This window comes from Coregonus lavaretus (assembly GCF_964263955.1).
Source record: "Coregonus lavaretus genome assembly, chromosome: 28".
Taxonomy (NCBI): Eukaryota; Metazoa; Chordata; class Actinopteri; order Salmoniformes; family Salmonidae; genus Coregonus; species Coregonus lavaretus.
In genome coordinates, this window is record NC_140015.1 from 10,309,261 (window position 1) to 10,453,439 (window position 144,179).

The 144,179-nt window shown below is 44.3% G+C and overlaps 2 protein-coding genes across 2 annotated transcripts; one reads left to right on the forward strand and one right to left on the reverse strand.

Moving 5' to 3' along the window:
- Nucleotides 1-26,975: 26,975 nt before the first annotated feature.
- On the reverse strand, nucleotides 26,976-38,677 carry LOC311103640 (zinc finger protein 281-like). The gene is made up of 7 exons (XM_084145246.1): nucleotides 38,568-38,677; nucleotides 35,632-36,094; nucleotides 32,674-32,769; nucleotides 32,285-32,411; nucleotides 31,802-31,885; nucleotides 31,538-31,656; nucleotides 26,976-31,204 (listed from the first exon to the last, which is right to left on the reverse strand). The coding sequence occupies exons 2-7, from the start codon at nucleotides 36,037-36,039 to the stop codon at nucleotides 29,600-29,602; spliced, it is 2,439 nt and encodes an 812-aa protein (XP_084001372.1). The 5' UTR covers nucleotides 36,040-36,094; nucleotides 38,568-38,677; the 3' UTR covers nucleotides 26,976-29,599.
- A 19,598-nt stretch (nucleotides 38,678-58,275) lies between these two features.
- On the forward strand, nucleotides 58,276-91,470 carry kcnj19a (potassium inwardly rectifying channel subfamily J member 19a; the record flags this gene model as incomplete). The annotated part of the gene is made up of 3 exons (XM_084145970.1): nucleotides 58,276-58,944; nucleotides 84,751-84,967; nucleotides 90,824-91,470. 3 exons carry the CDS (start codon nucleotides 58,276-58,278, stop codon nucleotides 91,468-91,470), a joined length of 1,533 nt encoding a protein of 510 aa, XP_084002096.1.
- Nucleotides 91,471-144,179: the final 52,709 nt, after the last annotated feature.

Genomic DNA, 144,179 nt, shown 5'->3' on the forward strand with positions numbered 1-144,179 from the left:
TGCACAAAGCAAGGTTCATACAGGAATGGTTTGTCGAGATTGGTGTGGGCGATCTTGACTGGCCTTCACAGAGCCATGACCTCAACCTCATCGAACACCTTTGGGTTGAATTGGAACGCCGACTGCGAGCCAGGCCCAATCGCCCAACATCGGTGACCAACCTCACTAATGCTCTTGTGGCTGAATGGAAGCAAGTGTCCGCAGCAATGTTCCAACATCTAGTGGAACGCCTTCCCAGAAGAGTGGCGGCTGTTATAGCAGCAAAGGGGGGACCAACTCGGTATTAATGCCCATGATTTTGGAATGAGAAGTTCAACGAGCAGGTGTCCACATACTTTTTGGTCGTGTAGTGTATTTGAAAATGTAGCTTAAGTGAATCTAGGGTAGGCTAGTGACGGTAAATATAGCCTAGTTTGAGACTATTCACTGCATTGCTATCCACTTGGCAGCTTTAATGTTATTACATCGTTATTCCAGTAACATTGCAAACTTATTGAACAAAAATATAAACATATCCTATTGCAATGGATAGGCAAAAATTGGCAAAGTTTTGAGATTTATTTAAATACCCTACAGAGCTCAGGATCTTCCATTTATATCCTTAAAGAAATGGCACCTGCTTTGAGAAGTGTTTTTGGAACAATATTCCACAGAATGATCCATGCATACAAGGGCGTTTCAACAACAAGACATTATTATCCTATAAAACATTTAAATCAAGCTTACCTGTGACAACAATCCATAGGAGGATGAAAAGTTGATGAGAAAATAATGTCATGTTCACTCTGTGTAACGTTTCGTCAGAGTTCAGATAATCAAGAAGAACAACAACAACGGTGAACGGTTTATGCCGGGTAACGGTCTTGCTGGAGACGCAGTAACTAACTCCCTTCGTCTGTCCGTGTCTGCCACAGGTGGGTCTCTCTCTGAGCCCGTTTAGAGGTCTCAGCAGTATTAAATACTTAGTCCCTCCTCATGGGGCGGGCCCTGCTGCCTCCCTCCAACAAGCTCGGTCACTGACGGTCCTGAGTGTCCTCTCGCCACAGTCGGGAAAGTAGATAAGGTGAGTGCGCCCAAGACCTAGGCCTGTGGTATTTTTGGCATTGTCTAACGGCGATTAATTTATGTGCTTTTATATGACGGTATTTTAACTATTCAACCAACACTCACATTTGGCCAGTGTTGGCAATTAAAACTTGGATGACTACAAATTAAGGATAAAAAGGTTTTATAAGACCTGCACTATTTGCTAATGTCCCCGGCCGAAGGAAACATTTTGATAAACTGAAGCCTGCTAAATTTTTCATACAGGACTGTTTATACAAATGGGCAATTAAGCTTTAATAAATACAAAATTAAAAGTCTTTATGAGCTATAACGTAGTGTGGGATAATGTTCCCGTTGGGAGGATTGTATGGCTGCATCTGATCAGATAGCATGTCCATCACAACAGGTGTCATTTGTTTGCAACTGGCAACATCAACCCAACTTGTCAACATTTACATGGTTCCTTGACCATGGCATTTATAACTTTATGGATTCAAATAGATGTGAGTGATTAGTTTAGGCAAATTTTAGAGGTGTTGTAATAGCTTACTGAAAAGACAAAGGCAAATGATGGACACTACACAAAAGGTGCTATCTAGAACTTAAAAGGGTTCTTCGGCTGTCCCCATAGGAGAACCCGTTTGAAAAAGTATTTTTGGTTACAGGTAGAACCCGTTTGGTTCCAGGTAGAACCATTTCGAGTTCCATGTAGAACCCTTTCCACAGATGGTTCTACATGGAACACAAAATGGTTCTACCTGGAATCAAAAATGGTTATCCTATGGGGACAGTGAACAACCGTTTTGAAACCTTTTTTCTGAGTGTACCTAACCCTTTCTCTAATTAAATCAAATTAGCCTAAGCTGTTATTGCTCTGCATGTTTTATTGATCTGAAGACGTCAGACATTTGACAGCACAAAAACTGTCTCAAAGGGTAACATATTCATTAATACGCACATATTTGATCTCGACACCAAACTTTCAGTTGCATCAAGTGCTTGTCACTTATCGTCAGATATTTGAGGAGTGCCAAGGATAACATACCAGTAGGCTAGCCTATGCAGTGTCCCCACTAGATATCATTGGCAACCAATGACATCTTGCTTAATTAATGAAAGTCACTCCATGATAGGCATATCTGTCTGACAATGCCTTTTTAATCGTTCCTTAGAGTTAAGTGATTATTACAGGTGAATTGATTGGATTCAATTTAATTTAAGTTAATGGAATTGATTGTTTGCGCTGGTGTTAGACAAACTAATCTCCAGTCCATTGCCTAATCTCCAATCAAAATCACCAATTGGTTCATTTATGTGCAGGCCTACGCTAGCCTGCGTAAAAATCATGTCCAGTCGACCAGTTTTTAAAAACCTCTCAAATTCAACATAAAGATGTTTTTGTGTCTTATAAGAGGTTGCACCTTGGTCTCATAGACTAGGACGTCAGCGGGGTTTAGGTGGTTTAGGCTTTACAGTGAGTGAAGTGGGCACCGTCAGAGAGAGAACAAGGGACATCGGCATGGTCCCTTAGTTCCAGTGAAGGGAAATCTTAACACTACAGCATACAATGACATTCTAGACGATTCTGTTCTTCCAACTTTGTGGCAACATTTGGGGAAGGCCCTTTCTTGTTTTAGCATGACAATGCCCCCATGCGCAAAGCAAGGTTCATACAGGAATGGTTTGTCGAGATTGGTGTGGGCGATCTTGACTGGCCTTCACAGATCCATGACCTCAACCTCATCGAACACCTTTGGGTTGAATTGGAACGCCGACTGCGAGCCAGGCCTAATCGCCCAACATCGGTGACCAACCTCACTAATGCTCTTGTGGCTGAATGGAAGCAAGTGTCCGCAGCAATGTTCCAACATCTAGTGGAACGCCTTCCCAAAAGAGTGGCGGCTGTTATAGCAGCAAAGGGGGGGACCAACTCGGTATTAATGCCCATGATTTTGGAATGAGAAGTTCAACGAGCAGGTGTCCACATACTTTTTGGTCATGTAGTGTATTTGAAAATGTAGCTTAAGTGAATCTAGGGTAGGCTAGTGACGGTAAATATAGCCTAGTTTGAGTCTATTCACTGCATTGCTATCCACTTGGCAGCTTTAATGTTATTACATCGTTATTCCAGTAACATTGCAAACTTATTGAGCAAAAATATAAACATAGCCTATTGCAATGGATAGGCAAAAATTGGCAAAGTTTGGAGATGTATTTAAATACCCTACAGAGCTCAGGATTTTCCATTTATATCCTTAAAGAAATGGCACCTGCTTTGAGAAGTGTTTTTGGAACAATATTCCACAGAACGATCCATGCATACAAGGGCGTTTCAACAACAACATTCAACAACATTATTATCCTATAAAACATTTAAATCAAGCTTACCTGTGACAACAATCCATAGGAGGATGAAAAGTTGATGAGAAAATAATGTCATGTTCACTCTGTGTAACGTTTCGTCAGAGTTCAGATAATCAAGAAGAACAACAACGGTGAACGGTTTATGCCGGGTAACGGTCTTGCTGGAGACGCAGTAACTATCTCCCTTCGTCTGTCCGTGTCTGCCACAGGTGGGTCTCTCTCTGAGCCCGTTTAGAGGTCTCAGCAGTATTAAATACTTAGTCCCTCCTCATGGGGCGGGCCCTGCTGCTTCCCTCCAACAAGCTCGGTCACTGACGGTCCTGAGTGTCCTCTCGCCACAGCCGGGAAAGTAGATAAGGTGAGTGCGCCCAAGACCTAGGCCTGTGGTATTTTTGGCATTGTCTAACGGCGATTAATTTATGTGCTTTTATATGACGGTATTTTAACTATTCAACCAACACTCCTTCCAGACTCACATTAAGCATCTCCAATCAAAAGTTAGATCTAGAATTGGCTTCCTATTTCGCAACAAAGCCTCCTTCACTCATGCTGCCAAACATGCCCTCGTAAAACTGACTATCCTACCGATCCTTGACTTCGGCGATGTCATTTACAAAATAGCCTCCAACACTCTACTCAGAAAATTGGATGTAGTCTATCACAGTGACATCCGTTTTGTCACCAAAGCCCCATATACTACCCACCATTGTGACCTGTACGCTCTTGTTGGCTGGCCCTCACTACATATTTGTCGCCAAACCCACTGGCTCCAGGTCATCTATAAACACTGCTAGGCAAATCCCCCTCTTATCTTAGCTCATTGGTCACCATAGCAACACCCACCCGTAGGCTGCGCTCCAGCAGGTACATCTCACTGGTCATCCCCAAAGCCAACACCTCCTTTGGCCGCCATTCCTTCCAGTTCTTTGCTGCCAATGACTGGAACGAACTGCAAAAATCTCTGAAGCTGGAGACTCTTATCTCCCTCACTAACTTTAGGCGTCAGTTGTCAGAGCAGCTTACCGATCACTGCACCTGTACACAGCCCATCTGTAATTAGCCCATCCAACTACCTCATCCCCATATTGTTATTTATTTTGCTCATTTGCACCCCAGTATCTCTATTTGCAGATCATCTTTTGCACATCTATCATTCCAGTATTAATACGAAATTGTAACTATTTTGCACTATGGCCTATTTATTTCCTTACCTCCATAATTTACTACATTCGCACACACTGTATATATATTTTCTGTTGTATTTTTGACTTTATGTTTTGTTTACCCCATATGTAACTCTGTGTTGTTTTTATCGCACTGCTTTGCTTTATCTTGGCCAGGTCGCAGTTGTAAATGAGAACTTGTTCTCAACTGGCTTACCTGGTTAAATAAAGGTGAAATAAAATAAAAAATAAAAATAAATTTGGCCAGTGTTGGCAATTAAAACTTGGATGACGTCAAATTAAGGATAAAAACGTTTTATAAGACCTGCACTATTTGCTAATGTCCCCAGCCGAAGGAAACGTTTTGATAAACTGAAGCCTGTTACATTTTTCATACAGGACTGTTTATACAAATGGACAATTAAGCTTTAATAAATACAAAATTAAAAGTCTTTATGAGCTATAACGTAGTGTGGGATAATGTTCCCGTTGGGAGGATTGTATGGCTGCATCTGATCAGATAGCATGTCCATCACAACAGGTGTCATTTGTTTGCAACTGGCAATATCAACCCAACTTGTCAACATTTACATGGTTTCTTGACCATGGCATTTATAACTTTATGGATTCAAATAGATGTGAGTGATTAGTTTAGGCAAATTTTAGAGGCGTTGTAATAGCTTACTGTAAAGACAAAGGCAAATGATGGACACTACACAAAAGGGTTCTACCTGGAATCAAAAAGGGTTATCCTATGGGGACAGCCGAAGAACCGTTTTGGAACTCTTTTTTTATTTTATTGAATGGAATTGATTGTTTGCGCTGGTGTTAGACAAACTAATATCCAGTCCATAGCCTAATCTCCAATCAAAATCACCAATTGGTTCATTTATGTGCAGGCCTACGCTAGCCTGCGTTTTTAAAAACCTCTCAAATTCAACATAATGATTTTGTTGTGTCTTATAAGAGGTTGCACCTTGGTCTCATAGACTAGGACGTCAGCGGGGTTTAGGTGGTTTAGGCTTTACAGTGAGTGAAGTGGGCACCGTCAGAGAGAGAAGGGACAATGGCATGGCATGCACTTGACCGGCGGGCCTTGGGGTAATTACGCACGCTTAGCTATTCAAACAGATAAAGCAATATTGTGCTACACTCTTCAGTGTTTCCCTCACAGTCAGTGACGGCCAGTATTATCACCGCGCGCTTCCGCGCGCAATTAAAGCAGCAATGGGATTCAGTCCCGTGGGTGACCTAGCCGAGGTCATGGTTGGTATGAGATAAACGCATCCCGATCCCGGTAAATGATACTTCGTGCGTGGAGCGAGATTAACTTTGAACTTCCGATACAGGCAAAATTGCTAGACTGCTGCTTCTCTTTGGGGTTCTCTCAGTTGCCGTCAGTTTTCAGTTGTCTTCTCATCAGACTGTTGCATAATGGTGTTTTTTCTCTCCATTTGATAGCCTACAGGAGTTGTTTTCGGATGTATGTTCCACTTCTATTTTTATTGTTGGTTTTATTTAAGCATTTGGCCAGTCAGAAGTAGTACAGTTGAAGTCGGAAGTTTACATACACTTAGGCTGGAGTCATTAAAACTTGTTTTACAACCACTCCACACATTTCTTGTTAACAAACTATAGTTTTGGCAAGTCGGTTAGGACATCTACTTTGTGCATGACACAAGTCATTTTACCAACAATTGTTTACAGACAGATTATTTCACTTATAATTCACTGTATCACAATTCCAGTGGGTCAGAAGTTTACATACACTATGTTGACTGTGCCTTTAAACAGCTTGTCATGGCTTTAGAAGCTTCTGATAGGCTAATTGACATAATTTGAGTCAATTGGAGGTGTACCTGTGGATGTATTTCAAGGCCTACCTTCAAACTCAGTGCCTCTTTGCTTGACATCATGGGAAAATCAAAAGAAATCAGCCAAGACTTCAGAAAAACAATTGTAGACCTCCACAAGTCTGGTTCATCCTTGGGAGCAATTTCCAAACACCTGAAGGTACCATGTTCATCTGTACAAACAATAGTACGCAAGTATAAACACAATGGGACCACGCAGCTGTCATACCGCTCAGGAAGGAGACGCGTTCTGTCTCCTAGAGATGAACGTACTTTGGTGCGAAAAGTGCAAATCAATCCCAGAACAACAGCAAAGGACCTTGTGAAGATGCTGGAGGAAACAGGTACAAAAGTATCTATATCCACAGTAAAACGAGTCCTATATCGACATAACCTGAAAGGCCGCTCAGCAAGGAAGAAGCCACTGCTGCAAAACCGCCATAAAAAAGCCAGACTACGGTTTGCAACTGCACATGGGGACAAAGATCGTACTTTTTGTAGAAATGTCCTCTGGTCTGATGAAACAAAAATAGAACTGTTTGGCCATAATGACCATCGTTATGTTTGGAGGAAAAAGGGGGTGCTTGCAAGCCGAAGAACACCATCCCGAACGTGAAGCACGGTGGTGGCAGCATCATGCTGTTGTCTTCCAAATGGACAATGACCTCAAGCATACTTCCAAAGTTGTGGCAAAATGGCTCAAGGACAACAAAGTCAAGGTATTGGAGTGGCCATCACAAAGCCCTGACCTCGATCCTATAGAAAATGTGTGGGCAGAACTGAAAAAGCGTGTGCGAGCAAGGAGGCCTACAAACCTGTTTCAGTTACACCAGCTCTGTCAGGAGGAATGGGCCAAAATTCACCCAACTTATTGTGAGAAGCTTGTGGAAGGCTACCCGAAATGTTTGACCCAAGTTAAAAAATTTAAAGGCAATGCTACCAAATACTAATTGAGTGTATGTAAACTTCTGACCCACTGAGAATGTGATGAAATAAATAAAAGCTGAAATAAAAATAAATCATTCTCTCTACTATTATTCTGACATTTCACATTCTTAAAATAAAGTGGTGATCCTAACTGACCTAAAACAGGGAATTTTTACTAGGATTAAATGTCAGGAATTGTGAAAAACAGAGTTTAAATGTATTTGGCTAAGGTGTATGTAAACTTCCGACTTCAACTGTATATTCTTTGTGATGAGGCAGCCTGGTCTCATAGACTAGAAGTAACATATTAAACATAAATACGGATTACAGAATTTAGTATGATATGTTACATTTGGTATGGTTACATAAGACAGAAGGTTATTTAAAGCGGAACTGACAGTGTTTTAACCACTTTGCATATATGACACAATCAGACAATCATAATATCAGTAAAAAAATATCAAATTCCCAGTTTATGCTTCAAAACCAACTTTATAAGAGGTTTTAAAAATAGCTTCTATTTGACTCAAAATTCCATGACGTACAGTAAGGCATTGTTGGCATAATAAATAGATGGATTCAGTTCAATGCATTCTTGGTAGTCCAAAAAATGTTACTGTCACGATCGTCTAATGAGGGAGACCAAGGCGCAGCGTTGCGAGTGAACATATTCTATTTATTAAATGATCACACTAACAAAACAATAAACAACGAATGCGTGACGTCTATGGTACAACACGAACACACACAAACAAAATCCCACAACCCGAAAGAAAAACAGACAGATTAAATATGGCTCCCAATCAGAGACAACCAGCCGACAGCTGACACTCGTTGCCTCTGATTGGGAGTCACACCGGCAAACATAGAAAATAGACAACCTAGAACACCCATCAAAGAAACAGAAAACATAGAATGAACACACCCTGGCTCAACATAATGAGTCCCCGAGCCAGGGTGTGACAGTACCCCCCCCTAAAGGCGCGGACTGCGACCGCGCCTAAATACGAGCAAAAACAGGGGAGGGCTGGGTGGGCATTCCTCCTCGGCGGCGGCTCCGGCTCCGGGCTTGATCCCCACTTCCTCTCCAACCCCCCAAAGTACCCCTGGTCCTGTCTAGCCCCGCTGGCCGGAGCCGGACTGATGACACGCGCCCCTGGCTTGGTGCGTGGAACAGGAACGGACCGGACCGGGCTGACGATACACACCCCTGGCTTGGTGCGTGGAGCAGGAATGGACCGGAATGGGCTGGCGACGCGCACCACAGACTTGGTGCGGAGAGCAGGAACGAGCCGGACAGGGCTGACGAAACGCACCACAGACTTGGTGCGGGGAGCAGGAACAGGCCGGGCCGGGCTGGCGACGCGCACCACAGGTTTGGTGCGGGGAGCAGGAACAGGCCGGGCCGGGCTGGCGACGCGCACCACAGACTTGGTGCGGAGAGCAGGAACGGGCCGGACCGGGCTGGCGACGCGCACCACAGGTTTGGTGCGGGGAGCAGGAACAGGCCGGGCCGGGCTGGCGACGCGCACCACAGACTTGGTGCGGAGAGCAGGAACGGGCCGGACCGGGCTGGCGACGCGCACCACAGGTTTGGTGCGGGGAGCAGGAACAGGCCGGGCCGGGCTGGCGACTCGCACCACAGACTTGGTGCGGAGAGCAGGAACGGGCCGGACCGGGCTGGCGACGCGCACCACAGGTTTGGTGCAGGGAGCAGGAACAGGCCGGGCCGGGCTGGCGACGCGCACCATAGGCTCGGTGCGGGAAGCAGGAACAGGCCGGGCCGGGCTGACGACACGCACCACAGGCTCGATGCGAGGAACAGGAACAGGCCGGACCGTACTGGGGACACACACCACTGGCCCTACGCAGGGATCAGGAACGGGCCGGACCGGACTGGTAACACACCCCAGTACCTCTCGCCGTGCCTCCACACTTTCCCTCTCCTCTGTGACCAGTGGCCCCCTTAACCTGGCGGCCTCCTCTTCACACCCGCTGGACCGCTCCCTCGCGGCCTCCTGCTGCCCCGTCGTCCACGTCGTGAGCCCCCCCCTAAAAATTTTCTGGGGTTCTCTCCTCCCCGTGGACCAGGCCTCCCTAGCTCTCGCCAGACTCTCACTCTTCTGCTTCCAACTCCCGCTATTCAGCTCCTCAATTGGCTTGACCCAGTCGAAACTCTTGATCCATTGCTCCATAGACCAGCCTCTCTTCTCTTCACTTAGCGGGGCCCAGCCGAAACTCCTACTCCACTGATCCCAGGTCCTTCCTCTCTCCTCTTCACGCTGCTTGGTCTGGTTTAGGTGGGATTTTCTGTCACGATCGTCTAATGAGGGAGACCAAGGCGCAGCGTTGCGAGTGAACATATTCTATTTATTAAATGATCACACTAACAAAACAATAAACAACGAATGCGTGACGTCTATGGTACAACACGAACACACACGAACAAAATCCCACAACCCGAAAGAAAAACAGACAGATTAAATATGGCTCCCAATCAGAGACAACCAGCCGACAGCTGACACTCGTTGCCTCTGATTGGGAGTCACACCGGCAAACATAGAAAATAGACAACCTAGAACACCCACCAAAGAAACAGAAAACATAGAATGAACACACCCTGGCTCAACATAATGAGTCCCCGAGCCAGGGTGTGACAGTTACTCTCAGGTTGTAAATCACAGCTGGCCTGGTACATTGCATGCTGCCTCCACCCATTAAGTTTCAATGACTCAATATTTTGAACAAAAACAGACAACTATCTGTAACTAAGGCTGGGAATGTCAATACAATCAAACTAGCAAGGGCAATGATCACAAGTCAGTCATAACGTGGCTAAAAGGCTAGCGTACGTGTCAAACACAAGGCCCGGGGGCTGAATAGGACACACAAGCGAGTATAAATGAGTCAACAGTTGAGTCATCTGCTTTATGAAATTACAGCCTGATGCGCTTGCATCGCTTAATTCAACTTCAATTGCGCTGCTTTCGTGTAGCCCGTTTACAGCGGAGGGAAAGAGTATAGACACATACCAAATTCCTAGCTACTAGGCTACTAAAATGTTGCAAACTTGCTACGGTTTTTAAAGCTTGACAATGAATAACCAAAAACAAAACCTGCAACAAAACATGAAGGCCTATTAGAGCAACGTTTGAGCAGTAGCCTAGGCTGGCTACTCAGCTACAGTACATTTTGAGTGCAACATACTGCAATGCTGCATTCAACTGCACCAGTGATCCATGCAGTGCAACAAAATGAAAAACATGTTTTACGTTGAAATGTTACAACGACCTATAGCTATGTTTTTGTTATTTGGAGTTATTAAATACTTTTTGATCACATCATATTATGCACATCTGCAAGCATAGCAGCAAAGGCTAGACAAATATTATTGATCTCTTCTTTTGTTTTAATATGTTAAAATGCTATATACAACATCCTAAGTGGACATTATAAAGGGCCATCTTTTTTCTAATAAAACAATGGCCAGTTTGGGTCGCAGTTGCACGTTTTTTAATAAAAACAATTAGGCTATGTCTGGCCTGCGAATTAGTTGTTTTTTCCTTATGGCCTGTGTGCTGATTGAGTTTCACACACCTGGGCTAGCGTATCTATTTACACTACCAGTCAAAAGTTTGGACACACCTACTCATTCAAGGGTTTTTCTTTATTTTTACTATTTTCTACATTGTAGAATAATAGTGAGGACATCAAAACTATGAAATAACACATATGGAATCACGTAGTAACCAAAAAAGTGTTAAACAAATCAAATATATTTATATTTGAGATTCTTCAAATAGCCACACTTTGCCTTGATGACAGCTTTGCACACTCTTGGCATTCTCTCAACCAGCTTCATGAGGTACTCACCTGGAATGCATTTCAATTAACATGTGTGCCTTCTTAAAAGTTAATTTGTGGAATTTATTTCCGTCTTAATGCATTTGAGCCAATCAGTTGTGTTGTGACAAGGTACAGAAGATAGCCCTATTTGGTAAAAGACCAAGTCCATATTATGGCAAGAACAGCTTAAATAAGCAAAGAGAAACGACAGTCCAGCATTACTTTAAGACATGAAGGTCAGTCAATCCGGAAAATGTCAAGAACTTTTAAAGTTTCTTCAAGTGCAGTCGCATAAACCATCAAGCGCTATGATGAAACTGGCTCTCTTGAGGACTGCCACAGGAATGGAAGACCCAGAGTTACCGCTGCTGCAGAGGATAAGTTCATTAGAGTTACCAGCCTCAGAAATTGCAGCCCAAATAAATGCTTCACAGAGTTCAAGTAACAGACACATCTCAACATCAACTGTTCAGAGGGGACTGTGTGAATCAGGCCTTCATGGTCGAATTGCTGCAAAGAAACCATTACTAAAGGACACCAATAAGAAGAAGAGACCTGCTTGGGCCAAGAAACATGAGCAATGGACATTAGACCGGTGGAAATTTGTCCTTTAGTCTGGAGTCCAAATTTGAGATTTTTGGTTCAAACCGCTGTATCTTTGTGAGACGCGGTGTGGGTGAACGGATGATCTCCTGCATGTGTAGTTTCCACCATAAAGCATGGAGGAGGAGGTGTTATGGTGTGGGGGTGCTTTGCTGGTGACACTGTCTGTGATTTATTTAGAATTCAAGGCACACTTAACCAGCATGGCTATCACAGTATTCTGCAGTGATACGCCATCCCATCTGGTTTGGGCTTAGTGGGACTATCATTTGTTTTCAACAGGACAATGACCCAACACACCTCCATGCTGTGTAAGGGCTATTTTACCAAGAAGGAGAGTGATAGAGTGCTGCATCAGATGACCTGGCCTCTACACTCTACAATCCCCCGACCTCAACCCAATTGAGATGGTTTGGGATGAGTCGGACGGCAGAGTGAAGAAAAAGCAGCCAACAAGTGCTCAGAATATGTGTGAACTCCTTCAAGACTGTTGGAAAAGCATTCCAGGTGAAGCTGGTTGAGAGAATGCTAAGAGTGTGCAAAGCTGTCATCAAGGCAAAGGGTGGCTATTTGAAGAATCTCAAATATAAAATATATTTTGATTTGTTTAACACTTTTTTGGTTACTACATGATTCCATGTGTGTTATTTCATAGTTTGATGTCTTCACTATTATTCTACAATGTTAAAAATAGTAAAAATTAAGAAAAACCTTTGAATGAGTAGGTGTGTCCAAACTTTTGACTGGTACTGTATATTGTTGGCTATTTATTTAGCAAGCTAAAAACACAGAGCCTAACGTTAGCTAGCTTGCTGCTGGGAGGATATCATGTCATCGGAGGAGTGGGTGAGTGAGTGACCGACTTTTTCCCCTCTTATCGTTTTTTGGTGGCTACAGCTAGAGATGCAGGTGTCATTTGCTAGCTAGCTAGCTATGCTGAACTTCAACAACTGTTATCCACAGTTAGCATATATCTTAGTTGTCAATCAAATGTATTGGGAATCGATCAAATGGGTGGGCAGGCAAGTTCCCATTCAGTTGTCAAAACGTGTGTTGGGACAAGCATGCATTGGCAAGCAAGCTGCAGACGGACGAGCAGGCTACTATTCCCCATAGTTTATTAGTGTAATTTTGACTTCCAACTAGCTGAAAAAGTTTGAGAGGGTTTATCTAAAGTTCCCTCGTTAGGTTTTAGCTCATCTCGCTCTGGCTTGCATTAGTTGTTGATCTTGTTGTTGTTGATTTGCATAGGCAACTGAGGGAGAGAGAGCCTACCTTTTCATGGTTGTTTGATCAATAAAATGGTGAAGTACCCAAATGTAAGAGGACTCCCGTGGTATTTACATATTTGCAGAAATCCATTCAGGTGTATTTTGTGGCTTTTGGCGAATGCGTTCTAATGATCTAAAGTCGTGCTGTTGCTACTGCCTGTAAACACAAAGTCCAGTTCAAAGATAATGAGGGCAGGCCTGTGTGGCAGTAGCATACAGGCCCACTGTAGCTCTGACTGGCTATGGCGCACCGGTCTGCGTAGACTCCGGTCCTGGACAAGACAGATGTTTTTATTAGGTTTTATTTACTGCAGTGTTCATTAATTGTCCAAACGCATGGCCGTTTTCCCACTCTATATTGCTATAGAAGTTTCACGAATGCCTTACTATGCGTCATTCCCAAACATTCTAAGAATTTATGAAAACGTGAAAATGACCATATCTAAGCACTCGCTTGTCAGAAAATGTAAAAAAAAAAAGGTGTCATATTCCTCCTGGGGGTGTATATGAACAGATTTTAATAAGATTTCAGGTTGCTAAAACGCTGCCAGTTCCACTTTAAGGCAAAAATGAAAGTAGGGTAGTTGATCAGGGTGGATGGGTAGGAGTATAATGCTAGGCATATAATTGGGTAGGCGTATAACCAAAATGTTGCGTGTTCGAATCTCAACACGGACAAATGTAGCTAATTAGCAACTTTGCAACTACTTACTACTTTTTAGCTACTTTGCAACTACTTAGCATGTTAGCTAACCCTTCCCCTAACCCTAACCCTTAGCCTAGCTAACGTTACCCACCTAGCCACATAGCTAACATTAGCCACAAATTGGAATTCATTTCATTTCATTTTCGTCATTTAGCAGACGCTCTTATCCAGGGCGACTTACAAATTGGTGCATTCACCTTATGATAGCCAGTGGGACAACCACTTTACAATATTTATTTTTATTTTTATATTTTTTTATTTGTCATTTTTTGGGGGGTGGGGTAAAGGGGGGTAGAATGATTACTTTATCCTATCCCAGGTATTCCTTAAAGAGGTGGGGTTTCAAGTGTCTCCGGAAGGTGGTGAGTGACTCCGCTGTCCTGGCGTTGTGAGGGAGCTTGTTCCACCATTGGGGTGCCAGAGCAGTGAACAGTTTTGACTGGGCTGAGCGAGAACTGTGCTTCTGCAGAGGTAGGGGGGCCAGCAGGCCAGAGGTGGATGAACGCAATGCCCTCGTTTGGGTGTAGGGACTGATCAGAGCCTGAAGGTACGGAGGTGCCGTTCTCCTCACAGCTCCGTAGGCAAGCACCATGGTCTTGTAGCAGATGCGAGCTTCAACTGGAAGCCAGTGGAGTGTGCGGAGGAGCGGGGTGATGTGAGAGAACTTGGGAAGGTTGAACACCAGACAGGCTGCCTCTGGATGAGTTGTAGGGGTTTAATGGCACCGGCAGGGAGCCCAGCCAACAGCCAGTTGCAGTAATCCAGACGGGAGATGACAAGTGCCTGGATTAGGACCTGTGCCGCTTCCTGTGTAAGGCAGGGTCGTACTCTCCGAATGTTGTAGAGCATGAACCTACAGGATCGGGTCACCGCCTTGATGTTAGCGGAGAACGACAGGGTGTTGTCCAGGGTCACGCCAAGGCTCTTTGCACTCTGGGAGGAGGACACAACGGAGTTGTCAACCGTGATGGCGAGATCATGGAACGGGCAGTCCTTCCCCGGGAGGAAGAGCAGCTCCGTCTTGCCGAGGTTCAGCTTGAGGTGGTGATCCGTCATCCACACTGATATGTCTGCCAGACATGCAGAGATGCGATTCGCCACCTGGTTATCAGAAGGGGGAAAGGAGAAGATTAATTGTGTGTCGTCTGTGTAGCAATGATAGGAGAGGCCATGTGAGGATATGACAGAGCCAAGTGACTTGGTGTATAGCGAGAATAGGAGAGGGCCTAGAACTGAGCCCTGGGGGACACCAGTGGTGAGAGCAGGTGGTGCGGAGACAGATTCTCGCCACGCCACTTGGTAGGAGCGACCGGTCAGGTAGGATGCAATCCAAGAGTGAGCCGCGCCGGAGATGCCCAACTCGGAGAGGGTGGAGAGGAGGTTCTGATGGTTCACAGTATCAAAGACAGCAGACAGGTCTATAAGGACGAGAGCAGAGGAGAGAGAGTTAGCTTTAGCAGTGCGGAGAGCCTCCGTGACACAGAGAAGAGCAGTCTCAGTTGAATGACCAGTCTTGAAACCTGACTGGTTTGGATCAAGAAGGTCATTCTGAGAGAGATAGCAAGAGAGATGGCTAAAGATGGCACGCTCAAGAGTTTTGGAGAGAAAAGAAAGAAGGGATACTGGTCTGTAGTTGTTGACATCGGAGGGATCGAGTGTAGGTTTTTTGAGAAGGGGTGCAACTCTCGCTCTCTTGAAGACGGAAGGGACATAGCCAGCGGTCAAGGATGAGTTGATGAGCGAGGTGAGGTAAGGAAGAAGGTCTCCGGAAATGGTCTGGAGAAGAGAGGAGGGGATAGGGTCAAGCGGGCAGGTTGTTGGGCGGCCGGACATCACAAGTCGCAAGATTTCATCTGGAGAGAGAGGGGAGAAAGAAGTCAAAGCATAGGGTAGGGCAGTGTGAGCAGGACCAGCGGTGTCATTTGACTTAACAAACGAGGATCGGATATCGTCAACCTTCTTTTCAAAATGGTTGACGAAGTCATCCACAGAGAGGGAGGGGGGGGGGGGGGGGGGATTCAGCAGGGAGGAGAAGGTGGCAAAGAGCTCCCTAGGGTTAGAGGCAGATGCTTGGAATTTAGAGTGGTAGAAAGTGGCTTTAGCAGCAGAAACAGAGGAAGAAAATGTAGAGAGGAGGGAGTGAAAAGATGGCAGGTCCGCAGGGAGTCTAGTTTTCCTCAATTTCCGCTCGGCTGCCCGGAGCCCTGTTCTGTGAGCTCGCAATGAGTCGTCAAGCCACGGAGCAGGAGGGGAGGACCGAGCCGGCCGGGAGGATAGGGGACATAGATAGTCAAAGGATGCAGAAAGGGAGGAGAGGAGGGTTGAGGAGGCAGAATCAGGAGATTGGAGGGAGAAGGATTGAGCAGAGGGAAGAGATGATAGGATGGAAGAGGAGAGAGTAGCGAAAGAGAGAGAGCGAAGGTTGCGACGGCGCATTACCATCTGAGTAGGGGCAGAGTGAGTAGTGTTGGAGGAGAGCGAGAGAGAAAAGGATACAAAGTAGTGGTCGGAGACTTGGAGGGGAGTTGCAGTGAGATTAGTAGAAGAACAGCATCTAGTAAAGATGAGGTCAAGCGTATTGCCTGCCTTGTGAGTAGGGGGGGACGGTGAGAGGGTGAGGTCAAAATAGGAGAGGAGTGGAAAGAAGGAGGCAGAGAGAAATGAGTCAAAGGTAGACGTAGGGAGGTTAAAGTCACCCAGAACTGTGAGGGGTGAGCCATCCTCAGGAAAGGAACTTATCAAGGCATCAAGCTCATTGATGAACTCTCCAAGGGAACCTGGAGGGCGATAAATGATAAGGATGTTAAGCTTGAATGGGCTAGTGACTGTGACAGCATGGAATTCAAATGAAGAGATAGACAGATGGGTCAGGGGAGAAAGAGAGAATGTCCACTTGGGAGAGATGAGGATTCCTGTGCCACCACCCCGCTGACCAGATGCTCTCGGGGTATGCGAGAACACATGGTCAGACGAGGAGAGAGCAGTAGGAGTAGCAGTGTTTTCTGTGGTAATCTATGTTTCCGTCAGCGCCAAGAAGTCAATGGACTGGAGGGTAGCATAGGCTGAGATGAACTCTGCCTTGTTGGCCGCAGAACGGCAGTTCCAGAGGCTGCCGGAGACCTGGAACTCCACGTGGGTCGTGCGTGTAGGGACCACCAGGTTAGAGTGGCAGCAGCTACGCGGTGTGAGGCGTTTGTATAGCCTGTGCGGAGAGGAGAGAACAGGGATAGACAGACACATAGTTGACATGCTACAGAAAATGGCTACAATAATGCAAAGGAGATCGGAATGAAATGAACTAAACATCTGGGAAAGCGAGAGAGCAGGGCCTCCCTCACTTACGTTTCACTGAAACACTCAAATATAACTCTCCCAACTTCCACTTTAGAAATTATAATTGTTGTAAACTACAGCGGTTCAATGTTTTCTAGGAATATACTAACTTAGTTTATTCAGCTAGCTAACTTGGTACAGTATTCTTCCGTGAAAACCGTCCAGGGCACCGAATCCTATGACGCCATAGCCAACTAGCATGCCAGCCTCCAATAACACGGTTTAGCACCAATACTCGGTTACAACAAACCACCAGTGTGTTAACACGCCAAGCAGATCATTCGTGTCCGTGTCAACTTATTCAGCCAGTTAGTTAGCTAGAATTGTTAGCATACTAGCTAGCCATTGCTCTCTGCCAACGAAAAACCCCTCCTCCCACGGCACGAACACACAGAGAGAGCCAAGCTAACGTTAACTAATCACCCATGTCCTGAATTCCCTTGAACGACTCTGGTTACCAGTATGTAAAAACAAAACACAAATGTAGGTTATAACTTACCCATAGTAGCTACTGTTAGCCAGTTAAGTGCAAAGCTAGCCACTGAATCGATTCAGCCAGTTCGCGTCTGTTCGCTAGGTCGTTCCAGCTACTGTTTAGTTAGCTATCCAGGTAGCAACAAGCTAACTACATTTCGAATACAGTAGCTACTAACTACCTAACGTTAACGCTTCAGATAATGAGGTTAGAAAAACAGCTGAATGGTAGGCAGCTAGCTGGCATAATTACAGGTACTCTTAAGCGTGAAATAACATTGGAAACAACTATCCACAGTTGCTAATAGTTACCAGTAGCTACCCGCTAGCTAGTCCAGGTAGTGGGTTAGCTAGCCTCATGCTTCACCGGGCTCAGCCGAATACAATACTTACCTACAATAACCTACGATAACTACCTAGATAAACTACCTACAATACCGTAATATATCATACGTTTTGCAAATTTGTAACATATTGTACAAATTGCATAACATATCATATGAAATGGATGATGGACATCCACAAATTAATACATACCCAGGGTTGAAAGTAAGCTGGAACGGTACGGTACGGAGTACCTGCAAAATAAATAGTGGGGGTACACTGTACTGGTAAAAGATGAGCCTATCACAATAATTAAAACATAGATTCCAAGAAAACTATAGGCTATTACACAATTTATCATTACCGCATGTCAGTCGCATGAAACATTTGCAAAGACTCAACGTTAACACTGACATTTTGCCAACGCAGAGATGAGTGGCCCAGACCGCAGTGTACGCATCAATTCAGGTTACAAGACTTGTGTAGGCCTAATGAATGATGACAATCACTGAATGTCATTCATAACACTTTTGGGTGTTTTGTAAGTGATGTCTCTTTGCATTTATCAAATGGCACTGTATGGATACCGGAATTATTTTAGAGTGGAGTACACTCTTAGAAAAAAGGGTTCCAAATAGGTTATTCGACTGTCCCCATAGGATAACCCTTTTTGGTTCCAGGTAGAACTATTTTGTGTTCCATGTAGAACCCTCTGTGTAAATGGTTCTACATGGATTTCAAAAGGGTTCTACTTGCAACCAAGAAGTGTTCTTAAAAGGGTTCTCCTATGGCAGGGTTCCCCTGGCCCATGGGTGGTTTTATTTGGACCCCCCAAGTTTTCTAAGCAAAAAAAAGAAATATTTTATTTTAATGTTTTATTGTTGGACATAAAAGACTGTAAAAACACCAGGAGAGATTTTAATTTGAGAAATCTGTTCCCAAGTATTCCCAAGTATATTAGAGAGACACGTGATCGTATACAAATGTAAGCAAGGTTTGAAATGATTATGTTTTAGTCAAATATTATATCTGTTTGGGATTCTTGCGGTCAATTTGCAGTCAAATGATTTGTAATTATGTTCCGGTCCCCCAACCATCCGCTCAAGAAAAAATTGTCCCGTGGCTGAATCTAATTGATGATCCCTGTCCTATGGGGACAGCCAAAGAACCCTGTTAGGTTCTAGATGGAACCTTTTTTTCTAAGGGTGTAGCCTAATAGTTGGAATAGTAACTGAAGCTTTAACACTGAATGTAGTCCTCACATGTAGTAGCCTATTATAATATTAACTCCTGCAGAATTAAGTATTCCTCGCAGTAAAATGATAGACCAAATGTTAATTTTGTCTCCAGAACAGATCTCTGGAAAATACTATTTATTTATTTCAGCATCTTGAGAGAATTCGAATGTGTGCTTAGAAGCTGAGTATTTAATTTTCAACCAAATAGAATATGCATCCAAGATTAACTGAAAAACTATCAAAAACATGTTGGATCTTTTTTTACAGCTTTTATTTTCCTTAAAACCAGTCAAACTGATTTGTCACTATGTTTGAGAAGCAGAAATGAAAGATAAAACTTTACTGATGTCAACTATACTGAACAAAAATATAAATGCAACATTCAACAGTTTCATAGATTTTACAGAGTTACAGTTCATATAAGGAAATCTGTCAATTGAAATAAAAAAATTAGGCCCTAATCTATGGATTTCACATGACTGGGCAAGGGTGCAGCCATGGGTAGGCCTGGGAGGACACCCACCCACTTGGGAGTCAGGGCCACCCACTGGGGATCCAGGCCCAGCCAATCATAATGAGTTTTTCCCCACAAAAGGGCTTTATTACAGACAGAAATACTCCTCAGCACCCCCCTCAGACAATCCCGCAGGTGAAGAAGCCAGATGTGGAGGTCCTGGGCTGGCATGTTACTGCCAAATTCTCTAAAATGACATTGGAGGCGGGTTATGGTAGAGGAATGAACATTCAATTCTCTGGCAACAGCTCTGGTGGGCATTCCTGCAGTCAGCATTCCAATTGCACACTCCCTTAAAACATGAGCCATCAGTTGTATTGTGTTGTGTGATAAAACTGCATATTTTAGAGTGTCCTTTTATTGTCCCCAGCGCAAGGTGCACCTGTGTAATTAATGATAATGCTATTTAATCAGCTTCTTGATATGCCACACCTGTCAGGTGGATGGATTATCTTGGCAAAGGGGAAACGCTCACTAACAGGGATGTAAACACATTTGTGTACAAAATATGAGAGAAATAAGCTTTTTGTGCGTGTGGAACATTTCTGGGATATTTGTATTTCAGCTCATGACACATGGGGCCAACACACTGTTGCGTTCATATTTTTGTTCAGTATAGATTGTTGATGATGCATTGATCATTCTATCAATTTATGACATTCTTGTGAGCAAGGCTTTATTTAGTATTCTAGACGAGCATCAAGTAATGACAGAAGAGAAGCTGCATGTCTCTAATTTTAGACAAGTTGACTTACAAATAGCCTACCAATTGTCGAAAATTATAAGCAGAAAAATATGTAAATGAGGCTTTAAAACTATTTTCTCCTGCATCGCCTGTCTTTCCGCCATCCCTGAGTAACGTGTGCAGGTAGCCTACATGAAAACATCATGACTGGTTGTGTTTATGCCACATTAAAAGGTAGGCTAATACATTTTAAAAGTTAAAGGACAAATCTTTACTATTAGGCCCATAGAGATCCTATTAAATGAATAGGGGTTCCCCTGTGGCTCAGTTGGTAGAGCATGGCACTTGCTATGCAGACATAGGAGGTCCCCGTACCAGGAATACATTAAATCTACTTTCACCCTTGTCCATACAAAACGTAACATATCATACTAATTTCAGTGTCCCAGATTTACATTTACTATGTTAGGTCTACCCCGGAGTCCAGGTTGGATAAGCCCCATTCCATGAACAAGAGATGCCTCTAATATAGAATATATCCATATATTATTTCTCAAACTGATTGCACAAACCTTCCATGAGAATTGGCAATTTTCTTTCCATTTTATCTTTGGATTTTCAAATACGCTTGCCCATTTTAAAATAAATTGGCTATGTTGAGTTGAAGAACAGAATGTACAATGAAAGCACAGATTTCGAAATGACTCAATTTCAAATTATTTTTGTAGCCAAGCAACTATAAAGTTAGTAAAAAGATTGTAAACTGCTGTAACTCATTACTAATATGAAGGGAGTCATTCCTCAGAAATGGGGTCAATAAAATGTATCACTATGTCATTGTGTTTTCCCAAGGTGTGGTCAATAGTTTATTATTTTTTTCTCATACTGAGATACCATAATGCACTAACCATTTGAAGAACACACATTAGTTTAGCTTCCAAGTCTTAAAGCTTACTGGTATGCATTAAACAACAAAACCCAACTACTTAATGCTTTGTTGAGGATAAGGATGAGCTAGAGTAGCCTGGTTTCCAGATCTGTTTGTGCTTTTGCCAACTCCTCGGCCGTATGGTGTGAAAACAGTCTTTAGGAATTGTCTAAAGCACAACCAGATCTGGCGACCACACTAGAGTTAGACACACATACATCTATAGGTGAATGTCTCACTGTTCTATATTTGGCAGGTGTGCTGCCCAAATTGCGGCCTTCCAGAGTCCCGACTGTAAGTGCTTGTGATAAAACTTAATCCACAGTTATTTTTTAGAAGTTATTGATCCTCTGTAGCTAAATTATGCTCTCTCGTGTAGTATTTGGAAGTATTTAATTTTTGTTCAGACAGGAGTATTATCATTTTGGGGAAAATATTTTTTATAGCCTAATTTGGGCTAAATTATTTTGATTTATCAGGGGGTGCTGCTGCACCCCCACCACCCCTACTTCCTGTGGCGATGTTTGCCATACATGATTTGTTTTCTGATATACAGTATCATAGGGAATGGATGGACATCCACAAATTAATACATACCATACGAAACGTAACATATCATACTAATTTCAGCGTCCCGGATTTACGTTTACCATGTTACATCTACTCCTGAATCCAGGTTGGATGAGTCCCTTTCCCTGAACAAGAGGGGGCTGTAATATAGAATATATCCATATATGGTGTCTCAAACTGATTGCAGAAACCTTCCAGAACAATGGCAATTTTCTTTGGATGTTTTCTTTGGATTTTCAAATACCCTTGCCCATTTTAGAATACATTGTCTATGTTGAGTTGGAGAACAGAATGTACAATGAAAGCACAGATCTCGAAATGACCCAATCTCAAATGATTTGTGTAGCCAAGCAACTATAAAAGTTGGTCAATACAGCTGGCAGGACTTTTATTATTTGCTCTATGTGAGTTGGATAGGTTGGCCTAGATTGGTTTGGGGATAGATACTGTATGTGTTATTGAGATGATAAAGGATCAGTGTGGCCCATCAGGCAAATAGAGTTGATGACCACAGGATAGCTACTTGAAGGTGGTGTCCGTGACCATACTGTATCTTTCCACAGTAAATGACTGATAGTGTTACCATTTTGTTACACTTTCAGTAAGTGTAATGTGGAAAGACCCATCTGTGCTTACGCATCGTTTGGCTAGACAATAAGTTGGAAAAACAGAAATGTACTGCCTGGCACCCAAGCTACAACTTCAACACTGAAGAATCCAGGATGCAAAACAAAAGCTGCCAAAGTTCAGACATCTGCCATAATGAACATGACTGTAACAAAACAGACAAAAAAGTCACACGATTTTTACGACATAAAATGGTCCCCTATCAAATTCACACGGCATGACCTTAATCGTAAAAAAATGAGATCAATTGACCACTTAACGATACCCTCTTGACAGCTCCTAACAAAGCACAAGGAACTGCTCTCTCAGTTTACAGCATTTACCATAACTCATGACTAATTATCAAGGAAGTCATTAGACTCAGAAATGGAGTCAATAAAATGTACCACTATGTCATTGTGTTTTCCCAAGGAGTGATCAATCATTTTTTACATTTCTCATACTGAGATACCATACTGCACTGACTTTTTGAAGAACACACATTAGTTTGACTTCCAAGTCTTAAAGCTTACTGGTATGCATTAAACAACAAAACCCAACTACTTAATGCTTTGTTGGGGATAAGGATGAGCTAGAGCCTGGTTTCCAGATCTGTTTGTGCTTTTGCCAACTCCTCAGCCATATGGTGTGAAAACAATCTTTAGGAGTTGGCTAAAGCACAACCAGATCTGGCGACCACACTAGAGTTAGACATACATACATCTATACTGTAGATGAAAGTCTCATTGAAAAGATCCATGATTCAACAGTTCTGACCATCATGTATCTGGGATATCTGTCAGTCAGTTTCAGGACGGAATGGGGTCCAACCAGAGTTGAAGGTCTACATCTACATTTGGGCAAAATGTCCTTGAATCTCCCGTACTGCACCATCCCCAAATCTACACCTAAGCCCAGTCCTGGCTGAGGAGGAAAAGCCTGCCGCTCCAGATTGGACAAGCTCAGGTCTGGCCTTGGTCAGTATGAATGGAGTTCAACTCCCTCTCTCATGATTGTTTACTACTCAATATCTCCTGTATATGTAGCCTTTCTCCTACACATCCCAGATCCAACTCTGCTGAGTTATCCAGTGCTTTGATGAGAGAGAAAAAAACTGGCAGGCCACTCTAGGCTTTAATCAAAACAGTGTTTAGAGAGGCCAAGGTTAAGTCAGTGCTTGGCCTCCTTGATGACCAGCCAAGAACACCTCCTTGACATTACGCTCAGCACAAACTGGGAGTCAACTCCATTGATTTGAGCCATAATACAAACATGTATGTAAACTGTATTTTTCCTTGTTGCTGCACCCCTATTGGCATTATGGGTTTCTTCCTGTACGTTTCATTTATGACAGGAAATGTGCAATGCGATTGCTTCCACATATCAGATTGGTCAACAATGTGGGAGTATGAAAGGATAACACAGCCCATTGACTAAACCACCTATCATGTCTGATGTATTATACACTATTCATCCCAACACAGACATACAGTAACATGGGGGAAGGAATTGACTAACCTGGGCATTCCTGGCCATAAATCAATGTGAAACCATATGTAGGCCCTCCTTCACAAGGCACTCCTTCATGTAGATATAAAGTAGAAAGCTTTTATCAAAGTTGGCTACATATTCTTCCATGAAGGTGTAACGAAAGACAAACACATAGGCCAATACAGCATGGCAACATCGATACAGATATTAAATTTGACTACATCACTGCTAAATGCTGGTTTTGGTTAATAATTCAAGGCAGAAGTAGGTCATTCACTCAGGTCATAAAAATTAATAGAAACATACTCTAAATCTGTAGGCTAATCAAAGGTCAATTATCAAATACATCACCACTACAATGACAACATTCACAGAAATCAACACATACTCCTACATGTAAATGCATAGAAATGGAATACAAGGCAATGTTATGTCTGACTATAACCTGGGGAAGCGCTTTAATTCCTCAAACAGTGTCTGAAGAGGAACTGACAAGGTGTCAACTCACCAGTGCATATACATTTACATTTACTGTGATGCAGCCTATGCAAGTCAGAGCATTAAGAGCCAATTTATGCTTGATCCGAAAATGTGGTCGGAGACTCCGTATAGAGGGTGTGACGCAATTGCGGAGCCTCCGGAGGCACGCAGAGGCCAAATTGAGCTCCATACCACATCGCCATGCACCCCCCCCTAATTTTGTAACAATGCGGAGGGCTCTGTATAGCGCCGCATTGATATGATTGGTTGACGGTAGGTTGGGGCGGGAGGTCCACAGAGCTGTTGTGAAGGAAGTTATCAAGGAAGTGAGTTGTGTTTATACAGGACCTCCCGCCCCCACCTACCGTCGACCAATCATGTCAATGTGGAGCTATACAGAGTCCTCCACATTGTTAAAAAATTTGGGGGGGGGGGGGGTGCATGGCGATGTGGTATGGAGCTCGATTTGGCCTCCGAAAGCACCGCATTTGCGTCACACCCTCTGTACGGAGCCTCCGGAACGCATTACCAGAGCAAGCATAAATTGGCATTAACTTTACGCGAGCCAAATAGCCTATACGTCAATCGCCAAATGCTTCTGGGAATGGGCAGAAAAAGTTAATGTTGATCCATTGAGGCAAAAAGGACAATTTGAGTTGAATTCAATAACAGAAAAGCTGTGAAATGGAGAGTTGAAACTAAAGAGAAGGGAGGGCCAGAAAAGTAATGTTTGGGAAAGCTTTGATGACGTGGTAAAAGAGGATGATAGCAGTGTGTGTGATGATTGTGAGACGCTATACAAATTCAACAGTCACAAGATGGGGACTTCAAATAGGCCTATTGGTACGTCAAGGGAACTGTAGCCTACTGTTCAGATGAGTTAAATGCAAACTGAAATCTGGACACCAACTGTAGATCTATAACCTCTCACCTAGCCTTAATATTAACCCCTGCAGAATTAAGCATTTCTTGCAGTAAAACGATATACCAAATGTACATTTTGACTTGTGAACAGGAGTGGATAAATATTTATTTCCTTCAGCATCTTGAGAGAATGTGAATGCCCAGTTAGGGACGTCTGTAGAGGTACTATCTTGATCAGTATCACAAAAGCTGATAGTATTTCAACCACATAAAATATGCATCCAAGCCAAACAAATATTATCAGATAACATGTTGGGTCATTTTTCACAGCTTTCTATTTCCTTACAACTGGTCAAACTGGAATTTTGCACAGAAAATCTTTCCAGTTTTTTGGGGGGAGCTTTCGCATTTTCTCCCCGGTGCCTAAATGTCTTTGCTCCGTGAAAGATACAGAGATGACAGAAAACTTTACCGATGTCGACTAGGTTGAAGCATTCATTCTATCGATTTATGACATGAAGTGCTTTTGAACGGGGTATGGTAGTAGGTGCCAGGCGCACCGGTTTGCCAAGAACTGCAACACACTCAAAAGTTTCCAGTGTGTATCAAGAACGTTCCACCATCCAAAGGACATCCAGCCAACTTGACACAACTGTGAGAATCATTGGAGTCAACATGGGCCAGCATCCCTGTGGAACGCTTGACACCTTGTAGAGTCCATGCCCCGACGAATTGAGGCTGTTCTGAGAGCAAAAGGGAAGGGGGTGCAACTCAATATTAGGAAGGTGTTCTTAATGTTTTGTATACTCAGCGTATAATGACAAGAGAAGCTTCAAGTATCTAATTATAGACAGTTGACTAGCAAATCCAGAGCTTGGGGAATACAAGGTTCTATCTGCAAAAAGATGGATTCTGAGAATTGGCATTAAAGTTCCAAACCCTCATTGGTTTGAATGGCATCAGCAATTTTTTTCTTGTATTCTTTTGAACTTAACATGAATTGGAGTACTATATAGGTAGAGACCATTTAACAGAACATGGCTAAATCAATAACTCATTTTTGACAAAAATGCAGATAGAACCTTAGTCTTTTTGACTATAGTTTTTGAAATAGCCTACCAAAATATCAGAAATAAGCAGAAACATATCTACACTAGGCAACAACAAAAAATCCTGCACCCCCTATCAAAAAATCGTTCCACCGTCTCCAACTGTAGCCTACAAAGCATTTTCTATATTTGTGAGTTTGGGTCGAGGCCTCAGATTTTCACTTCATCACAGTCGGCGGTTGCAGATGGGTTATTAGCAACTGCGGGTGGGTGGCAGTGAACAAACAGCTGACCCACGCACCATTAGCACACAAAATGCATCTCTGACCAACACCACATAGTCCCAGTCATGGGACAGAAAGAAACACAAGGACTGTAGGCCCTAATGATAAAGACAATGCCACCTGGTGGCAAAGCTGTGTATGGCAGCATAAAGATATTGCTGCCAAACAGACTTAACCAGTCATGATGTAAATTCAGCATAAAAATGCCCAACAGACTAACAGTATTCCTGGCAGTGAAAGTATTTGCAATCAACAATACACCCACAAATCCCAGATAATGGAAAAGTTAAGTGTATACCTCATGGAAAAAGTGTAAAACACCATTAGAACAAACCACATAAGTGTCACACCAAAGTCAACAAAAGATCCCGATAACAGCATTTATTGTTTATCCCTGATCAATTATAAATTCATTGGACAGGTACAGCCCTGCAAATCATTACAAGAATCTGGAACAAAATAACAGGGAAGATAACGTCAGCTACAAATTTGGTGTGCTGACCAAAAAAATAAAAGGATCCAAAAAAATGGTATGATGCGAATCATATCGGGGGCAAGATTTTGATGTAGTGTTTTGTAAATTCTCTTGTAAACAATAGGCATACATTAAAACAATATAGGAAGTAACAAATGTTACCCTTGAGACAAGGAATTGAACTGTAGACTGCAACACTGGTTGGCATGATTAGGCATTTACAGAACCCTAAAGCAATAACATACCCTCCTTGACAGGTCCCATAAATGTCATTAACACAAGGTTTAAAAATAGCCACAGACAACATCTCTGCTCCATACAGCCAACCTTTTGTCCCTACTTGTGTGTTTACAGTGATAACGAGGTATATAAAAGGTCAATGTCTTTATTTGCTCACCCCTCGGCCTCCTATCCAATAAAAACAGATCATGGTTGTAGTGGTCAGTCATTGTTCCCTATGATATTGCAACATTGCAGTCATTCAGCCGTGTTTCATGATTCTGTAAGACAAAAAGGGGCATCAGGAAATAAAAGGATAAATAAAACAGAAAATAGAATATAAAAAAAAGAGTGATAGCATTTCTAGCAAAAGGCCAGTCGTGGCTATGGAAGAAAATGCAATTGTTCATCATAAATAAATTAAAGATAAATTGCAGGACTGCAAGAATTAACATAATTAAACGATGCATTAGACACATGCAGAGAAATTTATATTTCATTTAGACAATGTGTACGTCCACAATGGCACCCTATTCTTCTATGGGCCCTGGTCAAAAGTAGTGCACTTTATAGAGAGCCATTTGGGATGCACAAAGTAGTGCACTTTATAGAGAGCCATTTGGGATGCACACAACTTCTTTGCAGACAACATTTTCCAGGACTAGGCACCCCATTCCTCATAAAATACCGTTGTGGTACTGCCAGCACACCAGAAATGTCTAATGCTTTGGGTTTGTTATAGGTATATGGGTTAAATTTAAACATGATCACTTCCTTACATGGTTTCCAGGCTGTTTCAGTAACGGGAAGAAATATTCAGCCACTTTAAATACACGTAACTTTAAATTTAAATAGTAAAGCAAAGATGCTAAACAGGGTGGTGAATTACTTAACACGTTTATTCCTAATTTAACTGTTAATACATCTCCTTAAAACAACCCACCCCCCCCCCCCCCCCCCCATGTCCTACACGTGATAACATCCAGGAGATAATGCTAATAAAAAACTCCACAGGCACAAACCACCCCATCCCCTCACATCCCCTCCCAAATGAGACCATGCCATCCAAACATAGGGCATCCCAACCAAAGCCCACCTTCCCACAACAACCCATTGCTCAAGATATATTCAACCCCACCAACCCACATCTGCATACGGTAGTATCCCCAACCCAACCCAACCTGATCAACACAACACATCTCTTTAGAAAGCAAGTCAGTTTGTTTCAAATGTCTTCCATGATCCTATGGGGTAGTTTAGTTTATTCAGTGAAATAAATGGCTCAAAGTGCTAATCGGATTCTTTTAAGGAAATAAAATAATTGAGGAGGAAGAAGAGGGGAGAAAGATGAGGAAGGCCATTCCACAGCTGTCCAACAGCAACCTCTATTGGCCAAAGAATAGCATCACTATGTTCTCCTTAAACAAACAAGGAAAACTATTTACTCCCAAACCCACCCCCCCTCACACTTCCTCTACCTCACCTGGCAGTTCCCCAGAATGATTATAGCTGTTATTATACATGTATATATATTGTTATAAATATATATGGCCCTTATTGAAAGAAAACATGGGTTTCACATTGACAAGAAAGTACCATAATCTCTATATAGCTAAGTGGAAAGTGTTCTCAGTGTAAGTGAGCTGGCAGCAGTCTCCATTATTTGTTGCACTCATTAACCAAGGTATAAAACACAAGAAATAACCAAACAAAGCATCCTCTTTGTAGTTGCAAATTTACATCTCTAAAATGAGTGCTCACTGCACTACACAATTTCCTCCGTCTACACTTTTTCCTGAGTAATACTTTTATCCTTGTAACAGACAATATCATTATTTATTTTTTGCCATTTCAGTTCTGGGCTATTCCCTGCCGCCATCATTGTTATTCTCATTATTATGCTAGCTACAATTGTAAGGTTGATTGCTAAAACCCTTAAACTCATGGGAGAAAAAAACAAGCTCATTGCTACTGTGTTGTTTGCTTTAAAAAGGTACTTTTCATTCTAAGGATTAACGAGCAGACCAAAAATGACACCAAAAAAATGAAAACGGACTAAATACATAGATATTTGCTTAAAAAATATATCTTAAAAAATTGCATTTGAATAGGCCTTGAAGACCAGTCCTGGGGAGAGGGGTGGGGCACATAAACATAGCGGCAGTGTAATAATTATAATAATTATTAAAACTTCACTTAATAAAAATAAGAATAAAATAGGAGCACTAAAAAAAACTGAGGACAAAACATGAACCTCCAACAGAATGCTGTCCCCTCCCAGGTCCTCATCTGTAGCTTTGGCTTGTTGGGGTTTTGGAACCTGTACTTACTGCCTCATTGACGTCGGCTAACAAACTAGTATACCCTGAGAATTCGGAGAGTGGCGTCCTTATCCTGTGGTCCACCTCCCCGCTAGAGTCAGTGCCGTATGACAAGGGGCCGCGGCTGGCCGACTTGAACTGGGATCCAAAGGCCTGGGCAAAGTTCTCGATCGTGTAGGAGCCCTTGGAGGGGTCCAGAGAAGCCAGGTCCTGCGAGTCCTTCTGGCTGCCCAGGTCAGACGGGCTGATCTGGTAGGAGGAGGGGGAAGAAGAGGAGTGTTGCTTGTCCATCTGGTCGGTGAGCTCCTGAGAAGGGGTAAGCTGCTGGTGGGTGGCAGGCTCCAGACTGTTTAGGTGGAAGCCGTGCTGCGGAGAGGAGCCCGACAGCATCGCAAAGTGAGACTTTGGCACGGAGGAGGGCAGGGTGGGAGAGGCCACAGGCTGGCCGAAGCCACACTCCAGAGGGGACGTAGTGTACACGTGCTTGTCTGAAAAAAGCATGTTGCGTTGGTGGGTGCCGGTGAAGGGCCCTGTAGCTGGGGGCCCGGGGCCCAGGGGGAAGCCTGTGTTGTGGCTGGTGCGCTCCAGGGCCTGCAGCAGGAAGCGGGAGTACTCGTGCATGATGACCGTCTTGTCTCCAGACGGGCTGGGGGAGTCTGCATCGTGGCTCAGGTCAGAGCCGTCTGCTGAAACAGGGTGCAGCGCCACGTGCTGGTCACTGAGGTCAAAGTGCACGTCGTGGTGCGAGCCGTCTGGTTTCTGGGTGTAGTGGTCTAGCAGGCTCTGCAGCACCTCGTCAGGGATCCCTGACCTGTCCTGCTTGTCCACGCCCATGGGGGAGGTGTCTAGCAGACTGAGGGGCGTGTCGCTGTCCATCACGCCTGAGACCACCCCCTGGATAACCGACTGCTGGGACGACAGGTGACCAACGTTGACCTCATAATCGTTGGTGCTGCCCCCTGCCAGCCCGGCCCCTGATGCTGCACTGTTGGTCGCGTTCAGGTAGCGTCTCTTCTTGAGGAACTGCATGGCGTCGTCGTAGTTGCTGCTGGTGGGGCCCGATTTGGCCCCAGAGCCCTGCATGAGGCCCATCCCGACCATCCCCACACCCCCACCCTGCTCTATAGGGCTCTGCTTGGCCTGCCCCAAGCCCTCCTGGTCCAGGGCCTTGCGGTTGGCCTTCTTGAAGGCCATCTTAGGGGCTCGGCCGTGATGCTCGTGGTGCATACTGGGCCCTGGCGGAGTGGACGAGGACACTGTGTGATTCTCCACGCTGTAGTCATGGAGACTGTAGCCTCCCGACGGCGCTCCGTGGATGTGTGCTCCACCCAGCCCTCCTGCTGCCGCCGGCGCCGCCGCTTTTTTCCTCTTGCGCTCCCCTCCCTCACCAGAGTTTTTAGACTTGCCCCTCTTCCGGCCCGAGGCCCCAGCGTTTCCCTGAGTGATTCCGTAGCTGCCCTGCCCCATGTCCTCACAGCCCAGGTCCAACATCCCGGGCTCCAGACCCTTCTTTATGGCTTCTCCACAGGTTCGCTTGTGCTTGAGTAATCGGTCTGTCCTGGAAAAAAACTGCAGGGCAGGGAGACCACAAGTAGGGTACAGATTGTAAACAGCAGAATGGGATAGACACAAAGACATTTCATTCAAACTGCACTAACATTTAACACTACTAAATCCTGAGAAATATAACTTGTCAGGTCATGCCTCATGCCATAATGGAAGTGGGCATATTAGGATTTACTTTATTGTCCCTGAGGGAAAATTTGTCTTGGCCATTCAAAAGTGCTGCTGCTTCCACATAGAATTTCACAGGTTAAAAGCATACATACATCATAACCACCGTCCTCCCAACACACACACATCATCATATTTCAGTAGGGTTTCCATGAGGAGGTCACTAACCTGTTGGCAGGTCTCACATCTATATGGCTTTTCTCCACTGTGGGTCCTCTTGTGTCTCTCCATGTGGTATTTCTGAATGAAGCGCATGTTACACTGGTCACAGCAAAAAGGCTTCTCTCCTGTCATGGGAAACATCACAGAAAATCTAAAGATTTGTCTCATTGTGTCATCCAACTATTGGTGCATAAAGGTCCTTTAATGTGTGTGTCGCTCACACGTCATTAGTGTGCTTGACGTGTGTGTGGGATGACACATTCCACTCACCGCTGTGGATCTTCTCGTGCCGCTGTAGTAGGTACTTCTGGATGAAACTCATGTTACACTGGCTGCACCTGAACGGCCTTTCACCTAAGGCAACACCACTTTAAGTTAAATCCTCTGTGTCTGCCTACTCCATTCAAAACTAATACGGCACTGGTTTCATTTAAAAGTTTCCTACAGTGACTAACACACAATAACTATTCCAAACATTTCTGGAGATCTTTTTGGTTTTATAATCTAGTGAGAAACTAACCGAGACCATACAGAATGCTAGAAATGAACAGACATTTTTATCAGTGGCCTAGGTACCTGTGTGAATGAGGACCTCCCATAACAAACATATTGTCTGTCTATTCAATTCAACACAAATACTGCACTTCTTTCATTAGTGAAAGTGAAAAATGTTCCTCAAGAGATCATTTTTCATTAAAAAAACTACCAGATAAAAAATGAGCACAGTTGATCAGTCAGTAGGGGCCTGGGTACCTGTGTGGATGAGGACGTGTCTGCGCAGGTGGTAGGAACTCCTGAAGGATGCGCTGCAGTGCTCACAGATGTGGAGCTTCCCGTTGGGCCACAGGCTGCCTCCATCTGCATCAAGCATCATTGATTGCTGTTGGACAAAAGGAGGAAGAGGGGGTCAATTCAACTACCAAATTCAATTTAACTCATTCATTTAATGCATGATTGTTTCACTGAAGATAGAAATTAAGGTCAGGAAAAAAAAATACTTAGATGTAATGGATGCTCAACTATTGAAAAATGAAACAATGGATTCCAGTGCAAATTTCAGTGAATGAATCTTATCTAAACCAAGATAACGTAGGATGCATATCAAACACATACAACTTGAATAGAAAGGACAGTTCACACACCTTAGGATCTCCACGTTTTCTCCTGGGCTTGCCCTCCTCACCATTTGACCTTCGACCTCTCCTTCCTGAGGACTCCTTTCCTAACCGACTCGGCAGCTGGGAGGATGACAAAAGGGAGGCGCAGAGCGAGAGAGGGAGGAGAGAGAAGACGGACAAATAAATTAGCACTTGAGAGAATGTGAAGAGCCTAGTTCAGTCACACATTCCCAAAAACACAGACTCATGCAGCATCTAGTGAAAGCTCATTTGAGCCATTGCAGAGGGCTGCCTTGGTGAGGTGCCAGAAGGTAGAGTAATAAACCACATATTTATGGCTCCCTCTGTTCATCTCTCCTGACACAGTTAAGCTGTCATTCAAAAGGGAGAGCTGCTGTTCATTTAGGATGCATGCCAAATGGCCTATATAAAGGGAATAGGGTGTCATTTGAGACACACTTAGTATTCTATAGAAAAGGCCTACTGTTGATTAACTAGCGGCTCAAGTCTAAATACAGACTCATCAATATTCAGCAGGTTGTTCACCCACTATGAAGAGCCATCTTCAAACAAAAGGGTCTGTGGTTTAGGAAATGGGAGGGGCACTGGGATTCATTGGGACATTGATCCCCCCTCCCTCATTTTAATTACCCCCCCACTGCCATTTCAATTACACTTTATTACTGTATGGCTTTGTCTGAAATGGCATCCTATTTCCTATATCAACCAATCATTGTATTAGATCAGGGGTGAGGCTAGCCAAAACAAACCCGTCTCATGTCCTCAAACAAACGAGCGCAGGCCCAGTGGGCTCAAAATGGCTGCAAGCTCACATGCATGCCATTATCCTGACTGCACTCCAAATGAAACTACTCCTAACTGTAGTAGGGAATCGCCTTTTTGAGGGGAGATTTTTTTTTGTCTTCCATTCTCCTCATTAATATAATCAGAAATGTGTACGGATAATAACAAAAAAATCCTTACACAAAAGGTGTATCCGACTACTGTAGTCTGCCGCCATACCTGCTGCTGATCATCTCAAAGTTAATGTAATGCATTCTCTAAGATGTCCTTGGATAAACTATTAAACCATATTTAGTGAGCAGGAAATGATGTCTAGCTTTTCAATGAGCATGCCAAGTGCTGCCTAGTAAACTCTGGAGCCTGGCTATTGTTAGGCAGAGAGAGAGCGTGTGTGTGTGTGTGTGTGTGTGTGTGTGTAGAAGACAATGTGTGAGTGCAAGCTCAAACAAGACGACCGTGTCCTTGCCAATACGTTTCCATTCATACTGAGAGGCTCAATGACAATCATTTTGGGAGGGACATATTCTGCATCTGATGCCCTAGACTTAGGTCACCATTACTAAATCCTCCCTCTCTGCCCCCCCCCCCATTCCCCTTATCCATCAGTCTTTGGTGAGATTGGCTATTTTACAAGCCCGCACCCCGAAAGGCAGGTGGACATCTGACCAACCAAACCTCCGGAACATTTTTTTTACCCATGTTCCTCCTTGTACATTTTTAGTAATTTAGCAGACGCTCTTATCCAGAGCGACTTACAGTTAGTGAGTGCATAAAAAAAAAAATCTCTCCCCATACTGGCCCCCCGTGGGAATCGAACCTACAACCCTGGCGTTGCAAGCGCCATGCCCTACCAACTGAGCTACACGGGACTTGTAAATATAAATGTCATACTTATTTTTTAACATAACAAAAGAGGGAGATTTGGTGTGGGTTAAGGCCAGGCACCATAGGCTGAAATGACATTTTTGCATTTACCTATCCATTTTTGAGATTTGTTGGTATTTTGGTCCATTAATATTAGTATTTCCCCAAAATCTACATAAAAATGTCAAAAACTAGATGAAAATGTATATTTTCTTTAGTTTATCATCCTAGTCATCAAAATTTGTATTAATTTTAACCACTTTCAAATGCACATACAATCAATTCAAAGTTCACTACATTGAATTACACAATTTAAAAGCCTATTTCATAGAGAATACTACAAACTGGACTATTTAGTAACTTACTTTGAAGAGATGGTGATTGGGTCTAAATAGGCATTTGGTAGCCTAATTTCACTGTACTTGTCTAACTGCCATTCACCGAAAGTCAGACTCTTCCCACTAGCCAACTCATTTTCCTCAGCTTCAGAAGCATCTGCCTTCACCAAAATCTGTATGGTTATGCTTAGATACATTCGCCAGACTTGCCCAGAGGAAATTGTTGATATCTTGTCTATTTTTTCTTCTAGGTAAGATCTTGTTTGGAAAAATTTGCCAAAAATACTTTTTACGTACGTCTATGTCTTTAGTATTTTACAGATAGAAAAATGAAAAAAGTATTTACCCACAATCTGCTCTTGACAAGTCCGGTCCTGGAGTGTCTTAAAATTAAACCAAAATATTTAGGCTGACTTCATCCAGTGTCCAGATAAATGGATTTGTGTGATATGCAATCAAGTGCATATTTAATGATCCATTGCCCAATTTTCATATTTTAATAAAATGTCTGAAAATGTGTAATACAAAAAAGTAATTTGTGTCTACATCCAACTGGTAAAAGTTGATTGTGATACAATTAAGATTAAAAAAAAATCCCTATTAGGGTGTGGTGCCTGGCCTTAAATTCTCTGGTGTGAAGAACAACATTACGGTCTGGTTTCCCGGACACAGATTAATCTTAGTCCTGGACTAAAAAGCTCTTCCAATGGAGAATCTCCATTGAGAATGCTTTTTAGTCCACGACTAGGCTTAATAATAATAATAATAATAATAATAATAATATGCCACTTAGCAGACGCTTTTATCCAAAGTGACTTACAGTCATGCGTGCATACATATTTTTGTGTGTGTATGGGTGGTCCCGGGGATCGAACCCACTACCTTAGCGTTACAAGCGCCGTGCTCTACCAGCTGAGCTACAAAGGTGTGTATGGGAAACCATCCCTATTAGTATCAATGTATCAGAAGGCCTTACGTTGCCTAGGCTAAGGTCATGCACCAGCAGGTTCTGGTGGTTGCCCATGGACACCTCCAGGAGCTCTGTGCTCTTCCCCAGGCCTCCAGGGTACAGCGGCAGACGGTAGTCATGTTCTGTCATCTTCTCCTGCTTGATGTCCATGGCATGAACATAGTCCCCCACCCCTCCATACCCCCCCAGGCCGCCCACCCCGGCCATGCTGCAGTCTGGAGAGTCCCGCTCCTTCTTCAGGATCATCTCGTGGGGGCCTGGCAGGTCCTGCATAACGGACTGGGCGGCCAGCCGGGTGAAGCTGGTCACAGGGGGCAGGTGACTGAACATGATCATGCCAGGGGAGAAGTTGGAGTCCATGCTCCCATTGGAGCGCAGGAAGTCATTACCTAGTTTGTCTTGAATGATGCTCATGATGAACTTGGTGGTGGTGGGCGGGTTCAACTACAGGGAGCCAACCGGAACCATCCTGGGAAAGAAAGAGCAGGAGCTGAAGTACAATGCAATACAACGTTATTGTCCATATGTTACAGCGAACGGATGTGTTTTTTGCTCTTTTATTTAACTAGGCAAGTCAGTTAAGAACAAATTCATATTTACAATGACGCTGGGCCAATTGTGCGCCGCCCTTGGGACTCCCAATCACGGCCGGATTGTGATACAGCCTGGAATCGAACCAGGGTCTGTAGTGACGCCTCTAGCACTGAGATGCAGTACCTTAGACCGCTGCGCCACTCAGGAGCAAATGTGTTTATCTCCCCAGATAGCATACATCGCATAGACATAGTTGAGAGGAGCACAGGGTGAAGCCGCAGCACTCCCGGATGAGTGGGAAGGAAACATTAACATCTGTGTGGCCTTTTCATCAGTGATCTATGATGGTTTGTTTTTGTTTACATGTGCTGCTGACACCAATTATCATTAAATAAATTCTGTCTAGACAGGCAGTGCCTGGAAGAGCGGCATTGTTATGATGGGCTGTCCCTGAGGAATCAGTCTCATGCCCTCTGATCTCCCCATCAAGTGCTTAGCCGGATTAATAATGAGGGTTTGTGGGTCAACAACACACAGCCATGGTCTGGAGTCTGACTTGTGTGAATTATGGCATCCTAAAAACAACAGGGTGAAGTATTAGGCTACTTTTAGAAAGTCTTCAGTCAACCTCAGATGCAGCTAAATTAACCTGGGTATAAGGTATAGCCTATAATATGCTAAACCCTGACATCCTACGAGGAGAGAGCAGAATGAACCTGAAGCTGCGTGTTAATCTGTCATCCTATTTAAGGACTAGGCTAATTAACTAAAAAGAGGCGAGAGCCCAGTTAGGTTCGACAGGTAGTGGGAAGGTCAATTTCTGCATTTTATTCTGTGACTATGGGTCGTCATCATCATAGGACACCCATCGAACAAGAGCTAAAGTTAAACAAAGATAAGAGACCAAGCAAGAGTAGCCAGTCCTAGCCACTGAAATACTCTATCAAGAAGCAAAATGATACCATGGGTATAATGCAAAACGTTGGCTCTGTAATATACTTGTGTATAGCTACAGGAAGTTTAGGTAGATCTCACAAGATACAACTCATACTGTTAAAAATTAACAATTTTCTAAACTAACTAGCTACCATCATACCATGAAATTTGAGATGACTGAAGTTAGTCATGTCTCGGCTGCTGTGCTACTTTATAATGCCACGAGGAATAACAGAGGATTCCAAAAGGCAAAATCAAAATGGAGTTTTTAGAATGAGAGGAACAACAGCATCCAAAAACCAGTGCATCACACCTTGAGGAAAACATCAGAGGCACTGATGTAGCCTAACTCGGGTGAAATAGCTATAAACAAATATTTCAAGCAGCAATTTCATAATTATAACATTATCCAGACTACCATTACCTAGCCAATTTCTTTTATTCAGGTGAATGGCTTTTCAATAGTGTGTTTTCATTCACAAAACACAGTTAATTTGAATAGCTTCACATTTATCACAAATAACTTAATCGTGTCTCTGAACTTCATTGTCTCCACCAGCATTGCTAGCTAGCATTTTACCTATGCATCCATTGCATTGGATGCAACTTGCTAGCATGCTGATACCAAATAAAGCTAACAGCTAGCTAACAAATGCATAGGTAACATGCTAAAGCAAAATGGTATGTATTGTAAGCAAGCGTTAGTTGAAAATTAAAATGTCTTCAGTGTTCAAAAATAATGAAGTGCGCGACAAATCGGTTCCCAGAGATAAACTGTGATTTATTCATCGAGTGTCACTCACTGGGGCTAGAAAGACCGCTAACTAGCTAACTACTGCTAACGTCTGGCTAGCCACCAAGCAATTAGCCATTTGGCTAACCAGCCTGCCAGGCCCTTTGTGATACAGGATCATGCAATTATTAGCTAATATGGCCATCAGCATAACAGTAATACTCGGTAAAAATAAATTAGACCATATACTGAATTTAACATTACACCAAACATGTGATGATCTGACGTTCTCGCCTGACGTAATCCTACATCGATTCCAAGTTATGGAATTCATTCTAAAATAATTTTGATTGACAAATTTGCGAGTCGGCCTTTGCACTCGCAAGCGATTTCAGACAACACGGTGTGTCGTCATTCGTCAACATATTTCGAGCACTTCATTTAAAATTTTCGGTTATGAAATAGATAATACCTGGCTAACTAATTAAAACAGTTGATAAGGTTAATATATACTACTTGAACCTCTAACAGACATTGGGTGAGGACTGAACGAAAACATAACTGAGCATTTTGTGCGACGTACCCATAACAAATGGCCCATGCAACTCAAGCGAACAATTGATGCTCGGCTCCAGCAACGGTATGCTAGCTAGCGTTGCGCTTTGTTGTCTGTCCCACACTCTTGCCGGATTTTCCCATATTTAAACTCGCCCAAAATGTATATTTCCTTTTATCTTACCAGTGCATGACCACCAATAGCTCTTTCGGCTGGTTTATTTCACCTTTGGTCGTCTGTTTCAATCTTTAGAGCCCAAATATTGTTCTCCCGCAGTGGCTGTATTCCTTCATTTTGTCTCAGCGCGGGGAATTATGGGTATAGCGGACGGGTCCTGCTAAGAGTCATAGACGCACGCTTTGATCTGGGCAGGGGAGCACTGTGCCGGGAATAAACACGCAGTGCGGAGACATATGCGTTATCATTTTGAACAACGTACACCAAATTCAACAGAAATATCAGTGTAATTTGGTTAACTGAAGGTGCTGTGCTGTGCCATTTCATTCATGTTAGCATAACTGATAGGTCTAATGTTTTTATCTTTATTTAACTAGGCAAGTCAGTTAAGAACAAATTCTTATTTACAATGACAGCCTACACCTGATTGGCCGGTTGTGATACAGGGGGTCTGTAGTGACGCCTCAAGCACTGAGATGCAGTGCCTTAGACCGCTGTGCCACTCGGGAGCCCAATGTCTTTTAACTACCTAAACCAGATTAAATTTATAATAAAAATGTTAGAATTTTATGAAAACGCTGTCATCAGTTTATAAAAGGGTTTGTGATTAGTTGTAGTTGCCTATGTGGAAATCAAATATGCAAAAAACATAAATAATAATGTGCAATGTTCCAGGATACCCATTGATTCTTGAAGAATGTACATGCCTTGTGAATTTAGTACAACTGTCTATCATAAACCAAAATCTAAAGTCGCATTACTCCATTCGTTGTTTAGCCTATGTTCTACCTAACAAAATGGTAGGGTCAGGCTATTGAAATTACAGATTGAGTATTTAACATTTAGGGTAGACTATGCATCCACAATATCTAATTAGTTATTTACTGAAACCTAGGTAAAAAAATTAATAAACTATTGACAGTGTGAATAATGGTTTCTTAAAACTATGTTCCAGCCTTGAGGATATTTCGCCTCCCTCATTGTGTACACGTTTCAAAACTGTGACTGTCCCCCTGGGTCCCAATTACTGAAAAAAATAGGACACCTCACCATCTCTTAAAAGTGTACATTGATAGAGCTCTGCTATTCAATGCTACTGTGCTGCATGGATATTGTGGCATATCTAGCACAAAATAAATAAATTCCTGAAATAGCTTCAGACTAATTAGTCACAGTGGTCTGGTCTCCTGTGAACAGAGCGACCCTTAAAAACAAGTAGTGGTCCTGAAAATATGAAAAGAGAATGAAAGAGAGAGGGAAAGAATAGCCTACTAACAACACACATCAAACTAGCCAAGGGAGGAACAGTCATTAGAGACGTTCTCTGAAGTGATGCGGCATCTCTGAATTGGATATGAATAAGTGCCCCATAGATCTACTGGCTGTGTGAATGAATGTGTATATATCTAACCACCACTCATCAGACTATATCCCCCTTTTCCTCTGGCCTCAGCCTGACTCCTAATTGCCTGTGTTAACAACCCAATTAATTCAGAGGAGAGCATAATTGAAATGGAGACGGTATGAGTTAATGCAGAGGGTCAGTGGGTTGCCTTTTGATGTGTGCCCCACTGCCCTCCCCCGTCTTCTTAATATATTCCTGATAACAACCCATATTGCTGACAGCAGCTGTATATTTGAACTCACTTCTCATCTCAAAGCGTTTAAATATGCATTAGGACTTCTCTAATCATCAAATTCAGCAGTGTGACACAATGCTAGGCTGGGGTGCATATGGCTGTTGTGGAGAGATCTATGGGATGATCAGAGATTAGATGGTGATAATGTAAAGATATGGGCATACATTAAACATTCCCCTCCATTAAACAGAAAGTTCATCAGGGCCACTGCTTGAAGATATACACTGAGGTGATCAATGTGGACGTTTGGTTGATTTTTATCATTAGTATGCATAGCAAGACACCTCTTTAACAATACTACCATACTCTACTACCACATACTGTGAGACACACTCTGGGACCAACACCCTCTATCTCTCTCGCACACACACACACACACACACACACACACACACACACACACACACACACACACACACACACACACACACACAGGACCACACTCTTAGAAAAAGGGTTCCAAAAGGGTCCTTCGGCTGTCCCCATAGGGGAACCCTTTTTGGCTCCAAGTAGAACCTCTGTGGAAAGGGTTCTACGTGGAACCCAAAAGGGTTATTTACATTTTATTTGACACTGTTATCCAGAGCGACTTACAGTTAAGTGAGTGCATACATTTTCATACTGGCCCCCCGTGGGAAACAAACCCACAACCCTGGCGTTGCAAGCGCCACACGCTACCAACTGAGCTACAGGGGTCAATGGTGTAAAGTACTTAAGTAAAAATACTTTAAAGTACTGCTTAAGAAGTCTTTTGGGGTATCTGTACTTTACTTTACTATTTATATTTTTGACTACTTTTACTTTTACTTCACTACATTCCTTAAGAAAATATTGTACTTTTTACTCCATACATTTTCCTTGACACCCAAAAGTACTTGTTACATTTTGAATGCTTAGCAGGACAGGAATATGGTCAAATTCACACACTTATCAACAGAACATCCCTGGTCATCCCTACTGCCTCTGATCTGGCGGCACACATGCTTTGTTTGTAAATGATGTCTGAATGTTGGAGTGTGCCTCTGACTATCTGTAAATAAAAAAAACAAGAAGATGTTGCTGTCTGGTTTGCCTAATATTGTCACGACTCCCTCCGAAACTGCCTCCTCTCCTTGTTAGGGCAGGCTTCGGCGTTCGCCGTCACCGGCCTTCTAGCCACTGCCATTCCTCATTTCATAATTCCATTGGTTTTGTCTTGTTCATTACACACACCTGGTTCATATCCCCTCATCAGTACCTGTATAAGTGTTCCCTCTGCCCCCTTGTCTTTGTGTGTGATTGTTTATTGTGAGGATAGTGAAGCTCGGTGGAGCTCCTTGTATTTTGTATTGCCAGGTTATTTTCCCCGTGTGCCTTGTTGGTTCCAGTGCACCTGTTTTGCACACTGGACTGTTTTGACGCATTACTGCGTAACTCTGTATTCCGGAATAAATCCTGTTATTCTGTGATTTACCCTCCTGCGCCTGACTCCTTCAAATCACCCATCACAAATATAAGGAATTTGAAATTATTTATACTTTTACTTTTGATATTTAAGTATATTTTAGTAATTACATTGACTTTTGATACTTAAGTATATTTTAAACCAAATACTTTTAGACCTTTACTCAAGTAGAATTTTACTGGGTTACTTTTACTTGAGTCATTTTCTATTGTGGTAGCTTTACTTTTACTCAAATATGACAATTGGGTACTTTTTCCACCATGAGGGTTATACCTGGAACCAAAAAGGGTTCTTCAAAGGGTTCTCCTATGGGGACAGGCGAAGAACCCTTTCAGGTTCTATAAATTGTATCATTGTATTGTCAGTTCGAGGATAGATAAAGATCAGCTTTCCATCACTGTCTCCTTCCAGCCCAGCGGTTAAGGATGTGGATGGGACAGAAAGGCGTCAGAGGCTTCACCACCACCGCACCCCCAGGTAAACCAATCCTCTCTCTGCGCAGAGGAGACTGAGGAGAGAGCTAGTCTGTACCTGCAAGCTATCCTTGACTACCAAGGATGAACAGGTCTGTAGGGTGGCCTAGCCCCCCCAAGTGAGTCTTTACACTGTATACAAGGATTTCCTTTGTGTTGTCTTAGGAATTCAGCCTTTGTGTTGCTCTTGACATCTTCCATTCTGTCACACCTCTGTGAAGCAGAGGTTCAGTTGTCTTTACATTCTGTAGGTCTAATATCTGATTGGAGGTTAACTTTACAGTAATACTATTGGTGAACAACTCAGATTTTGAATCCAATCAACACAGTTTATGTAAAGGGGTCTCAGATTCATTGTCTCCTTTTCTTTGTTCCTGACCTGCGCTGGTGAGATACTCTTCGCTCTTTCCTCCCCAGGGACTCTTGGGGACATGGCCTTTCTGGCTATGACTTCTCTCTCGCTCACCCTCTTTGATCATGCCTAGAATATGCCTTGTCATGGTTGTTAATGCTTTGTAACTTAAGCTTCATGCCTTGTATAATGAATCGTTCATTTTACAATTATATTACATCTATTTGCCTTTAGAATTCCATTCTCAGACCTTTCTTGACCTTTCTATTACTGTAACTCATCAATATTCTCTTGCACATTGCTAAATCATCTTTATGGAGTCAGATATTCCGTTTAATAGACTTTGTTAACATACAAATGACATAGTTTTATCACAGGTCGCTTGTGAGGTGTGTGTGTGTATATATGTATATATATATGTGTGTATATATATATGTGTGTGTATATATATATATAATGATAAGTATTACCCCACTACAGGTCCAACTGAGACAGCAGGAAAAAAAATGACACCCTATTCCCTTTATAATACATGACTTCTGACCAGAGCCCTAGTGCACTAAATATGGAATAGGTTGCCATTTTGGGACTCAGACATCATTACCTCGTCTGGTATTTAAGGCAACTTGCTGGGTCACGTGACAAACTGCTCATAGATGGTTATCAATTGTCTTTACTCATCTATAATTCAGTGCGTTGCATTATTATGTATTTCCACTGTCTCCCTTCCTCTGTTCCTTTGTCTCTCCTCCCCCCAGATCCGCCCAACATGAGAGACGATCCGCACAAAATAGAATTTCTGAATATCACATTACATTCTTTGTCTATTATTGGAAGCCAAGGAGCGAGGGATGATTGACAGGCCAGGCTGAGTGTCTTGCCTTGATGTGCAGAACTAAGTTCCTCATTGAGGAAAACCCCTGCCAGTCAAACAACAGCATAGGAAATCTCAACATGGCTGGAAAGGCATTTTGAAAGGCTTTGATATTTTTGTCTTGATAATTCAGAAATGATGATTGCCATGACGATTAAAAAAAGAAATCCGTTCAAGTATTTCATCATTAACCATCTTAGTTGTGTGTCTACATTACAGTTGTACTGCTGTAGTTCTGCTTCTACACTATAATATTATATTGGGATTAAGAGCAGTGGTCTAGTGTAGGACAACCACATGTAAACGCAGTTTACCCACTTTTTTTTTGCCCAACAGCTTACCCAAACTTTGCGGAAAAATGCATTGAAAGTATAGGAAGCTTTACTTTTCAGAGTTCACCAACCTAATATTTTACCACTAAATCCCTGATAAGAATATGTTACTGGGACGCATATACACCATTTGAAATATCCCAAATGCTTCCACTAATTCCATCTCTGTGTTTGTGCATTTTGTTCTACTTGATTGGGTCTAATTAGATTGTATTGAATCCAGCCTCTCTCCCTCCAGACAGTCTCCTTGTCACGATCGTCTGAAGGAGGAGACCAATGCGCAGCGTTGCGAGTGAACATGACTTTAATATGTAAGGCACGTAAATACAAAACAACAAACAAGACGATGCGTGAAGTCCAATATAGACGACAACAACATAGAAATACCACAACCTAGACACCCCAACATAGAAATACACCCAAAACAAATGAACATGAACACCCCTGGCTCAAGAATAAAGGTCCGTGGAGCCAGAGTGTCACATTACCCCCCCCTAAAGGTGCGACCTCCGGGCGCACCAGCAAACAGTCTAGGGGAGGGTCTGGGTGGGCGTCTGTCCCTGGTGGCGGCTCAGGCCCAGGTCGTGGTCCCCACTCCACCTTAGTCAACCTCCGCTTTCGTCTACCCTTCCTCATGACCACCCCCCAACTAAACCCCACTGGATTAAGGGGCGGCACCGGACTAAGGGGCAGCACCGGACTAAGGGGCAGCACCGGGCTAAGGGACAGTACCGGACTAAATGGCGGATCCTGGCTGGCTGGCTCTGGCGGATCCTGTCTGGCGGAAGGCTCTGGCTGATCCTGTCTGGAGGACGGCTCTGTAGGCTCATGGCAGACGGGCGGCTTTGCAGGCTCATGGCAGACGGGCAGCTCCTGCGGCGCTTGGCAGACGGACAGTTCAGACGGCGTTGGGCAGACGGGCAGTTCAGGCGCCGTTGGGCAGACGGGCCGTTCAGACGGCGTTGGGCAGACGGACAGTTCAGGCCCCGTTGGGCAGACGGCAGACTCTGGCTGTCTGACGTGCACCGTAGGCTTCCTACGTGGCACAGGAACAGGCCGGGCTGGGCTGGCGACGCACACCGTAGGCATCCTACGTGGCGCAGGGACAGGCCGGGCTGGGCTGACGACGCACACCGTAGGCATCCTACGTGGTGCAGGGACAGGCTGAACCGGGCTGGCGACGCGCACCGTACACTTAGTGCGAGGGGCCGGAACAGGCCGTACCGTACGGGGAACACACACTACTGGCTGCACCTCGGGACTAGGAACGGGCCGGACCGGACTGGCAACACACCCCAGTACCCTTGGCCGTGCCTCTACACCTTCCTTCCCCTTCGTGACCAGTGGCCCCCTTAACCTGGCGGCCCTATCTGCCAACCTCCTGCACTCCTCCAACCCGTACACCTGCTGCCCCGACGTCGTGAGCCCCCCCCTAAAAATTTCCTGGGGGTCTCTCCTCCCCGTGGACCAGGCCTCCATCATTCTCGCCCACTTCTCGCTCCTCTGTTTCCAATTATCGCCCTTCAGCTCCTGTACACGCTGCTTGGTCTGGTCTTGGTGGGTTATTCTGTCACGATCGTCTGAAGGAGGAGACCAATGCGCAGCGTTGCGAGTGAACATGACTTTAATATGTAAGGCACGTAAATACAAAACAACAAACAAGACGATGCGTGAAGTCCAATATAGACGACAACAACATAGAAATACCACAACCTAGACACCCCAACATAGAAATACACCCAAAACAAATGAACATGAACACCCCTGGCTCAAGAATAAAGGTCCGTGGAGCCAGAGTGTCACACTCCTGCTCTCTGGCTGACTACTTCTACAACTCTCTCTCTCTCAATTCAATTTCAATTTAAGGGCTTTATTGGCATGGGAAACGTATATTAACATTGCCAAAGCAAGTGAAGTAGGTAGTAAACAAAAGTGAAATAAACAATACAAATGAACAGTAAACATTCCACTCAGAAGTTCCAAAAGAATAAAGACATTTCAAATGTCATACTATGTATATATACAGTGTTGTAACAATGTGCAAATAGTTAAAGTACATAATATGGGTTGTATTTACAATGGTGTTTGTTCTTCACTGGTTGCCCTTTTCTTGTGGCAACAGGTCACAAATCTTGCTGCTGTGATGGCACACTGTGGGATTGCACCCAGTAGATAAGTGAGTTTATCAATTTTTTTTTTTTTTTTTTGAATTCTTTGTGGATCTGTGTAATCTGAGGGAAATATGTGTCTCTAATATGGTTATACATTTGGCAGTAGGTTAGGAAATGCATCTCAGTTTCCACCTCATTTTGTGGGCAGTGTGCACATAGCCTGTCTTCTCTTGAGAGCCAGGTCTGCCTACGATGGCCTTTCTCAATAACAAGGCTATGCTCACTGAGTCTGTACATAGTCAAAGCTTTCCTTAAGTTTGGGTCAGTCACAGTGGTCAGGTATTCTGCCACTGTGTACTCTCTGTTTAGGGCCAAATAGCGTTCTAGTTTGCTCTGTTTTTTTGTTCATTCTTTCCAATGTGTCAAGTAATTCTCTTTGTTTTCTAATTATTTGGTTGGGTCTAATTGTGTTGTTGTACTGGGGCTCTGTGGGGTCTGTTTGTGTTTGTGAACAGAGCCCCAGGACCAGCTTGCTTAGGGGACTCTTCTCCAAGTTCATCTCTCTGTAGGTGATGGCTTTGTTATGGAAGGTTTGGGAATCGCTTCCTTTTAAGTGGTTATCGAATTTAACGGCTCTTTTCTGGATTTTGATAATTACTGGGTATCGGCCTAATTCTGCTCTGCATGCATTATTTGGTGTTTTACGTTGTACAAGGAGGATACTGCATGCAGAGTCTCCATTTGGTGTTTGTCCCATTTTGTGAATTCTTGGTTGGTGATGGACCTCAGACCTCACAACCATAAAGGGCAATGGGTTCTATAGCTGATTCAAGTATTTTTAGCCAGATCCTAATTGGTATGTTGAATTGTATGTTCCTTTTGATGGCATAGAAGGCCCTTCTTGCCTTGTCTCTCAGATTGTTCACAGCTTTGTGGAAGTTACCTGTGGCGCTGATGTTTAGGCCGAGGTATGTATAGTTTTTTGTGTGCTCTAGGGCAACGGTGTCTAGATGGAATTAGTATTTGTGGTCCTGGCAACTGGACCTTTTTTGGAACACCATTATTTTTGTCTTACTGAGATTTACTGTCAGGGCCCAGATCTGTGCAGAAGACCTAGGTGCTGCTGTAGGCCCTCCTAGATTGGTGACAGAAGCACCAGATCATCAGCAAACAGTAGACATTTGACTTCAGATTCTAGTAGGGTGAGGCCGGGTGCTGCAGACTGTTTTGTTGCCCTCGCCAATTCGTTGATATATATGTTGAAGAGGGTGGGGCTTAAACTGCATCCCTGTCTCACCCCACAGCCCTGTGGAAAGAAATGTGTGTGTCCTTTGCCAATTTTAACTGCACACTTGTTGTTTGTGTACATGGATTTCATAATGCCGTATGTTTTCCCCCCAACACCACTTTCCATCAATTTGTATAGCAGACCCTCATGCCAAATTGAGTCAAAAGTTTTTTTGAAATTAACAAAACATGAGAAGAATTTGCCTTTGTTTTGGTTTGTTTGTTTGTCAATTAGGGTGTGCAGGGTGAATACATGGTCTGTCGTACGGTAATTTGGTAAAAAGCCAATTTGACATTTGCTCAGTACATTGTTTTCACTGAGGAAATTAACTAGTCTGCTGTTAATGATAATGCAGAGGATTTCCCCAAGGTTCTCTCTCTCTCTCTATGTCTGCACATTGACCCTGGCCTCTCTGGCTCATGGTGGGCTTGTGTTTGGGCTTTATGTCCTGGTAGTTCTCAGTAAAAAGGTGCAGTGGTTAAGATTAGCTATAGTAAAAATCTCTGTTGGCAAGGTGCCCCTGTAGGTCTACTCTAAGCCCTTAGATTGCAATATCTACTAAGCTAGGATATGGAATTGTTTTAAGATGAAATTTGATTTTGAATTTTAGGACCCCTGTAGGTATAAACAAATATATATATATACAGTGGGGAGAACAAGTATTTGATACACTGCCGATTTTGCAGGTTTTCCTACTTACAAAGCATGTAGAGGTCTGTAATTTTTTATCATAGGTACACTTCAACTGTGAGAGACGGAATCTAAAACAAAAATCCAGAAAATCACATTGTATGATTTTTAAGTAATTAATTTGCATTGCATAAGTATTTGATCACCTACCAACCAGTAAGAATTCTAGCTCTCACATACCTGTTAGTTTTTCTTTAAGAAGCCCTCCTGTTCTCCACTCATTACCTGTATTAACTGCACCTGTTTGAACTCGTTACCAGTATAAAAGACACCTGTCCACACACTCAATCAAACAGACTCCAACCTCTCCACAACGGCCAAGACCAGAGAGCTGTGTAAGGACATCAGGGATAAAATTGTAGACGTGCACAAGGCTGGGATGGGCTACAGGACAATAGGCAAGCAGCTTGGTGAGAAGGCAACAACTGTTGGCGCAATTATTAGAAAATGGAAGAAGTTCAAGATGACGGTCAATCACCCTCGGTCTGGGGCTCCATGCAAGATCTCACCTCGTGGGGCATCAATGATCATGAGGAAGGTGAGGGATCAGCCCAGAACTACAGGGCAGGACCTGGTCAATGACCTGAAGAGAGCTGGGACCACAGTCTTAAAGAAAACCATTAGTAACACACTACACCGTCATGGATTAAAATCCTGCAGCGCACGCAACGTCCCCCTGCTCAAGCCAGTGCATGTCCAGGCCCGTCTGAAGTTTGCCAATGACCATTTGGATGATCCAAAGGAGGAATGGGATAAGGTCATGTGGTCTGTTGAGACAAAAATATAGCTTTTTGGTCTAAACTCCACTCGCCGTGTTTGGAGGAAGAAGAAGGATGAGTACAACCCCAAGAACACCATCCCAACCGTGAAGCATGGAGGTGGAAACATCATTCTTTGGGGATGCTTTTCTGCAAAGGGGACAGGACAACTGCACCGTATTGAGGGGAGGATGGATGGGGCCACGTATCGCGAGATCTTGGCCAACAACCTCCTTCCCTCAGTAAGAGCATTGAAGATGGGTCGTGGCTGGGTCTTCCAGCATGACAATGACCCGAAACACACAGCCAGGGCAACTAAGGAGTGGCTCCGTAAGAAGCATCTGAAGGTCCTGGAGTGGCCTAGCCAGTCTCCAGACCTGAACCCAATAGAAAATCTTTGGAGGGAGCTGAAGGTCCGTATTGCCCCGCGACAGCCCTGAAACCTGAAGGATCTGGAGAAGGTCTGTATGGAGGAGTGGGCCAAAATCCCTGCTGCAGTGTGTGCAAACCTGGTCAAGACCTACATGAAACGTATGATCTCTGTAATTGCAAACAAAGGTTTCTGTACCAAATATTAAGTTCTGCTTTTCTGATGTATCAAATACTTATGTCATGCAATAAAATGCAAATTAATTACTTAAAAATCATACAATGTGATTTTCTGGATTTTTGTTTTAGATTCCGTCTCTCACAGTTGAAGTGTACCTATGATAATAATTACAGACCTCAACATGCTTTGTAAGTAGGAAAACCTGCAAAATCGGCAGTGTATCAAATACTTGTTCTCCCCACTGTATATATAAATGATTTGATGAAACATTGAATTTGGCCTTTACTGCTGTAGCCCATAGAAACACATTGAATAACACATTCATAAAAGGCAAAACAGAATGTCAAAAAATAATCATTAGGAACAAGGTTTTGAAGTGTCTGTCCTATATCTGAGAGATATTAGAAAAAAATAAAATGTTTGGTCACGTTATTTTTGGCACATTTGACCCCCTATGCACTTTTTGTAATTTCTACAGCCCAGTACTGGGTTACCTTCAGATGACTCCCCTGAAGCTTGTGTGTGTAGTAGAGCAAAACAACTGACACCTTTCTGTTCGTGAGAGCCTCCTTTCGTTATTGGTGACATATTATTTTGTAGCACCAACGGTTTGGTCTGGACTGTCGGTTTTGTGAGAAGACCTCTTCGAAATATTACTTTGTAGCTCACACGGTTTGGGTTTTACAGCCGATTTCGTGATGATTTTCTTGTCCGGATCCTTTCATGTGTAAAAAAAGGGTGCTTTCACAAGCCCCATGTTATGGAATAGGCCCAAACTTTACATCGGCTGACAGCGGAAAGAGGGGATTGCGCTGTAGCCACTACAAGACGGTCAATCTCTAGCATAAACACACCGGTAGCTATACAATATTCAAAATGACGTCACTCTAAAGGCTGGTTCAGTTCATTTCAATATTCATGGCACACACACACACACACACACACACACACACACACACACACACACACACACACACACACACACACACACACACACACACACACAATACTTCCCATTATATTCATCTGCTATATAATTTCTGATGGATGCTTTTAATACAGTTTTCAACAGGCCTATCAATGAAAACGATACATCTGCAAAGAATCCATATAACTTCTTTATTTGATACCTCCCTCACTATGATTTAGAGCCGGAGAGAAAATTACACCAGTCAGTCTTGTGATATTCTGTTCCAGAGGAAAGTAATAAACATTTAATCTAATAAGGTCCAACTCTTTCATTTTAAACTGGTATTTCCTGCCAGTTGCTGATACAGTATCTTTGACAATGACTCAATACTCTTATTTCTGTCATGGGCCTCTCACTCCACCGGGTTACCACCTTAATTTTCTTCCACTCTGCTCACCACTCTCTCTACTCAGCCTAACTAGCTCCACCTGTCCCTGCTCTGCTCTGCTCTAATTACTCTGCCAGCTGCGCTGCATTACCCACTACCTCTCCCAGTATTTAAGGCCCTGTCTTTCAGCTCTCCGGTGTCAGATCGTCTGCAAAGCTCACACCCGGAACCTGTTTGCTCGCGCTTCTGGCTCACCCTGGTTTTGTGACCCCGGACCTGCCTGTTTTTTGGATACTCTTCTGCCTCAGGAGATCCAGACCTGCTTCTGCCATTACGACTCCTGACTACTCTTCTATCCCGGTAACTCTGACCAGCCTTCTGCCTTGCTACTACATATTTTGGATTTCCCTTGAACTGTACTGCTGCCTGGTTTCATTCCGCCCTGTTGTGTCTGTGTCTCCCCCCCCCCAGGACTTCTGGACCACCCACCACCGGCTTCATAGGACGCATCGCTGCCACTGGGGGGGGCACAGACCCAGCGCATTGGACGGGATCCCTGTTACCCCTGGAGCCTTCATTCACTCCCTACTTCCCTTTTCCCTTAAGTTTAATAAACTTTCTGGTGTGACGCAATTGTGGTCCTCTGGTCGTCTGTCTGAACCGTGACAGTACGATCTGACCATTATGGACTCAGCGCACACTTTCCCCGACATGGAAACCGATGAGCATGAGCAGCAGTTCCAGCAGCAGCAACAACAACTCGCCATGATCATTCAACTCCTCACCAACCTTACCCCAGCCAGTCTGCCCACCAGCCCAGCCCCCGAGTTACCTGCCCCGGTCATTGCAGCCGCTGCTCCGGAACCCAAGATTGGAAACCCCGAGCGGTTCAACGGCGATTCAACCCAGGTCCGGCCATTCCTGACTAGCTGCCGACTTCAGTTCTCCTTGCAGCCAAGGACCTTCGCCACGGAGGGGGCTAAAGTTGGGTATGCCATCACTCACCTGACGGGCCGAGCTCGACTCTGGGGAACAGCAGAGTTCGAACGTCAAACCCCCGCATGTGCAACCTTCGACCTGTTTGCTGAGGAGATGCTGAAGGTGTTTGACCTGGATTCACCCACCGCAGAGGCGTCTCGTGAACTGTTCAGTATTCGACAAGGCAGACGTACAGTCGCAGACCATTCCATCGACTTCCGAACCCTGGCTAGACGAAGTTCTTGGAACACACCATCGTTGGTGGACGCGTTCTTCCATAGTTTGGCTGACTATATCAAGGACGAGTTGGTCTCCCATGAACTGCCTTCCACTCTTGATGAAGCCATCGCACTGACTGTCAGGATCGACAGAAGGATACAGACCCGTCGTCGTGAGAGGGGGCGCCAAGGTCCACCTACTACCGGCATTCGGAGAGATCCGACTGGGCTCCTGTCATCCACTGCCACTCACCCAGGTCAGCTTGATCAGTCTGAGCCTATGGAGATTGGGCGAGCCTCCCTCACTCCTGCAGAGCGCCAGCGCCGCTTCACCTCAAACCTCTGCCTCTATTGTGGAGGTGAGGGACATCGTGTGGTAACCTGCCCTTTAAAGGGCCGAAGCTCACCGGGCATAGGGGGAGTCCGGTTGAGTTCAATGACCATCCAGTCCTCCGACCGCAAACCCCTGCTGCAAGTTCACCTCCGCCTCTCTGACTCAACTCACACCCTGGCTGCTCTGGTGGATTCTGGCGCCGAAGCCAACATAATGGACATCAAGCTGGCACGCCAACTGGGACTGGAGAACCTCCGTTTGACACCTCCTATTCCTGCCCGGGCACTGGACGGACACTTACTCGGATCGGTCACTCATGTCACGGCCCCGGTCTCGATGGGTCTGTCCGGAAACCATCAAGAAACTATCCAGTTTCACCTGCTCCCCTCTCCAGGCCAACCCCTCATCCTGGGTTACCCATGGCTCCGCCGGCACAACCCTCAGCTCGACTGGGTGACCGGGGTGATCAGGGAGTGGGGAGAGGACTGCCACCGAACCTGCCTGCTTGCTGCCGCACTACCCCCTCGGCCAGTACCTACTAACTCCGCTCCTGACCTCTCCAATGTCCCAGAATGCTACCATGGTCTCAGAGAGGTGTTTAACAAAGCAAGAGCCACATCTCTGCCCCCTCACCGACCGTACGACTGTGCCATCGACCTCCTCCCTGGAACAGCTCCTCCAAAGGGTCGTCTTTATTCGTTGTCTGCTCCTGAAAGGAGGTCCATGGAGGACTACATCAATGGCTCTCTGTCCGCAGGATTAATCCGTTCATCTTCATCTCCTGCTGGTGCTGGCTTCTTCTTTGTGGGGAAGAAGGACGGATCTCTTCGCCCCTGCATCGACTACAGGGGACTCAACGACATCACAGTGAAAAACCGTTACCCTCTGCCTCTGCTCACCTCTGCTTTTGAGTTGCTCCAGGGAGCCACTGTTTTTACCAAGTTGGATCTCAGAAACGCTTACCACCTAGTGCGGATCCGGGAGGGAGATGAATGGAAAACCGCATTCAATACACCAACAGGCCACTACGAGTATCTGGTTATGCCTTTTGGCCTCACCAATGCTCCTGCTGTGTTCCAGGCTCTAGTGAATGATGTACTGCGGGACATGTTAAACAAGTTTGTCTTCGTTTACCTGGATGACATCTTGATCTACTCCAGAAACCTGTCTGAACACACCCGCCATGTCCAGCAAGTCCTTCATCGTCTTCTGGAGAATTCCCTCTACGCCAAGGCAGAGAAATGTGAGTTTCACGTCAAGACAGTGGCCTTCCTGGGGTACATAGTGGCAGAGGGAAGTATCCAAATGGATCCTGCCAAAGTATCAGCAGTCACTTCATGGCCTGTTCCGGAGAACAGAAAGAAGCTGCAACAGTTTCTGGGGTTTGCTAACTTCTATAGGAAGTTTATCCGGAACTACAGTACCGTTGCTGCCCCTCTCACTGCTCTAACCAGCACCAAGCAACCCTTCACCTGGACCCCAGCAGCCGACAAGGCCTTCAGTACCCTCAAGGTGAGGTTCACCTCCGCTCCCATCCTCCAGATGCCTGATGTGGACCGGCAATTCATTGTGGAGGTGGACGCCTCGGATGTGGGAGTTGGTGCTGTGATTTCTCAGTGGGCTGCGGAGGATAGGAAGCTCCATCCCTGTGCCTTTTTCTCACGTCGGTTGTCCCCCTCTGAGTGCAATTACGACATAGGGAACCGTGAGCTGCTGGCTGTGAAGCTTGCCTTGGAGGAGTGGCGTCACTGGCTGGAGGGGTCCACCATTCCATTTCTCGTTTGGACCGATCATAAGAACTTGGAGTACATCCGCACGGCCAAACGGTTGAACCCCAGGCAGTCCCGCTGGGCCCTGTTCTTCACCAGGTTTAATTTCACTCTGTCATACCGGCCTGGATCACGCAACACCAAGCCAGACGCCCTCTCCCGTCAATTCCAGAAGGATGACACCCCCTCCAAGGACCCTGTGTCGATTCTGCCAAGTCCCTGCATCGTTGCAGCTCTGACCTGGGCTGTTGAGGAACAGGTGCTGGAGGCTCTCCGTAACCAGCCAGGTCCCAGCACTTGCCCAGCTGACCGCCTTTTTGTCCCCGAAGACCTGAGGTCCCAGGTCGTTCAGTGGGGACATGACTCCCGCCTAGCTTGTCACCCTGGCTCCACCCGCACTTACAACCTGCTCGCCCAGAGGTTCTGGTGGCCCTCTCTGAGGAAGGATGTACGGGAATTCGTCCAAGCCTGCCCCATCTGCAACCAACACAAGTCGTCCTGCCAGCCCCCAGCCGGATTGCTGCAGCCCCTGCCTGTGCCCAGACGTCCCTGGTCTCACATCGCCCTTGACTTTGTCACGGGGCTGCCCCCTTCAAGTGGCATGACCGTCATTCTCACCATCGTTGACCGTTTCAGCAAGATGGCACACTTCATTCCCCTCCCCAAGCTCCCCACCGCCAAGGAGACCGCCCAGGTGGTCCTGGAACACGTCTTCCGGATCCACGGACTGCCAAAGGATGTAGTTTCTGACCGTGGTCCACAATTCTCCTCCGCTTTTTGGAAGGAGTTCTGTCACCTGCTGGGAGCCACAGTCAGTCTGACTTCCGGATTCCATCCCCAATCCAATGGGCAGTCAGAGCGGGCTAATCAGGAGCTCGAGAAGGCACTGCGATGCATGACTTCACGCAACCCCCACTCCTGGTCGCAGCAATTGACATGGGTGGAGTACGCACACAATTCTCTGACCTGCTCTGCCATCGGTATGTCCCCTTTCCAATGTGTTTATGGATACCAGCCTCCTCTATTTGCCAGCCAGGAAGAGGAGGTTACTTGCCCATCTGCACTTGCTTTTGCCCGTCGATGTCGCCGCACCTGGTCACAAGCCCGAGCCACACTCCTCAGATCCGTTGCCAGCTACACTACCGGGGCCAACCGTCGGAGAATTCCTGCTCCCACCTACCATGTTGGTCAAAGGGTGTGGTTGTCCTCGAAGAACCTGCCACTCAGGGTGGAGTCGCAGAAGCTGGCACCTCGGTTCATTGGCCCATTCCCTATCATAAGAGTGATTAGCCCAACTGCTGTCCGGCTCCAACTGCCTAATTCCCTGAGGGTGCACCCCACTTTCCATGTGTCTAAGATTAAGCCCATCCATGAGAGTCCGCTGGTCCCTGCTGCGCCTGGTCCTCCTCCTCCACGGCTCGTCGATGGTGGTCTGGTTTACACCGTCCGCCGCCTGCTTCGGTCCAGACGGAGGGGTAGGGGTCTCCAGTACCTCATTGACTGGGAGGGCTATGGACCTGAGGAGAGGACCTGGGTGCCAGCTAGTCGGATTGTGGATAGGACTCTCATCACCGCTTTCCACCAACGGCATCCTGATCAACCTGCAATCCGTAGGGGCCGCCCCAGAGGGGTCCCTAACCGTCCGGCCCGCTCGGCTTCCTGTCCTGTGCCTGATCCTGTCTCGGGACCTGTCCCATCTCCCGACCACGGCCCTCCGGATTCCTCCGAGGATGAGGACGTTCACTCGGACCGTTCGGAGGAGTTCTAGCCCTCCTCCGGCTCCCCTCCTCCCGCCCGGCGTGGTGTTGCTCTTGGGACTTCTGGGGCCGTCCCTTGGGGGGGGGGTTCTGTCATGGGCCTCTCACTCCACCGGGTTACCACCTTAATTTTCTTCCACTCTGCTCACCACTCTCTCTACTCAGCCTAACTAGCTCCACCTGTCCCTGCTCTGCTCTGCTCTAATTACTCTGCCAGCTGCGCTGCATTACCCACTACCTCTCCCAGTATTTAAGGCCCTGTCTTTCAGCTCTCCGGTGTCAGATCGTCTGCAAAGCTCACACCCGGAACCTGTTTGCTCGCGCTTCTGGCTCACCCTGGTTTTGTGACCCCGGACCTGCCTGTTTTTTGGATACTCTTCTGCCTCAGGAGATCCAGACCTGCTTCTGCCATTACGACTCCTGACTACTCTTCTATCCCGGTAACTCTGACCAGCCTTCTGCCTTGCTACTACATATTTTGGATTTCCCTTGAACTGTACTGCTGCCTGGTTTCATTCCGCCCTGTTGTGTCTGTGTCTCCCCCCCCCCAGGACTTCTGGACCACCCACCACCGGCTTCATAGGACGCATCGCTGCCACTGGGGGGGGCACAGACCCAGCGCATTGGACGGGATCCCTGTTACCCCTGGAGCCTTCATTCACTCCCTACTTCCCTTTTCCCTTAAGTTTAATAAACTTTCTGGTGTGACGCAATTGTGGTCCTCTGGTCGTCTGTCTGAACCGTGACAATTTCAACATAGGTGGTAAAAACAAAGTGTTAGGAAAATATCTGTTGAGTATCTAACCTCTGGGGACCCATCCTCATTTCATTTGAACACAGCAGCACACCCATGCATTGTCTATCTGTTTGTTAGATTACTGGTGCAGCTAGCTATACCTAAGTGACTGATCACAGTGAAACAGCTGGTTATCTCCTTGTGGGCCACTTATGTTGCATATAAGTTTTGCTTCCTCATTTTATAGGTGTGCTTAATCTAGTCCAGGGTTATTCAACTCTTACCCTACAAGGTCCAGATCCTGCTGGTTTTCTGTTCTACCTGATAATGAATTACACCCACCTGGTGTCCCATATCTAAATCAGTCCCCCCTTTTGCCCTCAGAACAGCCTCAATTTGTCGAGGCATGGACTTTACAGGCTGTCGACAGCGTTCCACAGGGATGCTGTCCCATGTTGACTCCAATTCTTCCCACAGTTGTGTCAAATTGGCTGGATGTCCTTTGGGTGGTGGACCATTTTTGATACACACGGGAAATGGTTGAGTGTGAAAAACCCAGCAGAGTTCACACAAACCGGTGCGCCTGGCACCTATTATCATACCCCATTCAAAGGAACTTACATGTCTCAATTGTCTCAAGGCTTAAAAATCCTCCTTTAACCTGTCTCCTCCCCTTCATCTACACTGATTGAAGTGGATTTAAGTGATCATAGCTTTCACCTGGATTCACCCAGTCAGTCTATGTCATGGATGTTTTGTACACTCAGTGTAGATCAAATGACCTGGACATCACTGATCATGTGAAATGGACAGACAGACAGAATTGGACTAACAGGGATTAACATTATAGCATATTTACATTTACATCATTTAGCAGACGCTCTTATCCAGAGCGACTTACAAATTGGTGCATTCAACTTATAGCCAGTGGGACAACCACCTTTTATTATAATTTTTTTATTTTTTATTTTATGGTGGGTAGGGGAAGAAGGATTACTTTATACTATTCCAGGTATTCCTTAAAGAGGTAGGGTTTCAAGTGTCTCCGGAAGGTGACATATCTATGTAGGGGATTGAGCCAACTTCTACAGCTACAATACACTCCTTTGTGCTGGGCTGATTTGCACCGAGTGCCAAGGTTGAACCTACCCACCGTTTTGAAGACGTCCTCTGGGACATGTCTGAAAAGGGCCTGGAGTATGTTTGAAACAATAACAACCTCTCCAGAGGAAACTAGAGGAGAGCTACTACATTAGCAAGGGGGTTGAATTTGGAGCTGTGGCAATATAATGTACGGGAAAGTTGCTGCAAAGCAAAATTGGAGTAAATTAATAAACACTGTTTTTATTTGACTGTTTTTATAGAGGGCCTCAAAGAAAAGTATAGGCTCACTAAATCACTGACCCCTGCGCTACGCTCATACGATTGTACGTGCGTTTTCTGTCCGCAAGGTGGCAGTGTCTGACTTGAGAGGGGTAGCGGAGAGGGCTGCATGGGGACCAACCATCCCGAGTTTCATTAGGCTACCGTAGCCTAATCAAGTGGTTGTTTTCTGTAATTATCCTATCCGGTGTCTACTCGTAGACAGGCCTACCTCTCCTCAATGAATACTGTTTTTGAATGACATATTTGTTATTTATTTTAATTGTTTAAAAAATCTGATGATACATTACATTGAATAACCCCTCTCCTCTCTCTCTCTCTCACACATACACACACACACACACACACACACACACACACACACACACACACAGTCTCTCACTAGCTCTCAGTATGGGCATGTCTTTTCAGGAGACTGTATAGTCTACTTGGAGCGCACTCTCACTTGAATCGAAAGCAGAGGGACAGCGAGCGAACGACCATCACCTCCTAATTGCACACCAATCCATCATATATTTTTTGTGGAAAATGTTCAACTAAAGCCGGTGAGAGTAGGTTAAAAGCTTTTGTAAAGTGTGCACTGTTTTGGAGAGGATACCCAGATCCTTGCGCAGCGCGTTATTGGCCATGGAGTCCTTTACGCACTGCAGATAACAAGTCTTTGTGAAATTAAGAAAACAAAGTAATGGATCAAATCTGCAAGTGATTTTTACACGCTCTGGTAAAGTTATGGCCGCGCTACGGAGGAAATTTGGGGAGGACTATCAGGTTGTGAATACAAACCGTGACACCACCGCTTTTTCAGCACCTGTCAAAAAGAAACGCCAGCGGTTCGTGGAGAAAAACGGCCGTTGCAACGTGCAGCACGGGAACCTCGGCGGGGAGACCAGCCGATATATCTCTGACCTCTTCACCACCTTGGTGGACCTCAAGTGGCGATGGAACTTGCTTATCTTTGTTCTGACCTATACAGTAGCGTGGCTGGTCATGGCTTCTATGTGGTGGATCATCGCCTACATCAGAGGGGACATAAACCATGGCCACGACTCGTCCTACACCCCCTGCGTTGCCAACGTTTACAACTTCCCCTCCGCTTTCCTATTCTTCATAGAGACCGAGGCCACCATCGGCTACGGCTACCGCTACATCACGGAGAAATGTCCGGAGGGCATCATTCTCTTCTTGTTCCAGTCGCTGCTGGGGTCCATCGTGGACGCCTTTCTGATCGGCTGCATGTTCATTAAAATGTCCCAGCCCAAGAAGCGCGCAGAGACGCTTATGTTTAGCCAGGACTCAGTGATCTCGCAGCGCGACGGAAAACTGTGCCTCATGTTCCGTGTGGGCAACCTGCGAAACAGCCATATGGTGTCCGCGCAGATCAGGTGCAAACTCATAAAGGTAAGGTAAACAAGCACAAGCTGTGCTCTGCGACACCGGGGTATTTAGGCAACTGATCATAACATGACCCACAGTGATAATTATCTACTAAAAGCCTTTAGAAGTAAGGGGGAATTAAACTCTCGAGCATAAAATGCCAAGATGTTGTGTGCTAATGTCATATTTTATGTGCGTAACTAATTATCATGTATTATATTCACATTCGTTATTTCACATAGCCTATACAGTATGTACTTCTCCATCGCCCCGTCTGCATTTTGGGTCCTAAAATGCTGTGGAAAACAATCAAATCAACCTGAAAGTGGCAAACAGACAGCACAAGAAAATGTAATAAAGGTAATCAAATTGAATACAATAAACCTATAGGAGTCTATCTGCACAATGATAGCAGTTGCATATCAGAGATATTAATTCATCTTCTTTTTCTAAGCTTAATTATAAGCAGGTCTTAGTCCACAGTGTGTGCCTTGTTAAACAAAAAAGTCTTAAAATTGTATTACCATAATCCTTAGTAGTGAGTTTGTATTTTGGCTGAGATAGAGGGTAGCTGGGAGGAGCAGAGAGGGGTTTAGAGAGAGAAAGACAGAAGGGCTGAGAGAGAGATACCTAGTCAGTTGTACAACTGAATGCATTCAACTGAAATGTGTCTTCCACATTTAATCCAACCCCTCTGAATCAGAGAGGTGCGGGGGGCTGCCTTAATCAACATCCACATCATTGGTGCCCAGGTAACAGTGGGTTAACTGCCTTGCGCAGGGGCAGAACAACAGATTTTTACCTTGTCAGCTTGGGGATTCGATCCAGAAACCTTTCAGTTATTGGCCCAAAGCTCCTACCCGCCAGGCTACCAGCCACAGTCACCCTTCAGCCAGTGACATTTAGAATAGCAGGTGGTTTAACTGCGGGACATGGTAATGTATCAGTGAGCTGCTCTGACAGAGAGCTGGGCTCTCGGTTTGAGGTTTGACAGTTAAAACTCCAGCCATGAAACACACATAATCAAATCATCATCAGCCATGGAGCAGTAGACATGCTGCTCACCCCGATCAAGCATGATGTCAAGTCAGAAGTGGCCCTGGACTTAAGACCTTGCAGTAAAGGAATACATCATATTTATAGTGCATGTGAATACATCTCTCATCTTCACTCTCATGTTGTAAGGTCTGGTTTACATCACAATGTGATGTTTGAATAGGACTTTGTAGAGACACTCCAATATGAAACCAAAGAGAGGCAAAAACATTGGTTTCTGGGAACACACACACACAAAACACAGTGAGGCACTTTGAGCTTGTTTATGTATGTGTTCCCCCACTGCGAACACATCAGCACAGCACATTGAGCAGAGCATGGGTCAAATTAATAGCACAAACATCCGGTGTGGCTGGGAGAGAGAGAGAGGCAGGGAGAACCATCACTCTACAGTCACAGCCAGGCAGTCCCCAAAGCGAACAGCCTCCTAGGCACACAGTCAGATCAGCCACAATAGATAGCCCCAAGCAGGGTGTTTCTCTGGGATAAACCCCATCCTCTCTCTCAGCCTCCCAGGCAGACCATTTACAGCAGCTGGAGGGGTGCACCACACCTTTGACAGGGTGCACATTGCTCCAAATGGCTGGTCATTTACTGGAGGGCTAGTCTGTTGATTGATTTAGCCTGTGCAATAATTGAATAGGGCTCAAGCACAGACCCAGGCGTCTTCACAGTATAAAGCTCCCCTACAGTGGGTGTATTTTCAGAGGAAAAAGGACGGGAGAGAAAGGAAGTATCCACTGGGCACAGACGTCCATTCAACGTCTGTGCCCAGTGGAATGACGTGGAAACAACTTTGATTCAACCAGTGTGTGCCCAGTGTGTGCCCAGTGGGTAGGCTATGAGAGGAACACACAGAGATTGCGTCATGAAATACGTGAAGCGCAGGCAGGCACTTTGAGCACAAGTAGTCTCTGACTACAAAGGAAAAATGAAAGAATAAACACCATCCCCATCCTCCTCTCCTGCTCTCTCTTTCTGTCTTTGAGGTACAATCCATGCAGCCCACACTGTATTGTTGCTCTGTTCTCAGGATTCACAGCACAGCCCTTTCACTTCAAAGACCCTTTAGCCAGCACAAAAATATTTCAAGTGTTTGTCATAAATGTACAAATAAGCCTCCTAGTTTTGGGAAAACATATCTGATAACAAATTACTCAGAAATGAATAATATTGAAACAGTTGTAAAAGTTAACATGTATTATAGTCACGAAAAATGCTAAATGTATTCACAGGAATCATGCTATTTTGTAAGTAAATTAATTTGTCTATTTTGTCAGTGCAGTACTAGTAGAGAGATGATGGTGGCGCTGTTGAATCGTGCCCCTCTTCCACCTGTTCCCCCAATCCCCACTGCTACTCACAAATCTGTACAGGTTTTTAAATAGTCCTCTCCACCTTCCATTTAGGTATTGACTTGCCATATGTTCATAAATATAGACCGTAACATGACCTGGCATATTGAATAAGGTGCTAGAACCACATAACACCAATCAGACAAATAGAGCACATATCGGTTGGAGAAAAGCAAAGTCCTGATGAACTCCTGTATTCATTCTTCAGTTAAGTCCTATCATTCATACATACATACATACATACTGTATGACTGTGCAGAATGTGTGTACACAGGTGTGTGTGTGTGTGTGTGTGTGTGTGTGTGTGTGTGTGTGTGTGTGTGTGGCAGTGACAGCTGCTTATTCAGAGGCTCATAAAAGACAGAGGAGTGGATGGGCAGGCAGCATTGGCATGACTCATGTTTGGGTTTATAGCATGTTGTAGTTGAGGCATCTGCTCCTTGTGCCCACGTCTGTCAGTCACAGTCCACATCTCATTCCAGCCAGGACCGCTCACTTCAATCAAACCCACCAATCACACAGCCAACCACAGAATATAATAATAATATAATATGCCATTTAGCAGACGCTTTTATCCAAAGTGACTTACAGTCATGCGTGCATACATATATATATATTTTTGTGTATGGGTGGTCCCGGGGATCAAACCCACTAACTTGGCGTTACAAGCGCCATGCTCTACCAGCTGAGCCACAGAGGACCACAGACCCCACATCCAAAAAGCAGCGGGGCCAATTCTGCAGGCAGTAACCGTGAAAATAGGCCTATGCAAATATTTATTTTATAAGACTTTTGCTGGATGATTTGACTGGCACTGTGAGCTGGCTGAGCCAAGCGACAGTCCAGTCCTTATCGAATGCGGGCCTGATTGCTGGTAGCTAGGCTGCTTGTTTGTTGTTTGGGGGCAAGTGTTGTGTTGGCTAGCGTGGTGTAGCCTCGCGTAATGCAGCGCTGCTGAAGTGGCTGATCACTAGAGGGGAGCAGGCAGCAGAAGGGCCCAGCTCCATCTCACAGGGCACAGAAACGGACCAATCAGAACTGTCACAGCCGACAGCCGTCCAAACCCAGAGCTGGTGCTGGCAGGGCCAGGCAGACTCAGTAAGCCTCTGCTTGCATCCTGCTGGAACGCTCCTCGCTCTCACACCAAAATATGAGAGAGGCACAGCTGAATGGAGAAGGAGAAGACAAAAGGCTTTAATAGAAAATACAGAGAGAGAGAGAGAGAGAGAGAGAGAGAGAGAGAGAGAGAGAGAGAGAGAGTGTGTGACAGGTATACATATGTAGGATCTTAATTTGTAGTGTATTTGAGGTTTAAAAAGGCATTTGTAATTTCCACAGACATTTCAGACTTGATTTTCCCTTACAGAGAAATTATCAACCCCTACAAAAATGTCCATTAATAATAATCCACATAATAATCCACATTTCTTGTTGCTGCAGGATAATTTTCCTGTTGTAGCAAACTGGCTCAAGGTGGGAGATGTGGTGTAGACTAGCCAGGCAGGCAGCTGCTATAACTAATTGATTTCCATTCCTCCTTTCTAATAAGAGAAGAGATGCAATTCTAAATGTGGGCTGTGGACAGCTGTGAAAGCTACATAGGGCTTAAGGTTGGCCTTGCAGACATTGATCCTCAGAGCCTGAGACGTCTGATGTGTTGATGCTCTCTACTTGTGAGCTTCTTCAGGGTTGCTGGGGCTCTGAAAAGTATATATTTATGTGGGTACACACGCACACACACACACACACACACACACACACACACACACACACACACACACACACACACACACACACACACACACACACACACATACAGATGCACACAGACACAGACACAGACACAGACACAGACACAGACACAGACACAGACACAGACACAGACACAGACACAGACACAGACACAGACACAGACACAGACCACTGCATCATCCGATCCAAGGCAGTGGAAGGGTTGTTATCTGAGGCAATAAAGGAAGCTATGCGTGAGGTGTGTGGCGGAGTGTGTGTTATTTCTTATATCACTGCCAGAGATCCCGTGACCCGTGAGTGATATAGAAGTGGAATGTGGAAAGCGGAACGGTGTGTCGGTGGAGATACCCTGGAGACAAAAATAAAGCAAGAGCATTTGACTGTAAACCATTATGTTACTCAACAAATGTAGGTTTTATAGTACAGTGTGCTCACAGAGCCACATTAGACTCTTCTTCCTGGTGCTCCAATGTGAATCCCTCTCAGGTTTTTAGGGAACTAGTGGGTGGGTCCTGGCAGCACTGTTACATTAAGCCCTATTTTGGCCATGGCAGTTGTGACCGGAGTCCTTTTCAACCGCTCCTGTCACAGTCCATGAGCATCACACTGCACATTAAAACACGGTTCAAGACAAGAGACAGAGAGAGCTAGCTAGCCTCCAGTTTAGCATTATAGAACAGCCTATTTGCATTTCAGAGTGGATTATATTATTCCCAAGAAAACAGCGATTTCCATTTTCCCTGCATCTCCTCCTTGTGTGAAGCGCTTCCAACCAGCCTCTTTAATTTCCTCAGCAGCCAGTGAACCAGGGACCACTCCAGTCACCTAATCAACACATGCACCGTCGCCTGCCTGCCGCTCGGCCTGCCCCTGATTGATGAGGGCTTTGGAGAGGCCCAGGCATGGAGTGTGGAGATGACTCGGATAACCAGGCCTCTTTAGGCCCAATCAATTTCATTTAGCGCCTGTCCTCAGCCATGAGTCACTCACTGCAGAGATAAGACTCAGAAGACATGGCTCCAAATAGGAAAATTCACTGCGTGGACAAAAAAGGACTGAAAGGCTTTTATTTTTATTTTTAATAAATGGGTGGTTGTTTAGAGTAGTTACTGGAAAAACACACACACACACACACGTTTGTTTTACTATCCTTTGGGGGACCAAACAATTGATTCCCCTTCAAAATCCTATTTACCCTAACGCTTACCCTTAACCTAACACTAACCTTAACCCCTTAACCTAATCCTAACTCCTAGCCATAATGCTAAACCTAACCTCTAACCCTAACCCTAATTGTAACCCTAAACCTAACCACTACGCCTAAAATTGCCTTTTTCCTTGTGGGGACCGGCGAAATGTCCCACTTGTCCGAATTTTCCTTGTTTTACTATCCTTGTGAGGACTTCTGGTCCCCACAAGGATAGTAAAATCAAAAACAGACACACACACACACACACAAAAACAGACACACAAACACACACACACACACAGACACACACAGGTTAGCGTTTTTCATCATGAATCTTGTTCTGGAGGCTAGCTGCCACAACCACAAAGTCATAAAATCTGATTTTAAACCTAACCTTAACCCTAACCTTAACCACATTGCTTACCCTTATTCCTAACCCCAACCTTAAATTAACCCCAACCTTAAATTAATTTTTACAATATAGCCTTTTTGACTTTGCAGCTGGCCTATCTAAGGGGAAATAGCTCAGTTCTGCCTCCAGGACAAGACACAAGACAATAAACATCAACCTGCCAGACATGCACACATCCCAGCTAGCACATTTGGTTCCTTGGAAGTTGTGGGAACGTACATTTTTGGTTTCCCATTGGTTCTGGGAATAAAGCCATATGTTTCCTGACCGGTAAAACTGAACGTTTTTTTATGTTCTGAGAATGGTAGTGAAAATGTTGCCATTTCTGGGAACGTAAATGTTTGGGTTGCAGGGAGGTTCTGAGAATGTATTACTATGGTTCCCTGATGTTTTATAGCGTTGTGCATTACATAAAGAATCTCAAAGCGCTTAATAACGCTCTGAGAATGGAAATTCTAGGTTATTTGGAGCTTTTTGAATAACTTCCTTAAAACTTTCACTGAATGTTTCAATAAGACTGCTAGCTTATTTTTGGTTAACTATTTTAAACTCCAAGCACAGATGTAAATTAATTTCCTTAGGCATTAATCATGCAAACACATATTTTTTATTGTGGCACGGCATCAGTGAGATTCAAACCTATAATCTTCTCTTCTCAATCCATGGAATTAGTCCACTGCACCACCAGAATGGAGCTAGCATGGCATGTTTTTTACGCATACAAAGCTGTTCATTTTAGTCTATTCAAACAGACCACATTTCAAAGGAAACAAGCACTCATTAAGATCAGGTGTGGCCAATTAGAAACACATCGGTGTCCCGTATACGGGACGGTTGAGCTAACGTGCGCTAATGTGATTAGCATGACTGTTGTAAGTAATAGCAAACTTTCCAGGACATAGACATGTCTTATATGGGCAGAAAGCTTAAAATCTTATTAATCTAACTGCACTGTCCCATTTACAGTAGCTATTACAGTGAAAAAAATACCATGCTATTGTTTGAGGAAAGTGCAGAACAACAAAATGTATCACGGCAACTGGTTTGACACATTCACCTCTGAAGGTAAATAATGTACTTATATTCAGTAATCTTGCTCTGATTTGTCATCCTGAGGGCCCCAGAGATAAAATGTAGCATAGTTTTGTTTGATAAAATCCATTTTTATATGCAATTGTAGGAACTGGGTTCTACAGCTTGAACCCTTGCTGTCTCTGGCTCCACACCCACCCCGCCCGGCCATCTTGATGTGTGAAAGTTAGTGTTTAAGCTAATGATCCATCATGTATGACATTCCTGGGAGTGTGTAAACTTACATTTTGTATTACCATATCATTTTTGTATGTTCTCTATAGTTATGTACTTGAAAATGTTTTTTTTCTTTTTCTTTCTCTTGCATTTCAAAGATGATGGAACAAAACAATGAATAGAAAACGCATATTTTTTGGTTTGTATGATCTTTTACCAGATCTAATGTGTTATATTCTCCTACATTAATTTCACATTTTCACAAACTTCAAAGTGTTTCCTTTCAAATGGTATCAAGAATATGCATATCCTTGCTTCAGGTCCTGAGCTACAGATTTGGGTCATTTTAGGCGAAAATTGAAAAAAAGGGTCCGATCCTTAAGAGTTTAACAAGGTAGAGGATAAGAGAGAGTTTTGTTGATGCTGAGAATGGAATGTATATGTTTTTAAATAACATTCTTAGAACGTTCTCTGAATGTTACTAAAGCTTTCTTGTGGTTTTTATGGAACGTTTTCTTAACGTTCTTGGGACAATTTGAGAACATGACTTTAAATAGAACCACGAGGAAACCTGTAGGAAACATTATACTGAAGTACTGAAATTCCCACAGAAGAACGTTGTTTCTTAACGTTCTCTGAACTATTTGAGAACATTCCCAATGTCAAACCAGTTGAAGAACGTTGCTATAACATTGCCAAAATTGAAATGAAATGTAACCATGTTTGAACTTTTAGGAAATGTTCTATTAAAGTAATGAAAAATCAAGAAAATTATGTTTTTTGGTCAAGTTCCTTAAATGTGCTGAGAATGTTCCAAGCCAAACAACTATCGTGCACCATTCCCAGAAAGTTGTGGGAATGTATTTTTTTACATTGTAGAATAATAGTGAAGACATGAAATAACACATATGAAATCATGTAGTAACCAAAAGAGTGTTAAACAAATCAAAATATATTTTCTATTTGAGATTCTTCAAATAGCCATACACTGTAGGATAACCACGCCCTCACCAAGCTCTAAGAAATGTTATGTATCATACCAGCAGTTTGGTGCTGCCTTCTTCTCAAAAGCATCTAGAATTGATAAGTTAAAATTGCCTGTCTGTCTGGTTATGTCAGTGGGAAGGTTAGCATGTTTGTTTGAACAGACAGAGATGTAGAGAGAAAGACTGTGCACCAACAGCTATCTCTGATTCTTCCGCTTTAAAAAGAGAGTGGAGGAGAGTGCCACAGGCACAGGAAGATTTGCTTGTGAGCGTTTGCGATACAGTCATCCGTCTTTTTAATCTTAACTGACACAGACAGCAAGTAAAAAGCTGTATTTGGGCTAACCCACACACAGAAGAACAAAGGCCAACACATTGATTCCTTCTTGATGAATTAATAAAACAAAAATATTTTGTTGTTTCTCTGTAATACTACAGATGTAGGATCTTAATTTGATTACTCTTTGTTGCTGAGAATGTTCCTGCACAGCAGGAAATGCACATTTGTAGTGTGTTTCAGTTTTAAAAAGGCTTCTAAAGTTTGTAATTTCCACTTTGAAATTTCAGACTTGATTTGCCCTAACAAAAAACAAATCAACCCCTACTAAAATGGTCATTAATTATAATCCACATAATAATTCACATTTCCTGTTGCTCAGGAATATATTCCTGCTGTAGCAAACTGGTTCAAATGAAGATCCTACATCCGTAGCCACCTAGCAATTTTATGAAGTTGGAAATTCATAGACAGTGAATTCAAATTCACTGTGTTTATGAATTCATAGACATTTTCCACTGTGAAATTCATAGATAGAGCTATACATGCACCGGGCTGAAAACACCTGACAGTAGACATGAACAATAGTCCCTCTAAACACAGAGAGATGAGTTTATCATAACACAAACCCCACCGTGCCACTCATTCAGTGTGGTGATATTTCCTGGCATCCCAGAGGATGTTTACTGATGCATCATTCCCTATTTGGCACCTCAGAGGACTAGACCACAGGCCAATGTCATGTGGAGGTCAGTATCAGACCAGGCTTGACATTTTAGTAGACAGTCTTATCCAGAGCGACTTACGGGAGCGATTAGGGTTAAGTGCCTTGCTAAAGGACACATCAACAGATTTGTAATCTAATCGGCTCTGGGTTTCAAACCAGCGACCTCTTGGTTACTGGTCCAACACCCTTAACCGCTAGGCTACCTTTATGCACAGGATTGAGAAGCCTCCTGATTGTGCCAGAAACAGGAAATCATTGGAACACATTTAACCTTGAGGGCAATTCGTTTTTCCTGGCCATGTGAACTGACTAGGAACAATTCTGGGTCCTATAGATGAGCTCTTTGAGAGGGAGATCTGTTTGTAGGAAGGATGTAGATTTGTAGGCTTGAGCCTAATTTATGTGTTCTCTGTCACCCGGAGCTGCATGGTCCAGGAACAAAAGGACAACGCCCAAGGACTAGTCAGCCCATCCCACTCTAAGGGGCCAAAATGTATCTCTCTGTTACAGTATCCAGAAGATAGATTCCAGACATGGATACTATAGTATTATTCTATCTAAAACTTGCTCACTGAGGATAACTCTGATGCCATCTATATGGATGTATGATCTACAGTCGAAGTCAGAAGTTTACATACAATTAGGTTAGAGTCATTAACACTCGTTTTTCAACCACTCTACAAATTTCTTTTTAACAAACTATACTTTTGGCAAGTCAGTTAGGACATCTACTTTGTGCATGACACAAGTAATTTTTCCAACAATTGTTTACAGACCGATTATTTCACTGTATCACAATTCCAGTGGTCAGAAGTTTACATACACTTGACTGATATCATAATATGCCATTTAGCAGACGCTTTTATCCAAAGCGAATTACAGACATGTGTGCATACATTTTTACATATGGGTGGTCCCGGGGATCGAACCCACTACCCTGGCATTACAAGCGCCACGCTCTACCAATTGAGCTACAGAGGACCACATGGCTTTGGAAGCTTCTAATAGGCTAATTGACATCATTTGAGTCAATTGGAGGTGTACCTGTGGATGTATTTCAAGGCCTACCTTCAAGTGCCTCTTGTTTGACATCATGGGAAAATCAAAATAAATCAGCCAAGACCTCAGAAAAATAATTGTAGACCTCCACAAGTCTGGTTCATCCTTGGGAGCAATTTCCAAACACCTGAAGGTACCACGTTCATCTGTACAAACAACAGTACGCAAGTATAAACACCATGGGACTACGCAGCCGTCACACCGCTCAGGAAGGAGACGCATTCTGTCTCCTAGAGATGAACGTACTTTGGACTTACAAATTGGCGCCTTCACCTTATAGCCAGGGGGATAACCACTTTACAATATGTTATTTTTTTTTGTTATTTTTTTTTTGGGGGGGTGGGGTAAGGGGGGGTAGAAGGATGACTTTATCCTATCCCAGGTATTCCTTAAAGATGTGGGGTTTCAAGTGTCTCCGGAAGGTGGTGAGTGACTCCGCTGTCTTGGCGTCGTGAGGGAGCTTGTTCCACCATTGGGGTGCCAGAGCAGCGAACAGTTTTGACTGGGCTGAGCGGGAACTGTGCTTCTGCAGAGGTAGGGGGGCCAGCAGGCCAGAGGTGGATGAACGCAATGCCCTCATTTGGGTGTAGGGACTGATCAGAGCCTGAAGGTACGGAGGTGCCGTTCCCCTCACAGCTCCGTAGGCAAGCACCATGGTCTTGTAGCAGATGCGAGCTTCAACTGGAAGCCAGTGGAGTGTGCGGAGGAGCGGGGTGACGTGAGAGAACTTGGGAAGGTTGAACACCAGACGGGCTGCGGCATTCTGGATGAGTTGTAGGGGTTTAATGGCACAGGCAGGGAGCCCAGCCAACAGCGAGTTGCAGTAATCCAGACGGGAGATGACAAGTGCCTGGATTAGGACCTGTGCCGCTTCCTGTGTAAGGCAGGGTCGTACTCTCCGAATGTTGTAGAGCATGAACCTACAGGATCGGGTCACTGCCTTGATGTTAGCGGAGAACGACAGGGTGTTGTCCAGGGTCATGCCAAGGCTCTTCACACTCTGGGAGGAGGACACAACAGAGTTGTCAACCGTGATGGCGAGATCATGGAACGGGCAGTCCTTCCCCGGGAGGAAGAGCAGCTCCGTCTTGCCGAGGTTCAGCTTGAGGTTTTGATCCGTCATCCACACTGATATGTCTGCCAGACATGCAGAGATGCGATTCGCCACCTGGTTATCAGAAGGGGGAAAGGAGAAGATTAGTTGTGTGTCGTCTGCGTAGCAATGATAGGAGAGGCCAGGAGGTCTCCTGAGTGGTGCAGTGGTCTAAGGCACTGCATCGCAGTGCTAACTGTGCCACTAGAGATCCTGGTTCGAACCCAGGCTCTGTCGCAGCCGGCCGTGACCGGGAGACTCATGGGCGGCGCACAATTGGCCCAGCGTCGTCCAGGGTAGGGGAGGGAATGGCCGGCAGGGATGTAGCTCAGTTGATAGAGCATGGCATTTGCAACGCCAGGGTTGTGGGTTCGATTCCCATGGGGGGCCAGTAAAAAACTAAAAACTAAAAAAAAACATTGGTATTCACTAACTGTAAGTCGCTCTGGATAAGAGCGTCTGCTAAATGACTAAAATGTAATGTAAATGTGAGGATATGACAGAGCCAAGTGACTTGGTGTATAGCGAGAATAGGAGAGGGCCTAGAACTGAGCCCTGGGGGACAACAGTGGTGAGAGCACGTGGTGCGGAGACAGATTCTCGCCACGCCACTTGGTAGGAGCGACCGGTCAGGTAGGACGCAATCCAAGAGTGAGCCGCGCCGGAGATGCCCAACTCGGAGAGGGTGGAGAGGAGGATCTGGTGGTTCACAGTATCAAAGGCAGCAGACAGGTCTAGAAGGACAAGAGCAGAGGAGAGAGAGTTAGCTTTAGCAGTGCGGAGAGCCTCCGTGACACAGAGAAGAGCAGTCTCAGTTGAATGACCAGTCTTAAAACCTGACTGGTTTGGATCAAGAAGGTCATTCTGAGAGAGATAGCAAGAGAGTTGGCTAAAGACGGCAAGGTCAAGAGTTTTGGAGAGAAAAGAAAGAAGGGATACTGGTCTGTAGTTGTTGACATCAGAGGGATCGAGTGTTGGTTTTTTGAGAAGGGGTGCAACTCTCGCTGTCTTGAAGACGGAAGGGACATAGCCAGCGGTCAAGGATGAGTTGATGAGCGAGATGAGGTAAGGGAGAAGGTCACCGGAGATGGTCTGGAGAAGAGAGGAGGGGATAGGGTCAAGCGGGCAGGTTGTTGGGCGGCCGGCCGTCACAAGTCGCAAGATTTTATCTGGAGAGAGAGAGGGGAGAAAGAAGTCAAAGCATAGGGTAGGGCAGTGTGAGCAGGACCAGCAGTGTCATTTGACTTAACAAACGAAGATCGGATGTCGTCAACCTTCTTTTCAAAATGGTTGACGAAGTCATCCACAGAGAGCAGAAACAGATGAAGAAAATGTAGAGAGGAGGGAATGAAAAGATGCCAGGTCCACAGGGAGTCTAGTTTTCCTCCATTTCCGCTCGGCTGCCCGGAGCCCTGTTCTGTGAGCTCGCAATGAGTCATCAAGCCACGGAGCAGGAGGGGAGGACCGAGCCGGCCGGGAGGATAGGGGACATAGAGAGTCAAAGGATGCAGAAAGGGAGGAGAGGAGGGTTGAGAAGGCAGAATCAAGAGATTGGAGGGAGAAGGATTGAGAGTAGCGGGAGATGTAGAGATGATAGGATGGAAGAGGAGAGAGAGCGAAGGTTGCGATGGCACATTACCATCTGAGTAGGGGCAGAGTGAGTAGTGTTGGAGGAGAGCGAGAGAGAAAAGGATACAAAGTAGTGGTCGGAGACATGGAGGGGAGTTGCAGTGAGATTAGTAGAAGAACAGCATCTAGTAAAGATGAGGTCAAGCGTATTGCCTGCCTTGTGAGTAGGGGGGGACGGTGAGAGGGTGAGGTCAAAAGAGGAGAGGAGTGGAAAGAAGGAGGCAGAGAGAAATGAGTCAAAGGTAGACGTAGGGAGGTTGAAGTCACCCAGAACTGTGAGGGGTGAGCCATCCTCAGGAAAGGAACATATCAAGGCGTCAAGCTCATTGATGAACTCTCCAAGAAACCTGGAGGGCGATAAATTACAAGGATGTTAAGCTTGAATGGGCTAGTGACTGTGACAGCATGGAATTCAAATGAGGAGATAGACAGATGGGTCAGGGGAAAAAGAGAGAATGTCCACTTGGGAGAGATGAGGATTCCTGTGCCACCACCCCGCTGACCAGATGCTCTCGGGGTATACGAGAACACATTGTCAGATGAGGAGAGAGCAGTAGGAGTAGCAGTGTTTACAGTGGTAATCCATGTTTCCGTCAGCGCCAAGAAGTCGAGGGACTGGAGGGTAGCATAGGCTGAGATGAACTATGCCTTGTTGGCAGCAGAACGGCAGTTCCAGAGGCTGCCTGAGACCTGGAACTCCAGGTGGGTGGTGCGTGCAGGGACCACCAGGTTAGAGAGGCAGCAGCCACGCGGTGTGAGGCGTTTGTATAGCCTGTGCGTAGAGGAGAGAACAGGGATAGACAGAGGCATAGTTGACAGGCTACAGAAAATGGCTACAATAATGCAAAGGAGATCGGAATGAAATGAACTAAACATCTGGGAAAGGAGAGCGCGGGGCCTCCCTCACTTACGTTTCACTGAAGCACCCAATTATAACTCTCCCAACTTCCACCTCAGAAACTATAATTGTTGTAAACTACAGCGGTTCAATGTTTTCTAGGAATAGACTAACTTAGTTTATTCAGCTAGCTAACTTGGTAGAGTATTCTTCCGTGAAAATCATCCAGGGCACCTAGTCATATGACGCCACAGCCAACTAGAATGCCGGACTCCAACAACACGGTTTAGCACCAATACTCGGCCACAACAAACCACCAGTGTGTCAACACGCCAAGCAGATCATTCGTGTCCGTGTCTAACGTTGTGGGTTAGTCCCGACAGCTTGAGCGAGTCCGTCGTCAACTTATTCAGCCAGTTAGTTAGCTAGAATAGTTAGCATACTAGCTAGCCATTGCTTTCAGACAACGAATAAACCCCTCCTCCCACGGCACGAACACACAGAGAGAGCCAAGCTAACGTTAACTAGTCACCCATGTCCCGAATTCCCTTGAATGACTCTGGCTACCAGTATGTAAAAACAAAACACAAATGTAGGTTATAACTTACCCCTAGCAGCTACTGTTAGCTAGCCAAGTGCAAAGCTAGCCACTGAATTGACTCAGCCAGTTCGCGTCTGTTCGCTAGGTCGTTTCAGCTATTGTTTAGTTAGCTATCCAGGTAGCAACAAGCTAGCTACATTTCAAGCACAGTAGCCACTTACTACGTAACGTTAACGCTTCAGACAACGAGGTTAAGAAAACAGCTGAATGGTAGGCATTATTGTATGAAATTATTGTAGGCAGCTAGCTGGCGTAATTACAGGTACTCTCAGGCGTGAAACAACTATCCACAGTTGCTAATAGTTACCAATAGCTACCCGCTAGCTAGTCCAGGTAGTGGGTTAGCTAGCTTCGTGCTTCACCGGGCTCAGCCGAATACAATACTAACCTACAATAATTACATACAACAACAACCCACGATAACTACCTACAATACCTAACTACAATCTAAATACATAGTTTAAGCTTTACTCGACAAAGCCCAAACTATGTATATAAGCCATATAAGCCAAGCTTACCTCCCGCCAGAGAGAGACACAACCTCACCCGACGACGACACAATCTTATATCGACATAACCTGAAAGGCCGCTCAGCAAGGAAGAAGCCACTGCTCCAAAACCGCCATTAAAAAAGCCAGACTACGGTTTGCAACTGCACATGGGTACAAAGATCTTACTTTTTGGAGAAATGTCCTCTGGTCTGATGAAACAAAAATAGAACTGTTTGGCCATAATGACCATCGTTATGTTTGGAGGAAAAAGGGGTTGGCTTGCAAGCCGAAGAACACCATCCCAACCGTGAAGCACGGGGGTGGCAGCATCATGCTGTGGGGGTGCTTTGCTGCAGGAGGGACTGGTGCATTTCACAAAATAGATGGCAACATGAGGAAGGCAAATTATGTGAATATATTGAAGCAACAACTCAAGACATCAGTCAGGAAATTAAAGCTTGGTCGCAAATGGGTCTTCCAAATGGACAATGACCCCAAGCATACTTCCAAAGTTGTGGCAAAATGGCTTAAGGACAACAAAGTCAAGGTATTGGAGTGGCCATCACAAAGCCCTGACCACAATCCTATAGAAAATTTGTTGGCAGAACTGAAAAAGTGTGTGCGAGCAAGGAGGTCTACAAACCTGACTCAGTTACACCAGCTCTGTCAGGAGGAATGGGCCAAAATTCACCCAACGTATTGTGGGAAGCTTGTGGAAGGCCATGCTACCAAATACTAATTGAGTGTATGTAAACTTCTGACCCACTGGGAATGTGATGAAAGAAATAAAAGCTGAAATAAATAATTCTCTCTACTATTATTCTGACATTTCACATTCTTAAAATAAAGTGGTGATCGTAACTGACCTAAAACAGGGAATTTTTACTAGGATTAAATGTCAGGAATTGTGGAAAAACTGAGTTTAAATGTATTTGGCTAAGGTGTATGTAAACTTCCGACTTCAACTGTATGTGGATTCTTTTATCTGTACAGGGTGAACTCTGAATTACTCTATTATGCAAAGGGAAGTTTTTGTCTTCTCATGAATTCAGTCTTATTTACATTGGTGTCATCCCCCACACAAGCTCGTAGATGCTGTGACACCCTGTGGAGATTGGGCCTTGGTGGTCAGATTACACGGTAAACTTGGTATTGTTTGATTGGTTGGTGCCAGTTGGTTTTGGGTTGAAAGGTTACACCTTCAGATGGAATTAAAAGCCTTTGTTCTCTCTCTTATCCTGTATCCAGTCCATGGAGGAAGGTTGTATGTTCTCTCTCTTATCCTGTATCCAGTCCATGGAGGAAGGTTGTATGTTCTCTCTCTTATCCTGTATCCAGTCCATGGAGGAAGGTTGTATGTTCTCTCTCTTATCCTGTATCCAGTCCATGGAGGAAGGTTGTATGATCAATTCTCATTTCCTAGGCTTCTAGGCCTCTGGCCTAATGGGCATCTCTTTGTTCATGCTTTGTCTTCTAAGTTAACCTTAGGATCTATATGCCTAAGGAACGTTTGTTGTGGTGCCATATTCTTTCAATTTTTTAATAATGGATTTAATGGTGCTCCATGGGATGTTCAAAGTTTCAGATATTTTTTTATAACCCAACCCCGATCTGTAGTTCTCCACAACTTTGTCCCTGACCTGTTTGGAGAGCTCCTTGGTCTTCATGGTGCTGCTTGCTTGGTGGTGCCCCTTGCTTAGTGGTGTTGCAGATTCTGGAGCCTTTCAGAACAGGTGTATATATACTGAGATCATGTGACAGATCATGTGACACTTAGATTGAATACAGGTGGACTTTATTTAACTAATTATATGACTTCTGAAGGTAATTGGTTGCACCAGATCTTATTTAGGGGCTTCATAGCAAAGGGGTGAATACATATACTACTATGCTACCCTCCAGTCCCTCGACTTCTTGGCGCTGACGGAAACATGGATTACCACTGAAAACACTGCTACTCCTACTGCTCTCTCCTCGTCTGACCATACCCCGAGAGCATCTGGTCAGCGGAGTGGTGGCACAGGAATCCTCATCTCTCCCAAGTGGACATTCTCTCTTTTTCCCCTGGCCCATCTGTCTATCTCCTCATTTGAATTCCATGCTGTCACAGTCATTAGCCCATTCAAGCTTAACATCCTTGTAATTTATCGCCCTCCAGGTTCCCTTGGAGAGTTCATCAATGAGCTTGACGCCTTGATAAGTTCCTTTCCTGAGGATGGCTCACCCCTCACAGTTCTGGGTGACATCAACCTCCCTACGTCTACCTTTGACTCATTTCTCTCTGCCTCCTTCTTTCCACTCCTCTCCTCTTTTGACCTCACCCTCTCACCGTCCCCCCCTACTCACAAGGCAGGCAATACGCTTGACCTCATCTTTACTAGATGCTGTTCTTCTACTAATCTCACTGCAACTCCCCTCCATGTCTCCGACCACTACCTTGTATCCTTTTCTCTCTCGCTCTCCTCCAACACTACTCACTCTGCCCCTACTCAGATGGTAATGCGCCGTTGCAACCTTCGCTCTCTCTCTCCCGCTACTCTCTCCTCTTCCATCCTATCATCTCTTCCCTCTGCTCAATCCTTCTCCCTCCAATCTCCTGATTCTGCCTCCTCAACCCTCCTCTCCTCCCTTTCTGCATCCTTTGACTCTCTATGTCCCCTATCCTCCCGGCCGGCTTGGTCCTCCTGCTCCGTGGCTTGACGACTCATTGCGAGCTCACAGAACAGGGCTCCGGGCAGCCGAGCGGAAATTGAGGAAAACTAGACTCCCTGCGGACCTGGCATCTTTTCACTCCCTCCTCTCTACATTTTCTTCATCTGTTTCTGCTGCTAAAGCCACTTTATACCACTCTAAATTCCAAGCATCTGCCTCTAACCCTAGGAAGCTCTTCGCCACCTTCTCCTCCCTGCTGAATCCTCCTCCCCCTCCCCCCACTCCTCCCTCTCTGTGGATGACTTCGTCAACCATTTTGAAAAGAAGGTTGACGACATCCGATCCTCGTTTGTTAAGTCAAATGACACTGCTGGTCCTGCTCACACTGCCCTACCCTATGCTTTGACTTCTTTCTCCCCTCTTTCTCCAGATGAAATCTTGCGACTTGTGACGGCCGGCTGCCCAACAACCTGCCCGCTTGACCCTATCCCCTCCTCTCTTCTCCAGACCATCTCCGGTGACCTTCTCCCTTACCTCACCTTGCTCATCAACTCATCCTTGACCGCTGGCTATGTCCCTTCCGTCTTCAAGAGAGCGAGAATTGCACCCCTTCTCAAAAAACCAACACTCGATCCCTCTGATGTCAACAACTACAGACGAGTATCCCTTCTTTCTTTTCTCTCCAAAAATCTTGAGCGTGCCGTCTTTAGCCAACTCTCTTGCTATCTCTCTCAGAATGACCTTCTTGATCCAAACCAGTCAGGTTTCAAGACTGGTCATTCAACTGAGACTGCTCTTCTCTGTGTCACGGAGGCTCTCCGCATTGCTAAAGCTAACTCTCTCTCCTCTGCTCTTGTCCTTCTAGACCTGTCTGCTGCCTTTGATACTGTGAACCATCAGATCCTCCTCTCCACCCTCTCTGAGTTGGGCATCTCCGGAGCGGCTCACTCTTGGATTGCGTCCTACCTGACCGGTTGCTCCTACCAAGTGGCGTGGCGAGAATCTGTCTCCGCACCATGTGCTCTCACCAGTGGTGTCCCCCAGGGCTCAGTTCTAGGCCCTCTCCTATTCTCGCTATACACCAAGTCACTTGGCTCTGTCATATCCTCACATGGCCTCTCCTATCATTGCTACGCAGACGACACACAACTAATCTTCTCCTTTCCCTCTTCTGATAACCAGGTGGCGAATCGCATCTCTGCATGTCTGGCAGACATATCAGTGTGGATGACGGATCACCACCTCAAGCTGAACCTCGGCAAGACGGACTGCCCGTTCCATGATCTCGCCATCACAGTTGACAACTCCGTTGTGTCCTCCTCCCAGAGTGCGAAGTGCCTTGGCGTGACCCTGGACAACACCCTGTCGTTCTCCGCTAACATCAAGGCGGTGACCCGATCCTGTAGGTTCATGCTCTACAACATTTGGAGAGTACGACCCTGCCTTACACAGGAAGCAGCACAGGTCCTAATCCAGGCACTTGTCATCTCCCGTCTGGATTACTGCAACTCGCTGTTGGCTGGGCTCCCTGCCTGTGCCATTAAACCCCTACAACTCATCCAGAATGCCGCAGCCCGTCTGGTGTTCAACCTTCCCAAGTTCTCTCATGTCACCCCGCTCCTCCGCACACTCCACTGGCTTCCAGATGAAGCTCGCATCTGCTACAAGACCATGGTGCTTGCCTACGGAGCTGTGAGGGGAACGGCACCTCCGTACCTTCAGGCTCTGATCAGTCCCTACACCCAAACGAGGGCATTGCGTTCATCCACCTCTGGCCTGCTGGCCCCCCTACCTCTGCGGAAGCACAGTTCCCGCTCAGCCCAGTCAAAACTGTTCGCTGCTCTGGCACCCCAATGGTGGAACAAGGTCCCTCACGACGCCAAGACAGCGGAGTCACTCACCACCTTCCGGAGACATTTGAAACCCCACCTCTTTAAGGAATACCTGGGATAGGATAAAGTAATCCTTCTACCCCCCCTTATCCCACCCCACCCCAAAAAACATAAAAAAAAAAAAAAAACATATTGTAAAGTGGTTATCCCACTGGCTATAAGGTGAATGCACCAATTTGTAAGTCGCTCTGGATAAGTGCGTCTGCTAAATGACGTAAATGTAAATGTAAATATGCACGCACCCCTTTTCCGTTATTTATTTTTTAGCATTTTATGAAACAAGTTATTTTTTTCATTTCACTTCACCAATTTGGACTATTTTGTGTATGTCCATTACATGAAATCTAAATAAAAATCCATTTAAATTACAGGTTGTAATTCAACAAAATAGGAAAAACGCCAAGGGGGATGAATACTTTTGCAAGGCACTGTATATACTGAACAAAAATATAAACGCAACATGCAACAATTTCAAAGATTTTACTGAGTTACAGTTCATAGAAGGAAATCAGACAATTTAGATAATTTCATTAGGCCCTAATCTATGGATTTCACATGAATGGCAGGATGGGCCTGGGAGGGCATAGGCCCACCCACTGGGGAGCCAGGCCCTGCCAATCGGAATAAGTTTTTCCCAACAAAATGGATTTATTACAGACAGAAATACTCCTCAGCACCCCTCCTCCCCTTCCTCAGACGATCCCGCAGGTGAAGAAGCCGGATGTGGACGTCCTGGGTTGTCGTGGTTACCCGTGGCCTGCGGTTGTGAGGCCGGTTGGATGTACTGCTAAATTCTCTAAAACGATGTTGGAGGTGGCTTATGGTAGAGAAATTAGCATAAAATATCTGACAACAGCTCTGTTGGACATTCCTGCAGTCAGCATGCCAATTGCACGCTCCCTCAAAACTTGAGACATCTGTGGCATTGTGTTGTGTGACAAAACTACACATTTTAGAGTGGCATTTTATTGTCCACAGCACAAGGTTCACCTGTGTAATGATCATGCTGTTTAATCAGCTTCTTCATATGCCACACCTGTCAGGTGGATAGATTATCTTGGCAAAGGAGAAATGCTCACTAACAGGGCTGTAAACAAATGTGTGCGCAAAATTTGAGAGAAATACGCTTCTTGTGCATATGGAACATTTCTGGGATCTTTTATTTCAGCTCATGAAACATGGGACCAACACTTTACATGTTGCGTTTATATTTTTATTCAGTATATAACGAACACGTAGCCTACGCAATGGATAAGGTGCAAGCTATAGACCTTTTTGAGTTAAAGGAATCTCGTATTCATGAGTTGATCAAGAAAGATAAGAATGGTCTTAATATGAATTCGACAAGCGATTAAATACTTGATTACTGGTAAACAATTGGCATGCATAAAAACGAGGCGGAGAGATACCTAATTCTAGATGTTAGTGCGCATTTGCTTACCAAACACCAAAACAGGGAATTGAAGTGAAATAAAGGCATTTTGGAATTATTTTCTGACGAGATGCGTTCAAAAAACATTTAGAGTGAGAGCTGACGCTTTTGAAGCTGCAAGTGCTAGAAAAAGAGTGTCAAGACACTGGAGCATTCAGGCACTGGTGACGTTTCAGATACCGCTAGTGTTGTTGGCTTTACAGATGACTGTGGAGAGTGCAGCTGCACTCCAAAACGCATGTTATGCCACCCACATATTCAAACTCCTAGCCGCTGTCGCACTCCTCATAGACTAGCGAGTCCATTTAGGGCAGTAGCAAATGTCATTAGGACATTTACAAACAATGCAGGCGAAGAGTCTGTCATTTTGCGCAGGTTAATATGCAGTGAGGCCACCTCTCACTTAAATGATATTGGACCATTCCCAGTGAAATCTCCATTCACACCATGGTGGGAACGGATGAAGACCCAGTACAACGCGTATATTCTTGAAATGCGAGATGTATGGCAAGTACTTTTGCTCTCAACTCCAAGTGAAATTGCCCACAGAGCCACAGATTATTTTAAGGATGGCACAATTGTCAACCAGCTGTTTGACAATGAAACCAATGCAGACATCTTAGAGCGGCTCAAAGCAAACTTTCTCGCTCTTCGTGGTCCATCGCATGCAGACTGGACTAGGTTCATGGCCTGTAAGCAGGGCACAAGAGAACCTTTCGAACAGTACGCAGAGCGACTGTGGAAACCTTTCTATGAATATTCTGGCCATAAAACCCCATCACGTGAAAATCAGGCTCTCACCTGAGTAAAGCGTTAGATTTGGGGGGTCCTGTAGATAACACATTCCAAACAATTGTTACATGGGCCACTAATACTGAATCTAGGACAGCATGTCTTAACCAGTAATGTTCCATTGCATCTACAGTGCCTTGCAAAAGTATTCATCCCCCTTGGCGTTTTTCCTATTTTTTTGCATTACAACCTGTAATTTAAATGGATTTTTATTTGGATTTCATGTAATGGACATACACAAAATAGTCCAAATTGGTGAAGTGAAATGAAAAAAATACCTTGTTTCAGAAAATTCTAAAAAATAAATAACGGAAAAGTGACGCGTGCATATGTATTCACCCCCTTTGCTATGAAGTCCCTAAATAAGATCTGGTGCAACCAATTACCTTCAGAAGTCATATAATTAGTTAAATAAAGTCCACCTGTATGCAATCTAAGTGTCACATGATCTGTCACATGATCTCAATATATATACACCTGTTCTGAAAGGCCCCAGAGTCTGCAGCACCACTAAGCAAGGGGCACCACTAAGCAAATGGCACCATGAAGACCAAGGAGCTCTCCAAACAGGTCAGGGACAAAGTTGTGGAGAAGTACAGATCAGGGTTGGGTTATAAAAAAATATCAGAAACTTTGAACATCCCACGGAGCACCTTTAAATCCATTATTAAAAAATGGAAAGAATATGGCACCACAACAAACCTGCCAAGAGAGGGCCGCTCACCAAAACTCACGGACCAGGCAAGGAGGGCATTAATCAGAGAGGCAACAAAGAGACCAAAGATAACCCTGAAGGAGCTGCAAAGCTCCACAGCAGAGATTGGAGTATCTGTCCATAGGACTACTTTAAGCCGTACACTCCACAGAGCTGGGCTTTAAGGAAGAGTGGCCAGAAAAAAGCCATTGCTTAAAGAAAAAAATAAGCAAACACGTTTGGTGTTCGCCAAAAGGCATGTGGGAGACTCATGGTGGTGGCAGCATCATGCTGTGGGGATGTATTTCATCGGCAGAGACTGGGAAACTGGTCAGAATTGAAGGAATGTTGGATGGCGCTAAATACAGGGAAATTCTTGAGGGAAACCTGCTTCAGTCTTCCAGAGATTTGAGACTGGGACAGAGGTTCACCTTCCAGCAGGACAATGACCCTAAGCATACTACTACAGCAACACTCGAGTGGTTTAAGGGGAAACAGTTAAATGTCTTGGAATGGCCTAGTCAAAGCCCAGACCTCAAACCAATTGAGAATCTGTGGTATGACTTAAAGATTGCTGTACACCTGCAGAACCCATCCAACTTGAAGGAGCTGGAGCAGTTTTGCCTTGAAGAATGGGCAAAAGTCCCAGTGGCTAGATGTGCCAAGCTTATAGACATACCCCAAGAGACTTGCAGCTGTAATTGCTGCAAAAGGTGGCTCTACAAATATTTACTTTTTTTTTTTTTTTGGGGGGGGGGGGGGGGGGTGAATAGTTATGCACGCTCAAGTTTTCTGTTTTTTTTTTCTTATTTCTTGTTTGTTTCAGAATATAAAATATTTTGAGTCTTCAAAGTGGTAGGCATGTTGTGTAAATCAAATGATACAAACCCCCCAAAAAATCCATTTTAATTCCAGGTTGTACAGCAACAAAATAGGAAAAATGCCAAGGGGGGTGAATATTTTCGCAAGCCACTGTACCATTTAAATCAATGTTTAAAGATGCAGGTAAGTCTCTTCTTCCTGATTGGGTCTAAAAACATTTCAACTCATTTACTTTGAAGACCCTCTGGTGGTTGAGAAACCAGTTCAAAATTGCTTTTATGACCTGTTGGCAGAGAACGTTGAGATAATTTAGCAACCAAATACATTTGTTTTTTAAATTCTAATATTGATTTATGCTAATTCTTACTAGACATAGACGTGTCACTACCTTTGTTGTTATTCAACTGTTTTACAGAAAATTTTATTGCTTTTTGTTTTTGACATTATGTGTTTATTTTATTATTATGATCTATTAATTTAAAATCAATAATTGATCTTGGGGTGATTTGATTTAATATTTTCAAGGCAAACTTCCTCCCAGAGTGGAGAGGCTTTTTCAATTGAACTTTCTGTCTTTCTCAAAGAAAAGTACAATTTGACACTTAGTGTAACTTAAATTAAGCATTTAATGGCCTTTCATTCCATTTTATATCCATTTGATTCATGCTTGATAAACTTTGAGGATACCATTGACCAGACCAACCAATCTGACAACATGCAAAGCCGAACAGTGACTAGTAACTCTTGACTGTAATAATGTTTCATCAAATGTTGAGAACTGATTGAACTGATGTAATCTTTCTGCCGTTAACAAAGAATGATGTTTTATTGAGCTTAGTTGAAGGAATTTGTACTTAGGGACATTGGCATGTCAAAAGCACATTGTCAACGCTCCCATGGAAGACACTCCTGGTCACATGGGCCCAAGGACTAGAAGTGAGGTATATATAAAATAATGTATATACACATGTCAAACATTACTTCCCACTACAGGTTATATGGTTTGTTCTGGAAGAAATGCTCTTGAGATTCATATAGCAGGTAGGAGGCAGGATAAGAGGATCCTAAAACAGCAACAGCAGTGTGTTGAGTGGAGGAGTGGGACTGTGTGGGGGTGCAATGTGAAGGGTGTGTGTGTGTGTGTGTGTACGCGGTAGAGAAGAGTTAGAGGTGAGGTGTGTGTAGGCGGTGAGGCTGACACATCATCCCAATTATCAGGAAGGTTGAGATAAGAAACAGAGATGAGAACTGCAGTAACAATCTTTCCCTCAGTTTTGGAGACTTACTGTACAGAGAGAGAAAGAACGTTCAAAAACTGAAAAAATGAAGACTGTGTCCTTCAATGTGAATAACACTTCAAAACAGTGGGAATATAAACAATTCTGCGACTCTCCACACTCAGTTGTCCTTCAGTTTTAACCACAAAACCTCAATTTTGGACAAAAAGCATGTCTTAAATGGCCAATCAGCAGTTGCTACATCAATTTTTTGACATCAATTAATTATATTTCCCATTGTTTCTTGAAGAATATAACTTATGAGCTTAGTTTAACTGCCGTACCCCGTCAGAACCTAAAATATAAGCTTGTTTTACTCCAATGTTTGTAAACAAAGTAAATGTAAACAAACACTGTATAGCCTCAAAACATGGTTAAAACTATAATTTTGATATCATGAATGGTCAGTCCCTGAATCAATAGCTCTGTCTATGAATTACATTCATCCAGCCCAATCCCTCATCTTTTTACAGAAACAGTGGTGGGGAGCCAGCTTTGTTATTGTTTCTGCTGATTGGCCCATTCATGTTCATTAACCCACTTATTTTCCTTACGGAAAATCCCAGCAGCTGCATTGTGCACAGACTTACAGATAGAGAGAGATACAGAGATGGGTATAAGGAAAAGACAGAGGGGAGGCGGAGGGAGACACAGAGAGAGATAACTATTAGAGAGGGCAACAGAAAGAGTGAGAGAGAACGAAAGAGACAGAGAGAGTTAAAGAGAGGAGCCCAGCTCAGCTTAGCTCAGACAGCTGAGAGCCCAGCGCTGTGCCCGGTCTTCATCTGGGCAATTAAATGCTTTCGCACCAGTTAGCACGCCGTAGGCTGGGTCTGTCTAAATAGGATTTTCTCCTCCACCTCCTCATCTAACCCTCGCCAGGCCTACTGCAAATTAATATGAAAGGCCAGGCCTACCACTGCAACGCCGCAAACAAAGCAGCCTTGAATATTCAGAAGAAGGAATGTGTGAGTGACACTAGAGGAGTTTAGTGGATGTTTCCTTGCACAGATGTATGGTGCTTCCCTGGGTTGGAGAGAAAGGGAGGGGGATGTGATGGTGTGCTGGGCTATGAAAGAAAATAGGTACATTGTGCTGAAGGCACCTGAAACATGAATTCTTTATCATAGATATCAATATACAAATATTTTTCTAAACGAGTGAGAGTTGCACTCCCATGTCCTGAAATGTTCCTATATTACTTTTGTCTGCACCTACTTTGTGTTGGTTGATGTGCTGTCCACTCACCCACCTCCGGAAGGGGAGAAAAATAGGAAATGAACAACAAGACAAACAGCATGTGGTAGTGTAGAGAAGAGTGATAGGCTCCACGCTACTCTGCTCCTGTCACACTGTTATCTACAATCATATTGGTAGCACTGTAGAGTGACTCCAACAGATGCCATGGTAGAGTGAAAAAATGCAAGTCTACAGTTTAAAGTCTCTATCTCTCTCTCTCTCTCTCGCTCTCTCTCGCTCCCCCCCCCCCATTTCTCCTTTCTCTCTCTCCTTCTCTCCTCCCCATCACTCTCTCTCCCTCCCTCCCTCTCTCCCAGTCTCGTCAGACCCCGGAGGGAGAGTTCCTACCCCTGGACCAGTGTGAGCTGGATGTGGGTTTTGGGACGGGTGCGGACCAGCTCTTCCTAGTGTCACCTCTCACCATCTGCCACGAGATCAATCCTAAGAGCCCTTTCTTTGACCTGTCCCAGCGCTCCCTCATGAACGAGCAGTTTGAGATCGTTGTCATCCTGGAGGGCATTGTGGAGACCACAGGTGAAGAACTACTACCCTCTCTCCTCCTGTTAACCTTTTACTCTCTTCTTCCTACCCTTCTCTCCTCCTTTTTAATTGATTATTCTTTCACTACCCTTTCCCCTCCTTTTAACCCCTTACTCTCTTCTTCCTAAAGAGGCTCCTCCTTTTCAAAGGCCCAATGCAGCCGTTTTTATGTCAATATCAAATCATTTCTGGGTAACAATTAAGTACCTTACTGTAAAAGGTTTCCATTAAAATTGGCAAAAATAGTTTTGGGCCAAAAAACTATTTCTCAAGCAAGTTTCACGATGGAAAGCCAAAACTCCCGCCCATGCAAAACCCTGTAAGAATCGAACAGATCTTAATAAGCGTTCAGTGGTAAACAGAGCGAACAGTGGAGAGGTGGACGTTGGGTATTGAGGACAGCACCAGGGAATGGCTTCCTGATTGAATTATGAGGGACATTTTAATACCGCAGGATGGTTTTTATCCCTACCCCATGTAAAATAGATACGGTCATAGATGTGAATGTTAGATAACTAAGCTGGGGGTTCAGCTGAAGTTTTACTCTATTTCTCACTGGGCAGAATGCAGGGTTAATTCTGAAACTGTAAGAGACGTTGAACACAACAGCTGTACTGAACTACAGGCAGGCTGCAGGTGTGCTGGGTCGCCTACGGCAGCAAAAGTGTTTTTCTGTCTTCTACATCGAACAATACGATTCCTCATTCTAATACTCATACATAAATAACAAAGTCTTTGTCTGCTCTGGCGTTATTTATGTATTTCTCTGCTCCCTTCTCTTTTTCCTTTCATCTCTCCTCTGTTCTTCTCCCCTCCTCCCTCTTTCTCGTTGTCCTGGGCAGAAGCATGAAGCTGAATAGAGGAGGAGGGAGGGATGGGCAGGCAGGCAGCACGGTCTGTGCTCTGTTGATAATGTAATTAAGGCAGCCAACCATTTAGCCTCTCTCTCTCTCTCTCTCTCTCTCTCTCTCTCTCTCTCTCTCTCTCTCTCTCTCTCTCTCTCTCTCTCTCTCTCTCTCTCTCTCTCTCTCTCTCTCTCTCTCTCTCTCTCTCTCTCTCTCTCTCTCTCTCTCTCTCTCTCTCAGCAGCACTGTGGTTCTCTGAGCTGAGAAGCAGGGGGCTGAGGAGGGGTTCTGCTCTGTATGAATGAGGTGGCCTTGGAGTCACCTGTGTGGTCCTGTGCCCAGTGTACAGACATCCCTTACTCCCCAGAGAAAGATATCCATATCATCCACTGAGAGACAGACAGAGCATTGTCCTGCCATTTGAGAAACCTTCTGTCACCAACTGATAGCCTTTGCATCTTTCTGGTATCTGATTAGATGATTATGGGGTCTCTCTACTACCACACTATGATTGTGCATCAGCTCCTGTTCCACTAGAGATGTGTGGTATGTAGGCCTAGTTGTCACAGCTTTCTGACAGGTGTGTGTGTGTGCTAGATGAAGAGAGCCAGTAGTAGGATTGAAAAAGAGGCTAGGAGAAGAAAAGTCATTGTATTATGGAAATGCACCATTTGAGTAGTGCCAGTGGAGGCTTTACATAAAGCTCTCTTCAGGGACGCGTCTCTCTCTCTGTCCACCAGCTGTTTGCTCACTTGCTCAACTGCTTTGATTTTCATTCAAGACCCACAAAACATAACAGACTGTCAGTGTGCCTCAGGACACTTGGATGATGATGGGGCAAACTGGCAGGAACGTTGGGCTCTGACGCCACATCATTTCCTCCTGCAACTGTATACCTTCCCAGTCATGTATCCACCATCAATGGGCAAATTATAGATAATTATCACCAAATTCTATATGCAGGAATAGAAAATAACTTGAATTAATTTCAGCTTAGGGTTGAGGATAGTCAAGGGTTTTGGTAAAACCTTAGGCTTAGGTTGTAATAACCCCTTGGTAGTGATATTACTGTGTCAGTCAAATGTCAGGGAAAGGATCAATTTCTCTTTCTGCAGTCAGCCAGCTCTGTTTAACAGAGCAATACAGGACTTATTGATCGGTGAGGGCTCTCGATACAGATATCATTGTCAAGGAAATAATTTTACAAGAGCTGAGGTCAAAAAACCTGGCCTGTCAAATTAAATTAAATAAAAAATAAAATACAATTTTATTTGTCACATGCTTCGTAGACAACAGATGTAGACTAACAGTGAAATGCTTACTTACGGGTCCTTTTCCAACGATGCAGAGTTAAAGATAAAATCAAAATAATACACAGTGGATAATGAATAAAAATAACGAGTAAAAATAACATGGCTATATATAGGGAGTAGAAAATAACATGGTTATATATAGGGAGTAGAAAATAACATGGTTATATATAGGGAGTAGAATATAACATGGCTATATACAGGGAGTAGAATATAACATGGCTATATATAGGAAGTAGAATATAACATGGCTATATATAGGAAGTAGAATATAACATGGCTATATACAGGGAGTAGAATATAACATGGCTATATATAGGAAGTAGAATATAACATGGCTATATATAGGAAGTAGAAAATAACATGGCTATATGTAGGGAGTAGAAAATAACATGGCTATATGTAGGGAGTAGAAAATAAAATAGCTATATACAGGGAGTAGAAAATAACATGGCTATATACAGGGAGTAGAAAATAACATGGCTATATACAGGGAGTAGAAAATAACATGGCTATATACAGGGAGTAGAAAATAACATGGCTATATACAGGGAGTACCAGTACTGAGTCGATGTGCAGAGAGAGGTACAAGGTAATTGAGGTAGCTATGTACTGTACACATAGGTAGGGGTAAAGTGACTAGGCAACAGGATAGATAATAGACAGTAGCAGCAGCGTATATGGTGAGTATGAAAGTGTGTGCGTGTGGCGTCAGTGTGTGTGTGTGTGTGTGTGTGTGTGTGTGTGTTGGAGTGTCAGTGTAAGTATGTGTGAGTGTGTGGGTAGAGTCAGTGCAAAATAGTTTGTGCAAAAAAGGGTCAATGCAGGTAGCCATTTGATTAGCTATTTAGCAGTCTTGTTTAGAAGTCTTATGGCTTAGGGGTAAAAGCTGTTCAGAGTCCTGTTGGTTCCAGACTTGGTGCATTGGTACCGCTTGCCGCGCGGTAGCAGAGAGAACAGTCTGTGGCTTGGGTGGCTGGAGTCTTTGACAATTCTTTGGGCCTTCCTCTGACACCGCCTGGTATAAAGGTCCTGGATGGCAGGGAGCTTGGCCCCAGTATACACTACCATCTGTAGCGCCTTACGGTCGGATGCCAAGCAGTTGCCATACCAAGCGGTGGTGCAGCTGTGTAACTTTTTGAGGATCTGAGGGCCCATACCAAATCTTTTCAGCCTCCTGAAGGGGAAGAGGCATTGTCGTGCCCTCTTCACGACTGTGTTTGGACCATGATAGATCCTTTAGTGATGTGGGCACAGAGGAACTTGAAGCTCTCAACCTGCTCCACCACAGCCCTGTCGATGTGAATAGGGGCGTGCTCGGCCCTCTGTTTCCTGTAGTCCACAATCAGCTAATTTGTCTTACTGATGTTGAGGGAGAGGTTGTTGTCCTGGCACCACACTGCCAAGTCTCTGACCTCCTCCCTATAGGCTGTCTCATCGTCATCAGTGATCAGGTCTACCACCGTCGTGTCATCGGCAAACGTAATAATGGTGTTGGAGTTGTGCACGGCCATGCATTCATGGGAGAACAGGGAGTACAGGAGGGGACTAAGCATGCACCCCTAAAGGGCCCCTGTGTTGCGGGTCAGCGTGGCGGATGTGTTGTTGCCTACCCTCACCACCTTGGGGCGGCCCATCAGGAAGTCCAGGATCCAGTTGCAGAGGGAAGTGTTCAGGGAACTTAGGTGTTGAATGCTGAGCTGTAGTCAATGAACAGCATTCTCATGTAGGTGTTCCTTTTGTCCAAGTGGGAAAGGGCAGTGTGGAGTGCAATAGAGATTGCGCCATCTGAGGATCTGTTGGGACGGATTTCGAAATTGGAGTGGGTCCAGGGTGTCTGGGATGATGATGTTGATGTGAACCATGACCAGCCTTTCAAAGCATTTCATGGCTACAGATGCGAGTGCTACAGGGCGATAGTCATTTAGAGAGATTACCTTGGCGTTCTTGGGCACAGGGACTATGGTGATCTGCTTGAAACATGTAGGTCTTACAGACTGGGTCAGGGAGAGGTTGAAAATGTCAGTGAAGACACTTGCCTGATGGTCAGCACATGCTCTGAGTATGTGTCCTGGTAATCCGTCATGCCCTGCAGGCTTGTGAATGTTAACCTCTTTAAAGGTCCTACTCACATCGACCACGGAGAGTGTGATCACACAGTTGTCCGGAAGAGCTGGTTCTCTCACGCATGGTTCAGTTTTGCTTGCCTCGAAGCGAGCATAGAAGGCATTTAACTCGTCTGGTCATGTCACTGGGCAGCTCGTGGCTGAGTTTCCCATTGTAATCTTTGATAGTTTGCAAGCCCTACCACATCGATTTGCCTGTCTGATGGTTCATCGGAGGGCGTAATGGGATTTCTTATAAGCGTCCACTTGAAAGCGGCAGCTCTAGCCTTTAGCTCAGTGCGGATGTTGCCTGTAATCCATGGCTTCTGGTTGGGATATGTACGTACGGTCACTGTTGGGACGATGTCGCCAATGCATTTATTAATGAAGCACGCAGAGAAGGCTGTGCTTAGGATGATGCTCCGGTCATTATCTGACTGACTCCTAGAGACCTTTTCAAATAGGACCAGGATGTAATGTAACCAACCACTGGTATAGGGACCTTTTCATATAGGACTATAGGACATCATGCAAACAGCAATACCAGACTACCCTTTCCTCGGCTACAGGTTCTACATGTTTTCCTTTTATTGCTGCATGGATGCTGCAATTCCTGCTACAATGTTACTGCTCTTTACTTAGGATTATCATATTTTGTTTATGGTAGACTATATTCAACTAATTTCTATGAATATGGCTATTAGTGCCATTGATAGGAGTGATGTGATGAGAGCGCCCAAGGCTCCTGCAGCATCAAGGTATGGATCTGGTAAAGGTGGTGTTAGGAGATTCCTTATTAGCCTGAGCAGAAATAAACAACAGGTAATTATCACTAAATACATTTCAACACTGATCAAAGGGATGAGTAACCTTTGCCCTCTAGTGATTGCCATGGATACAAAAGAACAGCTGTAGAATCAGGTAGGATGAGGTTTATTTGAGACAGAGCTAGATATAGAAATATATATATTTTTTTTATCTAGCTATGACTTGCAGCCAATATATCCTTTAGTCTGCTGTTTCCATCAAGCTCATTTGAGCCAATGGCCCCACACTCTGCAGAGGCAGAGGGACGTAAACAGTGAGTGCAATATCTCTGTCTGTTTGTCTCATGGACAGCCTCAGCCAAACCTATAAGTGGAAACGGATCGATGAGTAACAGTGCTGTGGCCATTTTTACGATCCGTCAGAGGAACATAGATTTACGGGCGCAGCAGTATTTAAATCTCCCCTGTATGGCTAGAGTGAGGGAGGTCTGTGCCAAAGCAGGTCTGTGTTGGGGAAATTGCTTTTTTCTCATGCTGTCAGACAGCAATTCAAAGACTGAATTGTTTCCACACATGCTGAGAGTGGAAGAGAGGGAAAGAGAAGGGGGATGGAGGGAGAGGATGAGATAAGCGGGAGGAGGTTGGTTTGCTACTTCATTTTCTCCTTTCTCTCGCACCTTATTGTTTGATGGTAACTGAACTCCACAGTATTTTCATCATATTTATTAAAAATGACCGTTATTACAGGGCTATTTAACACCTGTGTTTGTGCTGCCTAGTCAACGCTAGAGGCTGAGTTTCACTCTTTCTCCCTGTCTCTCAGGTATGACGTGTCAGGCGCGGACGTCCTACACTGAGGATGAGGTGTTGTGGGGCCACCGCTTCCTGCCCGTCATGTCTCTGGAGGAGGGATTCTTCAGAGTGGACTACTCCCAGTTCCACAGCACTTTCGAGGTCAACACCCCACCCTACAGCGTCAAGGAGCACGATGAGAAGTCCTCCCTGCCTTCGCCCCTCTCCACCCCCACGCTGGGCGAGAGCCACGGTGCCGCCCGACGTGCCCGTGTCTTCTCTGTGGACTGCATCAACACTACGGACCGGGAGGAGCGGGCGGGGCAGTCCAGGTTGCCCAGTAAGCTTCAGAGGATGAGCTCATCTGGGAAGGAGGACCTACAGAGGAAGGTTCTGATGCTGAGCTCCCAGCACTCTGAGAAGGCCTGTAGTACTGGAGACCTGCCTCTCAAGCTGCAGCGTCTCAGCTCCTCCCCTGGCCCAGAGGCTGCAGCTCGGCTGCAGCTCAAGGCCTTGAAGGTGGGCTTTGAACCCATGACCCAGTCCACTGGAGACCTGCAGCTGCCTCCCACACCAGCCCCTGTCCCCACTCGCATCCACACCCCTCTGCCCTCAAGAGGGGGCCGACCAGAGGACAACCTGCCGGCCAAATTACGCAGGATGAATGCTGACCGCTGAGGTCATCATGACCAGACTTTGCATGCATCCCAAATGGAACCCTATTCCCTATATAGTGCACTACTTTTGACCAGGGAATAGGGTGTCATTTGGGACGCATCCCCAGAGTCTAACTTCTCTTTGACAACACATCAAACTATGGAGAGACAGAAAATGGAATGTGACTGAATATACTGAAAGACAATGATATGGAAGGGAAAAAAACTATGATGGGCGTTGTGTCACTGTTTTCTGGTTTTTCAAACACAACCTTTACTGGAATTACTGTGATATTTGGGTGTTTTATAGCAACAGTGTTCATACTGGTCACACACACAAACACACACACACACGCTCACACGCTCATCTTTCCATCATCACCCACACACTCTACACAATTGTGCATGTATACAATCAATCCATCTGAATGCACTACATACCCCCTCTCTTAGTTTTAAACATATAAAATATATTTAAGATGATAATACGTGGTGTACCTGCAACTCCTTTGTCTATATTCTAGTTTCCATCAACGGGAACATCTACTTAGCTAAGAAATACAGTCAAAATGCAATCTAACTATTTTGTTATTATTCATAATTGGGGCAGTATGTTATAGTAATCTGTTACTCGTTAGTTTATATAATACCTTTGTTTTTACATTCAATAGGTAGTTGATGGCCTAATCTTAGCTGCTGGAGTGAAACACTTTCCATAACTCCTTTGAACAGAGTGAGTCAGACACAGTGGATAATGAGCTTTGCTGATACCAGAGAGAAACACAGAGTCTTCATCCCAAATGGCACCCTATTCCCTATATAGTGGAGTGCACTACTTTTGACCAGGGCCAATAGGGAATAGGGTTCCATTTGAGATGCAGACAGAGGCTTATTCTTGGTGGTGATTGACTGGTGTTTGGGAGTGGAGGATGGGGAGTGATACAGTGGAGGAAGTGTCCATCCCCTTCAGACGGGCAGAGACAGGCAGCATGGCTAAACAAACACAAACAGACACACTCTTTCAATTGTCTTGATGCCCATGGTAGCTGAAGAGAATAATGATTATTATACAGAATAGGATATACATTAGCCACAAGACTTCTCTCACAATGAAGTCTCCATGATAAAGTCCAACGGCAGACTTAAAGGACAGAAGCTTTGAAATGGACACAACCTTTTACTCCTCCGAACAAATGGAGAGGAAAAAGTGGAAAGGGAGAGAGCAAGGGAGGAGGACAGAGAGAAAATAAAGAGTGGAGCTGGTCACCTGAGCTCAGGGACAGAGAGCAGCGTAGGCTTTGGGAGGATTAGTCCATGTCTGCATCCCAAATGGCCCATAGGGCTCTGTTTAAAGATTTGCACTATAAAGGGGAATGGGGTGCTATTTGGCACGCAACCAATACAGGCCTCAGTGGGATTTAGCACTCCTATGAGTAGAGGGGTCAGACCAATGGATGTATGATAGTTACACCCACCCACCCACCAAGCCCTAATTTCTCCACCAACGCCACAAAGGGAGGAGAATCGATCAGGGGAATTCGATTTTCCCTGCTTGTGTGGCACGCCTGAAGGGACCTGCGTTGAGCGATCTCTAGCCTCTGGTAATGAATTCCTCACTGCGTTCGCCCACTCAGAGTTTAGGCTAGAGCCTAACCTGATCCACACGATCCAACCTTTTCATTTAGCAGCATAAAGAGTCTGTAAGTGTGTGTGTATCTCATCGCTTACACACTTAAACACTACACTCCTTCCACTGGCTCAGCAAAGGAAAAGTCACCCAATCACACTACAACAATGAATAGAAATAGCCTCATTACCGTAAGAGGAAGGGGCCAAGTGAACGGGACTGAGCTCAATCTACACCTCTTCAGAAGATGATTACAATACACTCTAATATTATGGTCACAGACCATATGCACTTAACAAAGATGACATACTGTGTGAACGAATCGATGCACCACACAAGAGCGCATTACTCTCATATACAGATGTAGGCTCCTCATTTGATCACCCTGTTGCAGGAGAACTTTCCTGCAGTAAAGAAAATGTTTAATTTATAGTGCATTTGAGATTAAAAAGGCTTCTGAAATAATTCTCACTTTGAAAATTTCTGACTTAATTTTCCCTTATGAAAAATGTATCAACCCCTACAAAAATGTCCATTAATTATAATCCACATAATATTGTGATTCACATTTCCTGTTGATGCAGGATTATTATCCTGCTGTAGCAAACTGGCTCAAATTAAGATCCTTCATCTGTACATCACTTAGTCAATATCATTATTAGAGACTGATGTAAACGCTCTGACTGAAGATACATGGTTGGCATGACAATGAGTGACATGGAGTTGGCAGCGATAGCGCGAGCAGACTGGAAATCAAGCTAGAAGATACTCTGGACCTATGGACATTACACATTCTTATCAGTCCTCAAAAGACTGATACAAAGGTCTGTCGAAACTCGCTACGTGCTAAAAATAAGGAGATTGAAGACCTGTCCTGTGCTCCATCATTTCCTGCTCCTTATTTTGATATCTTATTCAGGAGTGTCAGAGATGATTTAGGTAAAGATCTGTCTCAGAGATAACACCTCCACTGTGTAAAAATACCAGGAGCATGAATACTTGGCATGCATCCCAAATGGCACCCTATTCCCTATTTAGTACACTACTTTTGACCAGGGCCCATAGGGAATTTGGGATGCATCTTTAGCATGGTGAAGTACAGCACAGTGAGAAAAAAGAACAGTCTGACTCACTGTCAATACCACTGCCTTCCTCCCACAGCTTCAGTCCTTGGCTTTGATAATGGAGAGAATACAGTTGCTAGTGAAAGTCTACACACACCTTGCACAGTCTTCACATTTTGCTGCCTTAAAATTCAATCGAAAAAGAGATTACATTTTTTTTATTTTCTTCCGATCTACACAACCTACACCACATTTTCAGTGGAATAAAAATTATAGAAAATTCTCCAAATTACTAAGAAATATAAAATGGTATAATGATTTGAAGACAGGCGCAAGAATACGTATTAGGGGTTGTATTACTCCACCCAACACAAACACGTATATATATACACACAAAAGGGATGTTACCCAAACAAAGAGCGAGGTGTAACCTTGACACGAGACCCGTACAACCAGAGCACAATACACGGTACTCACGAGACCAACGGACATGGGACAATAATTGACAAGGACAATGGGGAACAGAGGGCACATATATACACATACTAATCAGGGGGAATGGGAACCAGGTGTGCGTAATGAGACAAGGCTGTCCGGGGTTGGTGGTAATGATCCATGTCAGTGACGCCTAGAAGGCCGGTGACGTAGACCTCCGGAACTGGTGAACGGAATGAGCAGCAGCACCGGGGGGATCCGTGACAATTAGGATGTAATGATTGCATATATCTTCACACCCCAGAGTTAATACTTGTTGGAAGCACCTTTGGCAGCCATTACAGCTGTGAATAATTTTGAATAAGATTCTACCAACCTTGCACAACATTTTAAGGCAGCAAAATGTGAAGACTGTCGAAGGGATGTGTAGACTTTCACTAGGCACGGTATGTACTTTAATCACAATAATGATTTTTTTTTTTTAAACGTAGCTGCATTGGAATTATAGTTAATTAAGCAACTTCTCAACACATCCATACACTACACACAGACACAGACACAGAAACACACACACACACACTTACATATTTTGCTGTAATGTCACCAATTTTGGTGGAGGTGGGAGGGAGTCGAGTTATTCAATTTCTCCTGTAGATTGATGTGTTGCTGTCACACAGAGAGGAAGATTGAACGGCCATCACATCAGTGTGTTTACAAAGGGATGTGTGCCTGGCTGAGCAACCACATCCACAAGACCTCTACGTTTTGCAAATTTGTAACATAATAATACAAAATGGGTGATGGACATCCAAAATTAATACATACCATACGAAACGTAACATATATTACTAAATGGAGTGTCCCGGATTTACGTACAGAATCATTCTAAATGCTCTGAGACCAGGTTGAAATAACTTGTAAACGGTCTAACCAGCTCTGCTAGGGAAAGCAAAATGGTCAGAGTGAGGCGTTCTCTCATTTGTGGTTGGAAGTAACTAGCAAGCTAGCAAACTTTAGCGAATTAGCTTCAGCCAGTGTGCGACCATGGTAAAGTTAGTTCGATGTTGGATATCTCTATGGGGATTTAGGGACCGTTAATAAATTATACAATGTACACAGGACAATATTTTCATGTTGCACACCGTTTAGTTTTCTTATTAAATGCTTTCATTATTTTATATACACTACTGGTCAAACGTTTTTATTGAAATTCAAGCAGTTCATTTGTACATTTCAGAATTATAAAAAAAGGCATTTTTCAGCGAACAAGTAATGGGTTAACAACTTACAGCTGTTCTGCAGCAATGGAAGTAAATTAAGCCTTGAAAGTTGATGCTAACAATTCCTACAGGTGTTCCAACTTTTGTTGATTACTTACAAACCCTCTGTCTGTATAAAAGCAGTGTTGGAACAGACTGTGTTACTACACCCTTTTAAGCATTATTTGGACAGTATTGTACTGCAGGAAGTAGTATATTGCTATCATAATGGCGAGGAAAAGGCAATTAACAAAGGAAGACAGACAGACCACTATAAACCTTAAAAGTGTAGGTCTTTCCTTTAGAGAAATTGCAAAGAAAGCCAAGGTGTCAGTGAGTACAGTTTCCTACACCATCAAAAGGTACTTGGAAACTGGAGGAAACTCTGACAGGAAGAGGTCTGGCAGACCCAAAGCCACAACAGAATCAGAAGAGTCTGAGAGTCAACAGCTTGCGTGATAGATCAAGCACAGCTTAACACTGGTCGAAGTAAACAAGTCTCAGTTTCAACTGTGAAGAGAAGACTTCGAGCTGCAGGTTTGACAGGTCATGTGGCAGTAAGAAAGCCATTGCTAAGATGGCAAAATAAGAAAAAGAGCCTTGCCTGGGCCATGAAACACCTCCAGTGTACTACTGAAGACTGGAAGAAGATCTTATGGACTGATTAATCAAAATGTGATATCTTTGGTTCATCACGCAGGGTTTTTGTACGCCGTCGAGTAGGCGAAAGGATGGTTCTTCAGTGTGTGACACCAACTGTCAAACATGTAGGAGGAAGTGTGATGGTCTGGGGCTCTTTTGCTGGATCCAGAGTCGTGGACAGCTACCACAGCATTTTGCAGCACCATGCAATAACCTCTGGTGTACACCTAGTTGGGTCAGGGGTTCATCCTACAGCATGATAATGACCCAGAACATACCTCCAGGCTATGTCAGAACTACCTTAGAAGAAAATAACAAGACGGTAGGCTTCAAATCATGGAATGGCCAGCACAGTCTCCAGACTTTAACCCCATTCAGCTGGTTTGGGATGAACCGGGCAGAAGGGTGAAAGCAAAGCAACCTACAAGTACAACACATTTGTGGGAACTTCTGCAACAGTGTTCAGAAGAACTTTCCGAACAATATTTGAATTCCATTGTAGAAAGAATGCCACGAGTGTGTTCGGCTGTTATGTCTGCAAAAGGTGGCTACTTTGATGAGCCAAAAATATAGATTACATTTTGTTAAACAAAATGATTCCATTATTTATTTTTTGTCTCCAATTGTTTATTTGTTCTATGCTTTAATTTCAGAGTACATTAAGACATTAAGCTGTGTGAATTTCAATAAAAACTGGAAAAATGGAGGTGTTCTAAAACTTTTGACCGGTAGTGTATATACATTTTTACAATTGGTTAGGGGTTTTTAAGCCATTGAAATTTTGAGCTATTGAACATTTTAAAATATTGTCCCATGTATGTACATTGTGTAATTTATTGATGGTCACTAACTAGCCACATAGAGATATTCAACATTGAACTACCTTTACCATGGTCAGTGTGCGTTCCGAGAGAGAATATATGAACTAACACCCACGTGTTAGTGGGAATTACTTGCAATCAAACACAACCCTCAAATATGCCAAGGAAAGCAGAGACATCATCGATCCCCAAAATCTCAGACATACTCGTATTTTAAAATATTGATTTTATGACCAAAGTTATCCTATTTACACTTTTCTGTCAATTTTGGGACTAGAATAGATATGACTACTACCATAGGCCGTTTTCAACCAGGTTTTGGTTTTCCGGTTTAGTTCCTTTTTAAACAATTGCTTGCTGAAGTGTACAACCTGTCAGTGTGAGTCTGAATGAATCATGAGAGTGAAGAAGTAGGAGGAAGGGAGAGATGTCACATATAAACATGCACTTCACACTAGTGGAGGCTCCTCAGAGGAGGAAGGGGAACACCATCCTCCTCAGTGAAAAAAAAGGTTTTTCTAAAAACAATTGTTTAAGATAAAACTATACTAAATATATTCATGTCACCAAATAATTGATTAACACACACTGATTTGCAATGAAGGTCTACAGTAGCCTCAGCAGCACTCTGTATGGTAGCACCATGGTGTAGCCGGAGGACAGCTAGCTTCTGTCCTCTGGGTACATTGACTTCAATACAAAACCTAGGAGGCTCATGGTTCTCCCCCTTCCATAGACTTACACAGTAATTATGACAACTTCCGGAGGATGTATTCCATCCTATCAGAGTTCTTGCAGCATGAACTGACATGGTGTCCACCCAATCAAAAGATCAGAGAATTAATCTAGAACTGAAAGTATAAGCTACAGCTAGCTAGCACTGCAGTGCATAAAATGTGGTGAGTAGTTGACTCAAAGAGAGAGAAAGACAATAGTTTAAAAATGTCTTCCAAAATTAAGGAGAAGAGAGAGAGAGAGAGAGAGAGAGAGATACATATTTTTTTTAACTTTCATTTTCACTTAGCTAGCGAATGCAGCTTGCTAGTTTAGCCTACTCAAACACCCAGCTCAAACAGAGAAGGATGCAATGTTAGCTAGCTGGCTATGGCTATCCAACACTGGAACTCTTCCAAGTCAAGGTAAGCTTTTGGTTGTATTAATTTATTGCCACCTGTGCCCGCCGGTGTAACTGCTAAATGGCTTGCTGACTGTACAATGTACTGCATGATTGTAGTGGGTTTGCTAACGCGTTAGGTCTAGTAGCTATGTTGACATGACATGACAACAATGTAGGCTGTGTGTAGCGGTTAGCGGTCATGATATGAAGGTTTGGCTTGGAAAGGTTTTTTCGCCTGGTCACAGACAGCTGATGTGTTGTGCACTGAAGTCCACAAGTGAAGGGAAAAGGTGAGAGGAGGAGAGCATGTAGATAGTTGCGAGAAGGAATTATATATACAATTAGCAAAGTGATCCTGCTGTTTCTATGTGGCTGCTATGAAAGTGAACTGTGTTTGCGTGTGATCAGGGGTGTATTCATTCCGCCGATTCTGTTGAGAAACATTTCTTAAACGGAAGCAAACGGAAATAAACAGGGATAAACATACCTGAATTTGTCCAATAGAAACTCACATTTGCAACTGTTGGACTAATGATTACACCCTAGATCAGTTAGAAGCAAGCAAGACTGTGCAAGGCGGTATTGAATGTGTCACAGTCTGTCACCTTGATTACTCAAAATTCTCTCGACCTGTTCACATACGTTGTACATTTTCACTCATAGGCTAGTATCATGTAGTAGCCTAAACCTATCAATGTTACATTGAGCTGGGTCAGTGGAATATGAATGGCAGTCATCCAATATGCTGTAATAGAAATAAGATGTATCATCCTCCCTCATCTTAAATAGCACCGACCGCCACTGCTTCACACACACACCATATGGGGGGAGGAAGGAAAAGAGCTCTCTCTCTCTCTCTCTCTCACTCTCTCTCTCTCACGCACGCATGTACGCACACACACACGCACCCTCCAACAACACGACAGTCACCATTGCAATCTGGGAGCCTGTCTGCCCTGCAGTGATGGAGGCTTATCCCTAATGGTGCAGTCAGTTTTAGAATGGATGGCCAGTAATAAACTGGTCCTGAATATCTCTAAAACTAAGAGCATTGTATTTGGTACAAATCATTCCCAAAGTTCTAGACCTCAGCTGAATCTGGTAATGAATGGTGTGGCTGTTGAGCAAGTTGAGGTGACAAAATTACTTGGTATTACCTTAGATTGTAAACTGTCATGGTCAAAACATATGATTCAATGGTTGTGAAAATACACTTTCTTTCCATTGCTCCTCTAAATTGGAGCTTGAACTTGGCTGAACCTCCCATACTTCAGCTCTGATTAAGGCTAGATGAAGAACCGAATGCTAAGCCATACCAAATGGAAACAGCCAAGAAATTACTAGAAAACCCCCATATAAACCAGATCAATGCAAATCTACTCTTACAGAGAAAGTAGTAGTGCATTACTGGTCTCATTGACTAGACGTAACATAGTAAATGAAAATCTGTGAGACTCTAATTAGTATGATATGTTACGTTTGGTATGGTTACATAAGACAGAAGGTTACTTACGGCAAAAACAAAAGGAGGGTGGTTGATCGAGTTGGATGGGTAGTTGTATAACGCTAACATCTAGAAACCCAAAGGTTGCGTGTTTGTGTCTTACTACGGACAACTTTAGCATTTTAGCTAATTAGCAACTTTGCAACTACTATACTTACTACTTTTTAGCTACTTTGCACCTACTTAGCATGTTAGCTAACCCTTCCCCTAACCCTAACCTTAACCATTTAACCTAACTCCTAACCCTAACCTTAACCCTAACCTTAACCCCTAGCCTAGCTAATGTTAGCCACTTAGCTAACGTTAGTGTTAGCCACCTAGCCAATGTTAGCCACAACAGATCGTAATTCGTAACATATCATTCGTACTGCAAAATCGTGACAAAATTGTACGAATTATAATTCGTAACATATCATATGAATTGTAATTCGTAACATATCATACGAAATGGATGATGGACATCCACAAATGAATACATACCATACCAAACATGACATACCACACTAATTTGGGTGTCCTGGATTTTTACTCCTGAGTCCAGGCTGATATACCTGGTCAAAAGTAGTGCACTATATAGGGAATAGGGTGCCATTTGGGATGCAATATGTGTGTAGGAGGAGGGGTGCATGTGATTCTGGCAGAATCTTTATGTGAGTGAGGTAAAGTTGACCATGGCCTCAGATCACCTCACATCGATTGCAGGGCACACTGTCTTTGTTTATTACACACACACACACACACACACACACACACACACACACACACACACACACACACACACACACACACACACACACATACACAAATGCACAGATAAACACAACATATAAACACATCACAACACACTCCCAGCAAGATAAATGTTACATTTGAATAATGCCCTCAAGGTACTTGAGACAAACAGTCGACATAAAAAGATATGGCAGCTTCAAAATACTTTTTAAATCAAAATGACCTCTAGTCCCAATATGCCACAAATCAATCTCAAAATCATACAGCCCAATAAAACTACTGTCTCAAAACACAGCAGCTTTATACCTGTTATCTATTGGAGAGATCTCTGGACATATTGTACATTCTCTGCGTTACATAACATCCTGCAGAGCATCCTCGACCAATGGAGTGGACGGACTCTGCGGCCAGTGAAATTACTGGAAATTCAACTAGCCTGCAGGAAGTACCACTCCACATTTCCATAACAGGCTAAATGCCAGGGTATACCTGGACACCTGGGTGACTGGGGATGTGTTAAGGAAAAGGAAAACAACGCCAGGGATAGAACAGAAATCACTTGACACACACTGACGCACACAATCCTTCCTGCCTCACACACACACGTTTGTTTTACTATCCTTATGAGGACCAGACAATTGATTGCCATTCAAAATCCAATTTTCCCTAACCCCTAACCCTAACCCTTAACCTAACCCTAACCCCAAACCTAAACCTAAACCTTACCTCCTAACCCTAACCCCTAACTTTAACCCTAATTCTAGCCCTAACCCTAATTGTCACCCTAACCCTAAACCTAACCCCTATGCCTAAAATTGCGATTTCATTGAGGGGAACAGCGACATTTTCCTTGTTTTACTATCTTTGTGAGGACTTCTGGTCCCCACAAGAATAGTAAATCCTAACACACACACACTTTGTTTTACTATCCTTGCGGGGACCAAACAATTCCCATTCAAGTTGTCATAATTCCTGTGTAAGTCTATGGAAGCGGATGAGAACCACGAGCCTCCTAGGTTTGGTATTGAAGTCAATGTACCCAGAGGAGGACAGAAGCTAGCTTTTTAATGTTTCACTAGTTTTCTTTTTCTGAAATTCACTGAGGAGGATGGTCCTCCCCTTCCTCCTCTGAGGAGCCTCCACTGCCCTAAATTTCCTTGTGAGGACCGGTGAAATGTTCCTTGTTTTACTCTCCTTGTGAGGACTTCAGGTCCCCACAAGTATAGTGAAACCAAAAACACGGAGAGAGAATCTCTCCTGCCTCACAAACACATTACATTTTAGTCATTTAGCAGACGCTGTCACGCCCTGGCTCTGGGGACACTGTTATGTTGAGCCAGGGTGTGTAATTCTATGTTTGTATTTCTATGTTGGCCTGAGTGACTCCCAATCAGAGGCAACGAGTGTCAGCTGGTTGTCTCTGATTGGGAGCCATATTTAACTGTCTGTCTTTCACTTTGTGTTGGTGGTTTCTTGTTCCGTGTTGGTTGGTGTATGTAACCAGGGACGTCACGGTTTCGTTTTGTTGTTTTGATCGTGTGATCATTTATTAAATAAAGAAGATGTTTGCCTTCAACGCTGCACCTTGGTCCTCCTCCGTAGACGAGCGTGACAGAAGAACCCACCATAAAAGGACCAAGCAGCGTGTCCAGGAGCAGGCAGACTGGACATGGGAGCCATCGCCAGGGAGATCTCTAACAGATCTCCTTCGCCTCCTCGACTGGGTCAAGCCGGATGAGGAGGAGAGGGGCTTGACATTGTGGCAGAAGGGCGAACGGCTGGCGAGGGACATGGAGACCTTGGCCATGGGTAGGAGTGAAGCCCAGAAAATTTTTAGGGGGGGCTAACGCCGTGGACGACGGGCCAGCAGGAGACCGCGGCAGAGCGGCCCAGCGGATTGGCAGAGGAGGCCGCCAGGTTACGGGGGCCACTGGTCGAAGAGGGGGTGGAAGATGTAGAGGCACGGCGAGAGGTACTGGCGTGTGTTGCCAGTCCGGTCCGGCCTGTTCCTGATCCCCACGTAGGGCCAGTGGTGTGTGTTCCCAGTACGGTCCGGCCTGTTCCTGCCACTCGCACCAAGTCTACGGTGCGCATCGCCAGCTCGGCCCGGCCCATTCCTGCTCCCCGCACCAAGTCAGTGGTGCGTTTCGTCAGCCCTGTCCGGCCCGTTCCTGCTCTCCGCACCAAGTCTGTGGGGCGCGTCGCCAGCCCTGTCCGGCCCGTTCCTGCTCTCCGCACCAAGTCTGTGGTGCGCGTCGCCAGTCCAGTCCGGCCCATTCCTGCTCCCCGCACCAAGTCTGTGGTGCGTTTCGTCAGCCCTGTCCGGCCCGTTCCTGCTCCCCGCACCAAGTCAGTGGTGCGCGTCGTCAGCCCGGCACGGCCCGTTCCTGCTCCCCGCACCAAGTCAGTGGTGAGCTTCGTCAGCCCGGTCCGGCCCGCTCCTGCTCCCCGCACCAAGTCAGTGGTGTGTTTCGTCAGCCCGGCTCGGCCCGCTCCTGCTCCCCACACCAAGCCAGTGGTGTGCGTCGTCAGTCCGGCACGGCCCGTGCCTGTTCCACCGGTGGCGGGTCCGGCACCGGTCAGGTGCTGCGTCACGCCGGAGCTAGAGCAATCCGCTCCACCAGTGTTCAGTTCAGCTCTGGTCAGCAGGGCCAGATCGGACCAGGGGTACTTTGGGGGGTTAGAGAAGGAGTGGGGATCATGCCCGGAGCCGGATCCGCCGCCTAGGCGGAGTGCCCACCCGGTCCCTCCCCTGTGGTATTTAGTTGGCGCGGTCGGAGTCCGCGCCTTTGGGGGGGGTACTGTCACGCCATGGCTCTGGGCACACTGTTATGTTGAGCCAGGGTGTGTAATTCTATGTTTGTATTTCTATGTTGGCCTGAGTGACTCCCAATCAGAGGCAACGAGTGACAGCTGGTTGTCTCTGATTGGGAGCCATATTTAACTGTCTGTCTTTCACTTTGTGTTGGTGGTTTCTTGTTCCGTGTTGGTTGGTGTATGTAACCAGGGACGTCACGGTTTCGTTTTGTTGTTTTGATCGTGTGATCATTTATTAAATAAAGAAGATGTTTGCCTTCAACGCTGCGCCTTGGTCCTCCTCCGTAGACGAGCGTGACAGAAGAACCCACCATAAAAGGACCAAGCAGCGTGTCCAGGAGCAGGCAGACTGGACATGGGAGGAAGCGCCGGGTAAGGAGATGGAGAGGTTGGCGATGGCCCAGGTGGGCAAATCGTGGTCCTGGGAGGACATGCTCGGGGGCAAGGGACCTTGGGCTAGGATTAAGGCCCTGGCGAGAGAGGAGCAGCGGCGTCAGCAGTGCCATCGTCGGACGGACGAGAGGCAACCCAAAAAAATTTTTAGGGGGGGGCACATGGCATGGGCGGCTGGGCAGCAGGAGGCTGCCACAGGGTGATTTGGAGAGGAGGCCACCGGGTTAGGGGGGCCAGAAGGCAGGTTGGCGGAGCCTGGATGGAGAGCGGAACCAACTTCCCGTACTCAGACATGGCAGCATGGGACGGGGCAGGTTCCGCGGTATGCGGAGCGGCGTACTGTGCCACGAGTGGTCCGGCATAGTCCTGTACGTCCTGTGCGAGCACCCCGCACGTGTCGTGCGAAGGGGGGTATGCAGCCAGGACGGAGTGTGCCGGCTCAACGCTCGTGGTCTCCAATGCCTCTCCGCGGTCCCGGATATCCTGCTCCAGTGTCACGTGCTGTTATGCCAGTACGGGTACACAGCCCTGTACGTCCTGTGCGGATGCCTCACACAGAGTGTGTGAGGGTAGGCATTCAGCCAGGACGGGTTGTGGCCGCTCTTCACTCCAGGTCTCCTATCCGTCTCCACAGCCCGGTTCGGCCTGTCCCTGCTCCACGCACCAAGCCTACGGTGTGCGTCGCCAGCCCAGCCCGGCCTGTCCCTGCTCCACGCACCAAGCCTACGGGGTGCGTCGCCAGCCCAGCCCGGCCTGTCCCTGCTCCACGCACCAAGTCTACGGTGCGCGTCGCCAGCCCGGCCCGGCCTGTTCCTGCCACTCGCATCAAGCCTACGGTGTGCGTCGCCAGCCCGGCCCGGCCTGTTCCTGCCACTCGCACCAAGCCTACGGTGCGCGTCGCCAGCCCGGCCCGGCCTGTTCCTGCCACTCGCACCAAGCCAGGGGTGCGAGTCGCCAGCCCGGCCCGGCCTGTTCCTGCCACTCGCACCAAGCCAGGGGTGCGAGTCGTCAGCCTGGTCCAGAACGTTCCTGCTACTCGCACCAAGCCAGGGGTGCGAGTCGTCAGCCTGGTCCAGCCCGTTCCTGCTACTCGCACCAAGCCAGGGGTGCGTATCGTCAGCCCGGTCCGGCCCGTTGCTGCTCCACGCACCAAGCCAGGGGTGCGCATCGTCAGCCCGGTCCGGTCCGTTCCTGCCTCACGCACCAAGCCAGGGGTGCGCGTCGTCAGTCCGGCACAACCCGTGCCTGGGTCATCGGTGCCAAATCAGGTACCGCTCAACTGCTCCACAACGGAGCTGAAGCTAGCCGTTCCTGCTACGTTCAGGTCAGCTCCAGCCAGCGGGGCCAGACCGGACCAGGGGCGCTATGGGGGGATTATTGGAGGGTGGTGGGCAAGGCCGGAGCCAGAACCGCCGCCGAGGAGGTATGCCCACCCAGCCCTCCCCTGTTTTGCTCTTATTGAGGCGCGGTCGCAGTCCGCGCCTTTAGGGGGGGGGTACTGTCACACCCTGGCTCTGGGACTCTATATGTTGAGCCAGGGTGTGTTCATTCTATGTGTTCTATTTCTATGTTGGGGGTTCTAGGTTGTGTATTTCTATGTTTGCCTGAGTGACTCCCAATCAGAGGCAACGAGTGTCAGCTGTTGGCTGGTTGTCTCTGATTGGGAGCCATATTTATACTGTCTGTTTTCCTTTTGTGTTTGTGGGTTCTTGTTCCTTGTCGGTCATTGTTACCGTGGACTTCACGAGTCGTTTATTGTTTTGTTGTTTCGTGTGTGCACTTTAATTTAATAAAGTAAACATGTTCGTTCATCACGCTGCGCATTGGTCTCTCCCTGACGATCGTGACAGACGCTCTTATCCAGAGCTACTTACAGTTAGTAAGTGCATACATTTTCATACTGGCCCCCCGTGAGTAACAAACCCACAACCCTGGCATTGCAAGCGCCATGCTCTACCAACTGAGCTACAGGGGACTACACTCAAACATGCTCACACTGAACGAGATAACAAAATGTACTGTTATCCCAAACACTGGTATTAGGAGCAGGATTTCCAACAGCACACAGAGAGACATGTATTACACTTCAGCTGTCTTACTGGAAGATACCTGGACTGTCATCAGAATACCAACCCTTACGAAAAAAATTCACATGAAACTTTTTTACAACTTTCAGCTACATCTGGTCTTCCATCAAGGGACCAACCCTGCTTAGCTTCAGATGCAAACCAGCAGAGGGATGCAGGGTGCTGTGTTTCTGGATTGAAGGTGCCCAAACTTGCAACTGGATTTTTTTTTTTGCGATATCATAACAAATGTTTCACTAAAAACATTTTTTGGGCATTTACAATTCATTTGCACTCACATTTCAAAATTATTTCCTTGCAATATTTTGTTTTGCTATCAATCTTTTTGGGTTTATGTTTTGCTTTCAATATCATTCTTTTTGTTTGCAATACTAAGAATTTGGTTCTCGACTTCCAAAGTTTTGCTTGCTATTAGAGTTTTTTCGATTGCTAACAAGCATTGTTCAATACTGCGGATACATGTGCAAAACTCTAAATACAGTTATCACAACAACACTATGTGGCAACCTGTGGATAATTTGTCATTGCTTTGACACAAAATGCATTCAATGACAACATCTTTCAAATTACATAAATACTTGTCTCACAAAAACACATTTACCAACAAAACTCTATGTATCTACAGACCATTTTACAAATGTTAAAATACCCTTATCAAAACTGTTAAACTCAAGTTCAAAAGCTACTGAAAATTGAATTAGACTGCAATTCTTTACATTGCTACAGTAAAAGCAAAATAGAAATTCTAAAATAAAAAATAAAAAAATAACAATAACTCTTAATTATTCACAGCTGATTTTCATTCTACATTACGTAACTGAAGACCTACCCAGGTGTTTTACATTTTAATGTCATTTCCATCTCTACAAAAGGGGACATCTTTGGAATATATTTTACATAAACATGGACCCAGCCAGAGATCGTGTAGTGGCTTACAGAGGTGGAAGAGTTGCCGGGAGAGGCAGAGGATTACGTATCCGTGGTGGAAGACGACTGAGGGGAAGACCCAGAGTTGTAGTGTCAGATGAGATTAGGCCTACAATCATTGATCATGTTGTCAATCATGGTCTATCAATGAGAGATGCTGGTCTCAGAGTGAAGCCAAATTTGCAACGCTCAACTGTGTAATCTATTATAAGAACCTTCCAGCAAACTAACAGGTAAGATATGCATTCTGCATGGGCATCTAACTGTACTGAATATTACTGTAAAGTATTAAATCGAGCAAAAGCTCTCCGAACCACTTGTGGGTAATTGTATTTCTGTTTTAGGACCCAACGGATACCAAATGGAGGGCTAGAGGTAGGATTTTCTCTGCTCAGCAGGAAGCTGTAATTGTTGACATGGTCATTAGCAACAATGCCATAAAACTCAGAGAAATTCAAGAGAGAGTGTTGGCAGACAATAATACATTTCAAAATGTTGAAAGAGTAAGCACGACAACCATTGCTAAAGTCTTGACAAAGCATCATATCAGCATGAAGCAGGTGTACACTGTTCCATTTGAGAGGAACTCTGATCGTGTCATGGAACTCCGGTACCAATATGTCCAGGTAAGATGTCTATATCCTGTAATACAGTACTGTTTTTACTGTAAACAAAACCCACCAGAGCACTGCACACTCAGCAGTGATTTCAGTTACAGTATACTGTAATGTAAACTACTGTTATAGAATAACTGTTATGTTGCCCTGTGGATTTACAATATTTTAGAGTGTCATGGAGCTTGAAGCCAACACCCCACATGTTCGTCTTTGTGGATGAGGCTGGTTTTAACATGGCCAAAACACGCCGACGTGGAAGGAATGTGATTGGGAAAAGAGCAACAGTGAATGTCCCGGGCCAGAGGGGTGCCAACATCACAATGTGTACCGAAATATCCTCTGAAGGATTGCTGTTACATAAACCACTAATTGGGCCATACAACACAGAGTGCCTTATTTCATTCATGGATGACCTCTATGGAAGGCTTTGCCAGGTGAAGAAAGAGGGCAAGTCAGAAGAAATATGGAAACCTGGGTGATTGTATTGTACAATGTGGCATTTCACCACTCCCATGCAGTCAGAGAGTCACTTTTCCTCCCCCTTACTCTCCCTTCCTCAACCCCATAGAATAATTATTTTCCTCATGGAGCTGAAAGTTTATGACCACCATCCACATTATCAAATGTCACTCTTGGATGCAATGAATGCAGGATGCCTGGATATCTCTGCAGAAGATTGCCAGGGATGGATCAGGCATGCAAAGAGATTCTTTCCCAGGTGTATTGCGCGAGAGGCCATACGGTGTGATGTGGATGAGAACTTGTGGTCCAATGCAGCAGACAGGGTTGACTAGTGTGGTATCGAAATAACGATGCTAATTATGCTGTGATGACAAGAAATCCGCTGACACTGTCCTTGATTATAATAGTTTATTACACCAAAGATTTCAGCGTCAATTTACAGACTCCTGCAGACATCTGGAGAACAACTGACCCAATCTCTAATGTTGTTCCTCCTCGTCCTTTGTTCCAACCATGGTATTTATAATCTGTAACATGATATGGGTGGTTTTCCCATAAACCAATCCCAGGACGCCACATAACATACTTTCTCTGTTTTAGGGGGCCCCTATAGTAATGCTTTCCAGATGCTTCCGCAAGCTGAGTCAACTTCCTCTAACACACCATTTGCAAACGTCAGCAAAGTCATAAACTGTTTAGACACTACACTAGCATTGTTATATATCTGTTTCATTTGGACAATATGCTATGCATATTCATAGTGTGTATGCACTTTTTGTTTGTTTTACAGTACTGGAATTATTTATTTTTGTGTATTTTGGAATTACTCTGCAAAAAGCAAAATACAGTAATTAGCAAAAATACAGTAAATTGTATTGAAGCATATTGCAGCCTTTCTGCTTAATTTCTTTACATATCTTGCAGGACATTCTGTACAGTACAGGTTTGCCACTTCTTTTGTAAAAATGACTGTTGGTTCATCTAAGACAAATTGACACATTTTCAAGTGGTAGCTGTTTTTAGAGTTTTGTAGGTCATCCTCCCGAGTGGCGCAGTGGTCTGAGGCACTGCATCGCAGTGCTAGCTGTGCCACTAGAGATCCTGGTTCGAATCCAGGCTCTGTCGTAGCTGGCCGTTACCGGGAGACCCATGGGGCGGCGCACAATTGGTCCAGGGTAGGGGAGGGAATGACCGGCAGCTGTGTAGCTCAGTTGGTAGAACATGGTGTTCGCAAGGCCAGGGTTGTGGGTTCGATTCCCACGGGGGGCCAGTATGAAAAACTAAATAATAATAATGTATGCACTCACTAACTGTAAGTCACTCTGGATAAGAGCGTCTGCTAAATGCTTAAAATGTAAATGAAACTATGAATGACAAAGTGTGCATGTCGTGAGAGACTGTTAGCTTTCATTTGGTAGAAAGATTTGCTTTTGAGACATGTAGGATGTGCATTGCCAAATTGCATGTTGTTTTGATAACTGTATTTAGAGTTTTGCAAATGTATCTGCAGTATTGAACAATGCTTGTTAGAAATCGAAAAAAACTGTAATGGCACAAAAGTAACTCACTCAGTAGAGGACTGCGCCATATAATAACACTTTTACTCTTTTAAAGGTGTTTAACGTGGCAATCCTTAATTCAAACATTAACAAAGTTCTCCCGTCACAGTATTGGTGAAAAATGAAAAATGTATGCACTCACTAACTGTAAGTCGCTCTGGATAAGAGCGTCTGCTAAATGACTAAAATGTAAATGTAAAATGTGGAAAGCTGAGGAAAGGGGCTGGAGAAATGCAACCACTCTCAAATCCATAGAATACACTATGGATGCAAAGACTGACCATCCATGATATCAAAATTATAGTTTTAACTATGTGTTTAGGAATTACAGTGTTTGTTTACATTTACTTATGAAAATTGGAGCAAATGTAGAGTTTTCTTTCATGTGAAACTGCAAATTCATTTTGTCAAAACAACTGTCAAAACAACTGCTACAGTGCATTCGGAAAGTATTCAGACCCCTTGACATTTTGCACATTTTGTTACGTTACAGCCTTATTCTAAAATGGATTTAAACGTTTTTTTCCTCATCACAATACCCCATAATGACAAAGTAAAAACAGTTTTTTTGACATTTTTGCAAATGTATTAAAAATAAAAAACAGAAATATCACATTTCCATAAGTATTCAGACCCTTTACTCAGTACTTTGTTGAAGCACCTTTGGCAGCGATTACAGCCTTGAGTCTTCTTGGGTATTACGCTACAAGCTTGGCACACCTGTATTTGGGGAGTTTCTCCCATTCTTCTTTGCAGATCCTCTCAAGCTCTATCAGGTTGGATGGGGAGCATCGCTGCACAGCTATTTTCAGGTCTCTCCAGAGATGTTAGATCGGGTTCAAGTCCAGGCTCTGGCTGAGCCACTCAAGGACATTCAGAGACTTGTCCCGAAGCCACTCCTGCGTTGTCTTGGCTGTGTGCTTAGGGTCGTTGTCCTGTTGGAAGGTGAACTTTCGCCCCAGTCTGAGGTCCTGAGCGCTCTGGAGCAGTTTTTCCTCAAGGATCTCTCTGTACTTTGCTCTGTTCATCTTTCCCTCGTTCCTGACTAGTCTCCCAGTCCCTGCCGCTGAAAAACATCTACACAGCATGATGCTGCCACCACCATGCTTTACCGTAGGGATGGTGCCAGGTTTCCTCCAGACGTGACACTTGGCATTCAGGCCAAAGAGATCAATCTTGGTTTCATCAGACCAGAGAATGCTGTTTCTCATGGTCTGAGAGTCCTTTAGGTGCCTTTTGGCAAACTCCAAGCGGGCTGTGATGAGCCTTTTACTGAGGAGTGGCTTCTGTCTGGCCACTCTACCATAAAGGCCTGATTGGTGGAGTGCTGCAGAGATGGTTGTCCTACTGGAAGGTTCTCCCATCTCCACAGAGGAACTCTGGAGCTCTGTCAGAGTGACCTTGGTCACCTTCCTGACCAAGGCCCTTCTCTCCCGATTGCTCAGTTTTGCCGGGTGGCCAGCTCTAGGAAGAGTCTTGGTGGTTCCAAACTTCTTCCATTTAAGAATGATGGAGGCCACTCTGTTCTTGGGGACCTTCAATGCTGCAGACATTTTTTGGTACCCTTCCCCAGATCTGTGCCTCGACACAATCCTGTCTCGGAGCTCTACGGACAATTCCTTCGACCTCTTGGCTTGATTTTTGCTCTGACATGCACTGTTAACTGAGGGATCTTATATAGACAGGTGTGTGCCTTTCCAAATAATGTCAAATCAATTGTATTTACAACAGGTGGACTCCAATTAAGTTGTAGAAACATCTCAAGGATGATCAATGGAAACAGGATGCACCTGAGCTCAATTTCGAGTCTCATAGCAAAGGGTCTGAATACTTATGTAAATAAGGTATTTCCATTTTTTAATTTGTAATACATTTGCAAAAATTTCTAAAAACCTGTTTTCGCTTTTTCATTATGGAGTATTGTGTGTAGATTGATGAGGATTTTTTGTAAAAATCAATTTTAAAATAAGGCTGTAACATAACAATGTGGAAAAAGTCGGCTAAAGCGGATCACGTTGAATAGAGCAGATTAACATGTGAACTCTATCCGATTCTCACATGTGAACATTTTTAACATGTGAAACCACAAATTTCACATGTGAAACTGCAATTCACATTTGAGGTGAAAACATGTTATTCTCCTCACATGTGAAAAGGTGGTGTTAAGATGTTAACTCTAAATGTAATACATGTGAAAATATGGTTTAACGTGAAATTTAAGCTCAACATGTGAAAACAGCTATGTTTTTTTTGTAAGGGAATACCATTCCAAATACTCTAACTCTTCCTGCCATTGGGATTTTGCCTGGGTATAAGCTGTGCAACACCTTCAGACAACCAAGCACCCTCTGCAGGTACATGGGCTTATCCAGGCACCAGTAATTAGGCACAGTGAGACAACTGCATTGATTTGATGTTAGCTTTGCTATTCGGTCTCTGGAACAGGAGAAAGGAGTAAAGCTAGGGAAGAGTAGAGAAAGGTAGAGGATTGGAGTGAGAGCATCTCCATAAGGGTAATATAATAACGCAGAAACCATGTTGTTTTTGAGAGAAGATTGAGTTAAGTCAGGGCCAGACTGTTACAGTAATTGAGCAGATACTAGCAGATACTGTCTGACAGCACAGCCCACTTCTGATCAACCAATGATAACAATCTGCAGATGGATTGTGGTTGAGACAACACTGTGAGACATACTGTGCAGGCTAATAAAGACCTCGTCATGGACTTTGGAGCCACTAAGAGGGAGGAATCTGTATTTATAGGTCTATATTTATGGGTGTCAAATTTGAATATCCAGAGGTTTAGAGAAACCATGCTAATAAATTAAGCCACGGGCACTAGCTCCATAAGCCTGCCATGAAACACAATTAGGCTAAACACAATGAAAACAAAAACAGAGCAGTTAAGAACTCCCCATCTATTTACACAAATTAACACATGCACGTGCAAACACATGCAGTGTCAATACACACATGGAAGCACACGCAAACACACACAATTTAACATTGATCTTGTTTAACACTGCCCCACTAGACTGAGTGAGACATTGATTAATGTGTGATTAATGTGTGCGTGCATGTATATGTGTGTGCGCACAAGTGTGTGAGTATCCAAATCCTGTGAATGTATGTGTGTGAGTGTGAGTGTGAGTGTGAGTGTGAGTGTGAGTGTGAGTGTGAGTGTGTGTGTGCATACATGTGTGAATATACAAAGCCTTTGTGTGTGTGTGTTTGTGTGTCTGAAATGTTACATTTGTACGATGGTGTAGGTGTGTGTGCAAGCACACTGTATATGTGTACGTGTATTTGTGTGTAAGCGTGGGTTAAAAGGCCTCACAGTGCCAGCCAAGTCTAATTTGATTCTCTAACACACCATTACCTTTGAGCATTTCCCCTAGCTCTCTCTGTGGTTAAGAGATAAATAAAACCCTGGTGTCACCAACCTGTAAACATGAGTAATGGCTGCTCTCCACAGTCCATTTATCTATTTACTCCTGCGTTCTTCCTTTCTCCTTATTTATTTCTGTTTCATAGCCCTCCCTTGTTTTATGGCCTCCTGCTCCAGTGCTACATTGTGCCTGATAAGCGCATTTCTCCCCGGGCCACATCGTTTATCTGACAGTACCGCTTCTGTGAAATGATACTTGTCACACACCCAAACACACACACGCGTCAGGCAAACAACACACACACACACAAATACAATCACACACACACACATCTAATAGAGTGAGAATGTATGGATCACCACTGTTGCTCTTTCACATCACAACTGGCCTTCAGCAGCAAACTTTTTGAAGCTTTATCTCAAATGTATTTATTACTCTGTGAGAGAGCTGATGCATGTACGTAGAGAAAGAAAGAGGGCGGTACATTGAGAGAGAGACAAAGGGAGAACAAAGGATGAGGGATGTTCAGGAGATAAAGACAGGGGAAAGGAGGGAGGGCCCCCTTCATTACAGAGTGCCATAAGGTCAAACAGAACAAAATGACCTTTTTTCATCCTTTTTCTCTTCAAAAGCTAAATTTGGTTTCCAGGGGAACCCATAAATTACCTCCCTTTCCCCCCTTCACTGCCTGCCCTGCTCTGTCCATCAAAATGCCCAATCAGCTTCCTCTGTTTAGCATGAAGGGCATCATGGGAATTAATCACCATTCCCGTCACACACTAATAGCCATGCCAGCTCAGTTACTGTATGTACTGTAGGATTCTACCACTCGCTAATGTGATGTTGTGTGCTGTGGTGAGAGATCATTTCACGTGTGGTCAATCAACAGGATTGTATTCTCTCCTAGAGGATATGAGGATATATTACTCAGAGGGGAAGAGTATTATTGTATTGTTTTTGACAATCAATGTCTTTCACTCCTCTTACCCTCAGGCCACACAGTGGTCACTAGGGAAAACTGTGTGGACACAGTGGTTATAGCTCCAACCAGATTGTATATAAAGGGGATATGCAACTTTACATCACATACAGTAGATATGGACATCATTGAGGAGACATGCTCTCCCTTCTTCATTTTGTAATATCTAAGAGTAGGATAGCAGAGTCATCAAAATGCAGCCCAATCCACAATAACCAGTGGAGGCTCCTCAGAGGAGGAAGGGGAGGACCATCCTCCTCAGTGAATTTAATAAAAATATATATTTTTAAACATTTAAAAAGTTATATATTTTAGATCAAACTATACTAAATATAATCCCGTCACCAAATAATTGATTTAAACACACTATTTTGGGCCTCCTGAGTGGCGCAGCAGACTAAGGCACTGCATCGCAGTGTTGCGGCGTCACTACAGCCTGGGGTTCAATCCCTTAGGGCGGTGCCCAGTGTCGTCCGGGTTAGGGGAGGGTTTGGCTGGGGGGGCTTTACTTAGCTCATTGCGCTCTAGCGACTCCTTGTGGCGGGCCGGGCGCCTGCAGTCTGACTTCGGTCGTCAGTTGAATGGTGTTTCCTCCGACACATTGGTGAGGCTGGCTTCCGGGTTAAGCGAGCGGGTGATAAGAAGTGCGGTTTGGCGGGTCATGTTCCAGAGGACGCATGACTTGACCTTCGCCTCTCCTCCGGGGACATTGACTTCAATACAAAACCTAGGAGACTCATGGTTCTCACCCCCTTCCATAGACTTACACAGTAATTATGACAACTTCCGGAGGACGTCCTCCAACCTAGCAGTGCTCTTGCAACATGAACTGACATGTTGTCCACCCAATCAAAGGATCAGAAAATGAATCTAGTACTGAAAGCATACGCTACAGCTAGCTAGCACTGCAGCGCATACAATGTGGTGAGTAGCTACCTCAAAGAGAGAGAAAGACAGTTTTGAACTAATTGATTTTCTTCTCCAAAATGAAGGAGAAGCAAGAGAGAGATAGAGAGAGATTTCAATAAAAAAAAAGCACGTTCAGTTTCACTTACTTAGCTAGCAAATGCAGCTAGCTAGTTTAGCGTACTCAAACACCCTGCTCAAACAGAGGGATGCTATGTTAGCTAGCTGGCTATGACTATCCAACACAACATTGGACATCTTCCAAGTCAAGTTAAGCTTTTGGTTTTACAAATGTATTTCCACTTGGGCCTGCTGGTGTAAGTGCTAAACTGCTTACTGACTGTACACTGTAACGTTACTGCATGATTGTAGCGGGTTTACTAACACGTTAGTTGTATTAGCTAGGTTGACTATGACATTACTTAAACTAATATGGTGACAACGATGTACAGTGAGGGAAAAAAGTATTTGATCCCCTGCTGATTTTGTATGTTTACCCACTGACAAAGACATGATCAGTCTATAATTTTAATGGTAGGTTTATTTGAACAGTGAGAGACAGAATAACAATAAAAAAATACAGAAAAAAGCGTGTCAAAAATGTTATAAATTGATTTGCATTTTAATGAGGGAAATAAGTATTTGACCCCTCTGCAAAACATGACTTAGTACTTGGTGGCAAAACCCTTGTTGGCAATCACAGAGGTCAGACGTTTCTTGTAGTTGGCCAAGTGGTTTGCACACATCTCAGGAGGGATTTTGTCCCACTCCTCTTTGCAGATCTTCTCCAAGTTATTAAGGTTTCGAGGCTGACATTTGGCAACTCGAACCTTCACCTCCCTCCACAGATTTTATATGGGATTAAGGTCTGGAAACTGGCTAGGCCACTCCAGGACGTTAATGTGCTTCTTCTGGAGCCACTCCCTTGTTGCCTTGGCCGTGTGTTTTTGGTCATTGTCATGCTGGAATACCCATCCACGACCCATTTTCAATGCCCTGGCTGAGGGAAGGAGGTTCTCACCCAAGATTTGACGGTACATGGCCCCGTCCATCATCCCTTTGATGTGGTGAAGTTGTCCTGTCCCCTTAGCAGAAAAACACCCCCAAAGCATAATGTTTCCACCTCCATGTTTGACGGTGGGGATGGTGTTCTTGGGGTCATAGGCAGCATTCCTCCTCCTCCAAACACGGTGAGTTGAGTTGATGCCAAAGAGCTCGATTTTGGTCTCATCTGACCACAACACTTTACATTTTAGTCATTTAGCAGACACTCTTATCCAGAGCGACTTACAGTTAGTGAATGCATACATGTTTTTTTTTTTTTTTCATACTGGCCCCCCATGGGAAACGAACCCACATCCCTGCCGGCCAAACCCTCCCCTACCTTGAACGATGCTGGACCAATTGTGCACCGCCCATGGGTCTCCCGGTCGCGGCTGGCGACAGAGCCTGGACTCAAACCAGGATCTCTAGTGGCACAGCTAGCACTGCGATGCAGTGCCTTAGACCACTGCGCCAATCGGGAGTCACTGTGCCACTTTCACCCAGTTCTCCTCTGAATCATTCAGATGTTCATTGGCAAACTTCAGACGGCCTGTATATGTGCTTTCTTGAGCAGGGGGACCTTTCGGGCGCTACAGGATTTCAGTCCTTCACGGCGTAGTGTGTTACCAATTGTTTTCTTGGTGACTATGGTCCCAGCTGCCTTGAGATCATTGACAAGATCCTCCCGTGTAGTTCTGGGCTGATTCCTCACCGTTCTCATGATCATTGCAACTCCACGAGGTGAGATCTTGCATGGAGCCCCAGGCTGAGGGAGATTGACAGTTCTTTTGTGTTTCTTCCATTTGCAAATAATCGCACCAACTGTTGTCACCTTCTCACCAAGCTGCTTGGTGATGGTCTTGTAGCCCATTCCAGCCTTGTGTAGGTCTACAATCTTATCCCTGACATCCTTGGAGAGCTCTTTGGTCTTGGACATGGTGGAGAGTTTGGAATTCGATTGATTGATTGCTTCTGGCTCTCAGGTGTCTTTTATACAGGTAACAAGGTGAGATTAGGAGCACTCCCTTTAAGAGTGTGCTCTAATCTCAGCTCGTTACCTGTATAAAAGACACCTGGGAGCCAGAAATCTTTCTGATTGAGAGGGGGTCAAATACTTATTTCCCTCATTAAAATGCAAATCAATTTATAACATTTCTGACGTGTTTTTCTAGATTTTTTTGTTGTTATTCTGTCTCTCACTGTTCAAATAAACCTACCATTAAAATTATAGACTGATCGTGTCTTTGTCAGTGGGCAAACGTACAAAATCAGCAGGGGATCAAATACTTTTTTCCCTCACTGTAGGTTGTGTGTAGCAGTTATGATATGGTTTGGCTTGGAAAGGTTTTTTCGCCTGGTCACATACAGCTGATGTGTTGTGCCTTGAAGTCCACACGGTGAAAGGTGAGAGGAGGAGAGCACATAGATGCGAGAAGGAATACAACGTGGCTGCCATGAAAGTGAACTGTGCTTACGCGCAGAGGTGGGTAGTAACGAGTTATATTTACTCCGTTACATTTACTTGAGTAAGTTTTTGAAAAAATTATACTTCTAGGAGTAGTTTTAAATCACTATACTTTTTACTTTTACTTGAGTAGATTTGTGAAGAAGAAACTGTACTCTTACTCCGCTACATTAGGCTACAATGAGGTCGTTACTTTTCTTTTGACCTCTTTGGTATTCTACGCGTCATTGTCTTTATCCCCCCGCATATGCCTTATTTTAATGTTTTATTTTGACAGAGAGAGAGAGACTTCCGCTAAGGCTCTACCACGTGACTGTGTTTCACCAATCAAACGTAGTTGTGCAGTCTCGTCACTTTACCATACTCAATCTCAGTGGCGGGACGGGTTGGCTTTACAGTCATAGCAACACAAAAATGTCAGAATTAGCCGATTATTATTATGCAGACACAGACGAGGAGGAACACCCGCACCCCTGGCCTCATATTGAAAGCATGTTTACCTTAGTAAAAGTGCGAAAGAACAGCTACATTATGCGGTGTCTTCTGTGTCTACCAAAACAAACGGACATTTCAGCATTCAAGAACTCAACATCTAACTTGAGTAAACATGTAGCGGTAAGTTTCCTAAATTCGTTTTTTTTTGCTGTGGATAGGCGAATGTTTGTCTTTTAGGTTACATATGTTTTAAACATTTTCTATATATATATATCCACATTTGATGTGATAATACGTCTCTTTTAATGTCTTGATCTCCCTGTAGCCTCACAGATGTTTTTTTTGTCCACAGAGGATTCACCCCAACAAACTGGCAAAGTACACAGACTTACTAGAGAACCACAGAAAGCGTAAGTCCTCCTCTTCCAGTCATACTCTTGTGAAAAATGCAAAAATCACAGCCTTTGCTGCCCCAGGGCGGGTAACACAAGCAACGCTTGACAAGCTGATGCTAAATTTTGTATGTGAGGCCAACCAACCATTTTCTGTGGTTGAGACGCCATCCTTCAATACTTTGATAGAAACCTTGCAACCTCATACAGTAATGACAAGGAAAACGTTATGCACAAGAATACAAGAAGCTGCAAAACACAAGAAGAGCATAATCATCAAAAAGCTGAGTGCTGTGAACTATGTTGCTAACGTAGCTACTTAGGTGTCACCTGTCACTGGATAGACAACACCTCACTGGAGAGGCACTCCACATTGGCTTGTAGACCTGTCAAAGGCTCGCACACGTTTGATGTCCTTGCTGCTGCATTAGAGGAAATACATTCTGAGTACCACATCAGGGAAAAAGTGACCAGGACGACAACAGACAGTGGCTCAAACTTCCTTTCAATTATATGGTGAGGAGAAAGAGGAGGAAGCCATCAATGTACAAGAGGAGAGTGACTCCACCCTTGATGATGCAACAGAAGATCAGAGTGAGTCAGAGGTGGAGTATCAAGATGTGTGCAATTCTGGATGACAACACAGGCCTTGAGTACCAACTTCCAAGGCACCAAAAGTGTGCATGCCATCTCCTCAATCTTATATCCACAGTTGATGCCACTGCTGCAGGAGGAGCTGCAAACGAAACCTACAAGAGGCTGTCTCGGTCTGCTTTTGCAAAATGTCATGCTCTTTGGACTAAAACCAGCAGGTCAACCATGGCTCGTGAAACAGTGGAACGTGAATGCACGCTGCAGTTTCTCCGACCCAATCAGACACGCTGGAGCTCCCTGTTCCTCGCTGTAGAAAGGATTGTGCACATTCACCGAGAGCAAGGAGAACAAGCAATTCGCAATGTCTGCACAGCATTAAAGATAAAGATGTAAGTTGACAAAATGTATATTTTGTTTTTAAAGAATAATAAAAGTAAATAAGCCTTGCTGATTAATGGGTGAATCCACTTGTCTCAAGTAACTAAGTTTTCTTTGCATGGTGGTGTGACAATTGTGGATGACTTGAATGAAATATATATATATATATTTTGTATTTAACATGTACAATGCATAATAAAGACATTGTACCAGAAATAGCTATAAGTAATTGTTTTATCGTTACATCTTTTATAGGTTCAATCCAGCTGAAAATGGGTTTTTGGTCGAGTATGCTGCTGTGATGAAGCCTGTTGCCATGGCCCTTAATATCCTCCAAGGGGAATCATCTGTGCATATGGGCCTCCTGCTGCCAACACTTTACCAGTTGCGGGACAAGTTGAAGAAGTTGGAGTCAACTTGCAAAATGTGTACACCTCTTGTTCACGCCCTGCAGCAAGGGATCCAGAAACGTTTTGGAGACGTCATGAAAGAGCCTGAGCTGATTGCAGCAGCAATACTCCTACCAAGATTCAGAACATCCTGGACCACAGAGGAGAACATCTTAAATGCTGGTAAATATACTTGTTTATCAATTCAAATGTGAACCAGTAGACATTGACCTATATAACTCTGTATAATGTTACTGTCATTTAGGATTATAGTGTGTCAGTGACAAACCACAGGGTGGCAATATAGTTAGTGTGACTTTTTTTTGCTGACTTTTCTTGTTAGATATTGGAGCTGGAAGTAAACATAATGCCCGATCTACAACTACATCACTCTCCTCTAATGCCTTTTAGAGAACATGCATTCAGCTTAATTTGTGTTCTGGGATACTAGGCCTGCAATATTGTTTTATTTGGCCATCTATCATGGACTGGTGTTTTTTCAGTTGATGTGTACTGCTGCTCTTTTCCTCTGCTCAGTGAGATGTGCAGTGTGGCCTAATCACAGATCAGAGTATTCATTTCTAGGCACACAGAAAAAGGGCTGTTGCTTGCCATGCAATACAAAGGTACTGAGTAGGCCTAATCAACACCTATTGATTATTTTACGTTGACCGCTTCCTTCTGGTGTGCAGTTTTCTGTTCAGCATGCCTGGTATGAAATGTTTGTGTGTTTCCTTCTGTTGTTCTGTCACTGTGGAGACACACACAGTTTATGAGAGTTTATGGGCTGCCTCGTTCTAGTTCTGCCTGGTAAAAAAAGTATAAAGGTTTGGAAATTTGTGTTACTTGTGCTTATTTATTTTTTATTTATTATTATTTTATTTTTTAATACTTGAATTTACCTGAATTATTTTAATTTAAGCTATTTTGTAATTCATTAAAGATGATTATTTTGTATTTTTGTCTGTCTGATTGTTGTCTTGTGTTAAAAAATAAATCAGACGTTACTCAACAGTTACTCAGTACTTGAGTAGTTTTTTCACCAAGTACTTTTTTACTCTTACTCAAGTAATGATTTGGATGACTACTTTTTACTTTTACTTGAGTCATATTATTCTGAAGTAACAGTACTTTTACTTGAGTACAATTTTTGGCTACTCTACCCACCTCTGCTTACGCGTGATCAGGGGTGTATTAATTCTGCCGATTCTGTTGAAAAACATTTCTTAAATGGATGCAAGCGGAACAAAACGGAGATAAACATACCTGAATTTGTCCAATAGAAACTCTTGTTTGCAACTGTTGGACTAATGATTACACCCTATATCAGCTAGATGCAAGCAAGAGTGTGCAAGGCTGTATTGAATGTGTCACTGTCTGTCACCTCACGTTTGTTTCTCGACCTGTGTGCACCTACGTTGTAAACTTTTATTCATAGGCTAGGTTGTAGCAACCTCATGATGGGTATAGGGACAATTTTTGTATCATGTAGTAGCCTCCTGAGTGGCACAGCGGTCTAAGGCACTACATTTCAATGCTAGATGCGTCAATACAGACCCTGGTTCGCTTCCAGGCTGTATCACAATCCGGCCGTGATCGGGAGTCCAGTAGGGCGGCGCACAATTGGCCCAGTGTCATCTGGGGTAGGCCGTCATTGTAAATAAGAAATTGTTCTTAACTGACTTGCCCAGTTAAAAAATTAAGTTTACTGTTACATTGAACTGGGTGAATGGAATATGAATGACAGTCATCCAATATGCTGTAATAGAAATAAGGCCATGCTCATGAAAAATAAAATCGTCCTTCCTCATCTTAAACGGCACTGACCACCACTGACACCAACCCCACCCAGTTACTGTAGCATCATGTCTGTTAGCCCTACAGCAGTCTCTCTGTTTAGCCGTCCTGGTAACACAGAGATAAACCTGTATCAATCAGCCTAGCAGGGCTTTATGAGAGGATGGGATAACAAACACCAGCCAGCCAGCCATGGTGCTGATGACCGCATTCTTCTTACTCTCACCACCACTCTGTTCCTAACGCTCAATAAATCTGTCCTCCTCAAACATCCCCCGTCATCTCAATCTCCTCCCTGCTTGAGCCATTTGTCATCTCTTTAATTTTACTTAAGGGAGAACTGTTACCATCCTCCTTCCTTCCGTTCTCCCTCTTGGCATGCAGGGAGGAGCAGAGAGCCCGGTTCTCTGTGTGTATAACACACACACACACACACACACACACACACACACACACACACACACAGCTCCTAATCTCCAACGCAGCTTTTGTTTTTAAAAACGTCCAAACACTCCAGCCCCTCTCACAAAAGGAGAGAGAGCCTCACTCTCTGGTCAACTGTTTAAACATCTGCCGGCCCTGTCCGGCTGCCAGCTCACGTCTTCAAACAGCCCCATCCCATTCAGACATTTACCAAAAGTGGATTAAATCACAGACACCTCTGTTGCATTCCAAATGGCACCCTATTCCCTATATAGTGCACTACTTTTGAACCTGGTCAAAAGTAGGGCACTACAAATGGACAAGGGTGTCATTTGGGACGGAGCCTTGGTGAAAAGGAGTGCTTTAGCTGGCGGTTTACAGAGCAGTTTTCTCAGTTTGCTAAAGGGGATGCTGGGTAAACATACTACCCAGCTAGCACATGTGGTTCCTTGGAAGTTGTGTGGGAACGTACGTTTTTGGTTTTCCATTGGTTCTGGGAGCGAAGCCATATGTTTCCTGACCGGTAAAACAGAATGTTTTTAAAAGTTCTGAAAATGTAGCCTGTTCTGGGAACGTACATTTTTAGGTTGCAGGGTGGTTCTGAAAAACTTTTACTATGGTGCCCTGAAGGTTTTCCTGGGTGGTTTTATTAATGTTCTGAGAACGGAAATTATAGGTTATTTGAAGGTAATTAAATAACGTTCTGAGAACATGTTTCAATAAGACTTTTATTAACACTGCTAGCAATAGTTTGGGTTAACTGTTTTGAACTCCAAGCACAGATAGGACACATGCAAATTAATTTGCTTAGGCATTAATCATGAAAACACATGCTTAGTTTTATCGTGGCATGGCGTCAGTGAGATTCGAACCTATTATCTTCTGTTTTATATCCATGGAATTAGTCCTCTGCGGCACCACGATGGAGCTAGCATGCCATGTTTTTTAAAACTCATACGAAGCTGTTCATTTTAGTTTATTCAAACAGACCCCATTTCATTAAGATCAGGTGTGGCCAATTAGTGGGCGCGGTCAACTCACCTGAATACACTTAACAAGATAGAGGATAGAGAGAGTTTTGTTGATGCTGAGAACGGAATGTATATGTTTTTAAATAATACTCTTAGAAACATTTTCTTGTGTTTTTTTTAATGAAAAGTTCTCTTAGTGGTCTGAGAACATGACTTTAAATAGAGCCATGAGGAAACCTGTAGGAAACGCTATGCTGAGGTACTGAAATTCCCACCTAAGAAACATATGGTTTTCAGAATGGGATGTGCTAGCTGGGTATCCTGCACCATTCCCAGAAAGTTGGGGGAAGGTTTTGTGCAAAATAGCCATAGGACAACCACGCCCTCACCAAGCTCTAAGAAACACATGGTTTCTGTGCTAGTTGGGTAGTGTGTCTCAGCAGGGAGCAATTGGAGAGCTTGGCTTGCCATTGAACAACCAGTATTGATTGGCTTTCTGGTCAATAGCTGAGTCATACAGGAGAGTGTTGTTGCTCAAAAACCACAGCTAGGTCTGTGTTTACTCCTAACAGATATGAAACATACAGCACTGACCCATTGTGTGATGTAGGTCTATGTGATCTGAGATGGTAGTGCCAGACTAGTAGATCAGGCTTTGATACCCTACAGCCAGAACACACATGTAGAGAGAGAGTGAGTGAGACAGAGCAAGAGAGAGAGAGAGAGAGAAAGATATATATATATACTACCAGTCAAAAGTTTGGACACACCTACTCATTCAAGGGTTTTTCTTTATTTTTTAAAATGTTTACATTGTAGAATAATAGTGAAGACATAAAAACTATGAAATAACACATATGGAATGATGTAGTAACCAAAAAAGTGTTAAACAAATCAAAATATATTTTATATTTGAGATTCTTCAAATAGCCACCCTTTGCCTTGATGACAGCTTTGCACACTCTTGGCATTTGTATTTACAATGGAGTTTGTTCTTCACTGGTTCTTCACTGGTTGCCCTTTTCTTGTGGCAACAGGTCACAAATCATGCTGCTGTGATGGCACACTGTGGTATTTTACCCAAAAGATATGGGAGTTTATCAAAATTGGGTTTGTTTTCAAATTCTTTGTGGATCTGTGTAATCTGAGGGAAATATGTGTCTCTAATATTGTCATACATTTGGCTGGTTAGGAAGTGCAGCTCAGTTTCCACCTCATTTTGAGGGCAGTGTGCACATAGCCTGTCTTCTCTTGAGAGCCAGGTCTGCCTACAACGGCCTTTCTCAATAGCAAGACTATGCTCACTGAGTCTGTACATAGTCAATACTTTCCTTAAGTTTGGGTCAGTCACAGCGGTCAGGTATTCTGCCACTGTGTACTCTCTGTTTAGGGCCAAATAGCATTCTAGTTTGCTCTGTTTTTTTGTTAGTTCTTTCCAATGTGTCAAGTAATTCACTTTTTGTTTTCTCATGAATTGGTTGGGTCTAATTGTGTTGTTGTTGTTGTCCTGGGGCTCTGTGGGGTCTGTTTGTGTTTGTGAACAGAGCCCCAGGACCAGCTTACTTAGGGGACTCTTCTCCAAGTTTTTTTTTTTTTTTTTCAGGGGGTAGATCAGCTTAATATTGCAGATAGATTGTAACTTCTATCAATGTAATTGTCTGCATCACTTCCAATCCCCCATGTTTTTTATATATATACTCCCCTATATTACTTTTCAACCCCGCCATCCTTTCCCTACTTGGGGTAAATTAGTGAACAACAATGCCCAGGCCTCTACTTCCAGCCTATACTTACTATCTAAACCTTATGGACACAGTCAATTTTACAATAATTCTATTTTATTAGTTTTTTTTTTTTTTTTTGCTCCTGAACTTCTTCTACTCTCAACCTCTCCGATCATTTTCATGATGTCCATCCGGTTTGCTTCTATATGCCATATCTTTCTAACTGTGCTCTTTCCCAAAAGCTCCCAACATACAACCTATATACTTATTATGGACACAGTATGCTTACATTATTAGTTATCTTGTTATTATTTGTTGTTATTTGTTATTAGTCCCATCCTTCAACTCCATTCAATACCTCCCATCTATCTTTTAACACCATCCATATACTCTTATCCAAGTTAATCTCTCTGTAGGTGATGGCTTTGTTATGGAAGGTTTGGGAATCGCTTCCTTTTAAGTGGTTATAGAATTTAACGGCTCGTTTCTGGATTTTGATAATTAGCGGGTATCGGCCTAATTCTGCTCTGCATGCATTATTTTGTGTTTTTTGTTGTACACAGAAGATATTTTAGCAGAATTCTGCAATTTGGTGTTTGTCCCATTTTGTGAATTCTTGGTTGGTGAGCGGATCCCAGACCTCACAACCATAAAGGGCAATGGGTTCTATAACTGATTCAAGTATTTTTAGCCAGATCCTAATTGGTATGTCAAATGTTATGTTCCTTTTGATGGCATAGAAGGCCCTTCATGCCTTGTCTCTCAGATAGTTCACAGCTTTGTGGAAGTTACCTGTGGCTCTGATGTTTAGGCCAAGGTATGTATAGTTTTTTGTGTGCTCTAGGGCAACGGTGTCTAGATGGAATTTGTATTTGTGGTCCTGGCAACTGTCAGGGCCCAGGTCTGACAGAATCTGTGCAGAAGATCTAGGTGCTGCTGTAGGCCCTCCTTGGTTGGTGACAGAAGCACCAGAATATCAGCAAACATAAAGACATTTGACTTCAGATTCTAGTAGGGTGAGGCCGGGTGCTGCAGACTGTTTCTCTCTCTCTCTCTCTCTCTCTCTCTCTCTCTCTCTCTCTCTCTCAAAACCCCAGCACAGGGTGATGGGCAACAACAGTGAATCTAAAAAGGCTTTCATTTCAGCTTCAGCTGTATATGACGGTAAAACTTTACTTAAAGCATTCAGGTATAATGCATTGGTAGTTGTTATAAGCATGTATAAGCCCCTGTTGTGTTTTATAAATCAACTGAAATATGTTATTTCTTTCTGTGGTATTTTGTTTTACATATTCTAAATGGCTACTATACTTTTTACATTTCGTGGTCATTTTGTGGTCATTTCGTGATTATTTTCAAACCTCTTCAAACTACTCCTATAACAAAATAAGAACTGAGAAACAGATGATGCTAAAACAAGTATCATTTATTAGAAAATATGATATTGTATTATTTGGAATGCAAATGAACAATGTCCTGTATGGGCACGTTATTCAGTGTTTCCCCTTGTTGGACTGACGGCGGAGGCGGCGGGCTCTCTTCTTAGTTGAACCACGGGTGGTCACCAACACTGGAGCGGTTTGAGCATCTTTACAGCTGTCTGTCTCCCTCTCAGCTCCTCTCTCATTTTGCTCATCTCCATGGAGCTCTAATGCGACCATTATCTATGGAAAGAAATAAACTTAGTCTTATTAGGAAAACAAAACCATATTTTAATTCATGTTCCAAGGTCAAATGAATTGATAACAATGTGGTGATTTCTTAAGTCTTTACAGTGACATGTAAGTAATACTGTATGTCAGCTTAGGCAATATATATAACTACAAAGGGTAAATGTCACTATTTGGACCTATTCTATTGTTGTTCTTAAAGCCTTTCTCAGACCCCCTCATACCCCTAATCTCTCTTTTACATCACATTACCTGCAGTAGTCCTCTCACACTGATGGTGAGCAGCAGGCCCATTCCGTACAACCAGCAGCAGAGAGCCAGAAACATGCAGCATGCAGCCTCTATCCTCCTCTCTTCTGCCCCATTAATCACTTCCACCATCTTCTTCCACACAAGCTCACATGCTCCCGCTCTCTCCCTACTCTTGAGCTCAGCTACTCGGGGGCGAAGCGTTCTGAGGCTGGCTGTAGAATCACTGGTTGTCTGGTGCAAAGCACTAACATCTCTGTATTTCTGGTCAATACTGTTTCTGGTCTGGGTGGTGGTGGGCTTGTCCAAGCCACAATGGCCCATAGGGCAGGAGCCTATCTCCTGTTTTTGTAGCATGAGGCAGCTTGATGTACACCTCCTGGATAGGACACAAGTCTGTCGCAGGGCCTTACCCCCAATCCATCTCCTTAATGTGTGCCAAGCTGAGAGGCACCGGGTCCCGTTTTTAGAGTCTTTGGTATGATTGGACCGCGGATAAACCACCCGACCTTCCAATCTCAGGGCGGACACGCTAACGACAAGGCCACTGAGTTGGTTAGTGTTGTTTGTAGCTACCCGGGTAGCAGTGGGTTCCAAGCTGACCATAACACAAGCCTCTCCGGTGCACTTGTGCAAACTGTGTCCAGTGGTCTCGTTGGTGTTCTGTGTGGTCCAGGGTCGTTGATGGAAGTTGATGGTGTTGGTCTTCTTCCACACAAGCTCACTTGCTCCCGCTCTCTCCCTACTCCTGAGCTCAGCTACTCGGGGGCGAAGCGTTCTGCGGTTGGCCGTAGAATCACTGGTTGTCTGGTGCAAAGCACTAACATCTCTGTATTTCTGGTCAATACTGTTTCTGGTCTGGGTGGTGGTGGGCTTGTCGAAGCCACAATGGCCCATAGGGCAGGAGCCTATATCCTGTTTTTGTAGCATGAGGCAGCTTGATGTACACCCCCTGGATAGGACACAAGTCTGTCGCAGGGCCTTACCCCCAATCCATCTCCATAATGTGTGCCAAGCTGAGAGGCACCGGGTCCCGTTTTTAGAGTCTTTGGTATGATTGGACCGCGGATAAACCACCCGACCTTCCAATCTCAGGGCGGACACGCTAACGACAAGGCCACTGAGTTGGTTAGTGTTGTTTGTAGCTACCCGGGTACCAGTGGGTTCCAAGCTGACCATAACACAAGCCTCTCCGGTGCACTTGTGCAAACTGTGTCCAGTGGTCTCGTTGGTGTTCTGTGTGGTCCAGGGTCGTTGATGGAAGTTGATTGTGTTGGTCTTCTTCCACACAAGCTCACTTGCTCCCGCTCTCTCCCTACTCCTGAGCTCAGCTACTCGGGGGCGAAGCGTTCTGCGGCTGGCCGTAGAATCACTGGTTGTCTGGTGCAAAGCACTAACATCTCTGTATTTCTGGTCAATACTGTTTCTGGTCTGGGTGGTGGTGGGCTTGTCGAAGCCACAATGGCCCATAGGGCAGGAGCCTATATCCTGTTTTTGTAGCATGAGGCAGCTTGATGTACACCCCCTGGATAGGACACAAGTCTGTCGCAGGGCCTTACCCCCAATCCATCTCCATAATGTTTCCCAAGCTGAGAGGCACCAGGTCCCGTTTTTAGAGTCTTTGGTATGATTGGACCACGGATAAACCACCCGACCTTCCAATCTCAGGGCGGACACGCTAACGACAAGGCCACTGAGTTGGTTAGTGTTGTTTGAAGCTACCCGGGTAGCAGTGGGTTCCAAGCTGACCATAACACAAGCCTCTCCGGTGCACTTGTGCAAACTGTGTCCAGTGGTCTCGTTGGTGTTCTGTGTGGTCCAGGGTCGTTGATGGAAGTTGATGGTGTTGGTCTTCTTCCACACAAGCTCACTTGCTCCCGCTCTCTCCCTACTCCTGAGCTCAGCTACTCGGGGGCGAAGCGTTCTGCGGCTGGCCGTAGAATCACTGGTTGTCTGGTGCAAAGCACTAACATCTCTGTATTTCTGGTCAATACTGTTTCTGGTCTGGGTGGTGGTGGGCTTGTCAAAGCCACAATGGCCCATAGGGCAGGAGCCTATCTCCTGTTTTTGTAGCATGAGGCAGCTTGATGTACACCCCCTGGATAGGACACAAGTCTGTCGCAGGGCCTTACCCCCAATCCATCTCCATAATGTGTGCCAGCTGTTGTTTGTAGCTACCCGGGTAGCAGTGGGTTCCAAGCTGACCATAACACAAGCCTCTCCGGTGCACTTGTGCAAACTGTGTCCAGTGGTCTCGTTGGTGTTCTGTGTGGTCCAGGGTCGTTGATAGAAGTTGATGGTGTTGGTGTTCAGTTCAATGTGAGTCATGCTGGCCCACTGCCTAATGCCCATGGGGGGCATCAGGTTATCCCGAAAAACCTTGCCGTCCAGATGGTGTAATGCCAAGATTACATACACCAACAACTTAATACTGGAAGAGTACAAAGCCATCTCTCAATCAGTAAAATTCAAAAAGCAACTACTCTATACAGAGATAGGTGAGTTGTGGTGTTAAGAATGTTTGATAGGACTGTTGTGCCATACAGTGGTCTATGATGTCATAGAGGGCATCCAACATGTCACCTAGGTGAAGATAACTAGCATGTCACCCCACCCTCCTTTATGACATCATTGCGATATAGATGCAGTAAAGAGGTTAATCGAACTCAACCAAAACAAAGGAATTGCCATGGCTGTGAGGGAAAGGGCTGTGAGGGAAAGGGCTGTGTGGGAAAGGGCTGTGGGGGAAGATCCTGAGTCTCCTCATTGCCCTCCTCATTGATCCCATGTGGCTTCGTTGGTAGAGTGTGGCGCTTGCAACGCCAGGATTGTGGATTCGATTCCCATGGGGGACCAGAAAGAAAAGTGTATGCGCTTACAAGTCGCTCTGGATAATTTAGCCTATTGTTTATATGTGTATTTCACACTATGTTGAGGTAGAAATTGGAGTATAATGTTTGTATGGATGTCAACCCCAATACATATTCATGTCATCGTTACCAATCAAATGCATTACAGTTAGAAACGACTTTGACTACCATCAACGATTTCTGTATGCTAGGTATGCTAACAAGCTTACACGAACGGGAGTTAGCATTTAGCAGTCACTTCTTCTAAACCTGAAAAGGGACAACTTCTACATGGTATGCAGTGATAACAGACACATTTATCCAAATCGGACTTAAGTAAGCACATTGTGGGCCTGTTACACTTCATAAATCATGACGGATTTGATGAATATCCACTTTGTTGGATCAGATTTGTTGAATGTGGTCAATGCAACGTCTGCATTCCATTGACTCCTTTACTGCATCTATGGTCAAGTTGAAAACCATAGAATTAGGAATTTGAATACTCTAATTTAATATGTAATTTAATAGGATCTCTATGTTGAAAACTCTGGTATTTCTCATCCTAAAGCTTGTGTCGTATCGGGTGAATGGTGGCAGTTATTGCTGATAAACAAAGGAGTCCGCTCATACTGAACTTTGATCATAAGGTTTATTCAGATCACAAGCTTTCAGCATAAGTGACAGATGACATGACATCCGGAGAGCGACACCTCAGAATGGCCGCTCTGCATCTCTTCTTCGTTTACCCCTACTTATAAACAATGCAAAAAGATGGGCTCCCTCTTCTGGCCAATCACCAGTCTCCCCTGTCTACAACACACTTCCTGTCTGTTGTATGTGGCGCTACACTAAAACATTCCCTCTTGATACTAAAATCAACATTCTTTCAGTTCCACTTAAAAACATTTAACAAAGACATAATCCTAATACACGACACTTGTTCTCCATATTATTTTTCAATGTTTTAAATGATGTGCCAACATGTTTTGAGCACTTTTATCTTCAAAACTAGATTTTTAGTGGCTCTCTCTTGTCCCTTTGCAGCAGATATATAGTGAGCAATATGTTTGGAACATCAAATTGCAATAAAATCACAGTATCAAATTGCAATACATATAGAATCGCAATACATATCGTATCAGCACCTAAGTATCATGTTAATATTGTATCGTGAGGTCCTTGGTAATTCCCAGCCCTACTGTTCACCACTGCCCCATAAACTACCAGCCACCATTGTCTCTATCCTTCTATTGAGGGAGCCAGATCATAATCCCCCCTAATTAGGATCAGCTTGGCCATCGCCCCGCTCTAGGACGGCAGCACCAGCCAGCCAGTGTTACGCCCCTGAAAAAGGGGAGAAATAATCACGAGAGTGATGCAGTTATGTTTCCTCAATGAAAACTTTAGTATAATCCTTTTACAAAAAGATCACATTTTACAGAACAACAGATCTACAGGAACTAGATAGTTTTGTAGGGTACAAAGCTTATTCAAGTCACAACAGCATAAACTGTAATTCACTAAAACATATACCAATGTTTCAATATAACTGTCAAACACAAAGTAGCTTTAGCTCAGTAACCCATAACTACATTTATCAACCATGTCAACAAAGTATTCTAAACACATTATACAAATAACCCCAAAATATATTATTAACAGCGCACATGTTCATTCACAATTAACATAAAATGGCAGCTACTCTCAGTACGAAGCTATTCTTCGCTGCAACCGAGCAGGTTTCTCTCGAGTTTAGAGGTTGGCCTCCCTCCTCCCATCGGAACAGCAGTTTGTCGATAATTATATTGTACAACACGCTGAGACAACATCCACACGTCAGACAGGCACAGTCTCTCGATGATTAATTTCTCTCTGTCTGATGTGGCAGCCTGCGTTCTCTTACCAGTGGGGGGACAGAGAAACACACCTGTCCTGGGTTACAATGAGCCCAGAGAGGATGCACTGAGATAAACTCAGTTTACACTGCCATTCACGTCTATAATACCCCACAGACTGAGAAACAAATGGCCTTATCAAAGCACATCACATCCCTCAAGCTGTTCACTGTGAGGTTTCCTCTAGAGAAATCCCATTATCTTAGCTAGGAAAAAATGACACTTCTTAGGCCATATAGAATTTAGTACAAGTTGTTCCACCTACTCCAGTGACGTCCTTGTTTCCTTCTGGGCGGAAAGGAAGTGATACTGCAATAGGATTATTCTACCTCACAATGAAAACTATTTTCAAAAGGTTTGGAGTTTCTCATACTCTGTACCATCTAAGGGAAGTATAATCTACTGTAGCACTCTCTAATGCCAAAAAGTGTTTGTCTGCCTAATCCCAAAAGGGAAAAAAGTAGGTTTCACCTACATATAGCACAACACTAAAGAATATAATTGGACTTTGATTTGACAATAAACACACTTTCAAACAAGCGTGCAATGGGCCAGCTGAAATTCTCCTTGAGGGATAATAAAGTATCTGAAACAAAAGGTTACCAACAAGACTTTTCACTTCAGAGAGAAATGTATTGTAACAGAATATGGGAGAACCACAGTGTCTTTTTTGGAACTAGAGAACTTGACAAGACACTTTTTTTCTTCTTGATTCTCTCCTTTCTGAAGAGGCTTGAAAAAGAGTGTGGTCTCATTGTCCCTTCAATATTACAGTACAAAGGTTTCAGGGGAAATAGGGCTTTCGGGAAGATGGGATAGGTGCATCCCAAATGATACCCTATATGGTGCATTACTTCTGACCAGGGCCCATAGGGAATCGGGTGCCATTTAGGACACAACCAGAGTCCTAATACACTGAGAGCTCAGGTTGTCACGACTCAACCACAGACTGTTTCCTTTATACCTGCCTGCTGAACAAAGAAAAAACTGCTATTACAGTGAAAGACCTATCACTTATACGTCAAATAAGTGCTCTAGATATTGAAGATGCATTAGCAAATAAAGCATTTGTTGTTTTCTTTCAGCTTCATATTTGTTGGATGCTAATTCATATTCAGAAAGGGAGTTAAACAGGAATTCATTTAGGTGCATTATTTGCCTAAATGGTGCACAAATGGCACCCTATTCCCTATGTAGTGCATTAATTTTGACTAGGGCCCATAGGGAATAGGGTGCCATCTGGGACATGGCAGAGAGGGACAAGTTCAGTCAGATCCATTTAACACGGTGAGGGCAACACCGACTCCAATAACAAGCTCTGTCTAACTCTCTATGCATAAACACACTCAATATTCACCACACTGGCAAGGAACAGATTATAGTAAACAAACTTTATTTATTTATCTCTTTTAGAGAGGAATGCAATTTAGCGGTTCTAAATCCCTCCTTTTGGGGATATTAGTCAAATGCAGCTGCTGTATCACTGACAGCATCTCTCGTCACAGGCGAGAGAGAGAGAGAGAGAGAGAGCGAGAGAGAGAGAGGCTCTTAGAAAATGGTGGCAGCAGGTCTGTGCAGACAGAGACAGAGCAAAGGTCCCCAGCACATCTAACTCTACTCTGTGGTGACTCTACAGACACATACACCCACTGGTTACTGTGAGTTTGTCTCCCAACCAGGGAGCATTGTATCAGGGCTGACAGGAATCAGGATATTTGCTGCTACTGCAGCAGTGAGTGCAGTGAAGGGTAAAATACTGTATATGAAGTTCCAAAAGGATTACTAGTCTCTCTGTTTATTGAGGTTTAGAGATGGCCCAAGCATGATTTGTTATTAAAAGTTTATGCAGGAGTTGGACCATTACGGTATGGATCGTCATATTTTAGTAAACAACCCTAGGTATGGTATTTTGCGTCATAAATAATCAATCAGTCACATTTACACACATTTACAACAGCAGTTGAGGCTCCTCAGAGGAGGAAGGGGAGGACCATCCTCCTAAGTGAATTTCATTTTTTTTTTTATAGTGAAACATTTAAAAAGTTATCCTTTTTAGATGAAACTATACAAAATATATTCACGTCACCAAATAATTGATTAAAACACACTGTTTTGCAATGTATGTGTACACCCCTTCAAATTATTGGATTCGGCTATTTCAGACACACCTGATTCTGACAGGTGTATAAAATCCAGCACACCGCCATGCAATCTCCATAGACAAACATTGGCAGTGGAATGGCCATACTGAAGAGCTCAGTGACTTTCAACGTGGCACCGTCATAGGATTCCATCTTTCCAACAAGTCAGTTCGTCAAATGTCTGCCCTGCTAGAGCTGCCACAGTCAACTGTAAGTGCTGTTATTGTGAAGTGAAGTAGAAATGTCTAGGAGCAACAACGGCTCAGCTGTGAAGTGGTGGGCAAAACAAGCTCACAGAATGGGACCGCTGAGTGCTGAAGCGCGTAGTGCGTAAAAATCGACTGTCCTCGGTTGCAGCACTCACTACCAATTTCCAATCTGCCTCTGGAAGCAACGTCAGCACAAAAACTGTTCGTCGGGAGTGTCATGAAATGGGTTTCCATGGCCAAGCAGCTGCACACAAGCCTAAGATCACCATGCGCAATGCCAAGCGTTGGCTGGAGTGGTGTAAAGCTCGCTGCCATTGGACTCTGGAGAGGTGGAAACACGTTCTCTGGAGCGATGAATCACGCTTCACCATCTGGCAGTCCAATGGACGAATCTGGGTTTGGCGGATGCTGGGAGAACGCTACCTGTCCCAATGCATAGTGCCAACTGTAAAGGTTGGTGGAGGAGGAATAATAGTTTGGGGCTGTTTTTCAGGGTTTGGGCTAGGCCCCTTAGTTCCAGTGAAGAGAAATCTTAATGCTACAGCATACAATGACATTCTAGACGATTCTGTGCTTCCAACTTTGTGGCAACAGTTTGGGGAAGGCCCTTTCCTGTTTCAGCATGACAATGCTCCTGTGCACAAAGCGAGGTCTATACAGAAATGGTTTGTCGAGATCGGTGTGGAAGAACTTGACTGGCCTGCACAGAGCCCTGACCTCATCCCCATCAAACACCTTTGGGATGAATTGTAACACCGACTGTGAGCCATGTATAATCGCCCAACATCAGTGCCCGACCTCACTAACTCTCTTGTGGCTGAATGGAAGCAAGTTCCCGCAGCAATGTTCCAACATCTAATGGAAAGCCTTCCAAGAAGAGTGGAGGCTGTTATAGCAGCAAAAGGGGGACCAACTCCATATTAATGCCCATGATTTTGGAATGAGATGTTCGACTAGCAGGTGTCCACATACTTTTGGTAATGTAGTGTAGCTAGCAACATGGTGAGTAGTTGACTCAAAGAGAGAGAAAGACAATAGTTGAACAGTTTTGAACAAATTAATTTCTCTCAAAAATGAAGGAGCGAGAGAGAGAAAGAGAGCTATATTTTTTCATTTTTTTTCACTTTCACTTCACTTACTTAGCTAGCAAATGCAGCTAGTTTAGCCTACTCAAACACCCGTTTCAAACAGAGGGATGTTATGTTAGCTAGCTGGATATGACTATCCAACACTGAAAATCTTCGAAGTCAAGGTAAACTTTTGGTTTCACTAATTTATTGCCATCGGGGCCTGCCGGTGTAACTGCTAAACTGCTTACTGTCGTTACACTGTACTACATGATTGTAACGGGTTTCCTAGCACGTTAGGTCTGTTAGCTATGTTGACTAGGATGTTACTTTAGCTAATATGGTGACAATGATGTAGCGGTTACAATATGAAGGTTTGACTTGGAAAGTTTTCTTCGCCTGGTCACACACAGCTGATGTGTTGTGCATTGAAGTCCACAAGCGAAGGGAAAAGGTGAGAGGAGGAGAGTGCGTAGGTGCAAGAAGGAATACAACAAGCTGTTTGTATGTGGCTATTAAAGTGAACTGTTTGCGTGTGACCAGGGGTGTATTCATTCCGCCAATTCTGTTGAAAAACGTTTCTTAAACGGAAGCAAACGGATCAAAATGAAGATAAACATACCTGAATTTGTCCAATAGAAACTTTTGTTTGCAACTGTTGGACTAATAATTACACCCTATATCAGCTAGATGCAGGCAAGAGCGTGCACGGCGGTATTGAATGTGTCTCTGTCTGTCCATGGTGTCACTGACTGTCACCTCAAATCTTTCTCTCGACCTGTGTGCACCTACGTTGTAAACGTTCATTCATAGGCTAGGTTGTAGCAACCTCATGATGGGTGTAGAGAAAATGAGTATCATGTAGTAGCCTAAACATATCGATGTTACATTGAGCTGGGTGAATGGAATATGAATGACAGTCATCTAATATGCTGTAATAGAAATAAGGCCATGCTCATAAATAAATTATCGTCCTCCCTTTTCTTAAATGACACCGACCGACACTGGTCAACAGGGTATTCACCATTCCTCTGTTGACCCATTGTCAATGTATCATACATTAGTGAAGCATTGCACGTGTTGGCTGACTCAAACAAGGTAACATGCGGCTATGGAGGTCCCCCTTAAACAAGATGGACATCCCGCAGTGTGGCAGGCCAGCGGGATAAGGCTTATTTGGGTTAAGGGCCAGCAGCCTCAGTGCTAAGTCAAGCTTGATATGTCTCTCTCTCACCCTATATGATTAAATCAGATGCCCTTCCATGTCTTGCCAGTAATGTGACATTAACAACCCCCAACATGGAGCAATACCAGCCTGGAAGATTCGGATAACAAGCAGTGTGTGTCTCACGGACCTGCCAATTAGAACAACTCCACGGGCCTGTTCTTAATGTGGGCGGCATGTTCAAATGACGAGTGCCGGCTCTAGCTGTGGACCTCTGTAGCTCAATTGGTAGAGCATGGCTCTTGTAATGCCAGGGTAGTGGGTTCGATCCCTGGTACCACCCGTACGTAAAAATGTATGCACACATGACTGTAAGTCGCTTTGGATAAAAGCGTCTGCTAAATGGTTTATTATTATAGCTTTTTGTGGGCCCTAAGCGAGATTTGGTTGGGGGGCCCCCCACCACGGGTGCACAGTTTGTTAGTGACCCCCCTCTTGATGGCAGAGAGAAACATTTACATTTTAAAGTTAGTTTCCTGCAATTCTACACATTTTGCCATGGGCGTAGAGAACATTTAGCAATTTTCTAACACATTTCATGCAATTGTACTAATATTTTCATACGGCAGAAAGACATTTATGCAGTTTTAAAGCTAATTTCCTGCAATTCTACCCATTTTGCCATGACTTATGCCATGTTAATGATATCAGAGTGAAAGTGACTAACAAAATCAATGGGGGCCCCCTGGAGGTCAGGACCCCTTGGCACTGGCTAGACTAACTTACCAATCTAAAAATTGTTAGCTGGCATGGCTAATTGAGTGACTGTCAGTGACTGACAAAACAAGAGAAAAACCACTGATGCACAACCAAATTTCGAACTAACACCTTGTGTTCTAACTCTCAACAATAAGTTGAGACCCCGACTGAGTACAAAAAAAAGCAACCTCTTATGTCGCTTATGCCTGGACCCAGCCCTGATGGCAACCATTACGTTAAACAATGAGAGTGTGAATATAAATAAAGCAGGTCGTTCATCTATCATGACCAGTAATTTCCTGTCTGTGACTGGATGCTAATAGACCTGGTTAATGGTGCTGTCTGCTTCTGATGTCCCTCTGAGGGAGCCAGACAGACAGTGATGCTGAACTCTCTCTCTCCTCTCCGTTTATTTACTGTCCGTATCCTCCAATCAACCAGACAGACACACACACACGCACATACACACGCACGCACACACACACACGCACACACACGACCTGGAGCACACACTGACCCCAGTGCTAATCTCAGCCATGCAGGGCACTTCTGTCCTCTCCAACATCCCTTCCAGTGGCTAGAGAGATCATATCATAAGGGAAAGAGAGAGGAGGGCGGGTGATGACAGTGAGATACATGCAGCAGAATGTGTCCTGAGTCACAGCCTGTAGCCCCAGGCACTCCAGATCCCCCAGTCACCACGACCACATGGCTTTCTGTGCCTGTGAGTGTGTGTAGATATCTGCAGGGCTGTGGTTGTCTGATAACATGTGAACATGAGTGTGCATGTACAGCATGTGTGAGTTTATTGTGCGGTTAGTTCTTCAGGCCACCTACTCAGCTCCTTGATAAGTGCTAGCTAGCACACCATCCTCTGCTTGGCTGAACCACACACTCATACAGATTGATCAACCATCAACACTCCCCTAGTGACGGCAGGGAGATATACGCCAGGACACTTAAAAGCAATCACTTTCCTCTCACTCCTTGAGGAGCAATGAGATAGTGGAGCACATGGCGAGCAGGCCTGCCCTAGCGTAAGATTGGTGCCTTCGTTTTTGCTGGTGACCAGCCTTTGCTGTGTTTTGGACACGGGTGACCAGCTGTTGGTATGCTGGTAGGCTGGTGACCACCATCAAAGTGCTTAATTATTTAATATAGTACATTACATATGTTATGAGGCCTTACTTTGAGGGTGTAGTTTTTCCATAATACAGTGGCTACATCAGGCCTGCAAGTCACATTATGTTGGCTTGCAAAGTTATGTTTAATTCCTATTGGAATCCAGCCAGAGTGGGGATATCCAACAATTGGAAATGTTATACACCCACAATCTGCATTCAGAATGACTGCCAGAGTAAGAAAGATGAATAAACGAGACTATCTAAACCATCTAAACTGGAACAAACATTTCAGTAAAGGGTGCAATAAGTCCAACTAACAGATTGGATGAGTTTATCTTTGTGTAGCAAAAGATGGTAACACTTTATTTGGATAGTCCATTTGTAGATGCTCAACAGATTATCAGTAACATGTCAACTGCATGTCTGTTGACTTTTAACAAGAACATGTCTGTAGTCCATCTACAGATGATCAACAAACTATTTGTAGACTATCAGTAGCATTTCGACAGCATATCCCCTCACTTGCACAAATGACAAGCCCATCTATAGATGATCAACAAACAATCAGGAGACTATCAGCAGCATCTCAACTGCATTTCAGTAACAACTTATCAGCATATTTGTTGTCATTCTAGTAACTATCTGTAGATATGCTTTGGGACTATCCAAATAAAGTGAAACACAAGTTGAGCTTAGTGGACAGTTGACAGACTATCTACTTAACATTAAAAAATGTATCAACTGATGAGCATGTTCAGTCCATTCACTAACCCTCTAGTAACCCTCTATAGATATGCAGAGGATTATCTAACTAAAGTGAAAGACTGTTTAATTATCTTCATGTGCAATAGTCACTCAACAAATCAAAATGTGCAACTGTTGTTGAGATGACTGAAATGACCTTTTGATACTGGAGCACCTGGATAAATAATTAATCGAATAATAACTCTAATAATAATTAATTAAGCTGCTCACCAGCATACCAGCTCACCAGCATCACCAGCATCACCAGCGTACCAGCATGAGCTGGTCACCAGCATCACCAGCTTGACTAGCAGGTTGGCCAGCCTAACCAGCTAGACCTTGCAGGAGAGGAGAGAGCTGAGCGAAGGTGCTGGTCAGTACCCTGCTGAAAAAAACAGCATAGACCAGCCTAAATTTCAAGCTGGTCCATGCTGGTCCATGCTGGTCTATGCTGGTCCATGCTTGAAATTTAGGCTGGTCTATGCTGTTTTTTTCAGCAGGGTAGTGACCAGCACCTTCGCTCAGCTGTCTCCTCTCCTACAAGTACGATAGGCCACAGATTTTTACAAATCATACAAATATAGCTGCAGCCAGGCAGTAACTTTTATAAGCAGCCGGCCGCGACCAGGAGACTCATGGGCGGCGCACAATTGGCCCAGCGTCGTCCAGGGTAGGGGAGGGAATGGCCGGCAGGGATGTAGCTCAGTTGATAGAGCATGGCGTTTGCAATGCCAGGGTTGTGGGTTCGATTCCCACGGGGGGCCAGTATAAAAAAAAATATATGTATTCACTAACTGTAAGTCGCTCTGGATAAGAGCGTCTGCTAAATGACTAAAATGTAAATGTATAACTGGAAAATAAACAAGATACATTTTCAACTGCTTGCTATAGACGGGTGGGTTGTTTTGCGTGTGCAACTTTGGGGCAAAACAACTGTCACCTGCAAAGGATTATTGACAACATGTGAACTATACTGAACAAAAATATAAACGCAACATGTAAAGTGTGGGTCCCATGTTTCGTGAGCTGAAATAAAAGATCCCAGAAATGTTCCATACGCACAAAAATCTGATTTCTCTCAAATTTTGTGCAGAAATGTGTTTACATCCATGTAGTGAGCATTTCTCCTTTGCGAAGATAATCCATCCACATGACAGGTGTGACATATCAAGAAGCTGATTAAACAGCATGATCATTACACAAGTGCACCTTGTGCTGGGGACAATAAAAGGTGAAACATTTGCAGTTTTGTCACACAACACAATGCCACAGATGTCTCAAGTTTTGAGGGAGCGTGCAATTGGCATGCTGACTGCAGGAATGTCCACCAGAGCTGTTGCCAGAGAATGTAATGTCGTTTTAGAGAATTTGTCAGTATGTCCAACTGGCCTCACAACCGCAGACCACGTCTAACCACGCCAGCTCAGGACCTCCACATCCGGCTTTTTCAGCTGCGGGATCGTCTGAGAACAGCCACCTGGAGTATTTCTGTCTGTAATAAAGCCCTTTTGTGGGGAAAAACTCATTCTGATTGGCTGGGCCTGGCTCACAAGTGGGTGGGCCTATGCCCTCCCAGGCCCACCCATGGCTGCGCCCCTGCCCAGTCATGTGAAATCCATAGATTAGGGCCTCATTTATTTATTTCAATTGACAGATTTCCTTATATGAACTGTAACTCAGTAAAATCATTGAAATTGTTGCATGTTGCGTTTATATTTTTGTTCAGTAAACATCTAATCTCTAAATGTTTATTAAAAACATAAATACATTTTCATTATTTTGTCTCTCGACTACATTGTTACAATTGTTGGTTAGCTAGCTAATTTTAGCCATATTAGCATAGACGTGACATACGTCAAAACACCTCAAAACAAGACATGGTACCAATAACAAGATACAACTAGCTGAAACAAGCCACCTAGCTCCCACATGGCAGCTTTTTGTCATTGTTGCTAGCCGTCTGACCGTTCAGGATCCTAACAACACATAGCCTTCTGCCCCATCGATGTGTGCGCATCATTTTCGTGATGTATATAGCCATACCAAACTGTATGGGTTTGTTAGGAGATGCCCCTCCCCCTCCCTGTGGAAGTGAAGTTAGCATGGTTTGTGAAAGATACTGAAGCAGAACAATAATTACACCAGCATATCAATACGTTTCCAGAAGCTCTGTTGCTTGGAACTCTAAAAACCTATATAACTAAAGAAAATGCATTTATGATAACCTATTTCCCCATGTGTTAAAATATGTAAAATAAGTTTTTTTCACAAGGGCCAAAAGCTAATGTGTGAAAGAAGGACAATCGTATATTATCAGAAGAGGGTGAGAGTGATTGCTATTCCAAATCAGAAGAGGGTGAGAGTGATTGCTATTCCAAATCAATCAGCTATGGGGCGTTACACGAATACAGTACATTTTGGGTAGTGTAACTTGGTTTAAAAAAAAAAAGTAACACTTTACTGTAGGTGTCCTTCTGCCTGCATTCATAAAGCCTTTATAACAGCTATATATCACATAACAATAGCCATAAGTCGTTTTAAATTGTTATGAGTCACGGCATGAGATGTTATAAAACCCATTATAATGGCTGTTCATCCTGTTGTCATATGCGCTAATGTCAACTGTGAATAACAACTGCTATTACACAGTCTGCATGACAAGTTATATAATATGTTATTACATGATACATAAGAATCAACATAGAATATTTTATAACAGGGTGTTATGTCATTTAAAAACCTCTGTGTTACAATATTAGATTTATTTTAAAAAGGACACAATAATATACCAACAACTTGTCAAAAACAAACAAACATGTGAAACAAAATTACAACAAAATCAACGTTGCATGGGGTATAACAGGATTTGTGACCGCTGTGAAAACTGGAAGATGTGCAGGCTACAGTAACAATTACAGCTATATATATATATATATTTTTTTTTTTTTATGCTAGTTAATAAGGTAACTGAGTAGCTAGTTGATGTTGCAATTGCAACATGTCGTCGACCCATTGCTAGTGCTAGCTAACTTCACTAGCTACAGGTGCAATTATTAAACGTACTCTGTAGCACATTGCACATTAACATCCTCTTTCACTTACACTTTAAATGCAATTACCGTTTAATGTTAATGCGCGTTATTTAACTCAAGCTAACTAACATTATATTCATCCATGTTATTTGCTGTAGCTAGCTAGCTAGGTTTGCCACATACGTCGATATCTCTTGTTCCATTTATGTTAATCCCATCCTTCTTCCGTTTTCAGCGATATGATTCGCTGGCACAAGAGCTCTCAATAATATTTAAATGAATCGCCAAACTGTCCATAACATTTCAGCCATTTGATTCGCTGACACAAATGGACAGTTTACAGATCCAATGAAAAGTTATTGAGAGCTCGTGGCAGCGAATCATATCGCTGAAATTGGAAGAAGGGTGGGACTTACCAACATAACAACAGCACAAATGCCAGATCAACAGCACATGGCAAGAATATGGATAACATTAGTTAGATTGAGTTAATGTGTATTAAGATGAAAAAGTAATTGTGCTTAAAAAGTGACTGGTAGAAGGATATACATGTAAACAGGGAAAAGTGATTGGTAGCAGGAATATGTTCAATGTTTCTCTTGATTTAGAAAAAAAACATTTTTTTGAATAGTTTCACCATATTACACATTAGTCATTTAGCAGATGCTGTTATCCAGAGTGACCATATTAAAATGAGAGTTCATTTCACATAACAGCTTGACCTTGTAATAATAACAGCGCCGGAGAAGATGGCTGCCGTTTTACATCCCTCTAACCAATTGTACTATTATGTGTGTTTTTCCGCGTTATTTGTAATTTATTTTGTACATAATGTTTCTGCCATCGTCTCTTATAACCAAAAAGAGCTTCTGGATATCAGGACAGCGATTACTCACCTCGTATTGGACGAAGATTTTTTCTTCAACGAGGCGGCCGCAAAGGATATCATACAGACACCCGACAAGGCCCAAATCCCCGTCATTCGCGTGAGGAAGAGACGGAGATATCGTGGACGTAGATCGGGGTGCCTTGTAAGGATCCGACGGCGAGCGAGTAAACTGCCTCTTCCATCAATCCTATTAGCCAACGTTCAATCATTTGAAAATAAATTGGATGATTTAAGATTACGGTTATCCTACCAACGGGACATTAAAAACTGTAATATCTTATGTTTCACCGAGTCGTGGCTGAACGACGACATGGATAACATACAGCTAGCGGGCTATACGCTACATCGGCAGGATAGAACGGCTGACTCCGGTAAGACAAGGGGTGGCGGTCTGTGTATATTTGTAAACAACAGCTGGTGCACAAAATCAAATACTAAGGAAGTCTCGAGGTTTTGCTCGCCTGAGGTAGAGTATCTTATGATAAGCTGTAGACCACACTATTTACCAAGAGAGTTTTCATCTATATTTTTCATAGCTGTCTATTTACCACCACAAACCAATGCTGGCATTAAGATTGCACTGAATGAGTTGTACAAGGCCATAAATCAACAGGAAAACGCTCATCCAGATGCAGCGCTCCTAGTGGCCGGGGACTTTAATGCAGGGAAACTTAAATCCGTTCTACCTAATTTCTACCAGCATGTTAAATGTGCAACCAGAGGAAAAAAAACTCTAGACCACCTTTACTCCACACACAGAGACGCATACAAAGCTCTCCCTCGCCCTCCATTTGGCAAATCTGACCATTACTCTATACTCCTGATTCCTGCTTATAAGCAAAAACTAAAGCAGGAAGCACCAGTGACTCAGTTAATAAAAAAGTGGTCAGATGACGCAGATGCTAAGCTACAGGACTGTTTTGCTAGCACAGACTGGAAAATGTTCCGGGATTCTTCAGACAGCATTGAGGAGTACACCACATCAGTCACTGGCTTCATCAATATGTGCATCGATGACATCATCCCCACAGTGACCGTACGTACATACCCCAACCAGAAGCCATGGATTACAGGAAACATCCACACTGAGCTAAAGGGTAGAGCTGCCGCTTTCAAGGAACGGGACTCTAACCCGGGTGCTTATAAGAAATCCCGCTATGCCCTCCGATGAACCATCAAACAGGCAAAGGGTCAATACAGGACTAAGATTGAATCGTACTACACTGGATCTGACGCTCGTCGGATGTGGCAGGGCTTGAAAACTATTACAGACTACAAAGGGAAGCACAGCCGCGAGCTGCCCAGTGACACAAGCCTACCAGACGAGCTAAACCACTTCTATGCTCGCTTCGAGGCAAGCAACACTGAAGCATGCATGAGAGCACCAGCTGTTCCGGATGACTATGTGATCACGCTCTCCGTAGCCGATGTGAGTAAGACTTTTAAGCAGGTCAACATTCACAAGGCCGCAGGGCCAGACGGATTACCAGGACGTGTACTCCGAGCATGTGCTGACCAACTGGCAAGTGTCTTCACTGACATTTTCAACATGTCCCTGACTGAGTCTGTAATACCAACGTGTTTCAAGCAGACCACCATTGTCCCCGTGCCCAAGGACTCTAAGATAACCTGCCTAAATGACTACCGACCCGTAGCACTGACGTCTGTAGCCATGAAGTGCTTTGAAAGGCTGGTCATGGCTCACATCAACAGCATTATCCCAGAAACCTTAGACCCACTACAATTTGCATACCGCCCCAACAGATCCACAGATGATGCAATCTCTATTGCACTCCACACTGCCCTTTCACACCTGGACAAGAGGAACACCTGCGTGAGAATGCTATTCATTGACTACAGCTCAGCATTCAACACCATAGTGCCCTCTAAGCTCATCACTAAGCTAAGGATCCTGGGACTAAACACCTCCCTCTGCAACTGGATCCTGGACTTGTTGTAGAAACATTTGACTAGATAATTAACTCA

Excerpts from the sequence above, each read along its gene's own strand:
- LOC311103640 (XM_084145246.1), bottom strand. The coding sequence starts at position 36,039 with ATGAGCATCATTCAAGACAAACTAGGTAATGACTTCCTGCGCTCCAAT. Across the intron at positions 31,886-32,284 it reads ACACGTCCTCATCCACACAG|GTGAAAGGCCGTTCAGGTGC; the intron begins GTACCCAGGCCC and ends GTGTTGCCTTAG. Across the intron at positions 31,657-31,801 it reads GCACGAGAAGATCCACAGCG|GAGAGAAGCCTTTTTGCTGT; the intron begins GTGAGTGGAATG and ends TTCCCATGACAG.